The sequence below is a fragment of the Odontesthes bonariensis genome, chromosome 9 (genome assembly GCF_027942865.1).
Source record: "Odontesthes bonariensis isolate fOdoBon6 chromosome 9, fOdoBon6.hap1, whole genome shotgun sequence".
NCBI lineage: Eukaryota > Metazoa > Chordata > Actinopteri > Atheriniformes > Atherinopsidae > Odontesthes > Odontesthes bonariensis.
This window is the reverse complement of record NC_134514.1, coordinates 17,061,028-17,184,167: the sequence shown is the minus strand read 5'-3', so window position 1 is coordinate 17,184,167 and position 123,140 is coordinate 17,061,028. Positions and strand designations below refer to the sequence as shown.

The 123,140-nt window shown below is 41.4% G+C and overlaps 5 protein-coding genes across 6 annotated transcripts; 1 reads left to right on the top strand and 4 right to left on the bottom strand.

Moving 5' to 3' along the window:
- Nucleotides 1–6,354: 6,354 nt before the first annotated feature.
- Nucleotides 6,355–43,842, bottom strand: prkd2 (protein kinase D2). Of its 2 annotated transcripts, XM_075473426.1 has the most exons (19): nucleotides 42,828–43,842; nucleotides 18,979–19,117; nucleotides 18,441–18,572; nucleotides 18,081–18,280; nucleotides 15,885–16,068; nucleotides 15,737–15,808; nucleotides 15,550–15,567; nucleotides 15,217–15,376; nucleotides 14,415–14,526; nucleotides 13,638–13,715; nucleotides 13,223–13,541; nucleotides 12,906–12,958; nucleotides 12,739–12,811; nucleotides 12,391–12,497; nucleotides 11,125–11,286; nucleotides 10,784–10,882; nucleotides 10,199–10,466; nucleotides 9,754–9,839; nucleotides 6,355–7,930 (listed from the first exon to the last, which is right to left on the bottom strand). In XM_075473426.1, the coding sequence occupies exons 1-19, from the start codon at nucleotides 43,152–43,154 to the stop codon at nucleotides 7,706–7,708; spliced, it is 2,814 nt and encodes a 937-aa protein (XP_075329541.1). In that variant the 5' UTR covers nucleotides 43,155–43,842; the 3' UTR covers nucleotides 6,355–7,705. The 2 variants fall into 2 exon arrangements, with proteins under 2 accessions (XP_075329541.1, XP_075329542.1); XM_075473427.1 differs by lacking the exon at nucleotides 15,550–15,567.
- Nucleotides 43,843–45,405: 1,563 nt separating this feature from the next.
- strn4 (striatin, calmodulin binding protein 4) lies at nucleotides 45,406–64,897 on the bottom strand. The gene is made up of 18 exons (XM_075473422.1): nucleotides 64,403–64,897; nucleotides 56,988–57,091; nucleotides 56,767–56,843; nucleotides 56,517–56,595; nucleotides 56,189–56,374; nucleotides 53,318–53,495; nucleotides 53,076–53,232; nucleotides 52,398–52,493; nucleotides 51,953–52,071; nucleotides 51,679–51,854; nucleotides 51,484–51,531; nucleotides 51,255–51,376; nucleotides 50,999–51,166; nucleotides 50,428–50,568; nucleotides 50,212–50,310; nucleotides 49,803–49,889; nucleotides 49,443–49,631; nucleotides 45,406–48,660 (listed from the first exon to the last, which is right to left on the bottom strand). The coding sequence occupies exons 1-17, from the start codon at nucleotides 64,721–64,723 to the stop codon at nucleotides 49,462–49,464; spliced, it is 2,328 nt and encodes a 775-aa protein (XP_075329537.1). The 5' UTR covers nucleotides 64,724–64,897; the 3' UTR covers nucleotides 45,406–48,660; nucleotides 49,443–49,461.
- An 867-nt stretch (nucleotides 64,898–65,764) lies between these two features.
- Nucleotides 65,765–69,496, top strand: fkrp (fukutin related protein). The gene has a single exon (XM_075473425.1). It carries the CDS (start codon nucleotides 66,503–66,505, stop codon nucleotides 68,099–68,101), a length of 1,599 nt encoding a protein of 532 aa, XP_075329540.1. The 5' UTR covers nucleotides 65,765–66,502; the 3' UTR covers nucleotides 68,102–69,496.
- A 581-nt stretch (nucleotides 69,497–70,077) lies between these two features.
- Nucleotides 70,078–79,778, bottom strand: slc1a5 (solute carrier family 1 member 5). Its single transcript, XM_075473423.1, has 8 exons — nucleotides 79,102–79,778; nucleotides 75,034–75,076; nucleotides 74,838–74,906; nucleotides 74,565–74,731; nucleotides 73,848–74,081; nucleotides 73,476–73,670; nucleotides 73,252–73,386; nucleotides 70,078–73,150 (listed from the first exon to the last, which is right to left on the bottom strand). The coding sequence occupies exons 1-8, from the start codon at nucleotides 79,632–79,634 to the stop codon at nucleotides 72,910–72,912; spliced, it is 1,617 nt and encodes a 538-aa protein (XP_075329538.1). The 5' UTR covers nucleotides 79,635–79,778; the 3' UTR covers nucleotides 70,078–72,909.
- A 22,958-nt stretch (nucleotides 79,779–102,736) lies between these two features.
- egln2 (egl-9 family hypoxia-inducible factor 2) lies at nucleotides 102,737–116,939 on the bottom strand. Its single transcript, XM_075473421.1, has 6 exons — nucleotides 116,652–116,939; nucleotides 114,538–115,972; nucleotides 106,663–106,782; nucleotides 105,888–106,024; nucleotides 104,547–104,614; nucleotides 102,737–104,434 (listed from the first exon to the last, which is right to left on the bottom strand). Exons 2-6 carry the CDS (start codon nucleotides 115,735–115,737, stop codon nucleotides 104,382–104,384), a joined length of 1,578 nt encoding a protein of 525 aa, XP_075329536.1. The 5' UTR covers nucleotides 115,738–115,972; nucleotides 116,652–116,939; the 3' UTR covers nucleotides 102,737–104,381.
- Nucleotides 116,940–123,140: the final 6,201 nt, after the last annotated feature.

The following is a 123,140-nucleotide window of genomic DNA, read 5'->3' as shown; positions in this document are numbered from 1 at the left end:
CCCTTGCAAGAACATGCTGATGTGCAATTTGCGTGACATTCAATTAAGTCTGGAAATATGAGCTTCTTACCAAACCATATTCAAGTTACAGTTAAATAATAATGAAAATGGGCTTAAAGTGCAGATTATCAGCTTTGAATTGAGAGTATTCACAGCTTAAGTGAAGGAAGCATTTAGGAATTACAGCACTTTAACAAGTCAAATATTCTCGTTCAGGGGCTCACATGTAACTTAACAAATTAACATGTAAATAAAACATTAATTTCTAATTTTTTTTGTTATCCTTTGCAGGCAATCCCTGTCTGGAACCCATGAACATTTTCTCCGCTGTGCTGCTTTCCGAGGCCTTTACTGCACTGGTTATTATTAGTTAGTTTGTGGCTCTTTCTGCCTTTAATTTTGCCTTTATTCAGAATCAGAATCAGAATTACTTTATTAATCCCTTGCGGGAAATTCCTTTTTTGAAGTGCCCTTGTTACAGGAAAAAAGAAAAAAGATTAAGTCAGGATGAATAAGAATAAGATAAGGAAAATCTCAATATATACAATAAACCATAAACAGTATTTACAATGCTGCTCAGTACCAGTATCTTTATTAAGTGAAATGCAGCTCAGTTGGGTTGTGATTAGGTGATTGACTCAGCCATTGCAACAAATTATACTTCAACTATACTATACTATACAATCAAAACTTCTCAATGATGGGATATTGTTCATCTGTACTATGAGGCACCATCGAGCATATACCTCAAAATTTTTATTCACCAAGCTGCCTCTGTCACTGTCATTATCAATAAACATGACTCACTGGCATTTGAAGCCATGCATGCTAATGCCATCGCACTGCCTCCACATGTTTTACAGATGATGTTTGCTTCTGATCGAGCACATACTCCAGAGAATTATTGCCATTTTACATTTCCAGAAACCACAATCACATCCATGTATGTTCTCAAGCCAGATAAGCCACCACATGACACAGTGATAGTTTGTGAGGAGCATACACATTTAGTAATGGCTGTTCAATCCCAAATCCAAAAGACTTGCATCTCTGATGGTATGGGGGTGCATCCGGGCCTATGGAACTGGCAACTTGCACATCTGGAAAGACACCATTAATGATGAAATATATGTACAGGTTTTAGAGCAACATGTGATCCTATACAGACAGTGTTTTTTTTTTTGTTTTTTTTTGGGGGGGGGGGTGTTTCAGGGAAGGCCTTCTGCATCTATTCCTGCATTTATTACAATCACATAGGAGTCGCAGGCTGAAGGTTGCTCATGACCCAAAAGTTGGTCATGTGTGTAGAAAAGAACAAAACAAAAGAGTAACATAGCTCCTTAAAGCAAATATACATCATACACAAGTGTATGTGATTCTGAAAATCAACATGGCTGCATATTTTCTGAAGACAGGGTGGTGTTTTTCAAGCGCCATTCCAATACTCTATTCCTATTTCTTCCCCTCATTCAGGCACAAGTAGATTTACTTTCATCTCTCCGGAGATGCTCCAAAACTCATCTAGCTGTTGGGATGCGTTTTGGCAAAGTCTGATCTGGCTTTTTCTCTTTTTAGACATTTGCATGGTTTACAACTTGTGTTGAATCTTATCAGCACTGACTAACCTTTCTCTTTATGGGTGGGTGCTCTTCACTGGACTGGATGTTGTGAGATGTTTTTATATTTTTACCATGGAAAGAATGCTGCAATCATCAACCACTGTCATCTTCTGAGGACATTCAGGACTTTTAAAGTGCATCAATGTTTTCCTTTTTTCTCAGAATGTACCAGACTGCTGATTTGTCCACTCCTAATATTCCTGCTACCTCTCTGACAGATTTGTTTTCTTCTTGCACACTAAGGATAAATTGTTTCCCTTTCAGAGAAACGGAGCTACTCATACAGCATGCTGTGGTTTGTAGCTATAGCTTCCAAAAGCAATGTCACTCTTGAAATCAAGTCTAAACCTTTTAACTGCCAAACTAATTATTGATACAAATCAAAGGAAAAATCTATACCTATCAATAAAACAGTTTTTTAAGTCAATTTTACAATTGAGTGCCTGTTAAAATGGTTGTATGTTTTACAAAGCTTTAATTCTAAAACCCTTTCTCAAATGAATCGGTCTGCACCTTCATTAGTGTAACATGTTTTAAGAAACAACCCATTGTCACTCCGAGCTGGTGGCATAGTGACACTTGGTCAGATTGCATCGCTTTTCAACTCGTTGAGTAACCCCAAAAGTGTACCATTTATCAGCTTTTCTACTCAAAATATGTTTTAACACCTAGTTATGCTGTTTTTCTAACCACAACCAAGTACCTTCAATGTGTAAAGGAACAGTAGTAAAGGGAAGGAAGTCAAAATTGAATGATCCCAGGTCCCAAGATTGGTGAGTCCGATATGGGAGTCAGGCGACTATACCCCGCCTCAACTTCTTTACATCTTGTTGTTGGCAGGTTTTTTTTTTTTTGCTGCCATTGCTTTGATCACTTTTGTTTCATTACTTTTGTTTAGACAAGGGAAAACATTGTAACATGGTCTCACTGGGCTGCACGGTGGTGTGGTGGTTAGCACTGTCACCTCACAGCAAGAAGGTTCCAAGTTCAACTCCCAGCTGGGGTCTTTCTGTGTGGAGTTTGCATGTTCTCCCCGTGTATGTGTGGGTTTTCTCCAGGTACTCTGGCTTCCTCCCACTCTCCAAAAACATGCATGTTAGGTTAATTGGTGTCTCTAAAAAATTGTCCTTAGGAGTGAGTGTGAGCATTTGTCTGGTTTGTCTCTGTGTGTCCCTGTGATGGACTGGCACCCTGTCCAAAGTGTACCCTGCCTCTCGCCCATTGACCGCTGGGATAGGCTCCAGCCCCCCCGCGACCCGACCGACGGATTCAGCGGGTATAGAAAATGGATGGATGGTCTCACTGGGCTCAGAGATTATTTTGGTGATTCTAAATCAATCACTTAAACAACTAATCAACAAATTAATAACAGTAATAGTAATTTGTAGCCTGACTCATCTCTATTTATTAAAACAAATCATTTTTCATCACATTTCCACCTTAACATGTACTGTATAATATGATGATATATTATAAAAGGCATTTAATTATCACTATTATCATAACCAGGAAAAGTCTCATCGAGATCAAAGATCGCTTTTGCAAGAGTCTCCAGACTTCTGACCATAATCTGGTTTGTTTGAATAAGAAGAGTAAGCTAGTAAAAGTTTGAAGCTAAGGTAGCTGTGTCATAAGGCATGTTGAGTGGAGGTGGAGGACCCTGATGCAGAGCCAAGTAGGCTGAAGCCAAGCAGGGACCAGAACCACAAGCTTTACTGAAACTAAACAAAAACTGCTGCTAGAGCGAGGATTACAGGGGCTGAATATTAAAACTAACAAAACACAGAAGGCTGACTGACAAAGGGAAAGGGACCACAATGATGAAAAGGATTTAGCAGGGAACATAGGAACCAGGGCAGAATACATACTGAGGGGAAACTAATGACAAATGCATTACAGATGTGTAGCAAACAGTTCATTTGGATGACTCTGTTTGTAGGCAAGGTCCAAAATAACTGACAAGGTGGTTTTTATTCATGGTGATCATAAAAGTCTGAATACTGCTGGAGGAAAATGAACTATGGTCTGTGAGTTTCTCCGGGAGCCAGGTCAGAGTCTGAGAGAGGCGAGGTGTGTTAATCGAGTCTTTCCATTGGAGATTTCCAATGAGGCTGTGTTCCAGAATTGTTTGTACTGACGGGTTAATTGTTTGGATGAGGCTTTGAGTACTTTCCTGTGAAAATTCTTGCGTAATGAGACAGAATTGGTGGCAGAAGAGGTAGCGGTACAGAGTAGCTTCTCCTTCTGGTAATGGTTTGAAAAAACACTGGTTGACCCGGTCACAGTCTCTCTGGAAGGGAAGTACAGAAGTCTTATCGGATTCCACAACAAACGTGACATGATACAAACTGTTCGATCAGAAGTGTTTGAATATGTTCTGAGAGTGATCATAGCAATCTGAGCACTGGAGAGTTTCCCTCTGATTATTGAAGGAAAAAAGATTGATCTGTAAATACAGGGTCCATCTGAATCTTATGTTATGAATTGTCTGCCGAACTTCTAAATGTCTTTAAAAACAAGTAATTGTGATGTGTGTTTGGCTGCTGTAGTAGTAACGACTTCACAATTATATATCAATTTACTGTTGGTGTAGCAGGTGTCAGCTTTATGGGGCAGTAAACTCATCTGCTAATCCTTTTTCTCTGGGTCGTGGGGTAAATGAAGTCCTCCCAACTGCCACTGGGCTTAAGGGAGGGAACATCCGGGACATATTGCCTGTTCATCACATGGCACAAACAACCATGCAAGCTCAAACGCACTATTATTTTCATTTCAGAATCACCGACTAACTTAACATGCATATTTTTAGAGTACCGGGAGAGAACCCTCACTTGCATGGAAAGAACATGTAAGCACCACACAGAAAGGCCTCAGCTGGGATTCAAACCAGGAACCTTCAAACTATAGAGGTAAAAGTGCAGCCCTACACCACTGTGAAGCCCCATGGGAGTAAGCTTCAGTATGTGATGAGTTTAGGCGTTTAACTAAAAGGAAACATTTTCTGGGCCTACATTTCTAAGTGATTACAATCCAAACTTGCGCCTTAAAAGTGAATAGGATGATCCTGCAGATCAGTACCTTTTATGGCAGCTCTGCAACAGCTTGTGAGTGTGGGTGTGTATATCTTTTATTTATCTATCGCATGGTTTATTTATCTATGGATGAAGGATGAATATTGTCAAGAGCACTTTGTAATACCTGTCTAAGGTAAACGGTGCCTTTAAAGTGCCGACCATTTACCCTTTAAGGCATGCTCTTTGTGGTGTCATTTGATCTATACGATACTCCTGACACTCCTGATAACCTCTTGAGCACACAGGGAATTGAATTTTGATGAAAATACCTCTTTTTCCCCACAGACTTTATTGAAACGGCTAACCATACACAAAATTGAATTGCTCCTGCTGGCTATAATCAATTGGCTTGGTGGGTGTTAGTGTGCATATGTGTGGCTTCTCATCCCAGACAGAGCTTCAGAACACAACACTAGACAAGAAATGAGCACAGGGAGTCTCAGAGGTTTGGAGGACCAAAAACAAGCAACAGTATAAAAAAATCATAGCACTCCCTGTCTGCAAGCTTCACACATTTAGTAAAATTAGAGTTAGAGTTAGTTAGCACTGATACAACATTTTATTTACCGTACTATCATGTACATGGACAATTTACAAATTATCCCCAATAAGTGCAGCATTTCTATTATTTCTTTATGCTGGTTATTATCAGATATGCTCATATCTACTGTCATGTTTCACTAAAGATCCGAGGTAAAAAAAGATGCTGCTCTGATAGATGAATGCAAAAATCATTTTAAAAAAGAACCACCTGTTTTTAAATCATACAAGACCTGGTACAATGCTGCTTTTAGTGGAAAATTTGTTAACTCATCATCCTCTTCTGGTTTGACTGACATGTCTTTTCAGGGACTCAAATGAGGCAAAATAGAAACTTAATTCACAGTTCAAGGTTTGAGGGTTAGCTTAAATTATTTTGCTTACTATGAAGATGATCTTCTCTACTTGCCATTGCAAATATAATAGCTGATAGCACAGACACAAAACTGCCAATACTTAAAAGAAATTAAATGAAACAGAAAGAGGGAAATAACGTATCATTTGGCATCGTTTGGCAATGATGATGGAATACAGGAGGAACAAGGATGCCTTTTCACCACAACTGGCTGAAGTGCATCTATCACAAAATGGAAAACAAATGACTGTTCTCGCCTCCGAAGCCACAAGGACCTCTTCAGTGCCATTCAGTCTGTGGGAGTTAAAGAAAAAAAAGAAGAAAAAACCTGTGGGCTCACTAATTCATAAGTCCATCCTACCTTTAATTAAGGCTGAGTTGGGTCCATATGAGAACTGTGTTCAGGCACTGGTGTCAGTATATCTGAGCAGAAATTACAACAGGCACAACTAGAATAATTTAAGCTTCCTCAGAGAGGGAACAAAATTACTGCCCATCAGTCAGTGAGGTAAGCGGTCATTTATTGCTGCTGTGCAAATGGTCCTCACTCCTTTATTATGTGCCATTCAAAGCAAGGCTAAGCCATAGAAAACCTTGACTGACAGTTTCTCTTGTAAAAATTGTTGAGAAAAGGCTATTGTCTGATCATGACAATTCAAATAATATAATGAGTGAATCCCTACTTGTTCAGTTTTGTGCATGGCTTCTCTTATGAATGCTAAAAATGTATATGGGTGGATATATAAATAATCCAGGACAAACAGGACACTGTTGAATTTTTGTATTATCTGTCACAAGGGTCAGGATCACCATTTAAACATGTAATACACAGCCTACACATATTGGACAGTTATATAAACTTCAGGTTATACATTTACATGATAGACCATCATAACTACAGAACATTCAATGGTATATCTAGATAATTCTACACAGAAATACGGAACATATCGACAAGAAAGAAAAACTGAACTAGATACACATTAAATCTAGTTTAAGGACCCCAAGCTGTTCATCTAAGCACTTATCGACATGTCTGCTGCTGTTAAAACACATCCACTCATCTGCTTGTCATTAACAGTATAATACAGTCACTTGTGAAGAAATCTTAGTCATCACTGCAATGAACTGCTTGATTTCAGAAATAGATCGGATTCAGCATTTCCACACAATGGCAGCAAATTTCACCGCTCAGAAAATGCTACTGAAGCTCAAGTCGAATAATCTGTTGGGTGCAGGTAGAATTGTTTGGAAAGAAAAAGAAGAAAAGGTTTGATAATGGATGGTAATAAATAACCCAAATATAGAGTTCATTTAAACCCACAATGTCATCTTTAATTACACATATTTTTCAAGGAATCTACTGTGGCTTTAAACTAGAGGCAATTACTGGAAGATTTGCTTTCCCCAGATCAATACTTCCAGTTTTTTGGCTACTGCAGGACATGAATTTATGGGAATACCTTTGAGAAAACAAATGGGTTTAATGCATGCACTCACTTTAGCAGTTACCAGAAGAGAGGAAGTCCTTTGTCACTGTAAAGAGCCCCATCACTTAAAGACATCGTGACGATATTAATAGCAATTTATTGAGGGTATACATTAAAGGTATTCATTTCTATTTCACTGTTTCCATGAGAAAAAGAAAAGAAAAACACACCTGCAGACTTCAGCTTGTGGTGAAATGCTACTTCCTGATTGACACTGAATCACATTTCAGGGGAACAAAAATAACATGCTGCTACTCATTTCCATGACAAATTCAGAGTATAAATGTGACTTTGAATTTAATCTTGCCAGTTCATGTGAACAGAGAATGTGAAATAGAGTTGGGCAGTCTTGGTAAAAAGAATTCAACGATTCAAAAGGTGAAAGAAGATATAAAAGCAGAGGTAATTGATTAAAAAAGAAGTGCTGAGGACCTCCGACTGGAAGAGAGATAATGGATTCATTGCAGTAAAACTGGCACACAGCAGATTCAGAGCATGGAGAGTCTAAACAGCTAGGCACTCTTCTTGTTAGAATCGTATTATTCTCTGCAGCTTCCTGTGTATTCAGACGCTAGGTAAACCACAGCATACTGTCTCATTTCTAAATAAGTCCGTTATTTACTGAGGTCAGAGAATGCTAACCCTCTCGGTGAGGCCTTGCACATCTGCATCCTCCCCACAGTACTCATCATCAGAGGCTGAGGCAGGGGGAGGGGGCACAAAGTGAGCCGGGTATGGCAAGGTATGTTCGCGGGCAAACATCTGCCAGCGGCTGTCGTCACTCTCATGGGTGATATAACGCTCGCCCAGTTTAGTCTCCAGCTCCCGCAAGTCCAGCCACGTCTGGTAATCCTGAGAAATGATGAATCAACACAAGGATAAAAATTTCAGTTTCAGGCCACATTTACACATAGCCAGGTATTTAGAGAAACGAATACCCCCCCCCCTCCGTTTTCAATAATAACATCGTGCACACAACATCGTTTTCAAAATACTTGTCATTTACATCAACCCGCATAAATACGCCGTCAAGCGCCATAATAACTATGCCAAACCTATTGGCGGCAGTGTAGGGAAAGGAATAAAGCCATGCAAGCCAATCAAAATCCTCAGAATCGAGGACTTTCCTCATGTGAAGGAGGAGATAATGCGAGCAAATATCACAACAAAACTTTAGGCAATAAGAGGCAAATATAGACAGTCAGTGGATACTGGACGCAGGAGCGGCCACGGAAGAGTGGTGCTCCTCTATTTTGAACTGTGCGAGCAGGTTTGGGGTGGCAAATGCAATAAGGCCAGAATTGTTTGCATCCATCCATCCATCCATTATCTATACCGCTGAATCCGTCGATCGGGTCGCGGGCGGGCTGGAGCCTATCCCAGCAGTCAATGGGCGAGAGGCGGGGTACACCCTGGACAGGCCGCCAGTCCATCGCAGGGCCACATAGAGACAAACGAGACAAACAACCATGCACGCTCACACTCACTCCTAAGGACAATTTAGAGATGCCAATCAACCTAACATGCATGAATTTTTTGGACAGTGGGAGGAAGCCGGAGTACCCGGAGAGAACCCACGCATACACGGGGAGAACATGCAAACTCCACACAGAAAGGCCCCAGCTGTGTGTTGAACCTGGAACCTTCTTGCTGTGAGGCGACGGTGCTAACCACCACACCACCGTGCAGCCCAAACTTTTACGTTGTTTGCACAAACGTAAAAATTAGTAGAACTTTAACATCATCCATGATAATCCTGATCAGTAGCCAAACAAACTGTAAACATAAGGCGCTCGCATGACGTTAAGCATTTTCTGGCACATAATGTGATGTTTATGAACCTAAAACGCCGTTTCTCCCAGTTGACACGGCAACACATAACCGGCGTTATCAGAAATCTCCACTTTGGCCAGAGGTTTTAGAAATAATCGTTTTCTAAAACCTTCTGTGGGGTTTTGGTGTAAATGAGAGGCCAAACCGCAGGAAAATATCTGCGTCTTCCCATCGTGTAAACGGGGCTTCAGGGGCCTTGAAATTAGATTGAAGTTCAAGGGGCTTTCATGGGTTTGTAGTGCACCATCCAGTGATCACTTTAGGTTGTTTGTGTGTTTATCTGCATGAGGCTGGCAAAGAACTAAAGAACGAGAATAACCCTGATATTATAAATGACATTTTATCCAGTTAGGGCGACTGTGACAGACTAATTAATGCATGGGCATTCTTGCAACAAAAACAACAACATTAGGCTGTTTTAAATCTCTGGAGAAGGCTGCCTGTTTTTCCACTGCTACATACTGTATTTTGCTTTAAAGACATTTAAGAGTCAGTCAAATAAAACACATTTCATAGCTAATCTCTCCTCTCATATCCGCCACAGACTTATCAGGCTCAGCTTTGAGTTTGCATGTCATGGATGCATTAGACCTTGTTTTTAATTCTGCTGTTTTCCTAAACTGGTGTAGATTTTAACGAGGCAATCTCAAGATCTTCAGCTATTGCGTTGCCACAACGATAGTGTCTGTGGAGAGGCAGCTACAATCTCTTATCTTTAATTGGGGGCTATAGTTGTACTGGAAGTCTGAGGAAATAACCAAAGGCAGACCATCTCCCTCTTTCATGGATATGTATGAGCAGTGTGTACATTTCATTGCACATGAGTAGTTCCTTTGCATTACCTGTAAATATGTATGGCTGAGGCTTTTGTCGACACTGTAGCGTTTCCTCATCTTAACTTGCAGCAGGTTGTTAATCAAGTCGATTGCTGGAAACAGAAAAAGTACCCAGATTGATCCATAAAAACAAACTGACTTGTTACAATGAAAATGTGCTCCTTTATAACTGTGCATTCGGAAGTTAAACCCGGGTTTATCAAGCAGAACAAGGTCATATTACGCAATTTATTGTGAAAGAATTTCTCTATCTTATTTTTGGTCAGTTGTGCTTTTATACCCTTCCTCATTCACACTAAGTTGATAGTTTATCAGCTACACATAACTAAAGGTAGCATTGTATCATCTCATATTTCATTTAGTATTTCAAGACAATTCTACAAGTGTTTCATGGCATTATGTACACAGCATTAATAATTCAACTCTCTGTTCCGTGCTACTTTCAGTTTACCATCTTTCGAGATCTGCTTCCAGGGATTGGGAGGGTACATGAAGGCCGCGTTATGGATCTGATCATTGATATCCTCATCTTCATTGAACGGGAATGTCCCACTGAGACTGACGTACATAATAACGCCGACTGACCACATGTCCAGCGAGCGGTTATAGCCCTGGTTCAGCAGAACCTCTGGGGCCAGATAGGCAGGTGTGCCCACCACTGAGCGACGGAAAGACTTCTCACCGATGATACGAGCAAAGCCAAAGTCACATAGCTTCACCTGAGAGGAGAAACCAGACAGGCTCGGTGAGCAAGGAGGGAGGCAGTATTAAAAGACATGAGTATGAAAAAATTAAATTGGTGAAAGACGTTAGCAAACAGTAAATAGATGTGAGAAACATCACTTAGCAACCACAAGTGCTCTGTGTCTTCATTGCAGAGTGTGAAAACCACAACCGGCTCAGTTTTTACTGTGTATATGATATATATATATATATATATATATATATGTATATATATATATACATATATCACATTTATATGTGATTTGTGAATATATGTGAATATATCACAATGTGTTTGTGCATATAGTGATACCTGTGGAAAAGGATCTGCAGAGGCAAGCAGCACATTCTCAGGTTTCAGGTCACAGTGAACGATGTTCTTGAAGTGCAGATGTCTGAGAGCAGCAAGGATCTGCTCAAACACATCAACATGCACACAGGCATGATCATAGCCACACAAACAGGAAATGACTCAGACAGAGGTTACACAATTGAATACTGCTCGCATAGAAAATACGAACAAAGACAATGCAACATCAAAATATCAGTGATACATATCCTACATGCAGACACACTTAACAACAAATGCAACACTTTGCATATCGTAATGTATACTACAAACATACTTCTCCTTTGCTGAGGTGACATACACACCTGTGTGATGAGGAACTTGGTGAGCCTCTCAGGCAGTCTGCCTCTCTCACTGGAGAGGATCATCTCCAACATGTCACCATGAAGCTTCTCCATCACCACAAATACTTTCTCTGGAGTTTCAAACATGCACTCCAGGTTCACAATGCCAAGGTGGCGTAAACTCTGAAAATATCACACAGGGGAGAAGAGGGGGGATATACTGAGGTGTGTTTTGACCAAAAAAAAGGCGAGAACATATTTATTGTTATGAGAGAGGGGGGGACAGTGAGACCAAATAGGATATACAGTTAAGATGGAAAACAGTAAAATGATCAGTAATACAGTTATAAACCAAAAATGCCCTAAACTAGTCCTACAATGACTATTTCAAATTAATCTTTTTATTAGGGAAAGACCAATTTTAAATCAAGTTATTACCATTTAAAGAGAGGTTTTTATTTTAATTCTGTGAACATTGAAGTCCAGTTTACTGAAGCCAAAGGGAAACTAACCGTAGAACAGACCGGTGATTCAGGTCTGTTAACAAGTTCAGAGCGCATAAAGACTTTTGAGTCTCTGTCTCCATCTGCTGTGGAATCATGTTCAGTGCATTTAAGCATGAACCCATGGCAAACCAAATAAATCCAGCAGCAATGCTGACGAAATAGTAGTAATAATAACGATAATAATAACAAGAAGAAAAATAGGAAGAAGAAAAGAAGAACACATTATTATTATTACTATTATTATTACTATTATTATCATCACAAAATGTGTTTAAATCACAACAAAAAGAAACACTATAATATATAAAAGAATATTCAAATATATACAAAAGAAATTTGCAATTGGAGATCTTTTTTTTGATAGTCCATTAATTTGTTAATTATTATTTCATAAGTTAGTTATTTCCTGTTTGTTGACAAATTTATTTAAATGTTGTTGTTTTTGGGTTTTTTTTATATAATTTTTCAAAATAAGCAAAACATGGAAGCTTCGTGGGAAATATTAAGTTCTGTGATTGCTTGAAAATCTATTATACCTGAGGGCAAACACATTATCAGCTGGTTTCCAAGTAGACTGGAACAACATATCAAATAAAATATATATATGGGCCATGACTGCTGGTATTATCTAAAAAATAAACTACAGTCATAAAAAGCAGCTCTCGGATCACCTTTACACTGTCGCTTTTATATCTCCTTAGTTGGACATTTGACTATTGGCTAACTGTGCAACACATGGTAAAATGTACATACAGTATATGTACATTATGTGTATGTTTACCTGTAGGATGGCCACTTCATTCCTCAGCTGGCTCTCTTGCTTGGTGGGAAATCGAAGTTTGTCGATAACTTTGACAGCGACATCTCTCCCCGTCTTCCTGTGTTTTCCTGAAGAAGTTGAGTTTTATTTGGAGATGTGAATGCGAGCTGAATATGACTTTGGAATGTGTGATAAAGAATTCTCCAGTAATAAAACAGATCTTGAAACTGTCAAACTCGCGATCAACTTTTTTTTCTTTTTTTGCACATGGTACTTACATTGCTTATTGGCATAAAACCTATTTATCTTTACATACTTAAAATAAAGCAACCTACAACTCGGTCACTATCACTGTGAAAGTCTCCATACCTCCATAAACTACTCCAAACTGCCCAGATCCTAGCACTTCATCAGCAAAAATCTGATACACAGTGCCAATATCCTGTAAGAAAGGAAAAGTCCATTCAGTCAACATCATACGTAATGAACAACATACTAAAAGATTGAAGGACCTTGCTAAGATGGATAAGCCATACCACATTTTCTTGAATTTGACTGTTGGACACAGATATGCTGATAGATGCTTGCCCTAATAAAAAGAAAAAAAAACACAGGTAGGTATAGGTTATACAGTATGATGTCAAGTTCTAAAAGTTTTTTTTATATGTATATATATATATATATATATATATATAAATATATGAATCCATCTAAGCAGTATGTCACGCGCAATGTTTACTAAGAACATTGGTCAAACTTAGATCCACAAACTAAACTTGCAAAGGGGCACTTTGGCAAGCCAGCTTCCTCTAAATGCCTGCTCTTTGTTTGGCAGAAAAATTTCCCGACTTACTGTGAGGTGTGTTCCCTTCAGCTGGCGGTGCATCTTGAAATATGACTGGCATGAGTGCCTGGCGAATGGCAGTCTCCCATGCCTTTGCCACCTCACGCCCAATGCCACTGTTGGGCGCCACCTGACTAGGGGAGGGTGGCGTCTGAGGGAGAGTCTGTGGGTTGCTCGGAGACACAGTGGGGAGGGTGTTGGGGTCCTCCCCTACAAAGTAGCACATAGTGCCTGTAATAAACTCGAAGCAGTGGGGATTGGTGCCTTGTGGGACAAGGGTGAAGTCGCTGGCAGGACGCACCTCCAGAATCTCAGACAGAGGGATTTCCTGCAGGAGCATGGATGTGTAGGTGAGTGAAATAAAGGTGCACACTTAAATATATGTCTTGGCATCAGAGTTTGTAATTTAACAAATCAAACTCACCTTGTAGTATTTGTTGGAGTTGTTATTCTGGAAAAGGATAATGCACTTACAGTCCAGGCGCCAGTAGTGCCGCTTCCTCTGTTGGGGAGCAGGGTGGGATGGGAGGGGACAACAAAGGTAAGACAGGACGATGAGGAGTGTGATGGGCAGAGGGCAGCAAATAAGGGATTGGGCGATAATGAGCAGTACATTTTAAAAGGAATAGGAAGGTGTAAAGTGGCCAGATAAGAGGGAATATGAGTGAGAGTACAAGCTGCGGAATGCAAGGGGGGGTGGGGGGTGGGGGGTGGAGAGAAAGGAAAAAGAGAAAAAGGGGAAAGGAAGAAAAAGAGTGTTACTGCAGCCAGAAAGGAAAAGTATGAAAAAGACCACACACTGCACACACTGATCTTTAAAGATGAAATATAGTCAAATATTAGGGGAACGAAAAGGCAGAAAATTGTTTTTTTAGAATGAGTGAACCAGATATATGCTCAGTGTGATTGTGTTGTCAGAGAAAGTCGACTTCATCATCAGTCTCCAGATTTTCCTTCCATACGCATACCCCCCAACACACACTCCCAACATCCACATCGGAATAAAAAGAAACAGAGGAAGCAATAAAGGCAGAGACCAAATGAGCAACGTCACAGCTGCTGTAAGAGAAGCTGCTGAACAGAGAAAATAAATTGATGGCTACTTTTTGTTTCTGAGTGACTGGAAAGTAAAGAGAAAAAAATGAGGGAAGTTAATCCATTCATCTGAATTGATTTATTCTGGGATTTAGTGGCCTTTTACCAGTGTGTCCTTATTGCTGTAGTGAACCATCCATCCTTCCTTGATAGAAGTGCTGGACCGTCGGGTTGTCTGTCTCACCGACTGGACCACCCTCATTAGTGGGATGTAAACACTAAAAAAGAACAGAATTCAGGTGGAATATGTTATAGAGTTTCTTTGCGTGCTGTTATTTTCTAAAACTATTTCTATTAGGGTAAGGATTTATGTGTTAGGTTAGTCTAAAGCAACTGGACATCTCTGTTGGTTCTTCAGGATGTTTAATCTCTCATCAAAAGTCTTCCATAGTTCTAACTGACTGGTTAGAACTGGACTTAGTTTTAAGTGAATTTAACTTTCAAAGCAACAGATTTTTCTGAGATTTGTGCAATTTATGATATCACAATCACAAGCAAACCCATCTTGCCTAGCTAGAAGCTTCATGTGTTTTACTCCTACAATCAGGGGTCCTCACTGGTAACCATGAGTGGGTTTCATGTTTGACAACAATCAACAATGGTGGCTCCCATTTGCTGATCGATTCCATGTGGTTCCACTGGGTTCGTTGGATTGGATAAAGTTTGCCCAAGAATTTGAAATAAGGGTATTTTGTCCAATCAACAGCTATACATTGTGCCTACACTTTTCCAAATGGTTTCCAGATGGCAAGTAGGGTGTCTGTTGAATGCGAGATTAAGTCTCCAACAGTCAAGAGAGAAATACAGGTCCTTTCTCGTGGAGCTCTTAGGACATCTGTAACCTGGATAACTGAAAACCTACTCAGATTTATTTGTGGTTTATCTGAATATTCAAAACCTTTTCATACCTTTGGTCTCCACTGGTTCCATCTTGGTTGTTGTCAGGAGAAAAGGACCCAGGGATGCTGCAAGCTTCATCCGAGTCATCCATTGAAGACTTGTCTGAGGCATCGTACTCACTGCTGTAGTCCATGGGCACCTCGGGGTCTGCACTGGGACTCAACATGTCTAAGGCAATAACAAAAGGGAGAAAGGGCTGAGTTTGGCCTGATTCAAATTGTTGTATGCTGTGAAAACCCTTCACTACTTGCAGCTGCCATAACAACCACCAAAAACATCACCAGCTATAAAGGGAAAGTGCAGCTTTGCATGCATCTGTACAGAGAGCCAATTATACTTACCAGAGTTACATCTGTTGTCTGAGAAGATAAAGAGATTAGTGACAGTGAGTTTTATTGTTAGACAATGAGTTATAACATGTATGGTTATTAGTGTTGACAATGACATGCACAGGAAAAATATTACAGTATCAAATACGTGCAGGTTTAAGGGAATCATAATCACAGGATGGCGATTCATATTTCTCACCTCCGATTGTCTCCCCGAGGCAGTCATTAGGAACCTTGTATACACAGCGTTTATGGCAGTTGAACTTGCAGTCTGAAAGGAATGCAACAAAGTTATAGAATACTTTGGATACCATTGGATATACAGAATATACAGTGTCTACACTCACCTTTGCACTGCAGACCCTGCCTGAACAGTCCTCTCAGAAGCCTCTTGCAGTACTGGCACACCGTTGGCCGTGTGTACGAGTGAACAGCAAACGTGTGCGGCACCTTCACCTTGCTCATCAGCATCTTATCCAGATGGACTGGTCGGCCTGTGTAGAAACGTCGCGCATCACTAGGGGTCCGTGGCTAGCAGAGTAGAGAAGACATCAAAATTATTAGTAAATATAGATACAAAGAGGTTTGGCTTTAAGATGAAAAACTATTTAACTAATTAATTATAAAACATGTCAAAATTGTTGATTTTAAGACAACATTTTTAAATGAGACTGGTTGTTTTTCTCTGGGAAACTTAAGGGCTGAACATAGTTCTCTGTACTGTCTCCATTGCCTCGCATACGCACATCTACATGCTATAACGTTTTAAAGACCACTTGATTGCAGTCTCATAAATATGTGGAACAATCTGAGGAATGTACTACTCTAGGTTGTGTTAGTGCTGCTGTTGGTCTCCCAGCTTTGCTCCGCTGTGGAAAAAACAGGAGTTAAAGAAGAAAGAGATCTGCTTTGTGATTGAGTGAAACTAGGATTGTCCAGGGCAGCTATTGTCAGAGCTCTTCACCTGTGCCTCTTTGCTATTTATGATTTTTGGAGCTTTGTTCTCTTTGTTGTAAAAATTATTTGTTGTCAGCGCCTCCCAGCTCGAGTTAACTTTCCACCTATCACCATTTGATCTAACATCATCATTTAACATCTTCTCCAAATCCTGTGTTTTGTTAGCTTTTTGGAGGACTGCACATCTATCTGTCTGCATTAAAAAAATGCCTGTATTCACAGAATGAGATTGACGCGCACCGACCGATACCTCTGTGACGCTACAAAACAGCTCTTAAGGACAACTCCTTGTGCAGGAGGAGGTTGTGGAGTATGTGAGAAAACCTATATGTCACTTCTAACTTTCTCTTCGGGAGATCATTGTACATGTAAATAGAGTCAAAATCACGGCACAAACACTGTCTTTAGCTTATGTAGATGTAGACTTTGCTATAAAATTAAGATTTTTTTTCTGTCTTAAATTGCTTTTGATTAAAACTGCTGGTTGTCACATACTCTTCGTGTGCTGGTTTTCATTCACAGTTTCAGACTCTTTTTCCCTTAAGGCAAAACAAACAAAAATGTATGTGAATGACAGCAGCTTCATTGTTAGCACAGAGAGTAGGTGTTAATTCAATTAATGTATTAGTGAACAGCTGGTCATTTACACATCTAGTTGTTACAGAACAAATATAACTTTGTTTAGAGTCAAGTTTTGGGCCCCCTGTTAAACTTAAAGGGATGGTTCGGAGTAGATTCACCCTAGGGTCATTTGAATCGTGACATCCAGCCAAGTAGCCCACCCGAAGTTTTTTCCGATCTTGGCCGAACATCAGCCGAGTTATCAAGTTATCCCGAATAGCTTCGTACAAGCGCTAACGGACCCTGGCAGTATCTCCAAAATTACCACACTAAAATCACATGCCATGACACCAAACTTCTACAGTAGTACAAATATGGTATGTACTCACAAAACGATGCATTTGGAAGTTTGTACATAGTCCAGGAGTTTATTATTATCAACACAAGCCTAATAGCTTCTCTGCTGCTAAAGCTGCGTCGACGTCACTTCCATGATCTGGGAGCTTCAATGTAAGATGAGGGTTGATCTACTACTGTAGACAACAAAGTATATGCTATATTCTACATGATTTTTTTTATGAATTTTTATGTTGTAGAGTTGTGAATTTATTTTATCAATGGAGAAATTGAGCAGCCTTGCTTTGTTGTCTACAGTAGTAGATCAACCCTCATCTTACATTGAAGCTCCCAGATCATGGAAGTGACAAAGTTATTCGGGATAACTTGGTAACTCGGCTGATGTTCGGCCAAGATCGGAAAAACTTCGGGTGGGCTACTTGGCTGGATGTCACGGTTCAAATGACCCTAGGGTGAATCTACTACGAACCATCGCTTTAAGTTGGATGATCAAGCTCTTTCATGCTTACAGTGTCAATATAAAAACTGTCTAAAGTGAGTTAAAGTGGGTTTAACTATTTTGTGGCTATGCCTTTATGACGTCAAATAAATGTAGTCCACCAGAAGCATTTATCAATTCCAATAACCTAAAAGTGACCAAAACATTGTGTCAATGACATGGGCAGTACCATTTGTGTGTGAGAGCGAATGAGACTGATCTCTTCTGTACAGGTGGAGGCCGTCCCAACACTGTACACTGACTCAGTGGTTGAGAGACGCAGAGATTGGCTGCTGCTCAGAGAGGTGGTGGACAGACGTCGTTTGCGAGCTCCACTGCAGTTATTTGGAATGCTGAACGCACAACGCTTGTGGTAGTTTAGTCCACATCCTGCAGGGGGCAGCATGGATCAAAGTGTCAGTGAGCAAGACATCAACAAAGCAGCAGAGGGGAGAAGACAGAGCAGATTTGATGAGTGTTACAGTTAATTCTCACATCTTAACAAAAGCGTCTTTTTCTAATTCACACTTCGTCTCTCTGTGTTTCTTACCGTCGCACTTTAGTCCTTGTCTAACCAGTCCAAACAGCATCTCTCCACAGTGATCACAGAAGGCTGGGGCCCGGTAGGAGTGAACATTGAGCGCGTGGGGCCGAATCTGGAAATCTTCAAACGTGGCTGCCGCTAAATGAGATAACAGGGGCACAATGGGGTAACAGTGGGTGTCAAGATACAATCACACTTGTGTAACTGGACAAACTGTGGAACGATTAGATGGATAAGATGGAACCTGGATCAGAAAATAGATTGGGTTCCTTTATGATGGAGGATAAGTGGAAGATCTTTGTGGAATATACAACGTGTAGTAAAATAAGCTGATGGGGACTGATCAGAAATGGGAGACAAAGAAGGAAGACCAAAGGAAGGAAGAAGGAAGGATATTTAGATTTTAATATGGTTATTATGCACTGTGATGGGGCATAAGAGCCACAAGAGAAGAGAAGAGAAGAGAAGAGAAGAGAAGAGAAGAGAAGAGAAGAGAAGAGAAGAGAAGAGAAGAGAAGAGAAGAGAAGAGAAGAGAAGACTTACCAGAGAGCACCACTTCCACCATGTCTCCCTCCTGAATGTCACTTGCAGCTTTAACAAGTTGCAGGATGTTATTGGTGGTTGTGTCATGCTTGAACAGCAAAATCTTGTCATAAATGCCGTAAAAGCCGCATTCAGGGAACTACAACACAGAAAAAAAGAAAAGAGAAATTATAAGTAAAGCAATAGAAACCAATGAAGTACTTAAACTCTGCATTTTTTAACGTCCACCACAAAAAAAAACAACGAAACAAATCAAATCCTGTCAGCAACAGTTATACATTCATACAGTTCTGTTGTGTTGTATGAGTCAAGGCACTAGAGAAGAACTATGAACCACGGTCTTATCTTCCTTAGCACATTTGTGAGATATGAAAAACTAAAAGTCTTTAAATCAAATCCTTAAATTTGGAGCACGGCCGCAACATAATCATCACGATAACTCTCCAGTACAGTGTCTTCCTTCTCGGAAACTGCAGTAGGGCGGGATCATGTGAGAGAAAGTGACGAAGGCTGCTTCATTTTTCATAATGAGCTTTCTGAAAAATCGTAGCTAAAAGGATTTGGGGAAAAATATTTCGAAGCATAAAACTTGCTGAAACTAGTTGGCAACAGTGTTAACCCAACCAGCATTCCCCTTTTTTGTGCCCACATGGTTCAAGAGGTCATAACTTTCTTCAGAAATCACCTACTCTTGTGTTTGCATGTTAACATCTTACCTTGGAAAACTGAATATTGAGTTAACAATCCCATTCAAACTTTTAGGGGGGGTTGATTTTATTTTCATTAGACTGATTATGATTTTATAATGAGCACAAAGCCACAATGTTAAATTTGAACATAAACAGAGTCCCAAAGCAAAAAGGATAATATTGGAACAGAATATCGAAAAGGCCTTGACAAGTTGGGGTCTTTATGGAAATATGGAAAAGCATGCCCATGTAGCCTGCAACCAAAGTTTGAAATAAAAATGAAAAAAAAAACATGGTCTGAAAAATAGTCTTGTTTTGAGAAAAATACATATAATGCTTTTAAATGATTGTTTCATGTAATCTTTTTAGGAATCTGGTAGAATATAAAAGGAGTAAAAAATAACAACTTTTTATGCTATAAATAGCCTTTTAAACTTCCAGATGTCTCCGCAAAACAATTGGATCTCAGATGAACAAAGGGCTCCCTTTGGTCCCCACAACTACAGGAAAACAAGCCCAAGCAGACAAGTGTAACCACTGTTACACAAGAAACTCAGGTTGAATCCACATATCAAGCAACTCAATCAATGTGGAAAGAAAGACAAAGGGGAAACTTTATCCTATGTTCTGATCAGTCATACAAGAGTACTCACTCAAACACACACACACACACACCCACATACAGGTGTTTCCATGAAGCTCTCCCACAAATATGAGAGATGAGAGTGTCAGTCAGAAATCAGCAGAGCGAGGGAGGCTGTCATAGGAAAACCCTGCTCTCCTGAATAGTTAATACTGCCTGGTTCACTTCAGTGGCCACAACACATGACACCACAGGTCCACACACACCCAGATTCATACACAGAGGAATACTTTTAGGGGCTTTAAAATCAATTACTCTCTTTGTAAGTACATGTGAGATGCGACAAGAAGATGAAAAAATGGCTTAAGTCTTGCATTTTTCAATGCAATCCCCCACCCACTTGCTCACACAAACACACAAAGTAGTCATCTCTGCTCTCTTGTTGTTTTTCTCTTGCGGAGTCAAGATTCACAGTCTCGCCAGGCTCTAACAACTCACAGGAAGGGGAACCCTGGTCTCCACCTTGGAACGACACAATGATACACACATACACCTCCTCACTTAACAACAGACACACCCTCCTTACAAACACCGACACACACCCTGCCTTTCCTCAACCCCCCCCCCAGCATATACACAGTCTGTCTTTCAGTTTCCCAACAGGCTCTCAACACTACCACATCTGAAATGCAGGCCTGGCTTGTACTGCTGCCAAGCTACACAACGAGTCCACCACGCCCCATCTGCGGGCTACTGCTGCTGACCACAGTCAACAACGAGACACAAAAAAGCACTACATTTCAAAATCAACAGAAGCTCTTTTACTTATTTAACAACAGTTGCATCTGTATATGATAAAAGAAAAGACATACACAGGGCTTGATGGAGATACAGCAGCTTGGCAGAGATAATGTAAGGATATATCAAATGGCTGTAGTGGAACCATCCAAATTATGCCTTCAGTGTTTGTTTTTTTGCTGGAAAAAGCTGGTTGTCTTATTTGCACACAAATCTGTGTGTTGCAAGTCTTCCTTTTGAAGACTGAAGGCTGGGTTATACTTCTTTTAACTGCCCTTGCGCTTGCGTCTTGCGCGTATGTTAATGGCTCGAGACGTTTATACTTCATTTTGCTTTGTCAGCGGTTGCGTGTGCTGCGTGGCGATTGACCGCCAGGACAGTAGGTGGAGTAGCGGGTTTTTTCAATGACAAGCCTACTATGATGAAAGGAAATTCACCGCCAGGACCTCTTCGAGTGGATTCATGCTTCTTCTTCTTGTAAATAGCCGGTATTTTGTCAGATTTTCAACACTTTGGGGGTCTAAACGACTACTTTCTCGCCTGAAAATGTTTCAAATGTTGCTAAAGTTATATATTTACAGAGTTTATAGCTTAAGGGAAATCAGCTTTTCAGGCCGGCTGATTTCGGCTCGGGCAGGAGTGAAGTGCACTGTGTGTAAACGCTCTGCATACTGTCAGATCGAGTATGCCGTTTTCAAGTAGTAGGCGGTTTCGAACACAGCCAGTGGCTTGCGCTTGCGTCTTGCGTAAAGTTTAGAAAATTGAGGTGACACACGCAAGCACGCAAGGGGGGGCTTGCAACCGCGCAAGGGCTTGCGTTGCGTCTTGCGTCTTGCGTTACCGAATATAAACCAGGCTTTAGACATCCAGGCTGAAAAAGATACCAAACAACCACACATGATGCAGATACAAATTCTGGTTGTGAAGTGTGTTTGTGTATCTTAAGACAGATTCAGCATAATTCAGTTTCACTTTGTCGTAGTTGTGCAATTCTTTATAATACATCTCTATATGCTGGGGCCTTTCTGTGTGGTTAGCATAACCGTTTTTGACTTTGACACATACTTCTAGGTTAAAATTAAGGGGACCCAGACTCCTCGAGTCATTGAGTCTGTGCATGGTGGGCTCTTACATTTGTAAGAGGACCGTAATGTAATGTAATGTTTGCCAAGAGTATTTCACCGAAGTAAGGAGTGTTGCCCGAAATCAACTCAGGGGGGAGTGCCATTGTAACTTTTGAGTGTAAAATTTTGCCATGGCTTGGTGAACATTTTAGCAAAACAGTTGCTCAAATTTCCTTTCAGCCAAACAAAATAATGTGACAATTTCTACAGGATTAATACCTTGCATCCAGGCATGACATAGTCAATCATAGCAGTGAAGCTCCAAGCTTAGTAACACAAGGTATGGTGTGAGGAAGACTCAGAGGCCTGAGGTCGATGCAAGGATGAAGATGGGATTTGCCTTGCTTATGTTGGATGAACACCAGATACCAGAGGCAGTAAGCGACCATGGAGCTTTCAGGCATGCAGTTAAAGAGTAAACACCTAACCCTCTATAATTAAAAGGGCAGGTTGGACATGTGCTGCAGTGAGATAATGCCATGCGAGTGTAGTGGCAACATGCTACACTTCATTAGTGGTGATCAAAAATGTCAAAGAAAATTCAGCTGCATCGTGCTTTCAAAAAAATCATTAAAGCATTTCTTCATCTCCATAAAATATGCTGCAGCAGTATAAATTGGTCATAGTTGCTGTGAAAAGTGAGCTGTTAGGCATATGGATTATGCAGCGCATAATGGAAGACAGTTCATCAATATCACTGGCTTTAGGTCAGTGAGATGATACAGACAAAAGGCTCCTAACTTTCCCAACAACAGACTTGAAAGCCGATGAGCTCTCTGAGAGAAGTGATTAATGTAATAACTACATGCATCAGTACTTAGGATGGCCACAAATAAGCAGACAGACTGCTGCCATTTGTAATTGTAAACACCCACAAAGCCCAGATCAGAAGAAACTTCCAGCACTGCCCAAATCCACTGTCAACCAACTTCTGCATGTACTGTTTAATGCCAGACCGTTTGCTATTAACCCCAGACTATTACTGCTCCTGCTCATTGCTTTCTGGCTGAGCAACTCAAGAAACAAGGCGAGTCATATTATCCTGCACCTACTTTCCAAAACATACACAATGTGCTGACCACAACTGCGGCTGCCACGTCTGTACAGACCACAAGTCTTTACAGCTTCACTGACGAGCATGATATCCAAACTTCCCAAAACCACCGTTCCCTCGGAGAAAATAACCATTTTCTTCTTTTTCCCCCCTTCCTGTTTAAGTTTTCAGTAAAAGTACAGGCTAGAATGAGCATATACACCACTTATTACTTCCATCTGTATAGCAGCCTAGTGAGAATTCGCATTATTTGACTTGTAATTATGTAACCGTCTCTGTATATTTGTGGATACACTGTACATTGAGCGTTGAGGGTAAAGGTTAGGGGTATTGTTAACATGAGATTGCATGTGTGTACAGTCTGCAAACAAAAAGGCTGGTATGATCCTATACATTATATTGTAGGAGGTAGTGTGGTTTGCCTGAAGGTGGGGTGGGTCTCTGGCCGCTTTCTTTAGGTTGTCAGGGATCAGGTTGCTCGGTTTTCCCTGCACTATTCCTGCAGCTCTTCGGACCAATGAACCCATTACAAGTTAAATGAATTATGAACTAGTCTTTCTGTACCTAGTCAACTGCCTTTGTTTCCCATCACTTTTATTTTCCCTTGAGTGTTAAACTCTGGTCCCACAGAACTATATGCAGTATATGTGTCTTCAAGTTATTCAGTAAGACTCTAAGAGTACATTCATATTTATTGACAATCAGTTTAAGACACTTTCGAAGTGAAAAAAATGAATTGATTTCTTCACCTTTTAAATCACATAATAAATTGAATAAAGTCAAGAGACAACATGTCAAAAGCTAAAAGTGAAGAATTTATTTGTATTTTTGAACAAATATGAGCTAATTTTGAGCTTGATACCAGCCAAAGGCGTTTGGAGGTTGGGGTGCGCACATCCACAAAGCAATTATCCAGGTGCCGGACAAAAGTGTCAGACAGTGTGATGAAATGGTCCGCACACTGGGTATAAGCTCCAAAAAATATACTTTATTTCATTTATACATAAACGGCAACGTTTCGATCCACCAGTGGGATCTTCCTCAGGCAATGAGAGCAGTAGTCTGGGGTGACTTATATCACATGACCTACAGGTAGGCTACCTGGCAAAGCAGGTGAGCGCACCCTAAGGTGACAAGTGGCATAACAAGCGCCTAGACGCACTGGCATACTATTTAAAAGAAGACCAGTGATCACAGTCGGTCATCAAAGAAAACAAAAAAACAAAAGGAACAATCAATCACAATAATCAGAACAATAATCGATAAAAGATATTTGGTATGGAAGACACATAAAATACAGAATATTCACAATAGGGGCCTCAAGTCAAATTCCATATTGAGACCTTTGGGGGACAAAGTGTTTAACATGTAAATATAGAATGCTTCCCTTCTAAGCAGAAGGTTATCAATGTCTCCTCCACGTCTGGGGGTGGAGACTTGCTAAATGCCAATGTATTTTAATGTTGACAGGTTATGTTTAAAAGTGTTAAAGTGCACAGCAACTGGATTTTTTTGGTCATTAGTGCGTATGCTACTTCTGTGCTCCGCAATGCGAGTTTTAATGCAGCGTGTAGTTTTGCCTATATAGACGAGGCCACAAGGGCACTTGATCATGTAAATAACGTTCGTGGTGTTGCATGAAATAACCCCTTTTATTTTGAGCACCTTCCCGGTGTGTGGATGGGTGTAGGTATTACACTTGTAGGTAAAATTGCATTGTGCACACTGTGCGCACCTGTAATTTCCTTGAGGGAGAGGTGAGAAAAAAGGTGGTGGTTTTATGGGGGGTTGGTCAGCTCTTACGACCAAATTAGAGATGTTAGACGAGCGCCTATAGGCGAAACGCGGAGGCTGTCTAAATGACACGTCTTGTAATGTAGGGTCGGAACACAGAATTGGCCAATGTTTACGCACGATATTCTCAAACTCTCCCTCACCTCTCCCTCAAGGAAATTACAGGTGCGCACAGTGTGCACAATGCAATTTTACCTACAAGTGTAATACCTACACCCATCCACACACCGGGAAGGTGCTCAAAATAAAAGGGGTTATTTCATGCAACACCAAGAACGTTATTTACATGATCAAGTGCCCTTGTGGCCTCGCCTATATAGGCAAAACTACACGCTGCATTAAAACTCGCATTGCGGAGCACAGAAGTAGCATACGCACTAATGACCAAAAAAATCCAGTTGCTGTGCACTTTAACACTTTTAAACATAACCTGTCAACATTAAAATACATTGGCATTGAGCAAGTCTCCACCCCCAGACGTGGAGGAGACATTGATAACCTTCTGCTTAGAAGGGAAGCATTCTATATTTACATGTTAAACACTTTGTCCCCCAAAGGTCTCAATATGGAATTTGACTTGAGGCCCCTATTGTGAATATTCTGTATTTTATGTGTCTTCCATACCAAATATCTTTTATCGATTATTGTTCTGATTATTGTGATTGATTGTTCCTTTTGTTTTTTTGTTTTCTTTGATGATCGACTGTGATCACTGGTCTTCTTTTAAATAGTATGCCAGCGCGTCTAGGCGCTTGATACCAGCCAAACCATCTAGAAAAAAGAAAAAGAAAACTTGAAAGGAGGCATGTCTGCGTCGCACCATCTCTTCTTTTAGAACACAAATTTTGGAAAGGGACCAATTGCATTACTTTTGAAAGTGACATGGAAGCCTTGAAGAGAGATTTATTTGGATTCCTGAATCTTTTCATCATATTATGAACTGTACACAACAACGTTCCCGAATTCTGCAATTCAATTTAAACTATTTTGTCTTACAATCTTTCACAGAGAGGGATGACCTCATCCCTTACGTTGATTATCTGCTTTTAGAGTCAAACATGCTATGAACTTGTTTCAGCTTAGTTAGCTTTGTACCTTATATAACCTCACTCAACCGTGGCAGTGAGGAAGTTATTCAAATGGAAACTGGAACTGCAAAAGTGATCAATTTGCAGCTGATGCAGCCACCACGATCATCAACCTCCATGTTGTAAACTATTACTTTGTGTTCCTGTGGATGTAAGTGCTGTTGCTACTGTAAAAAGTCATTAGGGGCAAGCAACTTTATCCAGATTATCTGTAAGTCATTAATAAGAACTTTTATCTACTTGAAACATCCTCATGTCATACCAGTTTGATGCCACAAGGAGTGGCTTTTGTGAGAGACATAAGAGCACAAAAACATTGCATTCAAGCACACAGATACATTCTAAGACAACGTATGGCTTGTTATTTACTCTATAATGTGCTTCCATCCTGTTGGTTTGTTTATTTCTTTGTTGACCACCTAAGCCTGTAAGGAAGATTACATGCCCTGAGGTGAGGACTGAGATAGTGTTTCTGACAGCAACAAGCACAAACAAACTGGAGCATGTATAATATGAAACAGTGATACCACTAATACCTCATTCTTCTTCTACTTTAGGTTTTTGCTGTTACTTTTTAGACACATACATCAGATTAATGTAATCGGGAAGTTTTCTGAGCAAATAATTGCGGGTTTGATTTAATAAAACAAGCAATTTAAGGTTACCGCCTTAATAAGGTCTTGTTGCTTGCACACAACCTCAAGCAGAAATATCTTGAGTTGGGTTTATTTCAACCTTGTGGGCCTGTCAAATGCTATAGGGCCGCTCTTTTTAATATAGACCCTCTTTATAAAAAGATGCAGCATGTGTGAAGTCTTTTATGCCCTGCTGAGAAAGCTTGTCGCTTCTGCTTTTCATCTTCCTCATCACTTCCCTTCTGGCAGCTCAGCAAGAGCCACCTTTGACCACCAAGCCGCACACACACACACATGCACACCCCAGCGCTCACAAAATTACATATAGTTGACTTCTGTGCCAACAAGCCATCGCTTTACAGCTTATAGACAGCAAATCTAAGTAATTGTGCCTCAACACTGCTGTTAAAAATCAACCTTTGAACTGATCTTGCATTTATGCAGCTCATTGGATCTTTTTGAATCTAGTGAGAGAAACATTTGCCCAACTTGGTTTCACATTATTTTAGAGATGCAAAATGGCCTGAGTGACATGAGCTTTAATAAACTGAGACATTATGATTACACATAAGAAATAACTACATGATACTTAGGGTGACACAAAAGCAAAAAGGGAAACTCCATATGGTCCAAAAACTAACAACAAACTGACTTTTATGGCAGCTTTAGGGCAGGGGATCTCTAATCCACACGAGTTGTTTCAGAACTGTATCGGTAACATTTTATGCCACATATGCCTAAACTATTATTTTGGTACATTTGAGTAGTAAGTTGCTGTAAGTAAGTTTTCTGTCCATGACACAGGAAGCTGCAAACTTGAGCATGTAGTTTATAGCTCCTCAAAGGAGTGAAGAAGCCCGCATGTAAATATGTAATGAACAGGTCGCCTCAGGAAAGAATTAGGACGTTAAAACTACGCCATAGTCACAGAAAATAGGAATGCACACAATTAACTGTGAATATCACTGCAAATAAAAAACTGAGGCTTAGGCTATTTCAACATTTAAATCTAGATAGTGCTTTATGGTCTAAAAGGAATGCTCAGATACAAATAATAATAATAATAATAAAAAAAAACATAAATGTAAAAAGAATAAAAGGATCAACACAGATTTTTATGTTTGGTGTATCACAAGAACTCAATTTATCATCTTTTTTTGGTTGCGTGGCAGATCATTTCAAGATTCAAGACTGAAAACAGACATCAGAACTGACTGAATATTTACTTTTAAGTCTCTAGAGCAAGTAGCAAAAATTGAGTACGGTCACTTTATTTTTTGTATGGGTCCAATGACGAATGACGGGAGAAGTGAGATGTTACAGAATGACAGAGGCTGGGTTTGTGTTTACACAGTTCTGTACGTGAGAAAAACAACACAGTTTGGCAGAATCAATTGGGCCAATCTTCAGCGATGACAACACATGCCTAATAAGTGGGAATCAGCGTGCTGTGTATGACATTTAACACCGAGCTCTGTAAACATTGTGACCTCTATAGCCCTACATGGTCTTCCTCACTGATGTGTTTCTGCAACAGGAGCTGGTTATCACAACAGGAACCTTATCCAGCCATTTTATAGTCAAGAGGAAACACACTGCATCCCTTCAAACAACAGACATTGTTTAAACATCCACTTCTTACAGTGTAACAAATCACCCCCCGGCAAGTGTGCGTGCACACACTCACATTCTTATGGATTATGACGGGCTTTGATAAACCTGTTTTCACTCCTGTGCGGATTTATGCCCTGAAATCCGCACCTCTCCCATTGAACCAGTCCTAATTGTTGGAACTCACCTTATTAACGCATCAGGCAGGGGACGCAGAAAGAGCCTCACCTTTTTGAAAACGATGAGGTGTTTAATGAGGGATTGCCGTGACAACAAGCACGTAAAGACGTCAATGTTCTGACCTCATTAGCTCCTGACAACAACTTGGAACAACGCAGGAATTTTTCCTTTTGTGCTGACAGAGTTAGTGATGGAACAGATGTAATACTGGCCCAGTATTCTATTTTTAACCCTTGTGAGGTCACAGCCTGGTGAAGATATGGAGCGGAGGATAAAAAGGAGAACCATCCCTTCCCTCCCAGTGCCATCAGTTACCTGTTGAGTCTGCCCGACGAATCGTAGTGTCCTTAAGTAAACAAAGGACAAAAATTAGATCTCGTCTTCAAAACACTCACATGACGCGCTAAATCACATGAACGAGTATAGGCTTTGTTCCAGGAAGACAAGGAATAAATTAATACCCGTGACGTCAGCTCACTCCAGGGCTTGGCAGACAAAAAGAATGAAAACAAAACAAAGACGTGTCAAGGAGGAGTGAATGATAGGTTGAATAATGCAGTAAAGTAAACCTTGCTCCTATGATGTCACAAACATTGTATCTCCTTAAAACATGTGTAGTCTGAAATGAGTGCTCTGAAACTTCCTGTCTCTGCCAAAAGTATACCATTATCACTTTCAACCCTCCTCACGATGCAAAAAGCAATGACACAAAAGGTTGAAAGTGAGTCGAGCGCTTCAGCTGTAGAATATAGCTGGAAATAATGGAAATCTTATCGTACACACATTTAAGACTAAATGCAAAAACTTTCTTCTTCCTGGATTTGACATATTTCCTGTTAAACTAGTAAACTGTAAAGAAGGGGGTGGGGGTATACGGTTGCTTTATTTTCATAGATATTTAGATATTCAGGTCATGGTTGAACAGAGGGCAGCTGGACTTTATTTTTTTAGCTTCACACGTCCTCGGGAACCTGTTGCCTTCTATTCAAACACTTAAGATTTACTGGGTGATGTATAAAAGTTAACATTCTTAAATACATGCAGTTTTAAAGCAGTAATATATTCAAAAGCAGCAACACCACAGGCTGCATGCTTTCTGCAAATTTTCCAAAAGCACTAATTGCTGCCTTGTATATTGCTCTGTTGCCATGTCATATTTTCTCCTGGCTTATTTTGTGTGGATTCATCTTTGTTTGTTTTGCCCAGTGAGGACGTGACAGCAAACAAACTCAGGGAGACTTGTGGCGACAGAATTTGAGGTCCTCACAAGCAGAGATTACTTTTTCAGTCAATTCTTGGTTTAGGGGTAAAGGTTAAGGGTAGACTAAGGGTTAGGTGACTAGTTACATTGATTAAGGTTAGAATAAGATGCTGGGAAAGGTTAGGGGTTACATGCATTTTGTAAGCAAAGTGTGTGTGTGTGTGTGTGTGTGTGTGTGTGTGTGTGTGTGTGTGTGTGTGTGTGTGTGTGTGTGTGTGTGTGTGTGTGTGTGTGTGTGTGTGTGAGTGTGTGTGTGTGTGTATGTTTGTTATCCTGGAGTACAGAGACATAATCAGGTTCACATTCCTGACCTGCTAGTTTCTTCATACCACAAATAATTGTAAAAGCCTGATGGTACGTGTGTTTGTGTTTGTGTGTACTTGTGTGTCACATACAAAGAGACACAAACACCAAAAGAAACATCTAGCACATTATCCATGACGTACAATGGTAACGGGCTGAATGCATAAAATCCTCAATAACAACTCCACCACTACTCTGTGTGAGTATGTACGTACATAAACAGATACATTTGGTTTATACCTACAGAAACAAATCAGGTTTACATGTACAGAGAGAAGATCAGGCTCAAACAAATGGAAAAAACAAACGGAAAAAGTGCACTGTACAGTTATGTGAGAGTGCATAAAGTAAGCAGAAGAAGCTTAGTCTTAAGCAGGGGCACAAGGACAATGCATCTCATTCTGCTCCCAGCATCAAGGTGGACGAGAAAGGTAATACGAGAGCCATAACCAGGCATGAGAGAGGGGCCCGCTTTTGCTCTTAAGCAGCCTTTGTTGCTTGCAGCTCCCCTCTCCATCAGCCCACACCATCCTCCACCTCTGTCTACCCTTGGCTCGGTTCTGGGCAGGTAAGCTAACACTGGTCTCAGTCCACTTTGTTTGTAATGAACAAATGACTCATTCATGACAAGGAGGATAGACGGGAGACAAAGCTATTACATATATTTGACATACATCTTTACAGTGAAGACGCAGCAGTGACCATAACTCTCTTGTAAATCAGAGAACTCAAAAAATAGCTATTTGCATCTACCACAAGTACTATACGCTACTGCTATTGTTCATTTCTTCATATCTAGTCTATCGCGTTTACTTGTGCCTCATAAAGTAACAAAGTAATACACAGTGCGCTCACAAGTTATGATATGAAAGAAGATGAAGATCCATCTTCTGTTTCAGTCATATGTTATTTTTGTCGGCTGGCACATTTTGCTGAAAAAACTTTTATATGGAATCCTAACTTTTTGAATTTACATCCTTGACAATCCAGTAAGGACATACTGGTGATGTATTCGCTGGAATAAATAAAACTGTCTGTGTACTATTTCTTAGAAGGTAAAGCTATTTCAATGGAATGATTGCTTTCCTGACTTTCTCAGATGGAAGCAATAGACTGTGAACTGATTTGAAAATAAACCGCGCCAGAAAAACGTGTCTGGAAAGTCCAAAGGATATGATCAATGCTTCATAGTTGTTCCCCTGCCGCAGCATACATGGCAAGAATCAGGCAAGAATATCTTAGAAATGGAGGGCTTATGCTAACAAACGAGGAGCTCCCAGCACAACACAACCCCAACACTAATGCCATATTGGCAAAAATAATACAATTAAAAACAATAGCAAAGCTTATGAGGCTATATCCTTCCACTAGAATTAATTGTTTAATTAATTAATGATTCATTGTGCAAAATAAAAAAAAAAACAAATCCAATTAAACAGCTAGGGGTGCAATATCTTTGGTAAAGGGTTGCATACATGATCCTCCTGTTATTGGACTATATACTAGCCAGGGCGAAAGCCGACTGTTGACTCCGTCAAACAGTCTGGAAAAACCCAAGAGGAATCCGTTTCCATGGAGGGTGGGACCTTACTCAGCAACTTAAATTCATTGGAGTTCCCTTAACCAATCAGTAATGTTTAGAAAGGACGTAGGTTATGCGCCGAGGTTCATGCTTACTCTCGCGAGGCTCTAGCTCGCGAATCACGCTTCCCACATCCGCTTTCATTATACCGGTACCATTTGATAAATCAAACTTTTCCCAAAGCCAGTTGGAAGGAGAGCTACGACATCCTTGCCACTAACAAAATTGACGAGGCATTCCTCTTGCTCTTGTTTTAATTGTGTAATGCTCTCCAGAGTTGAGACAACTTCATGGATAGCTTCTAGCGTCTCTTCTTCCGTCGCCATGTTTATTTCCGCTGCGGTTGAACTACAATTATATGGACTACAATGGACTCTGCGCGTGAGTTCTGCGTCACCACTCGCAACTGTTTGCTGATTGGCAAAACACTGAGCGAACCGAGGTAGGGGGATTTGGCCAGACTATGTGCGGAGCCAAAATCTTTGGGCGGAAGTACGTAGGATGGCGTCGCCAGGCTAACTATATACTGGTTACTGCTAACAATACTGACAAGCATAGCTGGTTTACATATACAGTAATTTAATGGCTTTATTGTCTCTGAGCAGCTGACAGATTATTGTTTCTGCTCCCCGTTTCATATTTACGATAAAGTTCCAAATCATCTTCAGTTACCCCTGCTGTGGATTTATTTACAAACTCATTCAGAGTGAAAAGACCGTAAAGAAAAAACACACACACATAAGCGACAATGTGAGGAGTGTTTGCACGTTCTCAATGTGCCAAGAGGGACACACACATATACAAAAGCTGCATGCTCCAGGCCACAATGGGCCACATTTGTGCACACTGAGTCATCTTCTCCTCTTTTATGTCTTTCCCTCTCTCCGCTCCTCATGCTCTCTCTTTTCCTACTTTCCTCTCCTTATGTGTTGCTTGCCTTCAGAAAGTGCCAGAGGAGAAGGGAAAAGGAGGAGATATGGCGAAGAGAGAAGCTGCTAGAAGCTCCACACCAAACTCTGGTCACACAACAACTGTGGGGTTACTTTTACAGAGATGAGTTGCTGTAGCCTCGACTATCAACCAACACTTTTTCTGATGAAAATGTTTCAACATGAAGAATCCACTAAACCGTTCCACACAACGTTAGCTCTGCCCAAATTCTAGATGCACATACTGAATTGACAAAGACACATGGGAAAGGGCCACCCTCATTTCAGTATCCGGGAGACAAGCAGTGGCACTGTATGTGGCCTAATAGTTATTCTAACATTTCTAAAACATCATCTATTTTTCTTCTGCCATTGGAGTTAGTGGCACCCACTGGCACTTGATAAAAATATTGAAATTTGGCTCACAGTTTGAGAACAGCCGCCTAATTTATCTCACCAAGTTTCATGTCTGTGCCTGAAGCATGAAAGCCCCAACAAGAGGTTGGAGTTGCTTCTATGACAGTGACGTCTGAGCCGTGTGCTCAATTTGAAGTCCTGTTTGACTCCAGCAGCCCAAACTTCAAAGCATCCTATGATGGAAATTCCAACCTTTGAGAATTCAATTGAAACTTTAATAATTCTGCATAGATGATCCTCAGACAAAAGCCAACAGAAGTCAGCACATGAATGTTAAAAGTCATGTACCTTACTAACAATATCAAAAATCAAATCAAAATCAAATTTATTTGTATAGCACATTTCATGTACAAACAGTTCAAAGTGCTTTACATAAAATAAAAGCATTGCAGCAGGGAGTGCAAGAAGCATTAAAAATACATAAAATAATATAAAGAGAAACAAATAAAATCATTTAAATGAATTTAAAATCAGGCAACAGTCTAGATAAGTTAAAAGATATTTCATGCATAGACACATGAGAAAAGAAATGTTTTTAACCTGGATTTAAAAATGTCTACATTTGGTGAAAGTTTAATCTCCACTGGCAGTTTGTTCCACTTATTTGCAGCATAACAGCTAAATGCTGCTTCTCCATGTTTAGTCTGGACTCTGGACTGGACCAGCTGACCTGAGTCCTTGGATCTAAGAGCTCTGCGGGGTTTATATTGTCTGAACATATCACAGATGTATTTTGGGCCTAAACCATTCTGGGATTTGTAAACCATCAGCAGGCTTTTAAAATCTATTCTATGACTGACTGGAAGCCAGTGTAAAGATTTTAAAACTGGTGTGATGTGTTCAGATCTCTTAGTCCGGGTTAAAACTCTAGCAGCAGCGTTCTGGATGAGCTGCAGATGTTTAATGCTCTTTTTGGGAAGTCCAGTTAAAAGAGCATTACAGTAATCGAGTCTACTGGAGATGAATGCATGGATGAGTTTCTCCTGGTCTTTTTGGGAGAGGAAACCTTTAATTCTGTTGATATTTCTGAGGTGGTAAAAAGCTGCCTTGGTGACAGCTTTGATGTGGCTGCTGAAAGTCAGATCTGAGTCCATCAACACTCCGAGGTTACGAACTTGGTCAGTGATTATAAGGTCCCGAGTCTCAAGATATTTACCAACGCTGACCCTCTTCTCTTTGCTACCAAACAGAATGATCTCAGTTTTGTCTTCATTTAATTGTAGAAAATTCTCTCTCATCCAGGTGTTTACTTCCTCCAGACACTGACACAGAACGTCAGCTGGGCTGCAGTCGTCCGGTGACAGAGACACATAAAGTTGTGTATCGTCTGCATAACTGTGATAATTGATGTTAAAATTCTGCAATATCTGACCCAAAGGGAGCATATACAAGTTACCGAACTGTTTCCTCTAGGATTTTTAAATCAACATTATTAAATTGTGACATAACGTCAGAGTTATTTCTAGGTTTTAGACACAGATGTGGGGTCATATCTCATTAGGCTTTGATCTATCAAACATAACCTGATACATGGACTGCATACCTCAATATGAGGAAGCACAAAACAGTTTGTAGCATTTGACTGGTACAAGGGAGCAGCATCATATAGACCTATTGACTGCATGCTATTCCCCATGTGGTTTTTCCAATGACCAGTCGTCTGTATTGATGTAATATGTTTATCTACTGAGGTAAGACTGTGGTTTTCCCATTTCCCCTCATAACTGTGCCCTGCATGCAGACATACACAAACACGCATTTCAAGTGTCTGAGCTACATTAACACACACTCCACACATGCCCCCTAGCAGCCAAACCCATCCTGTCAACTCTCACACTGACCCCATTGTCTGCCGCCTTCAAAAGAGCGCTCTCTCTCTCTCTCTCACACACACACACACATATTTCAAACACACAATATTAGAACAGCAAATAGTTTCATGCCCTTTAGGTCCCCCCCGTGATTTCTACGAGATCGTACGAGTTCTGTTAGTGCACTTCAATTTCAGCCATCATCTAAATTAAGATCAAATTTAACTTTAGTTAACAAGGTCAAAGAACCAAAGGCATGACACAAATTACTTATAAGTCAATCACTTTTGGGGCATTGCAGGGGTAGTCATTAACTGGGGAGTCGTCATTCTCTGTGTTTAAGTGTGTTTGCATGCGAATGTGTTTATCTCCCCTTGATTTCCATTGTGCAGTCCTCTCTAAAATGCCTTCTATCGTGCTCACACAAACTCCTCGCATTGTTAAATGCCACCAAATGCAGATCAGCTCAGCTCTGCAGGCTCCAATTGGATTATGGTAGAAAACCGTTTTCACCATTACTAATCGGTGGATTAGTACCATACGGTCTCCTTTTCTCAGAATAAGAGGAGGAATGCAGGGGTCTGAGAGGCTGAATGGGCCACTGGAAAACATGAAGCATAAAGCAGGGATAAATGAAAAAAAAAAAAATTCCAGTTCCATAACCTGGGTCTCATTTTAGAAGTTTTGGACATCATTTTTTCTAAATGAAACTGTACCAAGAACTATTGTAGCAGTCTAAGTATTTGGAGACGTAACTGTAATGGTGTAAGTAAGCCATGGTTTTCAGGTTTTGCTACCAAAGCTGAAAGTGAATACACCCAAAGAAGCAGTGGCAAGTCTGCTTGGAACTTTGGAGTTTCTCTGACTGACTCATTGCCTTTGCATGCCCAAGAAAAAATGTGAGTGAGAAAAACAGCAATATATAGCATTAACAAAGTGATATTTCATCCCTACAGATTTAATCTGTCTGACAATTACACCTCAATAATAGTTATTTTAGAGTCACAACCTCAGTGATTCCAAAAACACTTAAAAATGTCATTCTATCATCCCATCTCCATTTTTTTTCCCCTAGTGATAAACATCCCTGTCACTGTTCTCTGGGCAGCACTGTGTGCTTTGAATAATCAAATGTCCTTGTGTGCCAACCAAGTTTCCCCCTGAAATGCATTGCCAACAGCTAGGAGACACCAGACACAGTCAGTCATGCAAAGCTGTCCAGCTACCATGCAAATCAAGAGAGAGAACACACACACACACGCACACGCACACACAGTGACACACCGGGTTGGGCAGAATTGATATGTTGCTGTAAGTGAAAAGACATAGCATTTCCTTTACAGCAGAATGTTTTTTGTCAAAGTAATTATTAAGCAGAAGGTTTGACTTAAGGTTTGACTAAAGCTGCTGCATTTAGCACATTTATCACGGTCTGATAAAGGTTTTATTTTAACATGCATGTCCATCTGCCAGTGTCATGCATATTGACTGACTGACGCTGCTTACAGACCGGCAAAGGTTTGGTTCGATAAGCAACCAGAGAAACCTAATAGAATATACATACGAGGCTTTCAAGAAGTAAGACAAAAAAAATTAAAGACATAATACAACATCAGTACTGCGGGGGAAAGTCAACCTTTGGTTGTAATTCTGATAAAATCAAGTCAGTAGCCTCACTAATAGCAGTGCTGAACATAGAACTGTGTTGTTTTTCCATACAAACATGATAACTTTGCCACACTTGGCAAAAATCTGGGTCAACTGCCACATTACTGAACATGTGTGGAGAACACATGAACAAGTAAGTGAGGTAAACAGGAGGTAGTGTGTATGATCCCATTCCCAGGGCCAAACTTCTTCTCCAGGGAGAGAGATAAACTTCCAAAACGGAGGTGGAAACAATGGTCAGGGCAGGGGCTCTCAGTCACAGCTGTGTGTGTGTATGTGGTTCTGTGAGTGAGGCATTGAGAGCCTGCGTTTAGAGCTACACATATTTTTTTTGTCCTCAATTTCTTATTTCAGGCGATTTCATGTCACAGCATAACCAAATGAATTAGACCTTAGGTGCAACCCAAAACTGCCTTGTACTACAGATCAAATGTTCATAATTTTCTACACCCGCCTAATCCCTCACAACCACAGAGGGATTCTCCAAAGCTCACTGTACACTAAGTGTGTTACATAACTCATCACAGATGAGTTTGCAGACACGTTCCACAATCCGATATGGTGACACAGCCGCCAGTGACAGGGCTCAACAGGTTCTTACTCGTGTTCACAGGCTTACGTACTTACACGCACATTACACACCTAGTGACATCAACCCCGATGTTTGTGCATCACCTTAATGACGACAACAACAAGTTCTTGGTATTGAGAGAAACTGTTAAGCTTCCAAACTTATTGGCAAACTAGGGAGGGCAGGGACTCCTTAGAACTGTACTGATTTAGAGCGACTTGTGTTTTGAATGTTTGAATCATTCTAACCAAGGTAACTATCTGATGATGTGTTCTTTTTTTGTACTTCCCGAAAAGTACACATCCTCCAACCCTGATTCCTCTGATTCATACAATACAATCAGACAAGAGCATGAATTTCTCCATATTTCTTTACTCATTTGAAATGTGTGCAAAGTAAACAGCCTACGGAAGAGATGAAGCAATAGGGAGATGCTAAAAAGTTCAAGTGAATAAACATAGGGTGGGATCGAAGGAGGAAGAGGAGTCCCAGCGTCAAAGGAAGCTGATGATAAGGAAGGATATGGCGAGGATGTATGGGATCAAACGTAAGGTTAAGAGGGAAAGGCATAATAGGAGGAGGAAGAGCAGGAGGTTGCTACTCTTAGGGAAGTTTGAGGATACTGACCTATTTTACTTTATCAAGGGAGAGGGGTGAGAAAAGGAAAGGAAAGGAAATTTTCTACGGGGACAAAAAGAAAAGTAGATGGGGTGAGCAATGAGGTCAAATGGGGAGAAAAACTAAAATGAAAGCGAGTGATAAAAAATGTGGCTCTGTGAGGCCTGTGAAGCAATAGAGCAGAGGCATTGGAGCGGCATCGTGGTTGAATGGAGACACTGCTCACTGCTTTAGTTTCCAGGCTTCTCTATTAGTTCTTAATAGATCAGGACTGAGTGGGGACTGAGGTGCAGCTGGAGGTAGAACAGCGGAATGGGATTTTAGTGTGCACTGTTGCATGTTACAGAGCAAATCTATGGTTTATGAAGGTGTTGGAAGTTTTTTCCTTATTGCTATTTTTATTGAAGAGAGATTGGAGCTGTAAAGAAAGTTACTCAAAATCAGAGGAGTGTAATGGAAGGCCATTTATTTGAGGGGGTGGTGCTGGAAGCAATGCAAGGAAGGGGGGGGGCACCATCCCAGTGAGAAGTGAATGGAAAAACGTGTCAGTGGAACACAAGGAGGAATTTTGTGAATAAACAGAATCGATGACTCACCCTTTCTTGGATGGGAGAGATTACCGTGGGTGGGAGTGTGGGTACCAAACTAACTTCACTAAGACTCCAAAGACACCAATGTAAGCATTCATGCGTGCGCACACAGTCTAACTTATGCGTCGCACTCAGTTGGCCAAGCCAGGACAAGCTATCTATTGTCCAACTCTCCTACCTAAAGCTGCAACTTCAAGCAGGCCAGGAGTTTTGTATTTAGAGGATTTGGGGGATTGCTGAGTGCACATGTGTGATTGGAATAACAAGATTGGAAAAGGATCAGGCTCTGCGCATGTTTTTGTTTGAGGGAACAAAGTTATGTTTTCACGTTTTTTTTCTCCTCGTTTCATTTTTCAAGAAAATAAACAGTAAAAGTCATCAAGTATGAATAACGATGTGCTCCTCCACCTAATCCCTCTGGACCACTCTCAACAAACACAACACTGAACTATTTATCTCAAGTTTTTGAATCACAGACATTTACTGTACAACATGGCTGGGATTTTTTGTTTCTTTTTTCAGTTCGAACAGAACTTGTATTTGATGACTTCATGGGCCACATTTGTTCATTACCATCTGCATGCAGAGAGCAGACAAAGCTGGCCGAGGCTGGAGCCACGTTTAAAAAGAGAGGCAGGAGTGCCCTGAAAAAACACCACTTTCATATACTGTGGAATGTTTGCAAACTAGGGCACCCGGAGGAAACAAAGGGAAAGCCGGGAAATCCCTCACAGACAGATTCAGTGTCTGTGAGGGTGGTGCTGTTACGCTTCAAGACTCTGACCCATCCCTACTAAAGGCAGGGAGATGCAAAACAAGTCAAACACTTACCTCAGCCATTTTAAGCTCAATGTGGGTTTAACCATCAAACATCCATGTAAATACTATAATCTTTTATTCCCTTAAATGTTAAAAAGTTTCCAACCTTATTAACATGTGCATTTGTTTTTGTTTTTTATGCTGAAAGACAAATAATAAGTGAAATTTTCATGTGCCATGTGCATTTCCTCTGAGAGTCACAACCACTGATTCAGACATTTGGAGACATTAGAGGTAACAAACCAAGGGAATCAGTCCTATCAAATGGAGCTGTTCAGAGGCAATTCATGTAGATCTAGTATTGGCAACACATTATCATCTTTCTCTTAATGTTGTCAAGCTGAAGAGCTGAGACTGTGTCAAGTTGAGGGTGCTGCAGCCAGGGAAGCAGCGCAGACAGAAGTAGAGATAAACTACATATTGATAGGTCTGCGCATATTAAATGAAGCCAAGCTGTAGAGTTACAGCTTGGCTGTGTTAGGGCAGGAAGGGATGGCAAAACTCTAAATGCCTAAACTTCAACAAAGGGAATTTTTTTTTTTTTCAAAGCTGGGAAAGTTTTTTCAAAGCTTTTTATTAAAGTAATACAATCTTTGGACGGAAAAAGATATTCAAAAATAAGGCTGCAATCATTCTTAAACTTCAGCACTGAATATGTTATGACGGTCATTTTGCATTTATTTCCAAAGAATTCTCATTTTTGGAATCTTTGAATTTTTGGATGTTCCTGGGATTTAAAAGTTTAGGCAATGTTTTTGACCAGCCGACTGTACCAGGGCCAGTTGTATTGAGGGAAATAGTGATGTAGAGGCAAAGAAAGATGATGACAATTCAATTTTTTTTTTTTTTTATCTTTTCTAAACTCAAATGCCGTGTACCAAAATCTAAAAACTGGTACCCATATGTATACTGAAGATTCTGCTGTGGAACAGACATTTGAACTTTTCCTTGCCACGAACTCGACTGCGTCTCCTTGTTCTCTTTGAAGCTGTTTATCTGTGTGTGTGTGTGTGTGTGTGTGTGTGTGTGTGTCTCAATCTTTTTCACCTCGTGCTCTCCTTATGATCATAAGCCAACACACCTGGCCCCCATCAGCCCTGCAATATTGAATCCCAGATTTTCAACCTGCTTCTTACTGTTGATCCTTCTTTACCATTGATCTATTGAGATACAACTTCCAGAATTTTTTGCATTCTGAGGTTTGTTAGCAAACAAAACTGCCTCTTGCTTATGTTTTCTTCCTCATCCATCACACGCTTACCTTGCTTGGTCTCATCCTGAGGTAGTCGTTGTCCTCTCTTTCCAGCTCCCCTCCCTGAGTACCAGCAGTAAATGTATTCACCTGCATCTAAGTAAACGTTGTTTGAAGCTCTAGGTGACTGAGGTATTCACACTCAGCTGTAACACTTGCGTGGTAATTTATTCATCAAGGGCTGTGCGGATCAACATTTAACTTCCAGCCCCAATCCCTGTTGAGGCTTTTCACTGCAGTGAGGATGGCGCTCAACGTACTGTAAACCGTGTTATTCACCACCACCTAGCTACTTCCTGCCTTGCATTTTACTCATTTCTGCCAACAGTTGGTCACTGTGTGAAACTAATGAAATTGTTCATTGACACAAACACAAGGGAAAGTCCACAAGAATGACCTGAAAACAGAGATTGTATTCTTGGTTGTACTGTCAAAGAACAAATACTACTTTGACTTCAGTGATGCTAACAATCAGTGCTCGCTAAGAAAAATATTGATGTTTCAGCAGGACTTCTCACCAATGATAAAAAAATGTTGTGGAAATAGCCACAGCAGTGACATCCAAGGACAAATTGTTTTAAAACCTTGAACCCCTTAAGGGAAATTGCTATCGTCTTGTCGTGGTGACCGACTGAAAGCATTCCAGTTTGCTTTTTTTTTAATTGAATTCCATTAATGCTTTGGTCCAAAGTGATTAAACATATGCAGTTAATTAATCCAATACTGCAGTTGAAAATGTTTAATACTATAGATAACCCTATAATGAAGCAGTTGCTAAGGTTTTCATGTCTCCAAGGTAATCACTGGTGCAAAATGTTTTTTTGCTTTATCTTCTGAACCTTTTTTTTTTTCCAGAAGATAAACAGAAGAGGGAAACAGATTTTATTACAGATTTGGAAATGGAATGGCATAAGAGACGGAAATACCCAACAACAAGGGCAACAACAATAAGAGCACAAAACTTACAAAGGTAAGCGGCGCTTCTAACTTTTATTCAGCCGTGTTCGCTCCCATCAAATAAAAACCCAGCTGGAATCAGTGCAAAACAAGTGCATGACAGAGAAGCACCCAGAGTACAGGAGAGAACAAAGACTGCTGTGCAAAGATTTATCTGATTAGCAGATTGGGTGAGCTGGCTGGAGAAAGCTACCACTGCTTCCTGGAAAATGTACATTTGTGGGGAGTTTTACCAAGCTGCTCTGACCAGGGTGTGGAAATCAGCTAATAATCACTCCTCGGCCTAATTGTAGGATAAAAGTACATGGCCTGCACAAACCAAGGCCTGAATGCGGGACTAATGTTATCTCCTGCAAGTGTTTTTCAACTGTATATAGTGTCGATTCTCACCAGATTTCCCATTACGCACAGTGCTTCCTGTTGCAGAGAGGATGTTACTACTTCTCTCCCCACCGCACCCTCCTCCCAACACTTGTTTCTGCATGTGTGAAGTTTTCTCTTTCAGTTGAGTGAAAATGATAAACACTTTTGGAGAAAAAGCAGGTGGGTGGGTGTTGGGGGCGGGGGGACTGAGCTTTTTTCATATTTGACATAAAGTTAGAGGCAGTAAGCCCTCAAGATTGCAATGTTAAACATATTGGGTTATCATGATGTCATTAAGTTATGGTAGGACTCTAAAAGTTGGTGGTGACAGATTAACAAAAAAAAAAAAAAAAAAAAAGAAGAGGAAATCAATGAAGCGTTCAACATTGAGACTAAAACTGGCCTGATGTGCTCTCATGGAACGAAATGCAAAACGTCTGACATTGCACTAAGGAGAAGTGAAAGGGGCTTTTGACCATCATAGGACTGGAAAGATCACAGGAAGTTAAGAATCTTCACCTGCAACAGAAGCATACCAGATCTAACAAATCTGCATTCGCTCATGAATATTCAGGAACTTGTTTTCACACCCATTTAACCAGGACTATTTAACTAAACAAAAATTAAATGTAAGCAAAAGTGCCCCACAAGTTTCTGGCTTTCTCTTTGTTTCTCTGCACACTAATAAAGTGAAATTTAGCAAGAACACATGCAAAGTGAGGTGCGTTTGCAATGCTTCAATAGCCCCAAAGGTGGCCAGCTGCATGAAACTTACTCTTAAACTCATCTAAACCTGTCACACACCCCTCTGCTACTCTGCTTTGCTAGACGTGGCATGACAAAGTCTAATTGAACACAGTGTTCTCTTCCAACTGCGTGTAGAAGAAAAAAAGCTAATTGCCGTAATTAGGGCCGTTTTGTGTGTTTCCTCAGAGTCTGTCTGAATAATAGAGTGCGAGCAGGGGTTTTACTGGGATATAAACAGAGTCAAGAAAGGAGGCAAAACAACAACCTCAACCATCCATCTCACATGCAGCTCAAAAGGAAAATGCAGTATGAGGGCTTATGCACATGAACAATTTCCCCATCTTCAGAACACATACGCCCATTCTCACCTGACATGTCACCTTCCACACTATGCATATTTCTTACCTTGGTGTCCACTATGGAGCAGGCAATTTGTTTCACGTAAGCCAGATCAGCTGACTGGGGCAACAGGACAGATTCTCTTGTCAGACCAATCTGGATGATGAAAGACACTCCAGCCGGGGTGGGAGGCAGAGAAGGCATCACAGCTGCACCAGGACAGTGGACTGGTGTCAGGTCCATCACAGGAAAACCACCCTGAGTGGGCATAGAAGGTATGGATATAGGGGTCCCCTGCTGCATCATAGCTGAGCCAGGTGGTGAGGGACCCCCAGGGGGGAAGAAGACCTGGGCCATTCCCCCTGAGGGCATACAGGGGCTAGCATTAGCCATTCAGAGTCCACGGGCTCTAATCTGCCGGCTGCCTGAAGCTCTCAGCATACACAATGATCAACACACACCCAGGTGCAGTTGAAAGTTCTCAGAAAAGCCACAGTCATTCAAACTGTCCCAGTGGAAGCGTGAACACAAACTGAGCAGGCAGTCCCGGTCTGAGTCTCCTCTGCCTACTCTCCTCCAGTGGATCAAGGAAGAACTCCTTATCCAGGAAGCAATGCTTTTACCTCCTCCTTGACACTTCTCGTTGTCAGACTTGTTTTATTGTCCAGGCATGGCAAACATGAGAGTAGTCTGTGAGAAACTCAGAAAAGAAAGATACCCTGTGGGAGAAAGCTGCCCTCCTGCTGCTGTTCCACCTCCACTTTCTTCCCTCATTCAGCTCCTTTGTCCAAAGAAGTTGCTCTGCAAAGGAGAAAGTCCAAACTTGGTTGTGAAACTCCCAACTATGGGTGAGAGGAGAGAAAAAAAAAAAACAATGCCAAACTTTGTTGTGCTCTGCTCCAGGGCTGTGTAACAAAATGGCCTCCTTAAACAGGAAACCGTGAGAATGAGGGAGAGCAAGAGAGTACACTCCTTTTACAAGTCAACCCTGTTTCAGTTTCAACCCCAGTACAATCTTTTTTTTGTGAAAAAGCTCAGAGAGATAGAGCTGCGTGAGGGTACCTCCCTCCACCCTCCCTTCTGCCCTCCCATCTGCGCTCTTGCCACAACCAAGGAGGAAGTGAAATGACTGACACAACCTGAAGCCAATAGGCTTTCAGTAAATTCTGCCTTCTGACTCCCTTCTTCCAAGCTTCTCCCTCCTCCCTTTCCTCTTTCTTCCCTTCCCCGGTTTAGGGTCATTTGGCTTGTTTGCGCCCTCCCTCAGCAAGGTCAGCAGCCGCCTGAGGGGGCAGCTCCACCCTCAAAAACCCTCCCATAACTTCCTCATCCTTCATCAGCCACTTTCTGTTCCTTTGTAAAGTGACAGCTATTGCTTCTTTGTCTCCTGTAGCACCTTTTCTCTTTTCGCATTAAACACATACCTTTCGCAGACTGTTTCCGTAAAATAAGAGTCCCGTGGGCTGGGATTGGTGGGCATTTGATGAGGACAGTGAATTACAAATAAGGCTCAGTTACCATTGTCATCCGCATGACTGTGACTCCTTTTGGTAATCTAATCATCTGCCACAGAAAGTATGCATATGAAGTGGTTTTCTAATTTGGTTTACAAACCTCTGTAGATGCTAAAACTCCCCTCATGTTGTTTGTTATCTGCTCCGTGTCTTCTTGCCAGTGCCATGATGTAATCTTATCTTTTTAATTCAATCTCTTTTTTCTACTTTTACTAAAATAAGCTAACCACAGACAACTGTTTAGCCATGTGACCAGAATCCTCAAGCAGCGGCAAATAATGTCAAATAGGGTTTATCTTTCCACCACAAGAAGGCACTGTTTCCTAAGGGTGGATACTGAATAATGACTTATCAAAAGCCATGTGATTCATTTGTTCACATGGTGATTTGGTCTCATACTGGTAGGTGAACATAAAAGTCAAGTGCAGTGTGATGACATAAAAAAATAGGCTTTCATTGGATGAAATGAAGCATCTTGCTACAAAGGTCATCATAACATTGCATAATACTGGAAAAGGTGAAATATATACGTTTCACGTCAGAGATAAAAACAACATTCAGATTCATATTTCAAAGTTTAAAACATGGCATCTACACAGGGGTGATAAATGCAACATTTGCAAACATCTTATGATGAACCTAGAAACTGAGCTTGACTGTTATTCTTATTGAGTGGTTTAAGTTAGAAAATGTGACTGCAGATGAGTTTGTTTTTTTTCCTCATTCTGACTATTAAGATTGGTTTGCTCATGATGACTTGTGAAAATGGCCATGAAAGACCCAGAAAGGAGTAATGAAACTGGAACTATTAAAAAAAATGAGCCACTTAAATGTGTCTATTGCTCATTGTTTTTAACGGCTGTCAGGAGTTGACATTTGCCAGACATAGACGGCCCAATTATAGTCAGCACCGAGCTGTATTTATGAACTTAAGAGTTATTGGAACATGACAAGCATTGGAACAATAAGCTGGAAATCCTACGTCCAAAGACACAAATTGTGACGACTTTAAATCCTCTTACCCGTTAAAGTGCAGCAAGTTGCAGAAAAATCCCTTAAACCCTTGTGCTTTTTTTCGAGTGCACTTTCATGCCCATCAGCATTAATACTTCTCACTATATCATAACAAGAAAGACACAACTCTCGTTTCGCTGTACAAAATTTTAATTTTTTGTGTTTTCTTCCTTAATGACATCCAACAGGGGACCCGTAAACAAAAAGAGTCATTTGATACAAGCTTGAATGCCGTTCAAAAATATATAATAAAACAAAATCAATAAAAAGCAGGTCTCTTATCCCTTGTAGTTAGAGGAAATCGTTTGAATACAGCTTAATATGATGTACAAAATATCACACAGTGATAAATTGCTAATAAAAAAATAAAAACACAAAAAAACGAGAGTCCTTTACCTTGGCCTCTGACTGGTAACAGATCTGTTTTTTTTTCTTTAACTTTTTTCAAAATTTTTCTAGTTTTTTAATCTTTTTTTTTATTTTATTTTTTTTACAAGTTTTACATTGTCATTATCAATCACAAGCAAGTTCTATGCCTAGCGAGGGAGAATGATTCACTTATGATACTACAGTATTCTTACATCTTGATAATCATACAAAGAAAAGAAATGCAAGAAAGAAAAAGAAATGATAGACATTTACAGCACATTATGGCAACTCTAGTCATCATTTACAACGTCCGTTTCGATTTATTTTTTCGACGTGTCACACTGATTTGTCTTTTCTTTTTTTCCTCAGAGGGCACACAGTAGCACAGGGTGAAAAGAAAGCAGCAGGTTCCACCCTCGTGGTTATTCACTTCACTGTTTTTCTTCACCCTGTCTGTTAACTCCTAAAACTACTTTTAGATGTAGTGCAATATGAAGCCAAATAGCAGATAAATGTGACGTTATGACCTGCCGCAGAACAATAATGTAGTGGCACCTGTGTTTTTTTTTTGTTTTTCCTTTGACAGATTAATGCCAAAGCAAGAGTAGTTTGACATGTCGTCTAATCCCACATATGAGTCCAACACCCTGTTTGGAAAAATACATATAGATGAACCATGAATGCTAGTGTTGCGCGATTAGCAAATGATTTGTTTTAACCTCTAAGCTACTTTTAACACTTTGATCCCATATGTGACCCTGTAGTTTACCAGCTGAGTAACACCACATTCTAGCAGTCTTCTCAGGTAAAGAGAAATCTATCTACTCAATAAAAGCAAATAAGTATGTGTCCTATTGTTATTGTATAAATGGAATCTGGGAACCCATCAGCTGTAGTCTAATAACTGCACCTTTGAAGGGCAGCATTCCTCAGCCAGTCAATCATCAGGTCATGTTTTTCAAATGGTCTTTTAGCCCACATGCCCCCCCCCCACCCCATCTTCTCCTCTCGATACAATATTTTAGTGCATGCAACCAACACTTGCCTCAATGCGATTGGTCGATACCACTCACATAACAAGCTTCTGATACCAACAATTGGTCTTTTCCCCACAGATTCTGCTGATTGACATGCAGAGGGTTATGGCAGAGATTGGTAGAAACGCCAACCACAAACAGATAGATGTGGTCCACGAAAAACTCGAGTGATCTCTGGGTTATGCTCAAAATAACAAATCAGCTCGACAGATTAGGTGCCAAATTGTGTCACTAATATACACAGGACACACACACACACACACACACACAAACACATCTAACAGCAATACTTTCTTTTTGTGTCAGGATTTCGGTTTTTCCCAGCATGCCTCTTCAGAAACAGGGGACCACCTTCATTAGCTCCCTGGCTTCCATTTGTGCAACTGATGCACATCTTGAGAAAACCTCAACTCAACACACGAGCGAAGGTGCCGTTGAGCTTTTCTGAAAGCCTGAATAAACTGAAACAAACCAGAAACAACCAGCAGCCACAAGTTGGCACCAACGTGAAAATGACCACTTCGCATCTGAGGAAAACCGTCTCGGATCCAGCAGGTCCTCACTGTGATTCAACCGGCGCCGGCTCTGGACGCTTATCGAGCCGGAAACAATCAGTGTCCACGTCATTTACATCCCTCTGATCAAAACATTACCTGTGACTGTTGATTCTGAAATGTGACTACAGTTAATGAAATGACTCAACAATTAAATGCAGCTTAAAAAGGTGATTCATACACCATTGTAGCCCCATGAGTGAGAAACGCATTCTCTCATTTACACACAAAACAGGTCCCTGATTCTGACTCAAGACTGACGAGGTCTCTCATAGCACCGTGGTTTAACTAGTGCATTTACACACACACCAACACACACACGCAAACACGCGTTCCTCTGTACAGTAAAAAGCACCAAATGACATGATCTGTGCCATTTGTAGGGAGCGTGCCGACCAGCCTTGCGCCCCTGCAGTCCGCTGACCTCAGCTGTGCTCTCAGAGTGAGGGAGCATCAGGCTGTGCAGTCGAGTTTGAAATCAACCATGACCTTGGAAATGTGGTCTTTTATCATGTACAGCAAAGAGACATTTAATCCCAAACGCGCGCACACACGTAAGCAGAGGCAGAATCACAGGGGACGCTACTCAGACAAGCGATGAGACTAAATATCTTGCTGACAAATTTGAAATTAAAGCTATTTGTTCAACACTGGTTAGCAACTGTCTCCTCACATCACACACACACCTAATTTAAACTATCTGTGATCCAAAACATGACAGCACACACACACACACACACACACACACACACGCAACCTGGAGTCTTTGGAATGTTACACATTGATTCCCATTGCAGAGATTGGGTCGCGTGTTTCTGTTTCCTCTCAACATTGGGAACCGTTACTGTTTTAGGTCATGCTGAAAAGTTATGTTAGCCCACAAGCACTTTCTCAACTATTCAAAAAGAAGCTAAAAAAATGCGATTCAGTAGTGCATTTTTGCATTGTGTGCAGTGTTTCCTTGTTGGTTCTCTGTAAAATGCGGGTAGTGTGTCAGCGGCTGAAGCCCGCAAACATATACACAAGGTGCTTTGTAATAATCATTGACTGAAAAAGAAGGAAAAAAAAAAAGCAGAACAGAATATAGAATAATGTAGTGTAGAAAAGTGATTACTTGAAAACAGAGCAGCCAGGATTTTATAAAAAAGCATTACAAGATGTGATTAGTATTACAAGAAGTCACTGAGGCATCAGAGAACAGTGTGGAGTTGAAGGGGAAGGGTGACGTCCTGTGGTGACGACCCAGCCAGTGGGGTGCAGGACAAGAGTGTGTGTGTGTGTGTGTGTGTGTGTGTGTGTGTGTGTGAGAGAGAGAGACAGAGAGAGAGAGAGAGAGAGAGAGAGAGATAGCAGGTGAAATGTATCCACTGTAGTCTTCAGTCTCTTTTGGCCCAGTTGTTGTTGGAGGACTCTAAAAGCAGGAAAACAAAGTTAGACCAACAGCTGCTTGGAACTGCCGACAACACAAATACAGAAAGCAAATACAAAGTCCAATGTCACTATGACTGCATCTAGGTCCAAAAGTATTTGGACACTGACAGTTGTTATTTCAACCGGTCAACAAATCATAACAACTTTCTGTTGCAGAATAAATTTGGCCTAAAAACGATAATTCCAGGGGCTCTTTAGGAGCTAGAGCTGTTTAATATGTGGAACACTATTTTCCAGAAACTCCGGCGTCACAAACAAAGTGACTCAAAAAGTCCAAGTGTGGCAGTTGCACCCAGAGGCTGCTCCTGTGAACCTGCGAGATCTGGTCAAATGAGCTCTCGGTGGAAATAAAAATGATTTTGCGATAATTTCCTTGCCAAAGAAAAACAAGTTCTGCCAGGTGAGAAACACTCCAGGAAGAATGCATATCATTATCCAAGTTTACCACAAAAAGAAGACAATACAAAAGGTTCAAAGCTATAACAGGGGGGCTTTTTTTTTTCTGATAACGTATAATTTTTTCTTAAAAAGAAAAAAGACTGAGCCATACAAATAAACTGAATATTTACATGTAAAATTTTTATCTTTACTTTAAATGACAGGGTAATAACCTATGTGCACATATATGAGCACTAAACCATATTCTCTCTAATTTGGCTGATCTTAACGTGATCTATCGGCGATTTGTTCAAATCTGCAAACCCCCAAAAACTATCCCACCCCTGCGCCCAGTCCTTGTTCTCTCTTTTCACCCGGTCTCACCAGAATGACAATGGTGCTGTCACACGAAGATCTTGGCAAGTGCATCTGCGCCAGCACTGGCAATGAAGGGCTGGGAAGAGTGGAAGGCCACATCATGAATGGCCTCATCATGCTTCTTCCTGTGGGCGGTGATCTCCTGCACGCACGTCCTGTTGTCCAGCATCCACAAGCGCACCGAGCAGTCGTGGCCTGCAGGAAGTAAAGAGCAGGTGTTGTGAGGGGCAAAAGTCACTGTGGAGTACCATGTAAAGGAATCCTAAGTGCAATGTTGCACATCTTCTTCTGCAATATACCACAACACACACTGTCAGTGGGACAGGGTCAGAATCAAGACAAGACAATAAGCTCAGTAACACTCACTGCCAGAGATGAGGTAAGTGCCTTTAGGGTCTGTAGTAAGACAGGTGACCGCATCCAAGTGGGCCACCATTGAGTGGACAACTTTACCTGTATGAAAATACAAGACAAGACAATTTGTGAGGACAACTTCAGGACGGGCAGGCAAAGGTGACATCTCACAGCCATCATCCATCAGATTAAATCTGTTCATAATATTCACATCTTAAATTTCTTACCACTTGGAGTTTGATCTGCTTAGAACTAGAACTACTTTTTGTCAGCTATCACATCATCCCTCACATCACCCTCCTCAGAAACTAGCAACTATACTGGTATGTCAATAAAAACGTCACCATGGCAAACTTTTGTTTGTGATTTTCAGAATCAGAAAACTTTATCGATCCCGGAGGAAACTGCTCGAACAAAGCACCTGTCTTGTTATCCAGGAATCGGATGGTGCGGTTCTCATGTGCAGTGATGGAGACGGGCTCATTTGGGTGACTCACAACACGGTTGATCAGCTCACTGCCTGCGAGAGGAAACAAACAATTCAATCTGTTTAATTTATTTATCTCACCATGTGTTCACAGGTCATTTCTAAATGGGAACATTACTCATAGAGGAGAATTAACTGTTCAGAACATACCGTCTTTTGTCTGCGTCTCTAATGCAGTGACGCTCTGCTCTGTGTTGAGGTCATAGAGCAATGTCTCGCCAGCGTCGAATGACACCACCACCTGGTTGGGGTCAGTGGCCACAAAGGCCACTGAGGTGGGTGTTCCATGCTCTGGAAAAAGGAGGGAAATAATGAATCTGTGGGGCCTGGACACAATAAATCTACATACACAACATGACACTGGACCTGAGGTGCAAAACATAAAAATGTTTGATAAACACTACAGAGCTGTGAAAAAAAGAAAAAAAAAAACAAAACTCTACGTTCTTGTTATTTTTGCCTGCTGAAAAAGCCATAAATCAAGATTATGTGGAAGTTCTTTCTGTATCTGCTTTGTCTAAAAGGGTCAACACGGTAATCCCACGCTAAAAATAGAATTAGACAAATGCTGCATTTTTTCTGCTTTTTAAAAAAAACAATTTTCACGGTTTCCTCCTTTGTCATTGTGCTTCCTGGTTTTGTTTGTTGTTTTCGGTGGAATGAGTGTCTTGCTTTGCTGCCGCTTTGCCCCTCAGGGCCTCCATACAACACGGAGGTGTACCTTTCTCCTTATTGAAGACGGACAAACAGGGAGACGAGTTCTGAGGATCCCAGATGCGAATGGTGCCGTCAGCTGAGCAGGAAGCAAGGCGGTGGTGAGCTGATGAGTAAGTCAGACCCCAAACGCTGTCCTCGTGGCCTGCGAGTACGCTGCTCTCAATGCCAGGATCTAAACGATGGGAGAAACACATTTTAATATAACACAAACACAAGATATACGCTTTATAGAAATGTTGCCGACTACTGTTAAAACTCACCATAGTTATCGTAAGGATCTACATTGAGGTCGGGCATCTTCCAACACCTGACTGTTCCATCCAAACCGCCGCTGAAGCAGGATTCTCCTTCCTCGCTCATTGTCAGTGACAGAACAGCTCCACTACACAAAACCAGACAGCCGTCAGTGGAGTGGTGAGTTGGATGTGAGCGGCAAGGATGTGCACCAAACACAAATTAGTGTTCGTACATGTCTGAGACTGAACTCACCTGTGCGCTCTAAATGTGTAAATGGGTTCAACATCCAGAGCTGCGTTCCTGTGGACAGAAACAATCTTTGAAACTTGCTTCAGAATTGTATTTCTCTGCTCTGTGCGAGTTTGTGTTTGGACAATATCAGCAGGAGTAGCAACATTACGTGTGAAAAGAAAAAAAAGAAAAGTGCAACAATAGGGAAGCTCTTACTTTTTAGAGTGCATGGCCTTGTTGAGGTTCCACAGTTTTAGTGTACCATCCTCAGATGCTGTGAGCAGCACTGCTTGGCTGGGGTGAAAGGTCAAAGCCCGGATGGCGTCAAAGTGGCTGCGTAGTGTAAAACGAGGGTTCCACGTCTTCTTGAACTCCTCTCTGTTATCCTGCATCTAATGGCACACAGACACACAAGAGGGGGATATTTACAGTTTTTAAGAGCACACACTGGATACATACTGAGGTTCGACCAGATCAGATTTGTAATTACATCCATAGAGAGATCGTTGTCATTGGCGACGGTGAGATCCGCCAGTTCGCCCAGGTTCATGTCCCCTCCTCCAACTGCATCCATAATGAAGACATCAGAGGAGAAACCCAGGGCACCACCTGCAGGTAGGAGGCGGTAAAGCACAAGAGTTATCTCCGTGTCTTGAGCAACACAGAGGCTCTAAATGTTCTACAAGGCAAAAACTTGTGGCAAGCTGTGTCCATTCATCCGGTTTCCTTACTCCCACACTATGTAGGAAGGAAATATTCAGAGGTGTGGGAGTAGCTCTGCAAGTTTAACCCGACACAGATTTTAAAACGGAGTTTCATCATCAAAAGCTGCAATTGCAGGAAGTGTGGGATAGAGTAAACTGACTAATAATAGTTGGGGAGAGACAATCCACGTTTTTTTTTCTTTTGAAGCATTTAAGTTGAGGAAATCTTACCTTCCCCGGGGCGAGCCTGTCCTGATACAGAGGGGGGTGGGGTAGGTTTAGGGGGGAAATCCGACATCATGCCTTGTAACTTGTTCCTGCGGTTCTCTGAACCCGGCAAGAGGAGAGAAACAAAAGATCCAGTCATGCCGAGAGGCGGAGGAAGGACGGAGAGGCCAACAGATGGACAGATGACACAAATGCAGGCAGAAAGAGGAAAAAAGATACACTATGTTCTATAAAATAAAATAATCTTAAATAATTGTAGTCAGTCTCTATAGGAGAGGTTAAAATCTAAAGGAAAAAAAATAAAATAAAAAAAAATAATCACAAAGCTATTGTGTAAATATGGCTGAAAGAATGAAATGTGAACATGTAACAAGAAGAGGTAGCATGCGTGATAACCTTTGCAATGGCCCCTGGACCACAGAAAGTACATCTACAGACAAAGCTGACAGCCACACAGCTCTAAAGAGTCACAGACTGACAGCTCGTGAAACAGGACAGAGACAGGTGGTTGGGAAAAGAGGTTGGTTTTATTGACAAGAAGAGATGCCAAGACACAACGAGAAGTAAAAGGTAAAAAGGTGAGCGAGGGGAGGCAAAAAAAAAAAAAAAAAAAAAAAAGACAGGTTCTCTGGTGGCAGTGATTCTGGCAGTGCTGGTGATGTTGCTATGGCAACAGCGTACCTAACTCCCGTCCATCCCCCGAGATCCGGGCCTCTCCCGCCCCCTCCCCATCCTCCCCTGAGCCAAGAAAGTCAAATTCACTGAGGGCGTCTTCCGAGTCGTCTTCGTCCTCCTCGTCCTCGGGGTCCAGATCTGTGGTCATAGGCTCCGAACTCACCTGGACAGAAAAGAGCACAGATTAGTCAACAGTACAGTTCGTAGCTGAGAAATTTGACAATTTCATTTCTCATCACTGGTCAGACCTTTACACGAGTCTTTTTGCTCTTTCGTGGACCATCGATGCAGTCAGTGGCCATGCCTTGGAAGTCATCTTCCTCATCACTGTCATCTTCATCATCGTCCTCACAGCCATGAAGGAAAGGGATCTTATCCAGCACTGAACCACCCGCATGCACCTTTGAGCTTTCCTTGCCCGCATTCCTATGAACAGATACATGTTTTTTGTTTTTTTTTAATTCATACAAATGTTGTCTAGGACAATACCATACAGTGGATGGAAGCATGACTTCAATCACACTACATGACACCATGCAAGCATGAAAATAAGTATAAAGGTTCACATGCAAACTATGAGTAGGTGTGGAGCTCATTCAGTTTGAAGAATCAAGGAGGAATTCTGACAGGTGAGCTAAACTAAAAGCTATGCGGAACCTTCAAAAATGTTATTTATAGGGGTTTGAGCAAAAGTGCCTTTCTGTGGATTTTTACAATGCATCACATTTGCATCGGATAGTTTCAAGGAATGGATCCACATGACAGGGTCAGTTTTGAGACACTAAGCACGTTTACATGACACTAGAAAAAAAAAAAGTCATTATTGGGTTGGTCTGACAGGTGCAAGACTTTTGAAATGCATATTAACACGTTAGTCCAGGTAAAATCGTACATCTGTGCAGTGAATTCGGCCATTATTGCATGTATGATGATCTCCCACAGGGAACATCAGAAGTAGCAGAATGTTCCGCGAATTTCCTTACAATTTTCGAACATACTTCAGTCAAAAATGAATTGATTCTGCCCCTGTGCATGTATAATAGGATTAGGATGGTGGTCGAGCTGTAATAGTAGCTCGACTCAACTGTGCATGTGACTGTGGCGACCGCGTTACACGGACTACGAACCACGTTAAAGCATGAATGTTCTGCTGTGGAAAAAAAATGTGACGATATAAATGTCAAAAGCAAAAGAGACATGGCACATGCCAGAGGATGCCCTCCTATTTAGTCCCTTTTTGTGGATCAATAGCCGCTTTCGGACAGACCGTTCTAAGAAAGTAGTTATCAGAACTACCCTCCTCGAATTTCGTTCTGATAACTATCCTTCCCCAGCGGAACTGTTTCAGTCTGCATTCGCACATGAGTCGGGACCTGATAGGGACTGATGCGCCGCGTGCAGCCGTCTGCTTCAGTGACGTGTTAGCCGTTAGCCGTTTAGCGCTACATTCAAACACAAAACAAAACGGTAAAAGTAATGAGAGTAGGAAAAACACCACCAAGAAGCTAATATGGAGAGTGGGGAGGCCACCGTGTTTATGGTCTGCATGATGGTGATATTAATCATGGACAATCACATCAGGCGTCTAATATCGAGGCTGGAAAAGTTCACAGAGAGTTTTTTATTTCATGAAGGAAGAAAGGAGAGCAGAGCGCCGCAGACAAATGAGACCAGTGTAAGTTTAACTTATTAAAACCCGCCGGTTGTGTCCGTGTATGAGGAGACATTTCAGCCGTGATAGCATGACATGGGGCGTAGCTACCGACCACCACACACCTCCGTCAGATCGTTCTATAGAACTATGAAAAGACCCGACCTCGGAGTAGGAGCTAAATAGTTATAGGAACTGAGGGAGATAGCCCCGAGTTCCTGTATGTCCGAACACGGGAGAAAACGGCCCCGCGGATTAAAAGGTTATTAGAACTGCCAAAGGTTCCTACAGTCCGAAAGCGGCTATATTCTACTGGCTTTTGAGATAAGGATGTGGAAGTCGTATTCTCGTCTTGACTTGGAATAAGCACACCTACCTATGTCTTAACGAGTCACATGCACACTTTCTGCCTGGTAAGTCTAGCTCTAATCTCTTGAACACCATTTGTAACAGAATATCATTCACTACTTCATTAATAAATAACTGTCAGACAATATCAACCTCATTATTATGTAACAATCATCAGGATGGCCCGACCAAATCCTGCTGTCCCGAGTGTAAAACACCTGTTAGAAGGTGTAAGGTCCGGTACACCGTAATATGTTGTGGTCGTGTCCGTCAGTGGTCTGCTGTGGTATCTAAATGAGGTTTTGGCGGTGACGGCGGCTCTTAAGTCTTTTAAACAGAGAACTTTCCTTTTCTACTTTCCTCAGTTTTTCATTGCGTTTCAAATAAAAGCAATTACGATGTGATCAAAGTGTAGAATCTCAGCTTGAATATAAGAGCTTTAAAGTGTCCCCTCAAATGAAAGACTCGTAATTTACTCAACAGTCTACCATTTTAAACAAAAAGATTATTTTCAACACTTGAAAGTGTAAAAGTCCTTTGCCCCAAGTCTTGAAGCCAGTAATAAATGCACAGCTTCCTTCCTCGAGGTGCTTTGCCATGCCTTTACTGCAGCTGCCTTTGGTTGCTGCTTGTTTTTGCACCGTCCTCGATGAGCAGAAAGAACGCTGAATGGGTTTGGGATCAGGTGAGTGAGAACATAACATCGCTTTGATTTGAAGAGCTCTTGTACGGTTAAGTGCTGTCTAGTTTAGCAGCATTTGACTGAATTTGAGCAGAAAGTAGAGCTCTATACACTTCAGAGCTCATCCTGCTACTTTTTGTCAGCTATCACATCATCAGTAAGCACCAGTGACTCAGCTCGACTGGCAATACTTGCCAGCACCATTCCACTGCCTCCAAAATATTGGGATACTTTAGGATAAGACCATGTTTCTCCCCAACATTCTGGTAAAAGTTTATTCTTTTCAAGACATAAATGTTTTAGTTCAGTGACACAAAGGAGTCGGGATTTTGCTTTGTGCAGCAAACTGTGAGACATAATTATGCCACACCAATCACATCAGTATACTTGTGTGTGGAGCAAAAAACATAGATAGAGTATTGGCTTCCACAGTCTCACCTTTTAATTTGTTCCTCTATTTGTCTGACCAGCAAGGACTCTCCACCTGCTCGTGGCTCAGGCTCAGGGAGGCTTTCACTGGATGTGGGGCCATTAGCCTCTGGGCTGCTCCTTCCAAGCAGGGAGCGCACGCGTTTAGAGCGCATGTCCAGGATGGTGTCTGAATATCCGACTTCCTCAAGATATCTAAATTGAAAGGGGAAAAAAAAAAAAGAGCACAAAAACATATACACGTCAAATAACAACAAACAACAACTAGATAAAAAAAAAATTAAATAAAAAGTTCTGGACACGCACACACACACAAACATGACAGGAAAAAACTTACTTGCGTAGCAGTTGACGACCCTCCTTCCAGGACATCTGATTGGCTGGCTCAGAGTCTGACTCAGCTGGCCCATTGGGAACTACAGAAAATAGATTATTCGGTAGTGATGCAACAGGAGGGCATGAGCAGAAGTAGAGCAAAGCAGTATAAAAAGAAGAAAGAAAAAATAAATAAAAGAAAAAATTGCAACGGCAGTTGAAATTGTAATGTATCCAAACAACAAAGAGGATAGGAGATTATTTCAACATACGTTGATCCGCCTCCGTCTCTGGCTTCTTGTCTCCAGGACTCTGGTCGTTTCCTGTCTTCAATTTCTGGTGCTTAGACCTGCAGCCCAACAAATGACCATACAGGCAAACACAAGTAAATCCGTCACTACCAAATCACTTTGCCTTGGGCCTGCAAACCGTTATGATGACAGACATTAGGAAATGAGGGCAAAAAGAGGGACTTTCCAAGAATATGTTCTACCTTTCTTGTTTGAGGGCGAACTCCAGCATTTTGATCCGCCTCACCAGGTCCTGTTTCATATTCTCCTGCCCTTTTCTCTCACCCTGTAGAAATGCCACCTGGGCCTGAAACACACAAATTCACAGGATGGAAATGAACACAAAGAGTACATTCTTAAAGACACACACACAAGCCACCAACCACCATCATAAGCATATACAGGAAAGCCCAGAATTATTCCTACCCATGCCAGATTTGGACTTTGAATTAATTTCTATCTTGACCAATATGAGTTTTGACAGGATATGTCACAAACAAAGAGATAGACATCAGACATGTTAATGATAAATCAAAATAATTTCAAAATGCATTTTGTTTATTATTTCTTATTGATTCAGTTTAAACAACAATGCGCTGGGCACCTTTCCCGACTCTTCTCTCTTTATTCTCATGTACATATGAGATGATTCTTGTCATTAACTTGTGTTTTGCTTTCTCAACCCCCAACCCGTCGAGGTCAGATTGTCGCCCTTCCCAAGTCTGGTTCTGCTGAGGAAGTTTTCCTCTCGGCTGTCGCCTTGTGCACGCTCAGGATGAATGACTGAATCGAACAAAAGTTTAGATGCCATCTGTCGGCTTCCTTAGCTTGGCAACTGTATTTTTTTTGCATTTGCAAAGAACTGGATTATAGTTAGCTCGAACTGAACTGTATCTTCCAAGTGCTTTGAGATGACATTTGGTGCTTACAAATAAAACTGAGTTCAATTCAATCAGAGATATCGCTATCTTGAAATAAGTTCCAGTGCTGCCCAAGAACCTTTTCCTGCAGGCTACCGATTAAAATCTTAATGTGCTCACTTTTGGCACACACTGTCCAGGTTCTAAGCATCACCACCGTGGTCATTTTGATTAACCAGAGCAATGCTGCAGACACTGCGGACTATGCTGGACACGTCTGGTCTCCATGGACACCAACCTGCCTTGTCCACGACGGGGAACAAAAGCCCACCTAACCTTGCAAAAGCCAACCATGACAAAGAAAACTTTTTGATCAATTCTACAATTTAAAAAGAAACTAAATTTAATACTAAAAAATTGTATCATTATTTTCTGTCACAAAATACAACTCTCTCTTTTGTTGATCAACTGTTGATGACATTTGCAACCAGGAGAACCATATCGGTGAATAAATTATTTGCCATAAAAAATGGTGAATAAACAAACCCGAGAACGAAACAGAAATGGCACAAAAAGACTGAAGAAAAAAGTTTGACCCAATAAGCACAGTAAACATGAAACCAAGAGAAATAAGTAGAGGGTTGGTGAGCAGGGCTCTTATTTTTAGCTTTTCCGAACCAAGAACTCAGTGCGCATCTGCAGAGGAGTAAAAACAAGACACAGACCGGCCAAATTCAAACACCCTCTTTTAGAACACATCCTTCCTCTCTCATTTCCAATTCATTTCCTTCCTCACTGCAGATAAAATTCTTAAATCAGGATTTTTCTCTGCCCATCCAGGCCATTTGTCAACAGAGGTGGTTTTAGAGATAAAACAAGTGATACTACTGAGTTGTTGTTGTTGTTTTGTTTTTAATCTATTTTAAGTTAAGCTTTTCTTTTGAGTAAACCATCATCAAGCAAAACTTGACAAAAATGTTGAAGGCCTGCTGAAGTTAAACACGCAAATTTATCTCACAGGTGATAGTTCACATCAGACAGCAAAACACTTTCATTCTGTTGGCTGGAGAAGAAAGAAGAGAGAGAGAGAGACTGATCCCAATTAGAAGCAGGTTAAAAAAGCCCAACCTAGTTTCTACTTTAAGGATTTCAAAGCAGGTAATTGTCCAAAAGCTTTTGTCATATTTCCTCTCCCTTCCTCTCTTTCACTCTCAGTGCCAAGTGGTGGCATTAATTCAGCTCGTTTTACAACCCATTTCTCCTCCGCTCACCCCTATCTGTGTCCATGAGCCTGCTCCCAGACTCTAAGGCCGTTCTGTAAAACTAGAACAGTCTAAAAATGCCTTCTAATGGGGCAGACTATTGGTCTGCTTTAGAGTGTAGTCAGTCCAAGAGGACAGTGCACAAGCGCACACACACACACACACACATAAATATATACAAGCACAGAGTCATGTAACCAGCAAGGAGGGCTAGCGGAACATGGGATTATCTGCCGAGCAAACCTTACTGCTGCTGCTGAGTAATCCTGATGAATGACATGTGATTTTATATGCTTATCTGAGAGTTTGGGAGATAACTGTCACAGTTAGCATGTCTAAGCTGCAGGTATGATCTCCAGAGGGTCTCAAATATTGAGACATTTGTGTAGGTTATATTTGACCAAATGTAAGAGGAGCAGGTCAGTTCATGCAAACTGTCTAAAGTCCATGACGTAAAGTGCAATAACTAAATAATTACCTGTCCCGGTGAAAAACGAAGACACTGATTGACCATGCATTTAAAGCTATGTCATAAACTATACTAGTATTACTGCAGTTATGGGGATTCTAAAAGCAGCTGGCACAAGATAGGCTACAAGAGCATTTCAAATGATATGTTTTGTAACAGTAAATGAAATACTAGGTTTCTGCATTTTACCCTTAAAGAAAACTTGTTCCAGTGTGACATAACCAGTAAAGTACAAGCTAAACAGAGCTTTGCTGTTGTGATAGCTGGGCAGAGTCATGCTGTGGGAGGCTCAGATATAAGAAGGTAGCGTGTCAGTACGCTGGGGTTTAGAAATGGTTAAACACTGGAAACGGCTTAAGAAGGGGTGGGGATCTCAGCTGGCATGAGAAACTTAACGAATCCAAACGCTTCAATGTTTATTTTTAAGCAGGAAAGTCGCATTCAAGCTCGATCTACAATATTCCTGCTGAAATGGAGGCTATAATAATATAATAAAAGGGTATAAACAGCAAAACACAAGATAGGGGCAGAGTGGAATTTGAGGTTTTCTGTAAAGCAAACAAATAAATAGTGAGCACAAAGTCCTCAGTGTGCTGACTTCTTGCGGTCAATGACTAATAAGTGTCTTTTCTTGAGAGTGAAAAATACCATTTTCAGCTCAGCCAGACAAGTAGGTGCAGATAGAAAACAATGAAGCCCCCCCTAGAAAAGATTCCAATCAGCAATGTATTTCATAATTCCTAACTCAAAGCAAAGATCTGTGCACTTCACCCTTCAGGGGCATGATGTGCATTTTTTTTACTCCTACTCACATAAAAGCGAGCCACAGCCTGCCCTCAGTTAGTGATATGCATCACACCGCTGTGTGTCAGTGTCACTATGTGCTCATCGGTTCCCACTGACAACGAACATCACTGACACGGCTCTGCTGGCCCCTTAAGTCAACAGTGTGTGTGTAAACACACAACCAAATACACTGTAAGAGAGCTGACTTTTGTTGACACATAAAGGTGGCCAAAGCACAGGGATTACAGAGTCAAACGGTTCACTGCTTTGTGTTGTCTGTCATCTAAAACTTACCGAAGCGCTTTGGCTCCGATATTGTTTTTCTTGCTCTTCCTTTCCACAAGCATTCTATGCTAAGATGGAGACGATAGCGTTAAGTATGATAGCAAAATCTGAGGCTAAACAAGCAGATTGGTCCTACAGCATCCACTGACTGCCTTAAGACCAAAAACAAATGCAGTTTCCAGTAAGCTTGTGTGTAAAAAGAAAAAAGAAGCCCCAGAACTAAAGGCTCCAAAGGGTGCGTGAATAACCTAGCCTCATATATCCATTTAGACACGTGTTGCAGCAGACTCAGGCAGTATATTAAAGAGATGGAACCTTGTTGCTTTTTGGCTTTAATTCGCTTGCTTTTATTCCTGCCTTTTACCTGCCTGAGATCATGCAGGTTATGTTTGGGTGCGGGAGCCGGGCCAGCAGATGCGAAACAAGGCAGCCCATTCATCAGCTATTCAAGGGATTCTTATCAAATGCTGTGGGGCAGCAGGTCAAAATACCCGCCAAAACTTTATAAAGGAAGCCACAATTTAATATATTTTCCATCTAGTAAAAACACACCAAGCGACTCTCTACGCTGCCATTTGATTTAGCCTTGCGAACTGATGCCGCGGTTACTTTGTCCAAACCATAATGGTAAACCAACAAAGCCACGAGAACAAAAGAACCTTGTTGCAAGCTAACCTGTCATGCCATCTGATCTCTCTTTCTTGTGGTTGGGTTTTCTTCCATGGAGCCTACTCCTGCTGACCTTTCTAGAATTATTTTGTCACATGGAGAGCTGACACACATTTAGCCTGTTCTGTCAGTCCTTCCCTACTGGCTACAGAACAGGGTCAAGGGCAGCTTCCATCCTCCACTGGCCACCCTCCATCGTTTTATCCCCTCTTTCCCACGAGAGACTCCATGAGCAAACAAGTAGAGCAATGAACTTTTCTGGGACAGTGTGCTTGGAGGGAGTGCTTCGAAGAGAGTGCATGTGGCACTAGCAGCAGTCACGGGAGAACAACATCCGAAAAAATTTGGACTCCCTGGCCAACGATCTTGACTCGGAAACAAAAAGAAAGCTCTAGCCTGTGTAATGAAAGGGAAAGAAAGAAAGAAAAAAAAAAAAGAAAAATTCCCAAATAAGGAGAGTTGCATGTTGAAAAAAATACAAACAAAACACTGAAAAGAATCTCATATCCAACAGAAGTGCTGCAAGTCTGTCTGAGTGGGAGGCACGTGGTGTAATAATGCAATGCATACAAATGTCATGCGAACAAATGTGTCGTGCCTGAGAGCGTGGACCTATTAATTAGAGATTTGTACCCAGGGGCCGTCGAGCCCGCACTAAGCAGGAAGTGATGTCATCTGGGTCACCAGTAATCTATTCTACACACTAGTGAGATGGTTAATGCAATTAAATAGTCGGGGGGGGCAAAGAGGGACAGGTAAAGATATGTGCTTTCCCCTGAAGGACAAGTGCCATGACTTAGCTCTTAACTGGCAACACAGAGTGACTATTACTGAGGATCAGGAAATAGATTAATCAGAACTTGTTCACAGGCGGTGCGGTGCTCCTACAGCAAGTTCTTTTAATAGCTTATTTTGTGTGTCTGAAGAGGAGAGACACAAGTCCACAGCCACCTGTCTCCTGTGCTGCTGTCCTATGTTTGACCTGGGAAGTCCCACCTGGTCCAGAGAAGGGGGAGGAAGGGACTTAATTTCTTGCCTGTCAATGGAGACATGGCACCACAGGTGGCTACTCAGACTAACAACACACTAACAGAGACGGCGCACATGTTATGGTCTAGCGGAGGGACTTTGCGTGGTCACGCAAAAAGTCACATAGTTGACAGATGGGGGTTTTGCTCCCCAACATTTAAGACTTTCCAGTGTCCTTCATCATTCTGTCAAATGAGGTGCACAAAATGCCATGTGAGCAACATGTGAGCTAACTATGATATGCACACATGTGCAGTATGTTGTTAACTCTGCAGGATTCAGCCGGCGGGTATGCTAACTGGCATGCTAAGAGCTCTGCGAGCATGCCGGCAACAAAGCCAGAGGCCTGTGGCCTGTGGGTGTTAAAATGTAAGCTAGGTCAATTCTTCAGCCCGACACTCCAGTGATCCTCCCATTCTCTCATCACAGGATGTGGTGCTAATTGTACTTGTGAAACCAGATCATGTGCAGCAAATACGCACATACAATCCCAGTTCCATAACAAGCTCCAATAGCATGTTGGACATGGCAAAGGCCTGTGTCTGATTTCCATTCCCACTCTTTACCCGGCTGATAAAAGCAGCAACACAGCCACTTTGTTATATTTCATCCATATTATATCAAACTCCTATTTATAACCTCACACATTTGAGTCGGGGGCAAAGCGAGAAGCAGAGCAGAAGAAGGGAGCCAGTGATGTGTTTTTTCTGTGGGTTTCATCAAGCTTGAGAACTGCAGAGGATAGTTCAGCCTACAGTAATTACAGGCGATCTGTGGTAACAGGAGGAAGGCCACTTGTGGGTCTAAGATTGAAAAGATGAACTGTTCCAAATGCAGAAGCATAAACATATTTATACGTGTCCATGTTTTCCTAACCTTCCTGAGTCCCGGAACAAGTTGATAAATAACTCCGGCAATGCTCCGCCTCACAGTTACATCCGCGCAGGAGAGCGACACGGGGCAACCTCTTGCTTCTGCGGCTTGTATCTCAGTAGCTGGGGCCATCAGGGGGACCGATGCCTTGCTCAAGGGCATTTAGTTGGCACTTAATCACACACTCTCATAGACCATCCTGGCTATTCTAGTTTCAAATCAATGACCTTTAAAAGATGCTCGCCCACTTGTCTAACTTGCAGGCAAAACTGTATTGATATATTTTATACAGTTTAACATTTATAAACCCCACCCACCCACAAGCCTGACTGTAGGTAGAACGGCGCTTGACAATAATCTAAGACAGTCAAGGATGGATTGATGATGCTGAAAAATACAACTGTATCACAGGCAGCCATGGAGCTCTCCCACACCACTGACTCACTCAGCTGTGTGGCAGCTCAAAAGGTTGATTTTGCTTTTAGTGCCACCTCGTACAAGCATACTCTACACTGCAGAACACGATGGGTTATGAGTCAAAGCATCTCGCCCGAGTATGATTTCAAGTTAAAACTGCCAGCTGTCCTGTGTGGATGTGGAGTACAGAGGCCTCCGTCCAAAGATTACTCTGATCATCTTTGTTTCCCTGTGGTAATTATTTTGCTGAACAAAACAGATCAACAATCAAACTCCTCCACATGTTACTCTCTATTCCTTTGGTGAGGGCAATTTCTGGATGCTCAACTATTAACCTGCAAAGCAGGGAGTTCAATACAAGGCTGTCTGACACTGACAACTTGATTTGTTCCTGTGGGGTATGAAAATCATAATACTGTCTGCTTAGAAGCTAGTTTTGCACATGAATGCCCAAACACAATCTTTGATAAATAGACTGTGGCCCAGACATGTCTTTGATCCATGTCTGTATAAATAACACGGAAAGGCAAAGTAGCCACACCTAAACTATTCATCTCTTTTTGTTTGTAGCGTAACTTGGTAGCTTCGGCAGGCTGATATAACGCTACATCACATCCTGTGCTGTAAATCTTTATGAGAGATGTTATATTGGCTTTTGAAGCGCGAAAAGCGTAAATAATAGTCTCTGAAAGCTATGATTATTTGCTGAATAGAGACTGCTGCTGGCTGTCTTCTAATTGGCAGGCATCAACTGAAGGTCGTACAGTACAGTATCATTTATTGTTTGGTAATAGTGCATCCTGCTAGATACAATAAGGGAATGTTAGCCCATTAGCATGTTGACATCCTGAAACGCATTGTTGGAAATAGGACCATCACAAAGCAAAACTAAAATAGCTCTGGCAATTTCCGTTCTGCTTTCTTATTAGTCCCGCTACAAACGCACGCCTGATGATAAAGAAATTTACCCTGAGTTCGTCTCTCTCTGCCTCCCAGCGGTATTTTTCGGCCTGGAAGCGTCCCCACTCGTACTGGATGAAGTGCAGGATTCCTGGAAGTGTCATACCCGAGTCCCCGTCCTGTATCTCCCGATTCTGCAACGACCCGGGGATGTTCCCGGCTGCTGCTGCTGCTGCTGCTGCCGCCGCCGCTGCCATCGCCCCGGCAGCCGCAGCTGATGTCGCCTGGCCCGGTGCTGTTTTGGGCCCGTTTGGGTTGCGCCCCGCTCCGCTACTGCTGCCGCCTCCGGAGTTCGGGTTTGGTCCTCCGCCGGATCTGTCCGCCTCCATTTTAACCGTTCAACCTTTCGCCACGATAATGAGGTGGACACGGGCAGAATGTAGGGGAAAAAAATAATAAAAAGTACCCCGTACCCTTTTCCAACCCAGCTGTTCTTCGCTGTAGGCTACCCTCTATTCTTCCTTTTCTCATACGGTACAGAGCAAAATTACTATTCACTTGGCAAAATACAACACTTCCGCTTTCAGACCTTCAACATAAAACATTATTTCGCCACAGATTTTAAATTATTTGGCAGTTTTCGTGATCAACTGACAACATGTATAAATAAGTCCTACTCATAAACTTGAAACTTATATTGAAGGAAAGTAAAATCAATGTTTGGCCATTTGCTGAAAACAACTGTTCACGTTTGGTTTGGGACTCTTATTTTGCGTTGCTCTGATCTGTTTCCTCCTCCCCGTGTTTGCGCTTGGAAAAGCCCAATGGGGGTGACAAATAAAGAGCAGTGTTTTCCCTAACACACAATCCAGCATGTCACCATGGGAGTTAATTTCCTGCCATTTTGTGAGCATTTCGCTGGGACTACAAAAGTTATCCAAAATTATCTATCAATCTGCTTCCGGTTTCAATCTAATTTCTATTTTGTATTAACTTCTGCTACATCGGCAAATATACTTTTTTTTTTGCCAAAACAAACAAACAAAAAAATGGAATAAAAAATTATTATTCTCAAGCTTTTTTAAAACAATATAACAAGTTTGATATGCAACAATTTTAGCCCGAAAAAAAGATAATTGAACAAATTACTCTGCTTGTGGTTACTTTTGTTCTACACAAAACACGAACCTTTGGTACATTTGGTACAATAAATTCTATGCAAAAATGTCAATTTTTAAGATTATTCAGAAACATGATGTCTGAACATTAAAGCAAAAGAACTCGAGCGACTTTGAAATATATCAATTAATTTTCTTTGTTTTTTCTTTTTCTTTCTTTTTTTAGTTATTCTCATGTTTGAAGAGTGCACCTTTATTCTGAAGGAGATTAACCGGAAGTCTTTCTGTTGCTATGGCTAACGGAGAGTAAAAACATGTTAGCATGTTGCTAAAGTCTTGCAGGAGGACTTCATGACTGGATATTTAGGCTTCATGCGAATGAAATACCCTAAGTTGTGGTGTTGTATTTTTGACGTTGGACAGTCGATTAAAATTTAAAGTTATCAAAATATTCAGCAGATAATGCACATTAATATCTGTATTTGCTGCGACGGATTCAGACGGGTTTCTCCTGTTCTACCACAGCTGGCTGAAATAGACGCAGTGAAATCGAATGGTTGCTATGTAGCTTGCGTCGCTGCGTCTGATAATTACTGCATGATATGAGGGCCCTGCGTCCTGCAAAAGTTTTGCATTTAGTCTGATATATATTTAAATATTATATACATATATGTATATATATTCAAAATGAAGGTGAGTTGTGACTAGCTTGTTTTTATCGATTGATTCGGCAGAACCTGTTTGTGGCTTGGATCATTTTAATTTGACTGCTAAATATTTCAAATGAAGAGTAGATAGTTTAATCTTTCCTTTGTGTCACTTCAAAGTACCATGAGATTTGTATGATGCATTCAAATGGAATTTACACAGTCGACGTTCAGAGATGAGGTTGTGCAACTATGAGTAAAACACTTTTTTTTTTTTTTTAGTTTAACGCAAACTCGCAATCGTCTACTTTTAAATACACGGGGACCCAAGACCTGGCACTGGATGTCTTTATTGAAAATTAGATTCTTCTTCTCAAAACAGGCTGGAAAGTAATCAGTTGCCATGCGTATTAGTTTCTGCCAGGGTCTGTTAACTGGTGCCATCATCCTCAACCTCCTTATTCTCTATTATGTATCTCGGGCCCAGCAGCAAATGATGGAGAAGAGGAAGGAGCTTGGCAGGGGCACGAAAAGGGTTGTTCTGCCAGCCTCTGGTCTCGGAGGAGGTCGTCTAGGGGTAGTTGGAGGGGCTGGAGCTGATGGAGGGGTTGGAGTAGAGGGACGCAATCGCGGCCCACGAGTGACCATTCTTCTTCGAGAGTTTGAAAATTTTGAGAATTATGTTGGGGATGTGGCTAATTCCTTCCTTCATCAGCGACCAGAGCTTCCCTTCCTTGCTGTGGCTGACTCGTCTCCATACCCTCCGCTGGTGCTCCCTGAGGGCGCTCGGCTTCTGGTGCTCTCCCCAAGCCCAGACCAGCCACCTCAAGCTCACAGGCCGGAGTTTCACGTGCAGACGGAGTTTGTGTTGCTGGTGCCTGATGGAGTGGACCTGGAGCAACCTCGTGTTTTTGAGAGGCTTATCAAAGAGTTGGAAGGTGAGGGCGGAGGGCCTGTGAGGCTGGTCGCTGCACCTGTGCTTGCGCGATCTGCTGTGCAGTGTCTCCATTTGCGGGTGAACCTCAGAGAGTGGACAGCCACCTATTCACCGGCTGCCTCCGGGAGCAGTGGGAGCGTGTGTACGGCATTGCAAGGAGATGCAGTCGTGCTCATTCGCACCGAGGATCTTTTCAACCTCTCTGTTCCTCTGGGTCGGCCGCTCTTTTCAGCGCTGTTCATCCAGACTGTCTTGAGAGGTTGGAAGGTCAAACTGCTGGAAAGCCCCTGCTTCTCTGCAAACCACCGGCCACTCTTCAGCTCTGCGCACAACCAGTGGAAGGCTGACACTGGACTGAAGGAGGCTACAGGAAAGCTCATGAGGAGCTTTGGTCTGAAGCGCATCCTGCTGCCCGAAGGGAAGGAACAGTGGTATGGCTGCAGCAAAGAGACGCCTCGGTGCTTTGGCACTGTGCAAGATGACACACCAGACTATCTTTATCTGGACCGCTGGACGCCTCCTTGCTGTCTGCGAGCACTAAGGGAAACCACCAAGTATGTTATCAATATCTTGGAGAGCTCCGGTGTTCGCTACTGGCTGGAGGGTGGCTCTCTGCTGGGTGCCATTCGCCATCAAGACATCATCCCATGGGATTACGATGTGGACCTGGGTATCTATCTGGACGACGTACCCAACTGCGACCACTTAAAGAACCTGGACTCGGGCTCTCTGGTCGATGCTAATGGGTACGTGTGGGAGCGTGCAGTGGAAGGAGACTTTTACAGAGTGCAGTACAGCGAGGCCAACCACCTGCATGTCGACCTTTGGCCTTTCTATTCACGCAATGGTGTAATGACCAAAGACACGTGGACAGAGCACAAACAAGATGTGGAGTTCCCAGAACACTTCCTGCAGCCGCTGGTGCCCATGCCTTTTGCCGGCATCACCCCCTACGGCCCCAACAACCACAGAGCCTTCTTGGAGCTTAAGTTTGGAGAGGGGGTGATAGAGAACCCACAGTACCCCAACCCTGCAAAAAAGAGGCTGGACAGAGGCAAACTGTGAGGGATACTCACAAGCTTTTTTTTTTTTTTTTTTTTTACACTGTACTGGTATTTCTTTACCCATAAAACTATACCTCATATGGTTTTCTTTAAAAGATGTTGCCAGAAAATGAATATATGGTGCCAAAATGACTGCATTTGCTGTTTTAGCAGACAAGTGACTCATCACATGGTCACGTGTCATGGACCTGTTTCAACACGGGGGGTTCTTTAAATAGTCAAGGGTACATTGAGCTGCATAGTTTACTCAATGTGTTGTACAATGTAAATATTACTACTGTAAATATCGTAGGACTAATTTAAGATAAAGTATTGTGTTAAAAGTCTCATTTCAGATTGTCTTAAGCAGGATTTAATGTACTGTACAGAGTTGTGTTTGAGTAAGTGTCTTTTTACGATCTGTGGACGGCCTCGTTTTAAACTGACTTCTTTCATTCCAGTTTTGCACAGTTTATGAATGACTGTTAGTGTATCTCGAAGCCGTTTGGTACCAAATTGGACATATTAGGAAACAATTGGCCCCCGGGGATAAATGTGTAGACGTGCAAAAAGCTCCCCAACTGTCACAGAGAGAAGTCCGAATGAAAGACACAAAACAACCTAAAAACCACCCAGATGTGATTTAATTGCACAACGTCTTGCACATTTTATTTTCATCATTGTATGTGAGGTTTTTAGGAGCGGGGGTACAAATCTTGTGAGCAAAAATATTTAAATTTAAATTTTTTTTTTATTTTACTTGGTCAAATTCTTGCCATTTTGTGTCTCTTGGCGTTTTTTGTCTTTGCTGTTGCCTGGTTATTTTGGTTACAGGGTTAGGTTGTTTCCCCGGCTCTTCTGTGTCGTTTAGTGTCATATTTGAGGGTTTTGTAAAAAAAATGAAAGTAAAATGTGCATGAAATTTTTATAATTCTGTCGTGTTAGTGATATAACTCACATTATAAGAACTAATTTAAAAGACCAATGCTGAGAAATTATGAAGCACGTTTCCTGTCCGTTGCCACTTTTTGGGGTTACATTTTATGTGGATATCTCATGTACACCTCTGTTCCTTCGCCCAATCAAATTTTGGTTGTTTTGTGTCTCTATATAGGTTGTTGATTTACAGGGATAAGTCCAGGGGTGACCTGTGCCTAATTCAGTTGTCTGAGCTTACATCCATCTCGTGAAATAAATTTAAAAAAAAAAAGCACACAGTCGATCATCCTGTTATGGAGAAACCTAGCTCTGTGAAGCCTCGGAATATGAAGTCCTACATGTGTTACCATTACGACCACAAACCCATTTACTGAAATGGAATTTCATTTCAGAAGATTATTTGAAGAAAAGATTTGTTACAAAAATGATGCTGTAATTGTGTGGTTCACTCCATTTAAACGAGCTGGTGAAATAAAAGTGTTGCTGTTTCACTGCATCTTCGGTTAAAGACTTTTGCCAAAGCCATGCAGAAACACACACACAAACACACGCCGCTGTTCTAACTGAACACTAGATGGCACCACACACTTAATATTGCAGTACCAGGGGGGGGGGGGGGGGGTAGTATTATAAGGCTGAACAAACAGGAACATTGCTCAAATAGACATTGCGGACCAGCCCAGTAACGTTAGGACACTTCCTGATTCTACATGTGCAGAGATTACTGCCAAACGATATATATCCCTAGAGGTACGTTTACATTTCTGCATACAGACCCAGGACCGCCAACTGTGTTCATAAATGGCCTGTCAGTTACACCGAGCAAATGAGAGGCCATCTGCTGTTATTTTTAGATGTAACGACTTAAGGCACACAGCACTTTAACCATGTCTAACTACTTGCGCGATCCTAAAGTGTAAGGATGACACATCTATGGAGATCTATGCCGGCAAAGTTGTACGACTTGCAGGCTTCAGTGCTTGTAAATTAAAAAAAAAAAAAAAAAAAAAAAACACACACAAGGAACATTTAAAAAGAAGCAGGTAAGAGCCAACCAAATAATAATAATAAAAAAAGCTTTTAATGCTTTGAAAGCTAATGACTGGACATTCAGATGGTGACCAGGAATTTATACCCACATTGTATTCAACTTATTTTAACCATCATGAGCAAAACACAGGAGTTACATGATTGAACCGGACATCCTCGTGGTGCAAGATTTCAGAAAGGAATGATAACATATTTACTATCGAGCACTTGCAGCACTTTCTCATGACACTTTTACAGGAGAAATGGTGCAACTTCACCTCTGTAGAAAGAAACTTTTTTTTTAAAATGCACCAGAAAAAGGTAGGTCTCCATAAAATGATTACGCCGACTTCATTTCCACTTATGACACATGAAGATATGGATGGAATAGAAGCAGTTAGTAGTGCAACTTAGTTGCAAATAATAGTATTATTACAGCTTTACATCTTATTCCTGCTTTTTCCACACGGTCTCACAATTTTCCATCACATGAAAAATAGAAATCCCCAGCCCACAAACTGAAAACAAGATGGAGAAATGGAACATGAACAATAATAAAAACACTGTCCAGTTGTTATGACAAGACTTGAAGCCAGCGAAAGGCCCATTTTCACTTACCAGATTGCCATAGTGGCCAAAATAAGTCTTTGGATACAATTAGAAATAAATACTAATTAAAACAAATAATTATAAAAAGCGTAAAAGCAGGCGTAGAATCCAATTTTATTTTTTTTTTTTAATTGGCCAAACTAGCTAAAGCTTCATTAGGTGGAGTAAAAAAAAAAATTTGCCAGAAATTTACTGCTGCTATTCTGATCAAGTAACATGCAGAAGTAGTTCCTAATCTACAGATTCAGACATTTTACAACAGCAAAGATTCCTCATTGCTGGGGGCCCGACACACAAGCAGCAGCATGTGTAAAATTGGGGCTATAGGGGCTAAAGAAAAAGAAAAGTTATTCGATGTAGCGGCCTCCTTCCTGCTTGCTGAGTCTTTAGGATTTTTGGTCTCCGAGCTATTAAAGGAGAGTTTAAGGAACAGTTTTTGGACCAAAGTCAGACCTGAGGTTGTGTTGTGCCCCGGCTCCTCAGTGTGTCTCCTCAGCTGAACAGGCCATTAAACTAAGGGACGATGGTGAGGCTATTCATTCATCTTGTTGTGCTTTCCTATACAATCAGAACTCCAATGATCCCCATACCCCGCCCCCATTAACTATTAATTGTGCATTTTGATCAATATTATCACAGCCATTTTCATGCAGGTGTAAGGCATACAGTTGAACAACTTTCTTGCACTATTAGAAGTGTGCATCTCCATCAATGGAGGAACAGTAAAGCTTAAGATTTATATGAAAGCGACAAAAACGTCTCAACCTTATTGCAATTCGACGCAATGCAGTTCAATGTAGTACAGAGATATACTTGGAGAAATTGTTGTACCTTTGGTTCTCATGCAGAGATCAAATCCTAATTTGCTCAAAAGGAGGGGGGGAAAGTGCAATTTGTACTTTTAAAAATATAGAATCTGGCCTGGACCTCATTTTAAAACCAGTTCTTTCCCCATTTTCACTTCCTAGCTACACTTTCATATCACCCCACATATTTGACATTAGAACTTTTGGTATTGTCAGAATAAACAGTCGAGCATTGTGCAAACCTTAACCACTTTCATGAGCAGTGAAGCTGATTTCTGTCTCTACATGAAAAAAAAAAAAAAAAAAAGAAGAAACTTTTCATACTCTATACAACAGTCTTCTTGTTGGGGGGCACTGCTGGGGCTAAACAGAGCCGAATCAGACGTCCCACCTGTGTACTTCAGAGCAGCACGGCCCACTTTGCCAATTGCTTATGCCAGCATTGCCCAGAGATGGCAGTGGACATTTAAAGAAGATAAATTAAAATCATTGGTCACGATTATTGGTCTCTTTTCAAATTAATAAAAAGGCATAAGGTTTCTACAGATAACATATAAATAAAATCAGGTTTTATATAAGAAAAGACGATGCAAAAACCAAACGTATAATTCACCCAAAATGATCCTCTGCGCACTTTGCGGCGATGCAAATGAAAACTATTCCCTACCGAATTAACTCCATAGGACAAATGCTATACACTACACATAGTTTAAATACAGCACTGGATGAGACCTGCATGAAAGTGGCCATTATTCATGTAGAATAAAATGCACACATGTTGATATCTAAAGCAACCGATGAGACACAAAATATAGAAGCATTATCGCTTCATTTTCATCGGGAAGTTGGGATTCTGACTTGAATAGAAAACTAATTTATTTAAAAAAAAAAAAAAAAAAAATTAAAAAATGGAATTGAACAGATTCCATACAAAGACTATACATTATGCCAGACTGTGTGGTTGCCCTTGTCAACTTTTAAAATCAGAAACATCCGTTTTAAAACAGCTTCACCAGCAGCAGTTAGTGATAAAAACTGAGATTTGCCAAAGCTTTAGCAACAGACCAGCGCCAATGTAACTTACCCACCGTAAATAATTGTAGCATTCCTTGTATTTATAGCACGATGACACTTTAAGATCACTGGTCTGGCTGATATGAACACAACATGGTCATATGACAATAGTGTCACTTCAAAGTTGACAAGGACACCACCCCCAAAAGAAAAAAGAAAAACAAAAGCCTGGTTTTTGAATATCCCATCTGACTAGCTGCTCCCCAGAAAAGTGTTGAGGTCAGGGAGTGTTTGCATTGTAGTGTCCAATGTCCTTCCTCTCTTCTTGCACTCTTTTCTTGAGGGGCAAAAAACAAAGGCAAAGGGGGCTTAAACTTCAGGTTCTCTGCTTGCAGAAGTGTCAAATAAGTTCTTGATACCGTCAGCAGTGGCATTACATGGCAGACTCTTTTTCACTAGAAAGCACAATCTTGTCACCCTCTGCACTGTCCCTCCTGCCTCGTTTTTCAATGAGCGGCGAGTGCTCGGGGGCAGCGGCTGACAGATCTCCATCAAGCCTGATCTCGCTCAGCTCTGCTCCTCTTTCGTGTTTGGCCGAACGGTCCACAAAGAACTGCAAGAGCCCGGCTCCAAACGCATCGCCTTCCACGTTCAGCACTGTGCAGGTACGATCACTACAGAAGGAGACAACGGACAGCATGCCAGTTTAATATATCGGTGTAGAAAGCTGGCCGTCGTGCCCTAAAACCCCGTAAAAAATAGGTCGAAGACTCACACAAGCCAGTCGACAGCCAGGATCAGAGAGATGTCAGTGGTGGGAAGTCCTATTGCTTCCAGGATGATAGCGAGGGTCAACACACCACCTGCGGGTATACCTGCTGCTCCAACACTGGACGCTGTAGCTGTCACACTAACACATAAAAGTGGCAATGTCAGTTACACATAAAGACACGACACTCTGTTTAACTGGAGAAATGTTTCAGCGGCTTTCGCACTTACAGGATCGTAATGACTTGGATGAAGTTCAGGGACGTGTTGTTCAGCTGAGCAATGAAAACCGCGGCAACACACTGGAAGAGAGCAGCACCGTCCATGTTAACCGTTGCCCCGATGGGCAGGATGAAACGGCTGATGTGCTTGGATACTCCGTTATTTTCCTCCACACACTTCATCATGAGGGGCAGAGTGGCAGAGCTGGAAAAACAGGAAATAAGGGGCGTGAGTGTATGAGAGCAGAAAGTAGGCGAAAGTGGCGAGAGCAGCGTGTTTATTTTAGAACGGAACAATCACGGTATTTGAAGTCGACTACCTCACAGAGCAAAGAAGTGCGCGCGTGTGAGAGTCAGAAATAAGCAGCAGTCAGTCGAATACCTGGAGCTCGTTCCGAAGGCTGTCGCCAGAGCCGTGAATATCCCCCAGAGGAAAGTGTACGGGTTCTTCCTGGTAATGATAAAGTAGATGCCCGGCAGCACAAGAAAGCCATGGATGGCATGTCCAATCATGCAGCAGGCGATATATTTTCCAAGACTGGCAAACAGTTTGCCAACGTCCTCCATCTCCACAATCTTGCCAGCGACGAGGAACATGATACCAACAGGGGCGTACCTACAGAAAGGAAAAGAGAGGGACAATAATGTAGATCAAGTTTACTGCACAAAGGAACAGAGTTTCTTACCAATCAAACATTTCTTTCTCTGCCTCTCAAGGAACTCTTAAGAATTACACTGCATCAGTGCTGTTCTCGAATCAATAAGTAGAATAACTAAAGCCAGCTTTCAAACTTAGCACAAAGTCTGTCTTTTCATTTTCAGCCCGATTTCTAAGGAAACCTAAGCAAAATTAAGCCAACACGAGCAATGCAAGCCCCAGGAAAGCTGCTGCCTATGGATTAAGACTTACTAAAGAAGCTAGAAGAGTTATTTCATAATTTCATGACCCAGAAACACAAGAACAGAGACACAAAACACAGTTAAAAAAAAAAAAAGTTCTTGTGTTCTCCGTTTTTTGGAAATTTGATTGCGTTTCTGGTTTTAATGTTGGTGTGTTTCACACTTTTTTTTTTTAAAATCGACATACAGCTTTCCTTACCACATGATCCAGGAGACCAGCACCATGGTGGCCTCGTTGAAAGAGTTGAAGAACTTGATGAGGATCTCTCCTTCCTCGCCCAGCTTCCTCAGAGCCACACCAAACACAATGGCAAACACCACCAGACCGAGAATGTTCATCCCATCCTGGTCTTCTCCAAAGGGCACCTAAAAACCCAACATGCATGAGAAAACATGCATAAACCATCCAGTTCAGAAGCACAATTTGCAGCACAATTATGATCAAATTGACTTGGCTATTCACTTCGCTGACCTTCTCTACCGTGATGTTTGGGTTGCCATCTGTGCCATTCCTACTAACCGGCTTGTAAGAGGTCGCATACTATTTCAAAGGGAACAGTTTGTTAGTTCAGAATACTAATCTGTACAAAATCTGATTATCCAGCCACTCCATTATATAACGTCATTACGATTGTGCAGAAATCGTGGAATTAGGATCGAACACTCACCGACCGAAAGGCAGCAGACACCAGGTTGGAGGGAAATATGTTTCTGTAGACAGGGAAAAGAAAAGAGAAAGAGAGAGAACTTTAAATCCGTGCACATTTGGGAACCGGGAGCAGAACTTGAGACAAATGTTTTGGGCCTCCATTGCTTCACCACGTACAACTCCAACTCCTTACAACAGGCACCCAGTGCAGTCTAACAAAAGGCAAAAACCATTAACTGACCCTTCTGAACCGTTTCTGACGAGGTCTGCTCAACATACAGGAGTTTCAATAAACTAATGGGCCGGTTTATGTCACGGCCAAATCGAACCTTTTACCTTATATTTAACTGAACCATCTCCAGTAGTGCTTCGAGACTGTAGCCATTTTCTGTGAAACGACCATATCACATGCTTGTTCATGTGAAAACGGCTAAAGGAACTGAACCATTAGTGCAATTTTTCCATCCACTTCATGTTATGACATTAATAATTCTTCTTCCACTGTGTCCAACCGCATATTAAATCCAAAAGAACTCGGAAAACCCTGTGCCCTTGTTACCCCTGAACTCAGCTGTGTGTAATAGATTCTGAGTAAAGAGGGATTAACTTCATCAGCTCATTTCAGCCATTCATTTCCTACCATTAGAAAGAGTCCATCAGCATCATGTGATAAGAGCAGGGTGAAACTGAACCACAGGTTGTACTCTGGTTGTATGAAAAAGTGAAAAATTAATAAAGAAATAAATTGCAGCCAAGCCATCATCTAATGGTATACTATATGGACTTTAATATGTAATTCTATCAGCCAAGTCCTTTGACTTCACTCCAGTGAGTAGAGAAGGCGAACCACTGACTTATCGGTCACTTTAGTTTTGTAGAAAAAGAGTAATTTGGCATTGTATCACATGATACAATACATTTTACACACGCTGCTTTTGTAATTTCCATACAGGGCATACACAAACCACGAATATGTTAGCAACATATTCAAACCCACCAAGACTAGATTCAGCGTCCTTCCGAATTCTGTTCAGACACAAGGAAACATTTGCATTCTTGTACTCGACACATTCCCACTTGGCTCGTCATCCTTTTCGAGACAGTTTTAATAGTAGTCTTAACGACGGTGGATAGTGACCGTTCTGTTTCTCAGGAAATCCTCCAAGTTTTCTGAGGCCATTTTCATAGAATGCTTAGATTTTAGGACGCTTTCGTTAAAGAGGGCTTTAATGTTTTGCATTGTGCATTTTCCGTTCCACTACCATGGAATAGAGCTACCGTGACACTTCTACTTCCTAATCTGGCTGAGTTATTCCTGGCACAGAAAACTCATGTCGAATGAACACATCATTTTTCCAATTAAACTTCCTAAAGCAAGGTTTCCCTACACAATAAGCAGGTTTAAATGACACCACAAAAAAAAGAGAAAAGTCACTGTGCAAGTCTGACCAAAACCAGACTTTTAAAATGCATGTAAACACGTTAGTCCAACTGAAATTTTTCTTTTTCAAAAGAAAGTCAGCCAGTATCAGAAAGCGTCACATTCTACCACTGTAAAACCAACACTAAGCTGTGTGAATTATTTCTTTAAAACACAATGAACGCATGAAACTCGACGCAGAGGCTACATGCAATTAGATGGGTGTATCGTCTTTTGTTTGAGTTAAACTATTCTGACGTCTTCACAGAGTGTTGTTACACCACCCAGAGCAGAAAACACGTGGTGCAGGTCAACGTGGAAGGAGTTTTATACGCGAAAACTGTAATTGTATATTTTGTCACTAGAATTAACCAGGTATTTAAAAAAAAAAAAAAAAAAAAAACATTGACTGGTAAAAGTGCACATCTAGTGCCTCTTTTCTGCAGCCCAAGATCGATTCCAGATCAATGAACAGGTGACATAGCATTGCTAGCCATTATCAGTGTATGTAGACATAAGGCTTGTGGGAAAAGAACAAACAGGAGATAAGAAACGTAAATAGGGATGTGTAGGAGTGACTGTCATTTACTGTGTGTGCTGGGAAAGCCGTGTGGTCAACTTTCCACAAGTGTGTGTGTCCAAACAATGACAGCTAAGCATTAGGTCGAGAGTCTGTGTCTGCGAACGATGACCGGGCCGTTGTTTTTGCTTTGGGGAAATGTTCAGTTCCACCCAGTAAGTTCCACTCAGCCTTTGTGGTATGAATCCACCAGGACCAAGTGAGAGGACTCCCGCTGATGAGAGGCCTGCTGTTCAGTTAGGATAATGTGAAAACATGTGCAGCGGTGGCATGAGTCCAACACAAGATAAACATTACTCCCCTTTCTTCTTTTAAATACCCGACAGTTGTTGAAAAAAAAAAAAAAATAAAAAAAAATGTTGTCCGGGACCGATTCAAGGGAAGAAAATTGTTCTCTTGTGGAGACTTGTGAGTGAATACGCAATCTTTGTTTTCCCATGCAGCAGACTTTTGTTCTGCAAACCAGACAACAGTGTTGCAACTTGCAGATCTGCTTATGTAAAACTGTTAATCTATGAAGACCAGCCTGGCTTTTATGAACAGAAGTAAGTGTATGGATCCACATCAATTCAAATTAACCACAACTTAAGCTTTTTGTGTGCGTGTGTCGTTCTATGTGATGCACTTCCAAGGAATTACCCTCTACCCCGAACTTTTTAACTCGTTTTGTGCATCACTTTTTTTTCTTTTCACCATAAAATTCTACACGCAAAGCTTAAAACACAGAAGAACGGCACACAAACTGTGCCTCGACCGGAGGGCTGTTTGTGTGCGAGATCTCATTAATAGACTAAATTTGCCCCAACACTCGTCTCGTCTTCCTCTGTACATGCTGGCTATTCTCAGATGTTGACAAGGCCTGGTCGCTCTGCTGGAAGACAAGAGTGGAAAATCCTGGCTTTTATGGAGAATATTTCTGAAATGGGGAGAAAGGCAGCACTGAGCGCCAGACCAACTGGTCCATTAGGAGGAAAGAATTGTGAAACAGTTGAAACCATGTCAAGGAAATTCTCGGTTCATCTTGATACTCAAGTAAGAAAATCACTGGAAGGCTTTTTGTTTACCCTGCAGGATGTCAGGAAACAGTCAGATTTATGGATTTTTTTTAATCACTTTTCCACCATGTGTTACCACCGCTTATGCAACGTCAACTCTCCTCTGCTCAGTGGTGGGTAAAAACAAATTATGTTTATGGGGCAAACATGTAACACGTGGGAGCTGTTGTGGAAAATGTATCCTGAAATGAACTGCGCGTCAATTAGTCAGAGTCGCACATCTCACAACAATCTGACAAAGTTTTTTGCCAATTCTGACCGCAGTTATTTCCCCCTCCGCTCTATAGTGAATGACTTCTAACAAATGTCTCGTGGATGTGACACATTTAATGAGCAAAGAAAAGAATGTGGGGCAACTGGTGTACAAACCCAGAATATACTTAGACAATGTGCGCGAGCAGGTTTCATCCGTTCAACGGTGACATCATTAGCACGTTTGTTCTTTACGCGTGGCGTAAAGACTTCCTCGGACAAAAGTATGACGCCTGCTTTCCGTTCAGCAAACGGAAATCCGCAGAAAACGTTGTAAAGAGCGACGGAAACCGGTGTTGTGACGACTGGGGGCTGTTCACAGGAAGCTTTTCTACACATCTTTCCACTCGTGAGGGAAACGTCTTACCCACGTGTCGTTTGACTCCACGAGTTGATGAATGCGAAATGTAATTTAAATGCGGTCATTAGTAGTGGGAAGAAAAAAAAAACAAAAAAAACAAACAAAAAAAAAAAGGGACGGCTTGGTAACAGCTGGTTTTCTTGTAAGTGAAATGAACCCACGCGAGAACAGCAGCTGATGCAACTACTTGTTGTAGTTACACAGCCGGCAAAAATAAATGCGCTCCTTGCGGCCATGTGTTTGTGTGTGTGTGTGTGTGTGTGTGTGTGTGTGTTGGGGGGGCATTTTATCCCTCCGGAGTCTTTAATAATGGGCTGTGAGACTGCTCAGACTCCTGTATGTTCGACAGAGTGGAAAATATTCAGAAGCAGTGAACGGTTACACATCACAACACAGGTTTAGGTGGGGACATCACTCACCTTATCAAATCTAAGAAGGAGTCTATAACTTCTTTATGGGCCGGCATGTCTTCAACTAGATTTGTGGGTTTGTTGACGGCCACTGACCCCGGCGAAATGATGAAAGCCATCACCACCCCGATGGATGATGCTATCAGGGTGGTGACCAGAAAGAACAGCATAGCCCAGCCGCCGAGTTTGCCCAGGGCTTTTGGGTCGATGCTCGCCGCCCCGGACACCAGACTGCAGACAACCAGAGGAATGATGATCATCTTCAGAAGCCGGATGAGCAGCTCACCTGGGAAACCCACGTAAATTATCTGCGTTTTCGTCAGCTCCACGTTGCGCACGCCAAGTCCAATAAAAACGCCGACGATGACCCCGGCCACGGTGAGAATCACAAGTAAATTTGCCGACACGATTTTCTTCACCCGCTCGGAGAGCGGCTCCTGGCTGCTCTTCTTGTGGCCGCTCAGCCCGTTGGCCAGCTGCTCCTCGGCACGCGCATCACCGTTGGATGCCTTGGTTTCCTCCATGTTTATCTTCGTTGCCATTGTGTGCGTTCAAAGTTACCCAGAAACCTAAAAAAAAGTTACCCTTATCCTCAAAAGTACAAATACTTCTCTCAAGTATGTCTCAGAACTAGTGTCGGGTGTGCGCTTCCTTCTCGCTGCGAAGGTACTCGCTTATCTACCGGTAAATCCAACCCGCCCCGTGACGCAGAAAGGGCGGGTTTAAAGAGGAAACACGTGGGCTACAAACTTTTCAGGCACTCCATTAATTAAAACAATAAGCCACTGTATGTATGGCTAATGAAGATATGGTTCTTAGGTCGTCTCTTTAGTCCCATTCACCTCAGGTCGATGTTTGATGCAGCTTTGTCTCGTAAAATAACTTGCACTGGCCATGTATGGAGAGGAACACTGTGTGCATACTGTTCTTGGAAAGCTGCCACAATATTAGAGGCGTGGCTTATGAGCATTTAGCTTGACAACATGAAAAGCGTGTAAAGATCTATTGTGAAATGCGTAGAGATTCAGGCTTTTTTTAAATGAAAAAAAAAACAAATACATAAAACAATAAATCCCTCATCTGTTCTATGACTACTTGGAATTTTTTTTTTAAGTAGACCAAGTACTATTACACCATGCAGTATGTGTGTTACTAGCATGTTTAAGTTAGATTAGGTATGTCTTGAATACATAGTCTGCATGTTTTTGTCAGCAGTGCCTTTTTCAATATGTACATTAACCTGAAACAAGTGACATCTATTGCATCATTGCAGTGAAAGCGATGTGTCATAACAAGACGAGTCCGCCGAGAGCAAATGTTTAAATAGTCGTGGGACATTTTAGAAAACTTTCAAACTGCATATATTAACTTGTACCGTCAACTGTCTTTAAAACTCTGGATCATTTATTTCTTTAAAAACTGATCTTTTCCAAGTTTCCACACTTTTTAAATGAAATGTGGGCTTTTATCCAGCACGTCCAAGGAATTCATTATGATTCAATTGTTAAGAGTTTTCTGCGTTCAAAGTGATGCAGTTGCATTGCAACGTCGGTGAACACTAATCTCCTTTCAGAAACCTCAGTTTTATCAGTGGCACTTAAAACTAGGGCATATTGGTGCACTAAGGAGCAAACGAAGATGCTTTGGCCAATACAGCTGTGAAGAGAACCACTGGACTTTGATGTGACCTCCCTCCTTTGTGTGCTTATTTGCTCTCCCCCCAAGTGCCAAATCAGCAAAGAATACGAATTTTTGTTGCAGCCGTGGCACCAAAGTGTAGTGCACGTGGAACAACAAGCGCAGCAATAACACAAATCTAACATTTGGTATGTTTATATGACAAAGGCTAAGATTGCAGAGGAGCCAACTGTGCTTTTTCCCTAACCGGTCATTGCTGTAGTTGGTACATGAATGTAAGGTATGGCATTGTGCCACATCTATCTCTTTTCTGGTATTCTTTCAGGACATGTGATGGCAAACAAAAAAGGGGGGAAACAAAATTAGAATGAAAGTTAGAAATGGGAACATCTGTAACTTTAATTCTTATAATTGTTTCATTCTTATATTGTTATACTCAAGTATAACAATGGTTTCAAATTTCCTTGAGATAATGTGCTCCTGGCTACCAACCTGCAATCTTTAGCAAGGTGAGTGTTAAACTGTAACAAGAGTCAGACCCTCATTGTCTGGGATAAAGAGCCCTACAGTCTGATACCTTAAGATTTGTGCATGGGGTCCAGGACGTGCTGGGGTTAGCTTACACTCAAACAACAATCTAAGTCCCTTTTAAAAAGGGTCCTGCTGGTAGAAATTTGTGGGAAAAGCACCTTTAACACCAAAGAATGCCCACAGGACCAGGACACAGGCTGGTAGGGAGCTGTCCTCTCAGTGCCCAGTTTGTTATATCAAGCTTGTCCTTTGTTCCCTCTCACTGTGTGAAAGATTGGAAGGAATCGCCGGGATTCTGTGAAATAGTGCATTGCTCTGTGAGAAAGGACAACTTCAGTGGCTGAACCCGCAGACACATGAGAGCTGAGAGTTTTTCTTGAGTAGGCCCCATCGATGAAAACACACACTGCACACAGTCTCTGCTGTGAAGATGAGTTTTAGTGCTGTCATTTGATATATTCAGATTTCAAAGGTGACCTCAAAATATTATCGCATTCACTGCCTAACTCACTGCCTTACTGCATTTTTGAATGGCACTGGACATGACAACAGAAACCCTTGTGTTTGAATTTAAAGATTGCAGGGTATTATGGGGATTTAGCTGGACCATACAGTTAACCGTACAGCTGTTTTTCTTTACTTCTATCATCCGTGCACACAAAATAGATCTGCAATTGTACATAAGAACATGTCAAATATATGAGGGACTTTTGTCCCTCCAACAGCAACATGTTCCTCATTACTGAATGTCTTAAAAGCTATCTGACGATCCCTTATGTTTCATGTGTCATTAGAAAGGTAAATAAATGCAAAAGTAATAACATCAGCATTTATTATGAGCTATTATTATTAGCAAACAATGTATCAGTCATAGTAGAAACCACCTGCAGCCTTGATCTACAGTGAAATATTTCTAAAGTCCCTGGCATAAGCAGGGATGTTGGCAGGTCCATCACATGACTATTAAAATGGGGACAAGGGACATGTGGGATAACAAAATGCAGCCATCTCAGGCATCGTGCAAGCTACAAGTGAGAGACTGACAATGAAAAAATTAGAATGGTGGAGACAGCAAGGAAACGTAAAACCCAAATTTGAATGGGCCAGTGCAGTAACTCCTTACCTTTTATTTTGGTTCTGCTGTATCATGTTGCAGGTTCAAGGTTCACGAGCAAATGGCTTTCACTTATCTCTTTATGTTTTTTTCTTTTTCTACTTTCTCCTCCTGCAATGGATGATGCACTTTATAAGAACCTACCCAGGAAACAGAGGATAACATCAGAAGGACGTTTGTCCAACACGGCAAAGTGCAGAGTCATGGTGAAAATGCAGTGCTGAATGTTAATCTGAGAGGAATGTTGGAAAGAAGAAAGGGAGACTTTAAAACTACTGATATATTTTTCAGATCCTGAGGACCAAATTCAAAATATCATGTACTTGATTTTTGTATTATTAGGCTTTTGAATGATGCAGATGCAAATAACAGTACAAAAAGATAAAAGTAGAGGCAATAGTGAGAAGACAAAATTTAGAATCTGTTGCGTTTTTGTGGTATCAGCTTGGAGACAGCACACAGAAAAACTTAATTTGACTTGTTTTGAACGTATATAAAGAATATATCGTACTGCTGTTCAAGTTGACTCAGCACTTTGTCAAGTTGACATAGTGCTGAGTCATGCTTCACTAACAGTTCTGTGGGTTGCATTTTAGTTCTAATCAAAATATTTGAGCCAGAGACATTTGACCCAGAAAATCAACACATTCTCACTTCCAGCTTGTCAAATAGGGATGTTTGGTCAGACGCTCTTGGCACCACACTTGAACACATCAGAGACCCCTTTTGTGTCATTTTCAGCATGTAGGGTACAGATCACTCTCAGGGTTTTTTTAAGGGTCAAAGATGTATCAAAACCAACAAAGTCTGCATTTGACAGTGGTTGGTGGCAGAACAAAAAAACTTTTCCATCCAACACACTGAAGCTTGAGTTGTGTTTTTAACCTATTTTTACACTTTTGTTTTGCTTTTCTTCAGTCACTGTTCGGTTAGTTTTAGGCATCAAAAGTACTAGGTTTCAGAAAACCATCATGGTTTATGGTAAAATACACCCTTTGACAACGATAACCACATATTAAAAGAAAACTTCCTCCATCTGCTTCACAAGACAGAAACAGTGACCCCAAGAGAGAACGTTTGACTTCTGTTTAATTCCGACTTAGACTAAATACCAGTTTGCACGTGAATATTTCGCATATATGCATTTTATTTTCTTGTTTTTCTCACAGCATATCTAGCTTCACTATCACAGCTATCCCTGTCGGCAAGAGGTGACAGGATGGCCCCTAAACCCCGTCTGATCTCTTAGAGCTTTATATGATCACGAGGGGCCTCCTGTAGTTATTTGTGGATTTGCACTGTGTAATCAGACTCACATGCCCTGCCACAACCATCCTCTCTGTCTGTTGCAGCCTGTTTTTGATTACTAATCTTCCTCCATTTGTATTAGAATATCTCAGTTGCAATAGAGTGCTGAATATTTAGTGTTACATATACAACTAAGCTGCTAAGAGCATTTTCGAGCATGTGGTATGTGCCTTAACCTATAAGCCACTGGGTCACCCTAAAGTAAGGGTTGTTTGGAAAATAAATCAGGTAAATTCCCACTAAATGCAGTAGGCAGGAAAAAAAGAAACACTCAAACTAACATTTGATGTGATCACATTTTAAACCTGCACAGCTTTTTCTGATGATTTGCAGTTGAGTTAGTGAAGCATGGTAGAGAACTGGTCACAATTCATCAATGAATTGAGGCCGTCTCGGTTCACTAGGAAATCGTGTCGGTTTCTTCATTGGATCCTTGGATCGGGGCTCTGTGGTTATAATACTATCAGCAGAAGAAAGGCTTTTGTGTCTCTGTGACACTGTGACACACAGTCACATGACAATCCCTGCCGGCATAGTGTGGAGGATTTATGAACCACAGTGGCATAAACATCTGAAGTGTCTTAAGTACATTGTTATGTGCATCTAGAGTAAAATCTTGAAATCCTGCAAACTGCGCTTGCCTCTCATTGAGCACAAACATCTACATTTGTAACCTGTAACTAGATTATTTTGCACGACTTTGGCTTTTAACAAGTCATTTAATCTTCGCTAACCTGAAACACCAACTTACAATGAACATCATTACAACAGTTAAACCAGTTTTGTGTACCTGTGCATTTTTCTTTTTTATCATCTTCTACCCCTACACACATAAAATCAGATATGAGCTAATTATCGACCCACCCGGCACAGTGCATCCACATAAGGGATTCATTTAAGAGAAGCCTGTTTAACAGCGTCATGTGTTGGAAAGCTGTTTTGGTGCCCAACATATGGTATCTGTAAAGGTTCCTCCCCTTAGTCCTTTTCATTTTTGCTCCAAGGCTTGGTTTCAAAGACTATCTGTACTTTCTAATGCTGGCATGTGTTCTGTGTTCATGGGTGATCTAGCTTACCGATGACTTGTAAGTTTTAGTTAGCTCGTCAATGGTGTCTTTCTAAATTGATAGATTTTGGTCAACACTGAGATCTAAATACTTTTATTGTTCATTACATTACTTATTAATATTTCCAGACAATCCACTTTCCATTTAACTGATGAAAATAAAAGAGCACAGCAAATGGAAAATCATTTTCCTTCCTCTGCCCCTCTTTACAGCTCTGTAATTGGATCTCTCTGCATGCTCTCTGTAATAGGCAGAGTCAGTTACCTGATAGAGGTCAAAGCTGTCTGTTTCAACGAGTCTGGTGAAAATACTCCCACAAGGGGATCAAGACCTTTCCTCTGCCCCACTGTCAAAGAGGAACATTACCCAACACTACACTGCTCATGTGCATGCCTCATCATATTGTATGTGTGGGTCTTTGCAACACTGTGTGGATCAAATGAATGACCTACATTAGGCTTAGGTCAATCAATGCACAGATTACACCAGTCTGCTGGGTCCTGCTTTCCTCTGTGCTTCAACACAACCTCACTGCCGAGTTCAGTTCATTTGGATCCAATTCAGTTCAATGTAGTGCCAGATCACAATACCTCAGGACATTTTCCATATAGTAAACAGTATGCGATAAACACTTATATGGAGCCTCTTTAATCTTGGCAATCTTCCACAAAGTGCTTCCCAGTGTGTTTCTCCTTCACCTATTTTGCATCTCTTGTGATGTTACTTCTCGATGTATACCTTCAACACGCTTGATACTGTAGAACTCTTATAAGGAGAAAAGAAGGACATCTCCCCCATCTTCACAAAAGCAAAAGCATAAGGATGCGTTGCCATCCCAGTTACTGATTTTTTTCAAACATATTACATATTTTCTAGTGAGACTGGCTTTATTTAGATTGGTCAACCGATTTGCCAACTTAGACTTGAACTGTCACTCCATGACATCTAAAAAGCTGAACATAGTACATTGATGTGTTTTGCTGCCACTTGTGGTTAGTCTCATGAATATGTGGAACAATCTGAGCTGTGGACTGTACTTAGTTATATTGGTGCTGTTGCTGGTTCTTCAACTTTGCTTTTCTGTGGAGAAGACAGTTGTCAAAGTGGACAAAGATCTGCTCTTTAATGGAGGCAAACTAAGTGTTAAGATAACAGTGCAGCTGTTGTCTGTCATTCACCTGTGCTTCTTTGCTGTTTATGTTTTTTGTTGCTTTGACCTCTTTTTTGTGAAATCATTTGTTGATGGCCCCCTCTGGCTCTAGCTCGCTCAAGCAAACGTTTAACCAATCAGCATAGCATTATCTCTGGAGTTTATGCATTGTTAACTTCTTTTTGGTGAGCTGCCTTTGTTGAAACTTGTTGTTTTAAACCACAGCCAGAAATGATGCTCCTTCACTTTAAAGGTACATATATTGTAAAATGACTATAGTCTGAACTCTTCAAATTCATGATCATTCTGTTTGCCATACCGTGACATTACGCCATTTTCATGCTGTGGACAAACATAGTTACTACACTTTACGAAGTGAGACTGGGCTGATTATATAGTAAGGTCAACATCTTACAGTATTTACAGGGAAACTCTATGATTCCCTTACCGATAGTGGGAAGAAAAAGGCTTCCCTTGAACTTGAAGGAACTTCAGACTGAACCATATCTAGTAGCAGCATCTATGGGAAGAGCGAAGAGCATTGTGGAACAACATTGATATAACAATTAACACTGGGCAAGTTGGCCAGGCCAGTGAAGACGGATCAAAAGTCAATTACCAAGGCTAAACAACTTTTCTTGCATTCTTTTCAAATTCAGGTGACTCAGGGATGGCAATTTGTGAGTATTCAAATAGAAAATCAAGTGATCAGCCAACAGGTTGAGGTGAGACAAAAGGGAAAATATCCAGCATGCACTGGACTTGAAGGCACAAACAGTGCATCCTTCCCACCTCAGGTATTGTCATCCATTGTAATCCATATCGTGTTACTACCATGAAATTACTAAATACATTTATCCACTGAGTCAGGCTAAGTTATAGTAATGCTCCTGCCATGCCCTGGAACACCTCAAGTATGCAAAATCATTGGGAAATCATATTGCATTGGCTGAGGAAGTCTTGTCAGGCAGTAACAGCCATGCTATAGTGTCAGCTAAAGCTAAGTGTCTAACTTAGTGTTTTAACTATGTCATTTAAGTTAAAATTGCCCTTTTGTTGTTAATGTCATAATTATTTTTCTTAACAGATTGCTCTGCTGTCTTTTAACAAGTTAATCAGTAACATGTAAATAAATGGCTGACCTCTACAGCGAGAGATTTAGGGCTATAGAATCACTACCCTTTAGCAAGAGGCTCGCTGAAGGTTGCAGTGCAAGCTACAAGAGGAATGTGAGTGACTGGGAGAGCAGGCAACCTGTGCACTAAAAACACTGGCAGGACAGAATCTTCCCACAGGACATCTGCAGGGAACATTCAGACTGGGGCAGTACAAACCAGATTGAACTGGCGAGGGATCTGATTTGCTGAGATCAACACGCCCTTCTTGCCGTGCCGCCCCTCTCCATTCCCAGCTCCTTTACCCACAGTCTTGTTATGAAAGTCATACGATACTGTACGACATATGAAGGAGCCCAGAATCTCCTCTTTTCATCAGCCCACACTCGCCCTGTCTCATTTTCTACCTCCTACTCCATTCTTGTACAGTTGGTTTCTTTGTGTGGATAAGGACCGGGCCTGATGAACAAAGAATTCCAAGGAAAAATTCATGACTACCGTTCCTCATAACACTTTTGCTGCCTTTATTCTAAAATATCAAGGGAGCCACATAAAACACACCTGACAAAGTTCTCTCTGTGAGACTATGAAGTGAGCTCTATTGATATGGGCTGTGCACTCACTGATGATATATTTGTCATATTAGATCAAACATGCAACACTGGAAAACTGTTTGGCTGAGTCATTGTTAATTGAATATTTTCTCTCCAGCCTTGTCATGTTGAGAGAGCATGCACTCAAATGCCATAAATCACATTTTACTGCTGCAGAGCCGCAGGAATCTCTACTCTAAAGCACCTGCTTTACGTTGCCAATGACCTTGTGGGGAACAAAGAGACAATTAAAACATTTTGTACATATTTGGTTAGAAAAAGTCTCTGTCTGTTTATTTATGTCAACACTTGAAACTTGCAACCTCAGTACTCTAAAGAGACCCCAGTTCCAAAGAAAGTTAGGATACTGTGTAAAATTCAAATTAAAACCGAATGTAATGATTTGTTAATTATGTTAAGCAATGTTTTATCCACAGTAGAACATAACATAATCATATCAAATGTTGAAAGCAAACAATTCTAATATTTCATGAAAGATCTTGACTTTGACATCAGGCAGGCCAGTCCAGCACCTGAACCTTTCTACATTAGAAAGGGTCAGAGAAGACGGCAGAGTTTTAAGATCACGCGGCTCCTTCTTTACATGATAGAGCCTTAACGTGTATGTGTGGATAAACTGTATTCACAGACTATGATTTCTGGGAGTGTTCCTGAGTCCATACATTGATTTCTATCGTTAGTGTAGTGACCATGGTCGACAAAGTCAGTGAGACCTCATCCACTCACCACTTGTCCCTAACGCATGTATCTTTTTCATTAACCTTTGTTTTACATTGGCTCATGTTACAGTTTACCACTGCCATTGTAACACTGCCACACTTACCATCCCAGATGTGTTTGTGTTGGCATTATGTTACAGTCATCATCAAAGCATTTAAGTGGTATTACAGAAAATATAGTCGTGTGTTCATTCTTAATTACCTTTATTGAGTTACAGGTTTAAACATTCTGTTTCTTTGCTTATACATCATAGATTGTTTGATTCTTTGTTCAGACCCACCATGCAGGATTAATGTTTGTGAAGGGCCATTCCAGCACTTCCTGACTTGAGGTATTGGTGATGTCATCATTGGGTAAAACCAAGTGGAAGGTTTTTCTTCTTTAAAATCTTTTTTTTTCTTTTCAGCTGTTTGATAGAATTGATTATCATTGGGGTTTTTTTGTCTTTAGTTTGTATATAATAAATTTGAATTCGATTAACAATGTTTGATTTGTTTGAATTAAGGTTAATGTATAACCTTATGGTACAGACTAAAGCGGAACAGGTTTGCACCTAATTCTGTATAAAGGCTGTTGGGTTTTGGGCTCTGGGGCACTGGCGTAGCCAGAAAAAAGACATTGGGTGTGCCAAATTTATTTTCAACAAATTGTTACACCTCCACAAACATTCAAAAGAATGTATCTCTCGAATACAACATTATTAACATAAAACATATCCACACGTTGTGTGATTCTCATCAGTCATAGTCAACAGTAGTTCACAGCAGGTCTAAACATTCACACATGTGACGTGCTCTCAAATAAATCAATAATAAAGTAATACAAAAAGCACACTTTGTGTTCTCAAAAAAACACCGCAAAAACACAACACACACACACAGACACTGCGTGCCCAGTGAGATGAACATAGTGAAATATAACACACTCATGCACGTACTCATGCATTCTCTCTGAGCCATAACGTATCCACATTACGCATGATCAACAAAGCTATTTAACCATCTGAACACAGCTATTGGGCTTAGCAGCAGAGTAAAGAACACAACGATATTGCTGCTTACCTGTGGGCACTGCGCAGCTCTCAATTTAAAGGACAAGACAAGCATGGCTTGGCCTTGAACGCATTTATTATATCATTAGAAATAACGCTACGCCAGGTTGCCAGGTGCAGATGAAGCAACGCATCGTCTGAAGGCTGATTTTTTGAGTGTGCCAGCTGCCTCTTTGGGTTGCATCGCTACACCCTGGCACACCCGTGGCTACGCCATTGCTCTGTGGATTTAAAGAGTTGACATTATATTTTGTCTGTTTCATGTTGTGACCAACTTTTGATATTATTATACCAACCTAAAAGAAGTACAAGGGTCTTCTCCTTCTGCTTATCTACCACTTTTCTTGACTCTTGAGCCATAGCCTACTACACCACAAGAAGAATCATGCCTGTTTTTAATGCAGTGCCTCCTTAGAGTATCCAATGTTGATTTGCTGCCGTGTCTCTGACACACAGAATATTCTCCAGATTCTTTTTTCGCTCTTTTCTTTCATTTTTCTGAGAGACTCTGACTCTTTAAAATGCTATTTTTGTACCTGATCATATTATTGACCTGTTGCCAATTAACCTCATTAGTTGCAAGTTGTTCTCCCACTTGTTTCCCTTTTGGCACCTACTGAAGTACAATAGCAGCATTCCTTTCATACCCCCCTGCCCAACTTTATTCAGATGTGTTGCAGCCATCAAATTCAAGATCAACTGATATTTTTCATGAAATAGTAAAATGTCTACCTTTCTACATGTATTATTTTTCAATTTTCTATAGTGAATAAAGCTGTTGTTTACAAAAATGTAAGTCATCTGTAAGTCATTTATTTACATCTTTTACACAGCATTCCAACTTTTTTGTAATTGGTCTTTGTAATTGGTTACTGTGAATAGAGCAAGTAAAAGATTGGCTTAAAGTGAAGAAAATTTGTCAGATTTTGAGCTTGATCATTGTCCTGCATGATCATTACTTAATACTTTATGTCACTGCTTCTAACTGCTTAAGTTATTTTAAATAAATCTTGTTTGGAATATGTTTTCCTTACCTGCAAAAAGTGTCACAGCTTTGTAAGATTATTGCCACTAATCATGTAATTTGTGCATCTTACATTTTGAAAACGAACAGCGAATGGGTGCTCTAAGTTTTGGGTGACACCACAGAGTGTGTTCTCTCACAGATGTCCCAACAACTGTGTCTACACATGTGTACAGAATGTGCCTGTTTGCATATCTCTGTTGTATGACCACTCCAGTCCTCGTTTGTCATGAGAATATTACACATGGGACATGTGTTTATAATAGTTCTGCTTACACGAGGAATGACTGGCTATGACAGACCTGCCCTCAAGTAGAGTTGACTCAGTAAGATTACACAAGATTCCAAGCTGACTTAGAGGTGTGACTTTGTTTACTGTCCATCTCTAAAGGGTTTATGTGGCTCTGTTTGGCTTGACTAGCTTCCTTCACATATCCTTCACAAATGTATTGTCCTAACACTCCCCAAGTTCAAACTCTAAGAAGGTGTAACACGTGTAATACATTCATAGCTTTCCAATGACACTATATAAAGAAACCAGACTGAATTAGTTGAATTGAGAAATGGAAAAGAAACTGGTTTATTTGATGCTCGTTTGATTTTTTAAGTCTCTCATTCAAATCCGCGACTGTCAGTGCTGCCATGGTGAAAAGGGTGTCATCAACGTCTCCTGTGAGACCTGCAGATAGCAAGGAAGGTTGTCTGTATGTTGCCACAACAGCTATGAACTCTCAAATTGTGTTGATCCCGTTCCCCTGAAAACCTATTATTCTGGAATGCACAGAGTAAGCTGGGGTCGGTGGAAATTGAGTTTTTTTATTCAAATACCTCCTCTCCTCCTGCCTCCAGACCTTTAATAATTGGAATATTTTCTCATTCTTACTAATTCCCCTCACAATCCTTCAGTACATCCACAAATACCTTTCTCATAACCATCGCTGCCATCTGAGTCCCTCAATATTGAGAGCAGAAATCCATAAAGTCATATTGGTAACTGTTGAGTCTGTTTAATATGATTTCATGTAGGATGAAAAAAAAAAATCTCTGTCTGTTAATCTCCAGATTCACCAGTATCCCTCCCCCATATATTTCACTGCCTGTCCATGCTTACTTCTCCCCCTCAGTGTGTGAGCTCACATGGCAGCCTATAATCCCCTTACTGTAGCCGATAATGCCTGCTGGCCTGAGCTGTTAGCTGCAGTAGTAGATTGGATCAAGCTGCCATAATTGTTGGAGAAACTGTTCTGGCTCCCACTGACACAGTTTCCCACTGTCATCTGACAAATGTATTTTCTGCCTGATCTGAAAGCTGAAGTTAAACATTCTTCTCACAGTTACTAGTCTCTACAGGTAGCCTTGTGTTGCATTACCTTCTGCCTCCCCCCCAGTTTTTCACTGCCATAATCCTCCTCTTTTGGTTTTATAGGCCTGGATTAGACCACAACTGCCACCTATTCAAACACACTGGCTTCGGAGGGACCATAAAGCTGATGCAATAGGAGCTACCTGACCTGGGCCAGGCTTTGTCTCCCTCTCGTTTCCATGGTTTCTTATGTTTTCCCTTCACCTGTATTACTTGTCCATCCTGTTACTCATCTTTCGTATTGTGTTGGTTGATTTGGCTATGACGTCCCAGTCCTCAGCTGCCTTCACATGTCAACCTTTGGCTAACCAAGATTAGCAAGATGTTGGCCAAAAACTGTAATCCTACATTAACAGCTAAAATAACAGCAGCATCACTTTATAGGCCTGAGAATATTTGATCTAGAGTCGTTAATGTTTTTCTAACACTCACAGCTTGCGTTGTGAAGCAACTCAATCACAAAGATGAGAGAATCTATCTTGCCACGCACCACGTTATCAGTTTGTGGCCAAAGCACATAAGTTCAAACCAATCAGCATCCTTTGGAACATTTGATTCAACTGGTTTAAGGTTGTTTTTTTAATAAACAGATACTTCATTCAGTCACTTAAAAGTATTTTTGGACCCTCTGCACTCTCCTCAACGATTTATATAGAGGACTTTATACACGGTTCTAAAGTACAAACCATCTAACCTGTCAGGCTACAGTTTGCTGCTTAGGTACTTTCTCAACCTGTCTGGCTGCATAAAGCTCAGGTTTAGTTTTATGACCCATTCAGATTGAAAGTGAAGATAGCACCACAGCAATCTGAAGCCCATTCATTTCAGTGGCTTGCGCTGCGCCATGAAATTCGTTGAATTTTATCTGTCCCCTCAAGACCACTACCTGAGCTCACAGTGCAGCCCCACTGTGGGTCTAAGTGTGGATTGACACATTCAAGGCACTCTTCTTGTTCTTACTGGCAAGGCTGGTGAAAACACTTTTTTATTCAGCAAGGGATTGATGAATATTCTTTGCTAGCAACATATTCTCTGGGATTATAGGAGTTCCCCACTTACTAATGAAAAATTGACAAGCTAGAAGTTTTGAAAACTAAACCTTCTTTGCTCTATACTCCGCAACTCTGCTGACCTGTGCGCTGCCCCCAGCAGCCAGCACAAAACATGCTGTATTAGGTATGAAAGGGCCTTTGCTCTCCTCGGTCTTCTGCTGCGACAGAACTATCACTAAATACTGACTCTTTCTTTTGAATAAAAAAAAAAAATCTTGTGAATATAAAATTTCCAGTTTAAGCATGATGTCAAGTTTGCTTTGTCAATACATTCTATATAAAAGAATGGATTCTGTAATGTACTAAGCTGCAACCAGCCCTGTTAAGTATCTGTTTAATCACTGATGTGCCTTAAATGTAGGACAGAGATTGGTACTCTTAGTCATTGTTTTTGGTCATGTTGTGAACTGCAAAAGTATGGGTTAAACTGTAGAACTGTAACATGGAAAAATAAGAGACTTTTTTGTATTCTGACCTATGCCGCAAGAAATAATATTTTACTTTAATGGATCAGTAAAATAACACCATCATTGGAATATTTTGCATATTAAATTCAAAGACCAACCAATTCTTTAGAATTTGGAAGCCTTATCTGATTGGGACCAGGGTCTCTGCCATCTTGTTGAAAGGAGTTCCCAAGACTGAGCTGATTTTTCTTTTCTTTTGGATGTGATTATGCTCGAGTTGGATTCTGGAGTTTCTGTTTGACATAGTTCTTTTTCTTTTTCTTCAAAAGTTAAAAAAACTAAAAAGCATTTTGTTGAAACAAAACAAAACATCTGTTTAAAACTACACCCAGTTTCATTTAGTCTGAGCTGTCTGGGTAGCTTTACTTCATCTCTGTGTTAATATTGCACCCTTTTAGAAGCTGGTGCATGTGCGACATAAATATCTCCGGCTGCTTTTTTAAGACCCAGACCTGAAAGAATCTTGCCGAGGGGGCCTGAGCAGGCAGACGCCAACACAGAGAGGGTTCGTGGGGCCCAGTGGAGAATCAGTTGGGGTCAGACAGAGGGGTCAGACGGTCTAAACCTCACTGTGTGTTGGAGATGGCCCTGGGAAAGGTGCTCAGACACAACCCATCCCGTGAGAACAATCACACTACACAGCTCCCCGGGACACAGGGACACAGCGTACAAGTCAGCAAATAAAGTCTGCCTAGCCAACCATCCTTAAGTATGTCTGTCACCCTATAGGCACACACGCATACACAATCACATAAACACTGGCATTATTGTAATTGTGTGGATGCAAGCAAAATGTCTGGCTTATCAGATTCCAAATGTGTGCACACGTAGACAAACAAATCTTAAAACATAAAGATGCACAAGCAAGTACAGTCTGAGTACGCAAAGATATTGCTAACTGCATGCCCCATCAATGTTCATAAAAGACTGTATATTGATTTGACCATTAGAGATCCTGAGCCCAAGTGTGATTCTAACAACCATTAAGAATTGCTTACTCATTCTGATGTGTGCTAAGCTGGAGAGCCATCACCCTAGTTATGTGTATTTATTGGTTGTCTTGAAGTACCTTTTAACTAACATGGAAACAGATGCAAAGTTTAATACACTTAATAGAACACCACTACTAATGGCAGCTTACAAAAGGTTGAACAGTGTAATGAGAGTCCACCAATTTTTTCATGTGTTTGAGCATCACAGCAGCAATACCAAATTATATCATATTCAGTACTGATGGATTGAACAAGAACCTTCAAACTCTGTTTATACTTTTTACAGAAACAGATGCCATCTGCACATAGTTATGCTCCTGCTTTCATTTAACATTAGAATGAGATTAACTTTTTGATCTATATGCACCTGAGGGCTCTTACCCACCAAACTGACGTTAAGAACCAGTGGCAACTTTAGGACCTCTGCTCGGTTTACTCACATTGCCAGCATCTGGGCAAATAAAACACCACTTGAATACACCTCAAAATTACTTCCAACTGCCAGCAAGAGGACATGTTGTGCCACTGCCAAAGGGGGCAGTAGTGTGTACATTTAACAATCATCCAAACCAATATAGCACGAAGATAAAGCAGTGTGTGCTTTGTGTTTTTTAGTAATGTCATACAGAGCTGGTCTTTCTTAAATCAGTCTGTATTCAGTTTCCTTGTTTATTTCACAAGGCCACATTGTTGTGAATGCATTGCTTGTTGTGGAGAAATGAAGATGAAAAACGAGCAGAGATTGTGTGCAACATGTCACAGGAACACTAAAAGAATTCATCAAATTTTTCGCTCTTTGGCCCCCTCTACACTTGTGGGATGTACCACCACTGTCATAGAAACAAATCTCTGCATGAACCCTGCAAATAAAGCAAAAATATCGCCGCCCCTGCTCTAGTGTAGATTCAGCTTTGGGTATGTGCATAACATAAGTCACTCACTGCACTTCAAAACTTGACAGAAGGATATAGTTTTAAGCTTCACACGCTTCTCTTGTGTTGTTTTAAGTTACCTGTTTGCTTTCTATCGTCACTGCTGCCATCCCTCTCGTGCACTGAGCAGACAATCAGAGTGAGCTCTGTCAGTGACAGACCAGGCATGCTGAATCGGTTAAATTAACCTAAAAAAGCATTGACAGACTCCGACAATGCTGATGGTGCATTACGCCAAAGGATGAAAATCCAAGAGAGACAGATGCTTCACTGATGCTGCAGATATCCCATCTAATTGTCAACTTGTTGTATAAGGGCCCTAAAACACACAGACCACCTCTATTTTTTCTTTCTTCGGTTAGCCAGAGTTTCTGCTTCAGTCCCCATGAGAACATCGTCAATGATTATACCTAAAAAGGGTCCTATGAACTAACAAAAGCACACACACACACACGCTCGTACAGTGTTTCAATATTAGGCTACAGACTCTTACGAACTAGACTCACAGCACTGCACTGTTTTAAACTGCAAAATTAGATGCAGAATACGACCAATATAAATGTCACTTTTATTGATAAAAGATAATCCAGCTTGCGGACCACAATAAAATTGAGATTGAATTGAATTTTTTTTATTATTAATTACGAAAAGAAATTAATTGTTGTGTGTTAATTATGTTTATGCTGTCCATATGGTTTGTAAATTGATATTGAATAATCGTTGAAATCTATACATTGGATTTGTGAGTAGGTATTAAGTGTTATTTTATGAGCAATGAGAGTCAGTGTGCTTGGAGTATGATTATATCAATCAAAGGAAAGTTGAAGCCAGACATCAAATTTCCTGTGCTTGTGTTGCTTGCACGAAAACATGTGTGTCCGTGGTCGGATGACCCAGAGAGCAGCAGCAGTTTATGAGGGCTTGAGGTGAAATAATAACCCACATTTAAAAGTAAACCGCGGCACAGAGAGCCTGAGCAGGAGGAGTGGCATTACAAAACCCTTTGCAACATTTTTTCTTGCTGCCCTATGAAGTAAGCACTTGTACCACAACAGACAGATGTGTAACTTATTTAATATATCAGTCATTCATCCATTTGGAATGAATGTTCAAAGTTTCCATCGCAACTTAAAGGCACCCTGTGTTGTTTGACCTCATACAGTGCAAAAGTTGGTCCTTGGTCTGTTTCTGTCATGCATAACAGGCTGCATAATGGACAAACACATGCATTAGAAGAGTGGCTCTTCTAATTATTAACAATTGATATAGTGATATTGTGCCAACAGCAACGCATCTGTGAAGGAAGGAAAAGGGACAGGTGCAATGTGGGATTGAAACTTTTTTTTTTTATCAGAGAATGGATGCCAATCTATTACCCTGCATAAAACTCACAGGATACTGTTATAGTTCAAAAGCCAGGTTCAATCCATCAAAACCACATGTTGATGGGCATATGATGAAGATTATTTCTTCACATTATGCATTACTTTAGATTTCTTTGAAAAAAATAGATACCCATCAATGAATAAAACCCACGGCAATTACATGCGTTCCTATTTGTTGAAATGGGGAAAAAAAGCATTATATTCCACGCTGTATTCTATATCAAATGGAAATTTCAAATGGAGTGTTCCACCTGCTCCTGCTGTTTATTCCAAATTCAGATAAGGACGGAAAATAAGACTGCAGGAGAGCAAAGTTATTCATTTACTGCACAAGATAAAAGTCTGCGTTTATCTGAAATTCACATGTGCACACACCGAAGGAACTTTAGGTATTGTGTAACAGCATACCTGCTACTTAATAATTTCATGTACACCACACGCTTCCTCAAGATAAACAAGCATGCCCCTTCATCACTCAAAAGCAATTGAACACAGACCTAAAAACTATTCAGTGCATTCGCAATTTTTGTGGCAACAACTTTTCCAAACAGTAGCTGGAAAGACAAAAATACATAGGTAAATAAATGAATGAAAAGATTTGTAACATGTGATCCACATTGTACGGTCTATTTTAAGGCAAGCTATTGTGTTTTCCCTACCCTAACCTATTTTGTAGTGCCTAAACCTAACCAAGCACCAGTGAAAACATTCGTTTAAACAACGTTTAAAGCTAAATTAAACTGACGTTCCTGTCAGTTTCAGTGCACTCATGTGAAATGTGTCAGTTGTTAAGTGTGTTTGTAGGGCAGCGTGCCCAGCAGATATTCTCATTTCCAGCTCTGTATCACATTAACGTCACCACATGTCAGATATGGAAACAAATACAGTTGCTGACAATAAATCAAGAATGGGGAATGGCACTCCCTACTTATTTATGACTGTTTCTGTATAAATATCAGTACGACGTGAATTTGGATGCAAAGCAATTGCTCTTGTGTGTTCATTCATGGTTATTTTTTGAAGTTATTACTAAGAAGTCAGCAGGATAAACCATGCAAGTACTCTAAACTCAGTATTGTCGGTGTTCTCACATGCAGCTCTTGAGGGCCATTGTACATATGTGAGAGCAGTATCAGTCTCTCTCACACTCATACTCCAACTTGTTGACAGTGTTTTGGTTTAATCCCACGTCCTCTCACAATCGTTTGTTAAAGATAAAATTTACATATAAAACAAAAGCTCAATAGTTGTGTTTCAGAAAAGGTCAGTCCAGTCTCATGTTATTGTACCTTTGCATTCCTGGTGTTTCAGATTTTAATTTGCCTTTGATTTGTTGGTTTACTGTAATGTACTTGCCAAAAAGCAATGAGCAACCATCATAAACGGTTGAGCACAGAGGAATCTAGGATGTGCATTACTATCTCTGTTTTTTTTTTACCAGAACGGTATCATATAAATGAATCTTGACCAAGTAAAGCTGCCATTTTTGAGTTGGTATTTGTGTATAACAGGTCCTATAAAAGCTTCATACTTTATGTGTTATCTAAGCAATTGTGATAATATTTAAGAGCAATGATGTGTAGGGTTGATTTTACAAATCCAAAATGGATCGAAACAGCACGCAATTATTTACAAATCTCACAAACCAAAATTTCATTCACCATAGAACATAGAAAGCATATTTGAAAGAATGTTAGCTCATCTTGAATTTGATTGCAGCAATGTAAAAAAAAAAAAAAAACTTAGAGTGGGCAAAAAAAGGTTGGAAAAATAAGTGGGACTGAAATGAAACAGCTGGAGGAACATGTTGCAGCTAATTACGATAATTGGCAACAGGTCAGTGACATGATTGTGTATTAAAAGAGCCAAAAATGAATATTGGATGACGGTGATCTTAGAACAGCTCTGTGTTAAAGACGGACACGAAAAATCATACGGAAAAAGTGGAAAACTGTTCTGGGGTCAGATGAATCAAAATCTTTCTTTCCTTTCAAGATATCAAGTGTTTAAATACTCTGATAAGTTAAAGCAAACTGTATTCATGAACATCATTCACGTGTTCACAGATCATCGTCTGTGTGCTTTAAGTGCAAACATGAGTGAATATTAACAAATCCTCCACATTCTGAAACTCACATAAAGAACAGTGTGTGAGTATGGGAACATCTCCAAATACAACACAAAATTATGATAAATAATAAGCCAAAACAATGAACAGCTATGAATGGAAACTGTGTGGATCACAGTAAAAACCAAATATCTGTTGTAGAGATCAGAGTTAAGGTCAGAGTAAGGTACTCGCGCTGAACCAACAGTCACTACTTACACGGTCAGTTGAGGAGCCATATGGCAACTAAACTATTTATAGGAGGAGTAATAACTTGGAGCAATTGCATCATTTTGAGCAGAGCCCCAAAATAAAGTCTAGGAAGCAGGAGAACTGACACTGATAAGTTAACATTTAAACCTTTCTTTGATTTCATGACTCATGTTGGAAACCACAACATCATGATTTACGGCAGAGTTTCTGGATGTTATGTACAGACTGTACTTCCATTACGTAAGTGCACATGCTTTCTATGCACCTGCTAACATCTCACATGCCCTGCTTTTCTCAGTACTGAACCAGCGTCTCTTTGACACGTGCATTACTAACTTTGAGGGCACATTGTTTTTCTGTAAGGTGTGTGCATATGTTTGAACACAGTCTGCACAATAAAGGAGACCGAGAAGATCCAAATAAAGTTCACGTCAAAGTAAACTCCAAGATTAATGCCATTACCAAACACTAGTTGTTTCACTCAAGCATATTTTACAGCAAGTACTGACCTCTGGTGGTTAGACAGAAAAATATAGCAGGAAATAAACCAACACTGTTATAAAGAAAATAAACCACAAGATGGAGGGAGATGATCGCAAAAAAAATAGTATTTTCCATGAACTTGATCAAACGTTTGTAACCACATGGATAAAAGGAGACCTCAGTGAGAAATATGAACCTCTACCAGCCATATAGAAATTCTTTGATGGACTCAAAGAAGTGCTTCATGTGTTCAGTGCTTCTGAGGAAGTTTATGGGAGTAAATCCAATATTTAGCAAACACAATAGATACACCATAGCAGCAAACACTCAACTCTCTCCAGCTTCTACAGCAGAGTAAATACAAAACAATCCTCATCTTACCTCCACCTTGTTATCACTTGTGAGTGTCGGCAGGTATTCACACTTTGCAGACCACACGGCTTGAAAACCAAGCAGAGGCTCTCATATTCTAATAAGTCTGGGATATAAGGATGTAGATGTTTGCTGTGCAGACATGCCAACAACTGGGGGTGATGGTCTTTTCTCAGGGCTGATACATGGACTTATTTATGCATACATTAATTCATTCATTTACAGAGTAATGTGTGCCATAAGTCTGAGTATTGTCGAGTTTTTATCCATTAATTCTCTGACCAAAAAATTCCTTATTTGCTTGAAAGTTTTATTCAGGCAAAGCTTGCCATTCATCATTTGAGACGTCTGACTCAATTTGTAAAATCACATACAAAGATTTCGAATAACGTGGTGAACATTCGTCACTCCAGAAGATTTTTTTTTCTTCGACGTTATCTGTTATTAGAATGAAAACAAAAAGCGTGTTTCGTGCTGTTTGTACTTTGGGCCAGGGCCCCAGAACTTTTCAAAGTGGGAGAGGAAGCTGGAGGAGTGCTCAAAAACAGCAGCCTGGGGCAGCCTGGGGCAGTCAGTGGCGCAGTGGGTTAAGCAGCCATCCCATGTACAGAGGCTGCAGTCCTTGCTGCAGCTGGCCACGGTTCGAGTCCCGCACCGGACAGCCCTTTGCTGCATGTCTTCCCCCTCTCTCTCTGCCCCCTGCTTCCTGTGTCTCTCCAACTGTCCTATCATTAAAGGCATAAGAAGCCCAAAAAAATATTTAAAAAAAAAAACAGCGGCCAGAACAACAAAGTGAATTGCCTTGGCATGTGTTTTTCTACCTTTGCTGTCAATAGTTACCGATTGTTTGGCTGCTCTGCTCAGGGGTATGCAGAAGTAAGAGCAAAGGAGGAAAGACTAGACTGATTTCGATAGACGTTTGTACAGTTTGTTTTTGTGCGTAAAAGCACAAATGAACACTACCTGTGTTTTTCTTTGTTAAAATAAATCTTTTATTTTGGCACAGTTTGTTGTGATGATATTATGGTTGGAATGACATGAGGGTGATAATTAACAGGGTCAGAGTGACATGCATGTCAAGTCTTGCTTTTGCATGTGACCCGCATTCGTTGTGTGTATTAAACAAAGTGAACTTGCCCAACTGCAGTCTCTTTTTATATATGTATATTAACATGAACGTGTGTGTCAAGGAGTAATAGAGATGAAACTATATGATAACCCACTGAGAATGTTTTGATTAATAAGATAATCATTTAGTGAAGACACAGTAAAAGTGAACAGTAAAATGTCTGCCTGGTTTCCTCAGAACCATAGCTGACAACATCCAGTCGATTGTTTTGTCGGACAGTTCACAGTCCACAGATGTTAAGCTTTGAATGATATGAAGCAGAGAAAAGCAGAAAAATCTTCTTGGTATCTTTCTTTTATTTCACATCAGAAAATGGTTACTCCGCTGTCAGTTTATTCTATCCAGAAAAGAAGAAAAATATTAGGAATAGTAATGACATCTTATTAACTAATATTTAAGAGAAAAAATAAGCTGAGACGGCTGTTTCATTTGAAAGGTCAGGAGAGAGGTTGCTTCCTCATTTGAGTTAATAAACAGAGGTCATTTTATTTCCTACACATTTTGGAGTACATTTAAGTACATTTTGGAAGTCTCAACTCTTTATTTTCTCATGGGCATGCGTTACATGATAAAATCTGGGCCATTATTTCATGTAAAAAAAAAAAAAAAAGTGCCGCATTATTCTATTGCCTATCAAGTAGTGTATCAACATCTATCACTGAGTTACCTGGAAATCTATATTTAACATTTATGAGATAATGACCGAATGATCAAAATCGTAAATGAATTGCATCTCGTTATAATCCTAAAAGTAAACAAATAGATCTTACACAGCTTAATGTCTATGGGTAGCGAGACAGATAACTGTTTAGCTTGATAGCCAGATAGATAGGACTGTATTAACTGTAGTTAAATGTTAGTTATTAATAGAATAAAAGACAGCTCAACTTTTGTAACTCTGATAGACCCTTCTTGAATCAGGCAAACCCAGTTGGACGGCTGTAATGGTTTATCTGTAGCACAGAGGCTGGAGACTTTTATTAGTTACCGTTTAAACTACGAGTCATGAGAGCAGATACATTTCTGTAAATCTGTCTCCTGATACAGCAGTCACATAAGGGTGAGCTCTTACAATTGTTCATGCTCTTAAGAATACACTTTTTTTTGGCGATTTAAAAACAAAATTGAATTCTTCCAAATGTTTGTAAAAGTTTGCGCCCGACAATGAGAAATCTCCTTTCTAACATAAGCACACATTTCAGAGATTTAGGGAAGAATGAATCTTTATTCAAGTTAATCGTTTTAAGCCACAAAGAAAGTCTCTTGCATACCAGCGTCCAGTAATGGTAATGTTAAACATGTCTCTGAGACCTGGACTCTGTCACAGAACACTTACTCTGGGTTTTGTGGGTTTATTAATAACCATAAGGACGGCAATTCTTTACCAAGCAACACGTGCTCAGCTCGACTGTGCTGGTAAAGCGAATTCCCAATACGTAGCCTGTGCTTCAAAGATCAACGGCTAAAATGTAACTAAAATGTTCTCTTTTTGACTCAAATATTAACAAATTGTTGCAAAGCCAAATCAACGTCAATGCCGATTTTAGACACCTGCTACATCTGGTTTGTTACAAATATTCACACAGTGCACACTCGACCATGTTGGTGGTTTTATCCCTCACGTGGAAAGTTGCATCTCTCTCTAAAAATGAGTCTGGAGCTGCTTTTTTGTCTGATCTAACATGGAAAAAAGAAAAGGAGGGGGGGGGGGGGAGCTGCGGAGACCCCCCCCCCCCCCCCCCCCCGAATCCATAACAATTTCTTCATGTACAAAAACACGAATTTTAATTGAGCACTTCAAAAAAATAGGCACACAATTTCCATTTGTTCTCATTGTTTTAGTTTCTATTGCATTTGAATATCAACATGGTATTATCCACAGCATGAAAGGCATCAACCTACAGTCTTCAGTTACACTGTTTCTATCATTCACTCATGGCATTTTAAAACAATAAAGTGCTTTTTTTTTTTTTCACAAAACCTTCTCTTTAACCAGTCTAGCATACACAGAGACGAAACGTGGGATCTTCTTCAAGACAGTGGAATTTGTCACATACATGTGCAAGGACACATTTACACACAAACACTCGATCCCACCTGTGAGCAGGCAAATGTTTCATCCAGAAGTTCACATACAGCGTACAGTATGCTTAACCATGTGCTTCAAAGTTGAAAAGGTCTTAAGTATAAAGGATGATTGAGGTTAATCAATTACTGATAATGTACTGTTTTTTTTTAATTATTCTTTATTAGCTTTTATTATTAATCTTTTCTTTGTGTGTGTGTCTGTGTGTGTGTGTCTTTCCTGGGCAGGTTTGTTCAACAGCATCCACACTGGTCACACATATAGTTTCTATGTTGGTCAAACAGGACCTGCATACAGGCATATGAGCGCACGCACACCGACACGCAAAACACTTCAAACCCTGTCTACGCTGCCGTCATTGAGCAGCGAGCCACGTTAATTCAGCCGTACAGCGAGCACAGCGCATCAAGTATGTGGAAAAACTTGGTGTACTCTTCGTTCAGTCTTGACACTCTGATACACAAGTTACTGAGAAAAACAAATAAATTAAAAAATAAAAATCACACTTGCCTCTCAGTGTTTTTGCTGCACAACCATTTTTAAGCCTTTTTTTTCTTTTTTCTTATTCTAATCCAGATGAAGTCCCAAAACAATTTGTGAACTCTTCGTGTGCTACACAGAGTAAAACTACAGTGTAGATTGTACTCATGCACTGATTAGAACTTGTGAGTAGACCGCTGTCATTTTTAGGGTTAGTAGTTGAGCCAAACTGTGCGCACGAATGCCACAGGGCAATTTTCCTCTGCAGCAATCACTTGATGCCTCGTCAAGGCTTGTTTCTTTCCCAATTTTACTCGGACCTTGCCCACATGCTTGCGCATGTCATGAAATAAGGGGATGACGCCACTTAGACGCGCAAATGAGGAATTTCAGGGCAATCATTTCTACCAACTGTGCGCCTTTAGTCCAATGTTTGCCCACCGATTCATCATTTACTATCCTTGTGTTTTTAAATCAGAAATTACAGAGTAAAACATTTATATCTCAATACATCACAACATTACTGATAACTGAGTAGGCAAGACGGCAACAAAAGATCATGAAAGAGTCTTTTTTTTTTTTTTTAGGTAGCTGTCCTCATCCCTAAAAAAAAGTTGTTGAAGTCCTCTTCTTTAGCCACAACTTGCAATTCTGATCTCACCTTTGCCGTACAAGCCAGTCCACTGTGGTTGTCATTTCTGCTGCATCTTTGCAGTCCAATCATTGCATCACAGCTTGTGACGTGAATCTAACAGCTGGCACTCAGCAGAGTGTGGTGTGGAGCTGCAGCGATGACGGACAGATTGACTGTGTCTCCCTTTGTGTTCACAACGTTCGTTAGCAGTTCAGGAAGGCACGTAATGCTTTCAGAGTGCTCTCCGGTCACTTGAGGAGTTTTATGTCCTGTTGCTTTGAGTGACGGGCACTTGAACACCTTTCTGTCCTGTGGCTGGAAACAGAACAAACGGGAAAACATTGTCAAAACCGTCATTCATACAATATCGAACAACATCACATATAAGAAAAGAATTGAAGGTGAAATTGATAATGGAGAGACTTACCCAGTCTGTATTTTTCTTTTGCCTCTGACCTCTCTTTGGCATCAAAGTACCAGACTGTGATGGCATAGCTGCAAGACACAAGAGAGACTAAAATAAGACTAAAAACTTCATCTTTTTCCAGACGCTCGTGACTATTACAAAAAAACATGACAGATAGAAATAGGTGTCAGCAATAGACCCAGCTTGGGTTTCAACCTCTGTCACGGTTTCACAATTTCTCAAAGGACTAAAAAAAAGAAAAAAAAAAAAAAAAAAAGAAATTCACTCAAATTTTCAGGCAAAACCAATGACATACATGCCCCCTCAGCATGATGCTGCCACCACCATGCTTCACTATGATAATGGTGCTCAAGCGATGATGAGAGATGATGGCTTTTGACACACCGTTGTCCCTATTGGCAGCGCAAAACGTTTTTTTTTTTTCTCTTAAATGTCACCTACACAACCCATTTATTGTGTAGGTCCTTTATGTAAAATAAGAACACATTCATTTTGATTCCAGGCGGTAAGACAACGAAATATAAGCAATTCCAAGGGAGTGAATACTTTTATAAGGTACTTTCAGAGATGAAATTGCCACACGAATTACGTTAAAAAAGAGAAACAATGTAATTTCCATCCAACAGAGACAACAAATAATGTAACAAGAACTGTTAAAGCAACCCTCCAGGGTAACAGATATCACAGGCAGCAGAGGGTTAAGCCCTACAGTTTCTCATCTCTCCTGTGGGGCTTTGTTGTTTATTCCTGTCTCTCATGTGTGTGCCTCTCCAGCACGAGTCCTGCTATCGAACCTTCCTCCCCTCTCCCTCCCACCGACCTTCTCAGGAAACACATACTTCCTGCCTCCGGCCCCACCTCGCCCCCCAGCAGTCCGATGGAGAGGAGAGAAAGGGTACGTTTCACGTGATCTCGACATGAGTCTGTTTATGTACGGAGTAGGTCTATCTCATATCAGCATCAAGGAAACCACAACAGTTGTGGATCCTGCTTTCGCAAAGCAATTGTCTGGTCAGTTTTTTTTATTTATTTTTTTATTCCCCAGTTGGTCTGGTTTAATTTGCAAGAAGCGAGCATCACTGACAAAGTTGTTCAGTGGGTTAATGAGAGAAAAGCAAGAACGGTAAGAGACGCAAGGAGCAGAGTCTCTGTGCTGAAACACTGAAATTCCTCTTCATTCAATCAGCTTGTTAATTGGTCAAACTGATTGTGTTTTAAAGCAATTTTTTTAATGCTGAGAAAACTACACCCGCCGTCTGTTTTAGTACAATATGAAATCGCGGCACTCCGTCCCATTTGTGTAGAAGTACTGCACATATATATGTAGTTTTGATTACTAACCGAGTGGCGTAAGCTGGCTTGACTTCATGTGGGTTCCTGCGGTCAGACCAGAAGATGAGCAGCCTGTCAAACAGAGGTTCGATGTTGGCCACCACGTTTTTGCCTTCAGGGTAAATCTGCAGAAGCCCTCCTTGTTTCTACAAAGACAAATCATCACAAAACAGTCGCACATTTGCATATTTTCATGCATCACAAATTATGCATCCCGAATTCCAACTTGTGGCATTATAGAATTTTTCTTATTCCCTGAGGCGATATAGATCCGTAATTGGAATCTCTCGTCCGACTAAAATTGTTTTATTAAATGGATCCAAATGTTCACAATATGGAGCTGCTAAAAGAGCTGCAAAGTTATCCCCATAGGTTCCTGGTGTATTTTAAGGATGTTGCTGGTCCAGTTTGATTCCCTGCTGGCAATGCTGGAACCGCTCATTAAAAAGAAAATCACCAATTTCCACAATCAAATTGATCCTGTATCATTCAAATTGTTCTTCAATGCAGAGCTTGATGCTGGGAAACAATGAGTCAGATTGTCAGGTGTAAGTTTGGATGATGCGTGTACGGAGGCTCTGAGATGTGATACAAGTCTTAAAATGTATTTGGTTAATGAGCCAAAAAAAAAAGGCCTTTCCACTAGAAGGACACAACAGATGGATACAAATCTAGATGTGCGTTTTGAGGCTCCGCTTAAAACACATTGACTTTTGTTGTTGGTTTCCAGTGAGCACAAAAAAAATAGATGTTTAAATAAAGCCGACACGGACGATAAATGTACCTTGACGTCCCAGTTCTTGTTAAGATAGTAGATACATGTGATGCAGCGTCCATCCCCGTTGGGGTTGTCAACATGGCGGACGTACCCTGCCCCGTTACCTGGATAACAGGCAACCATGGCCTGAAAACAGAAGAAAGGAGATCATGAGTTGTGTATTTGAAGACTGTAAAAACTCCCTTCATGCAGCTTTATGATTAAAAAGGACAGTATGAAGGGTGTCTAAGTGGGAAAAACATGAGAAACAATCGGTGATCAATTAGCAATAAGAAATTACACCTACAAAAGGAAAACGTGCAAAAGACCACCTCGGTCTCGTTCATCCTTTTCTTCCTTTTTGCCCTTCCTGCTGCTGCAGTAAACTGTTCTGAAGGTAGACCATATGAGGAGTTAAATTTAAGTTTTTGAATTTGTGAGCAGAGCTGAGAAATATGTCGGAGTTCAGCTGTTGTTCCGTGCTAAGGAATTATCCGCAGATACAGTATCCATTTTCAAACAATGGTCTCACGCTGGTATTTCCCCTGCTTGACGTCTGAGTGTTGGAGGCTACGAGGCAGGAGAGCACCGGCTTCTCTTGGGACTTGGAGGGAACCGAGGCTTGCGTGTAAGCTCTTAGGTCAATGCACATTCCAGACATGGGTCAGCATGAGACCGTGAGCCTGTAAATGTTCTGAAAGTTAAACGAGGAAACTGCAATGCGGTCAAAATGGGCCGAGTATGAGCCTACGTCTGTGTGGCTTAGCAATCTGATACACGGGAACATGCTCAGGTTTCAGGCCACAATAAATACTTTCCAAGCCGTTTCTTCTGGTTGTAATAGGCTCTCAGTCTCTGTCTCGGTATTGCAAGACAAAGTATCCAGGTGAAAAATCTGTTTTTTTTCTGGCAGACAGAGATTTTGGATGATGACATAGTCTACAGCATGTAGAGTAATATATTATTATCTCTTCAGGTTGACAGTGTCTTGGACTTATGCTGTTCCACAAAAAGCCTGGGGTCAGTACATCACTTTAGCTCAGCTCTGTCCATTCAATGTCCCTTAAGACAAACGGGTTCCGCGCTGCTGTGGTATCGATTCAACTTGCCTAAAGTGATCATTTAAGCTCTGGTACTACACTGCGGAGAGTCTTAACCCTGCGGAAAGAGCTGTGTTTGAGAAACTCAGATAAAAGTGACTTCAGTCACAGCGCGCTACCTTCCTCCTACTCCCGTGGTGCTTCCCTCCTCATTCACAGCCAAAGAGAGTTTGGCTGTGTTGTCTGTGACTCTTCGTAGCCACCATTGTCAGCCCTCATTGCTGGCCAACGCTCGCAGTCAGAGCTCATTAACCTCTGGACCTTTTCCTCCTGGTAACTGCCAAAAAAGACTCCCTCTGTGCCACAATAAAAATACCGTGTGCAGGCAAAGGAAAATAAATGTACGCATCATAGTCACAAGAGACATTGCTGCATTTAAAATCCCTTCGTTACATCATAGGAGGTCAGCTGACCATCTTTCATTCAGGCTCGCTACCTCGATTGCGTGTTATTATGAGTGCGTTCCGTGTGATAAAGCTGTGATAGATTTGAATGTTAACATTATTAACATTCGAGCATTTATACACAAAGTAAACTTTAGAGCCATCCCTTCATTTCATGATATTCCGCTGACTAACAGATGGTGGAAGTGACTTGCAAATAAAACAAAACTACAACAAAATCAATCCAAATGTAAAGAAGACGACCGGCAAGTGTCGACTTAAACAATGTAGGTTTCATCTCTTTTTCTATTGTTTTATGTGGAAAACAATGCAATCACCATGCTGATAAGCCCTTAAAGGTACAGCGCGTGTCAATTACAAAGGTAACGTTTTTTTTCACAAAACTATCAAATCTACCTTAAATTTGATTCAGTTTCCCATTCGTGATTTGCTTTTGAGAGTTGAGCAAACATCGGAGACGTCCTGCTGGGAAATCTACTTGCTGATGCTGCAGCATTGTGACAAGCGGTAGCAGGAAAGACGCCAGACAGGAGTTTGCTTTTGGCACCCTGCTGTCACTGTCAGGTTTACGCATCGCCCCGCATCGCCGATCAATGTGTCAAACTGATAACAGCTGATACTTCGTCTTGAGGGGAAACATGTCCTCTTCAGCAAACAAAAACCCGTTCTGTTTGTGCACACAACACAGACTGACGTCTTCAAAAAAATTGAACTGGATCATTTAGTAATACCTTAAATAATACCTTAAATAATACCCCAAATAATTCAAGCCTTTCAGCAACCATTTGGCAGAGTGGATATTCTGCCATCTGATCCCGAAGGCAAACAAAATTAACAATATAAATCGACAATGTGTGACTGGGTGGGCGCGTATTAAAGGAAGTGCGTTTTCCCTGCAAAAGAGCCTTTTGCAACAGTCTCAACAACCGCAATTAACCACAATTAACATGCAATATGTCATACCAGACAACACAGCCCGAGCCTGAAGCATAAACACATCAAACACACATAAACAGACAGAGTGCGCATCAAAGCTTACACAAGACAGGGATACAGTTAGGAGGAGGGCTACGTTTCTTTATTCTGAAGCCACACCAGGCATCAGGAGGGAGCTCACAACGCGTCAGTGATATTCATGCTCACTTTCTTTCAGTGTCCTCCTGTCACTTACACACATTGACACAAATTAAATAAACACTATTTAAACAAACAAAAAAAACCAAACACATCCTCTCTATCAGTTTTGGCTTTCTCTTCTCCCTCATTTCTGCTGAGAGCCGTGCCCACACTACATTTGAATGTAATTACCACTTATCTGACACGTACTAGTGAGAATGCCCAAATAACAGCTCCCGGTATTTACCGAGGCCGCAGAAGTGATGACTCGACGCGCAGGCGAGACAATCCGTCTTGTGCAAAAAAACAAAAATTAACACCCATCCCGCGTGCTCTTTCTGATAAGAGGTATGATGGCGGAGAGAAGGCTGAGGGGCTTGATAAGGCTGAACAAACACAGGCAAGCAGTATGTGAGGCGGAGCTGCGGCTGACGCGGGGAGGAGGCTGATTGCAAACACCGAGGAGAATGCTGTCAACGATGACTTTCTGTGTGACTGAAGGTGGCAGTTTTTCCAAGATTGCTAAGCTGCAAGCTCCTGTTTTAAAATGTGTCCTCTTTGAACATGTTCCACATGCCACATTGCATCGCTACAGTAACAGAAATGCATACTGCACCACACGGTTACTCATCATCTTTGTTATCACTTCCATTTTAAAGTCACCACAAGCCTCCATGTGTAGTCTACTGTCTCCATTGCTTGTTACTGTAAGTTCAACGTACAATAAAGCTCAATATTGCCGCTTTAAAACATTCCCACACACCTCTTACATGTAAGAAACTTCTACTAAGATCGTCAACGTGATCAGCTCAAGCATGTTTTACAGGGACGTCGTCTTATCCATGTCCTTATATTAGAGTGTTTCCTAATTTTTCTCTCTAGTGCTTCTGTACAGATTTTACTGCGCAGATAAACCAGCGCGTGTGATCATCATTACTCAGAAGTCCTGCCAGGTACATTTTTCATAACTTCAATTCACAAATTCAAACATAGTTCACACTAAATAAAACGGAAGGACAATTCAATTAACTATGCCTGCTCACGTAAAAAAAGAAAAAAAAAAAAAGAATTGAAAATGTGTTTTCAGCGACTCGACTCCCAGAGTATTATAAATACTTCAGAGAGGAGAGGTCACAGTTGTATCACTGCATATTTTGAGACATGCGTTAGTGCAACAAGATTTTGTGACAGAAGTGTGTTACAAAAATGAAAAAGGTTCATCTCAGGGGGGCGCTGGCATCGTCTCATTGCCTTATACAGAACACGCTGACTGAAGAACAATGTTTGATCAAAGCAGATGAAAACAGCTCAGCGCGACAGGCCCAAGGATTTCTAAAACTCCCCCAACTTCCACATTGGGACAGTTCTGATCCCATTTGGTTGAACGGAAACGTGAATCTAAGCCTGCGAGTCCTTGTTGGACAACTTTTGGAGAGGGTCAGGGTGAAGCTCCAGGGGTCACTTCAAATGGTTTCCTGGTTCTGAGGTCCAAACAAGCCGAGTTGCTAACTGAGAAGCAGCACTGCCCCCTCGCCCAATTTCCACGTGCGATCGCTCAATGACACAGGATGTGACAGAAATCAGAGTCGGCTATTATTAGTAGTTTCAACCGAATCTAATTCGAATGAATTGACAGAGATGGATATCTGTGAACTGCACTGAACTGTCATGAACTCCTTAGTCACTCCCAGCTTGTGTCTGTGCCGTCTGTCCTGGTTCATTTCAGCCCCGTCATTCAGCTACATCCACCTCTGAGCAACTGCTCCCACCGGCTGATAGTGCATGTTTAAGAGTTAGAAAGAAAATTACTCAAAGTTAATAAGAGTGTGTAAGAGTTGGAGTGACCCCAGACACATTTGATCTGTTATTCTCTCTGAGCTTAGCATTATTTTTTTTATCTATAAACACACCCTGGCTGAAAAAAGGATTTCAGGCTTTACTGCAATATAAGCAACAACAATGGACAGATTGGAAACTTTCTGAGAAAACTGGTCTGTGCATGTGTGTATTTTGAGCTCTGAAGTACAAGTGAAAAGTATCAGCCTCTAGTTGATGTCGATCGCTGGATCACATTAACACCCCCCGACCCCCAGCGAGCATGGTATCCGTTTTGCTAATGTATTGCGCAGATATACGAGACGTCCATGAGGTACTTTGAGAGTTCAAGCCAGAGCTTGTCGTTTTTTTGGCAGTCATCACATCCACAGAAGGTGCCGCCATCCATATATTTCCCACAGGGTAAAATGGAAATACAATCCAAAAATCCCAATAAAGGTCAATAAAAGTCTTGCAGTCATACCAGTGCTTATTTTCTTGTGAACAAAACAGAAACAGAAACAAATGAAAAAATGCACACCGCCCTTATGAGTCAGTGCCACTATGACAACAGTGGCTTATATTACGAGTCATTACTGAACCTCACGTACATGCAGCGGAGTGACTGCGTATGTGTGTCTGTTTCTTTGTATACAGATTCACAATAATGTTGCATTTTCTCCAACTATAAAATAAAAAAATAAATGTATGGATCAACAAGGAGCACGGATGTACAACTTTAAATGTCTGCTGACACTAACAATATAGTTCTACAAACTGGATTATATTTTCATTTGTATTATATACGAATTACCGAGTCTACAATGTGCCGGAATATAGCAAAAAAAAAAATAATTAAAAAAAAGCATACTAAGTTGACACCAAAATGGCTCATTCATCTATCAATCGGTGGAAGCCGGCCAGCAGCTCAGTAGCTGCACAATGTTGACTCAGGCTCCTGCCTGCATGGTGACATTGCCGAGCATTAGAAGGGACCTCTAATCAGGCTGCAGTTGGCATAATGCTGAAGCTTCTGCTGCATCGCCCCTTCTAACTCGCTCAACTCTTTGCTTCCTATTCCTCCTGTCCCCTTCACCCTCACTTCCAGACTATCCCCACCCACTTCTTGTATCTCATTCTTTGTGCTGAGCCACTTCTCTTTCCCATAATGTGAGACTTTCCCTCCATCACATTGGACGGGGTTAACTGCACTGCTATTCCTTTTTGTTAACGTCATTATCCTACCCACTGTATATCTCACGGCCTGCTGCCAACTCACAGAAAGCAGGCTTCAAACAGACTACTCATCACTGCTGAGGCATTATTCTGGGCACTGCCAGCCACTCTTTCTCTCTCTCCATCTCATTCATACACAATGCGCTGCTCTCGTCTGTATGGGCCTGTTACCAGGGTAACGGCAGCAAAATATTTTGTCCGAGAAGCAAATAGGGTTGATAAGACGATGGAGAAAGGGAGGGAAGTAAAGCAAAGAGATTTTTTTTTTTTTTTTTAAATGTGGGGAAAAATAAATGAGGATTTGGAAAATAACTGACAAAAAAGAAGACGGAAAAGCCGCAGTGACCTCCTATTTAGCTGCACTCCCGCCTGATCCTCCTCTCTTCCTCTCTCGTGCCCACTCCATCATTGTACCTTTCGCTTTACACTACCTCCTGTACTCATTAACAGAAATGCCCAGCGAGAACAGTTTGTACCGTGCAGCACAGGAGCCGTTTAACATTTTCCCCAAGAAACACCTCAGACATTTCATTAGTTTTTCAATCCACTGATCAAACAAAAATAAAGTTATCCACTGAAAATATTTCTGTGTGAACCTAACACACATGACTCTCCAGCAGAAACAATGAAAGAAGCTGTCATCAAGGCCTGCATTGACTTTAAATGAAGTTCTGAAGCTGAATGAATGAAGCTGCCTTTTCGACTAAACAGCTAGTTAAATCGAGGCGACACCTCCGATGCTTCATTGACTTCACGAATCAAATCGACTTCAGTCACGAAAGGAAGTTGTTTCTTAAAGTGTCAAAAGATATGGAGGGTTTTTTATCATTTTCACTCAATGAAAAATCCTATTCAGGAGCAGGCAGAGGTTTTGACCTTTTTTGCAACACGAAGCACATACTGGTAAAGAAACTAAAGCCTTACACCACTCTGCTCAGCTGCTACGCTTAAGTGCTTCAACTTTTATGTTCTTTCAGACCTAGCATGACTCAGGTCTGGAATCAGCACAGTCATCCTAATTCAAAGGGAGCAAAGGCCGCTGATGTGCCTGTGTCTAAACACTGCCCCAGGCTTATGTAAATGACTGGATGTGTGCACTGGGGGAAAGATGCTATGTGTGGCGTTGAACAAATGGGGTGAACGAGGTTGTGGAGCAAACACTTTAAAAAGAAAGGGAAACATTTCTATAATGAAAACAAGGGAGGGGTAGAGAGAAAATAACTTCTTCAATTTAGACAGTGACAGGTGTCCAACATATATCTCCTAACATTACTTTAAGAGTCTCGTTTTTAGCTTTGTTGATTCACCAAAGACTGCAGCAGTACACCTGTGGCTGCCTACTTGCAGGTGACAGCTTTTTGCCAAATTTTTCCTTGGGGAGCAGCAATGTGACAACTACTTAAATCAGACCTGACATGTATCAAGGGCTCTCCTAGATCTATTTTCCTCATGGGATGTCACATTTTACACAATTTAACAGATTAAACGCCTCTGAGACCGTTTCATGTCCTGAGTTTCTAAGCAGCACCCACCCCAATTGAAACTGTTTTTAAAGTGCCTGACAGAGAGATCAATCGGGGGGGAAGGGGAGTCAATTTACACCCCGACACAAGACCCTTAAAAACACAAGCATTCTGACCGATCGCACAGCTAACACAGATTGAGATTGATCCATAAGCAGAAGGTGTGTGGACACTGTTTCTCCAGCGTTTTAACTCTAAAGAGATGTTTTCCATGTTACATTCAACTCACGTGGCATGAAATATCAGATAATGGGAAGAAAAATAAACAAAAAGAACTCCCTCCTGCCATGCTAGCTTCATGTTTGTGGGGTCAAAGTGATGGTAGAAAATGCTGGCAGAGATAAAGTGATGGCAGGGGAGATATAGCCTCAGAGTTTTTTATCTTTTTTTCCTTCCAGGTACCAGAGTTATGAAGGCAGGAACAGAGTTGGCAACCTTCCCCCCTCCATGTGCCAAGAGCTCACATGGCTCATCTTGACGTACTGCCTGTGGTGTGAGGGTGTGTTTGTCTGTATGTTTGCCTGCCCACATGTTGGCATGATGGCAAAGATAAAGCAGAGCAGACAAGACACAGCGTATAACCCGCCACCTTAACGATGTCATCAGACTGACGCTCCTCCATTGGCTCATTTGTAGGCTCTGTTTAGCCTGAGATGGAGCTTGAAAAACATCATTCACACACCCTCCCCACCCTGCGCCTGCTCTCACCTTAGTGCGTCCGTTGATGACACAGTTCCCCAGCTGTCCACTGGCAGAGCTGTACATGACGGCCTCATCGATGCGAGCCATCAGAGTCCCGATGTTCTTGCACCCGGGCTCTTGTCCCTCCACCCAGGCGATCTGGTCACCCCGGATGTTCCGAGAGGGAATGCTCTTCTGGCTCACCAGCTGCCCACCCCGAAATTTCCCACTGTGATTCAGAATCTCCACTTCCTCCAGAATCTTGTCACCCAACTGGGGTCCCAGGAAGTCATCCTTCACACAAATGCCATAGTACTTCATGCAGGGGATGATGTACTGCTGGGCTATGCGCTCTGCTGACCAGCCAGTACCTGCAGGAGGTTGTGGGGTTAGTATGGAGTTTATCCCGAGGGGGGAGATCAGGCCGGGTGCATCTGGTGACTCCATTAATGGAATATGATGTCCATTTTGCTGATTAGTATGAGAAGCCTCAGGGATGAAGTTTGGGTTTCTATGGGAACCGTTGCTGGAGTTCACCACTCTGGAAGCCTCAGGTGATATACTGGCAGCAATTCCATCGGCCAGCTTCCTCCGCTTAAAGTCCGAGTCTAGAGATAAAAAAACCGGGTCTGCAGAGCTTCCTAACCCAGGTGACCCTATCATATGACCACTGAGGATTTCTGACCCTACATCCCTGTTCTCCCCGCCTCTCCTTTTCTGCTGCTGTGCCTGTCGGACTTTTAGGTCACCATTGATCCTCCTCATTACTAAAGAGCAGTTCTCGTGTGCAGTCCTGTCCCCGTTCTCCATCAGACAGCCTCTGCTGGTGAAGGGGTGCGCAGGGCCACAGGTCTGCCCCGCCAACCCGTTCACCTGTGCGGGGTAGCCAGGTGTGTGAGCTGACACGCTTGTCTGGTTCCCCTCTACGTTGGCAGAGGGAGGTACATTGTAGAGCGGCACGCCGCTTTTGGGCTGCTTCGTTGGGGAGGTGATTCCAGAGGAGTCGGTCTGAGAGGCCAGACCCGCGAGCAACTCGGCGGGCGCCGGGCCCCCGCTCGGCACCACGCAGAAACCTTTAAGACCCATGTCAATTTGATATGTGTGGTGAATTTCCGGTCTCGAGACGGGATACTGTCCGTTCGTCCTTCTCCCCTGCGAGTCTGAAAATGCGACGGATCCGCTAGCTGAGCTTGGCTTTAAATGGTCCGCCTGTCCCAAACTCTCCATTTGATCTCGTCATCAGCTGGATGCGCACGTACCTCACGTACTCGCTTCATTTTCTAGCTGAGCCGCTGCTTTCTGTGACGACAAGGATCTCTGCCACAGCCACTGGAAGTTTCATGACCCAATCCCCCTTGTTTTTTAAAAGTTTTTATTCCTCCCGTTGCTCTCAGTTAGACACCTAAAGCTGTGTGTTTGTTTCAATCCGCCTCGTGGACGTTTTCTGGCAGTGTGGGGATATCTGTGGAGAGTAAAATGATACACTTTAGCGCTATAAAAAGCGTAGTGCAGACCACCTGTCACAGTGAGCAGAAGAAAATAAATCTGAAATATTCAATGGTGTAAAAAAAAAAAAGCCTAGTCTATAGGCCTACAGCTATAATATGTCCTCTGATTTAAATGAAACGGGTCACCAAGATTGCAGGGTTGTGTCGTGTATTATCACAATAATAATAGGAGAACAGACACTCATAAACCAGCAGCAAGGTGTTCAGACTACAATGTTTTCAGTGCAGCTAAATGGGTAAGCTAGTTTTAAACGTTCATCATTTAAAAATTGAGGATAAGACTGACAACAATACACTAAATTACACAAGAAATGCCGATTAGACACTAGATACATTTTGTACCGCAAATATAAGCAGATGCTGTTTGAATACACATTACTCCGAGTTTATATACCCATTAAAAACAATATATTTAATCTTTGTCTGCTATCGATCACTAACTTTCCATCCTCATGCTTAGGTCTCCTTTAAAAGAGACCAGCGCAACATTGCATAAATGCATTCACTCTGCTGAGAAAAACCACAATCCCTAAATGTAAATGTGTTCAATACACAGACAATAACGCTTTAAGTGAAGAAAAAAAAAGAAAGCATGTAGAATCTGTCCCTGTAGGAGCACGATCCTTTGCTTACCTACGGTAGCCACACAGCAATGCAAATCCTCAGCGAGCGTACGTGACAGGCTGAGAGTACGCATGTTATTTCCGGGATTGTCTTGCTCGGGTGTGCGTCCCATCCAATTTTCGAGGCGGTTAAAAATAATATCCAGGTGGTGGCGGCAACCAACGCCGGTCTGACACGCTAAACCCAACCGATGGACGAAGACAGATGTTCTGGGCCGGACACGGTCCCATCAATCCCCCAAAACAGCGTCCCCCCGTTGTGTCTACGAGCACCCCCACTTTCGTTCTGCCTCCTCCACCTCCTCCTCCTCCTCTCACAGCCCTCTTTCTCCTCTACCGCCCGTCATTTACATGCATACAAGCCATGTGACTTGCTACTAGGGTCGACCTTCAGCAGCACCAACAGAAACCGCCCAGTATCACAACAGAAATTAAAAGTTGGCTATTTGTGATTGTATGTGGCCTACGTGCGTAAACGTAGCGATGCCACCGGGTTGAAAATTAGAAAATGAAGCTGAATAAATTATGTCAGCTGACTAGAAAAGAAGCCATTGCACGTACTCAAAGTAAAAGTAGCCCCCTAGAACAAAATGTTCTTTGACAGCCTCTCAGCAAGGTTCGAATATATGGTGCATAATACGAAACTGAAACGCCACATATGATCCATCTGCATATTTTGAAATGCATTGCATCGTTGTCCGCCTTATTGCCTCTATACCCGAGGTACATCATTCTATGAAAAACTCCAGTTTCTATGAAAATTCATAGAATTAATTCACTTTGTTTAGCTGTTTTGATCCAAATTTATGTACAAGATAAAAATTTTAAAAAATGTGATGCACATGGACTAACACACGTATCTCCAATGATTACCCATAATTTGATCTGTTTTTCACATAAGTCACAATTACAGACAAACACTCGGCTATCTGTCTAAATGAATAATTAAAGAGCTGAGATTGAAATTGTTAGTCTCCATATCAATAAAAAGACTCTTCTCAGTTGAGATTGTTTGGTGTGAGCCATGGCTCAGTGAGACAGCTTACATAGGACCTTAGAAGCAGCATCACTGAGAAGCAAAAAGATGTATGTAAATAAGACAAGTCATCGATAAACAGAGGAAGTTGTAAGGAATACAGTAAGACACCAGCAGAAATCTTTTCAGCTTGGTAAAAATTGTGTTCATGTGTCCGTGATATGGAAAACATTGAATATGAATGTGTTGAAAAAAGAATTTAAAGGAAATCCTGTTCGTAAAGTGGGAAAATGAAGATGCACATGTCAAGTTTGCAAAAGACCACAAGAACGTTCCACAACACTTCTCGGATAGTGTTCTGTTAATTTTTCCGAAAAGAAAAAAAATAGGAGAAAAACATTTATCTCTACTGTAAGGTATAGAGGAGGGAGTATAATCGTTTGGGGCTTCTTTGCTATAATAAGGCCTGGACCCCGTGCAGGCATAGTGTTTTTCCATTACATGATACGATGTAGTTTAGTATGGTTTGGTACAGCTCGTTTCTGATTCCATAACAGACTATATTACAAACAGTTTTCTCTCACTGTAGGCAAGATCGGCTGTTTAACATTGTAAACTTTGCTCTGTGAATGTGTGTGTGTGTGTGTGTTGCAGCAGAGAGCTGTTTATGCCCACACCAATAAACAGTCTGCAGTGTTTCCACATCACCATATAATATAGGCTTGGCTCATTTGGAACTTCAACTGACGTAGTACAAAAAATACTATCAAATACGGGGCAGAAAATTCACCCATACAGGTATTATGAAAAAGGAAAAAAAATAAGTAAGAGGTGCAGACAACAAACATTCTGTAAGCCTGTGATGCTTCACTGTAACGGCAAAATAGCATTTTTAAAGTTCTCATGAAACCCAATTTGGTGTTTTAATGTCTATGTATTTTCTCTCTTGTACTGAGCAGTACCTATTCTCCAGTATCTGGCCCAACAATGAAAACAAATCTTTTAGTAGATATTATAAATGGCATTTTGGACTTTTTCCTCTCTTTTGAAAGCAACTTTCAAGTATCCATCGATCATCCTGTACACAGGACATGTGCTCGTTTCGCATCCAAACTGCAAGAGACATAATGTAGAAAGGTGGGTGGAGGGAGGCTTTTTGGGTTGAAGGAGCAGTCTCCATAATAAGTGTTTTTACATAAGATAAATGTAAATATGCAAAGTAAAATAGCACTGTATAAGACTTTTTTTGGGGGGGGATGCTTTAGGTACACTGAGAACTTTGACGAACTACAAAGAATTTAAGTAAAATTATAATATCAGCTTTGCAGCTCACAAGGACCCGAATACCAGAAACATAAAAAAGGTTACTATCTAGACAGAAATGACAAAATTTATACAAACAGACATAACCTTATAGAATGTACTTTGTGAAGAAGAATGACAGTCAGCTGTTAGTGTTTACAGCCAACAGCAATTTTAAGAGTGAGTGAGTTATGATATTATGGTTGCCTCATCCATGACTCTCTTTGACCTCAGAGTTAACCAGCTAACTATGCTTTGACTGAACTGTTCACTTATAGATCTGCATAGCTGGAGGATATGAGGTAATGTGCTATTATGAAGCCAGGCCAGGGGTTAGGACACTGGATTAACACCTCACCCTGGGGGATTAGAGACAGGGCGTATTGACCTAAGCAGACCTAACAGCGCTTCCAGTTTAGCCTGTAGATGGAGCTAGACAGAGGTGCTCAATATGGTGTGCTTTTTATGTAAATGCACATGCAAACACACAATATGGCATGCAAATGTTTACAAGTGTCCCACCTTCTACTTGTTTCCATCTTGGACCTTAATCTCATGACACCCTTTAGTATTTCTAGAAACTGCTATTGCATTGGTTGTGAGTGGTTGTACACTAATCACAAAGTTTTCAGTTTGATCCCCGGCTCAACGTGTTTTTGGGTTAGACACTTTACTAAACATTGCACCCAACATTGCCCATATTATCTGCAGAGGGAGTTCAGTCAATTGATCTCACTCTGTGTTTACATCCCTCCTAGAGGTGATGCAGCCACTGCCTGTGAGAAAATCCACACTATTACAGCAAAGCTGCAGACACAACATCCTGAGGTCTTCATAATAATTTCTGGAGACTTTCATCACATCACCCTGGACCCTGGCTGCTTTTCACCAGGTTGTGGACTGACCCACCAGAAACAACAGGATGATTGACTAAAGCTGGAGTTACAGTTGACGCATCTGTCACGGCGGTGGCGGACTGTGACGTCAAAATGAAGTATCAGGCCTGGCGCTTCCCTTGAAAAGACGGCGCAGCGCGGTGTCGTGCACCACTCGATTTTAGTAACTTGGCGGCGCCAACAACGACAGACCGGATGGACCATTTTGAGGACAGGCTCAGTGAGGAAGTGCGTTTGTACAGGCACTGTACGAAACTGCAGTGAAACAGCACAGGGAGCACGTAAACTCCCAAAACTGGTGCACAGAGATTGGCAGAACTTTGGGGAAAGAGGGAGAGTTCTGTAAGAATGTGTGGAAGAAGCTATGGGGCAGAGACTCAGAGTGGTGATGCCGGGGGCTTCAGACCTTCACCTCTTTTAACTGAATTAAAAAATTAAAATAATCCAAATACTGCAGCAGTATCATTTATTACAGTGTTCTTGCTCTTGACAGAGGCATTGTTTTCTTCTCGACTTTCGTGGTTGTAGAATAGCGGTAACCTTAACGTAGCAGCGCCACCTCTGTGACGGAGAAAATTGCAACTACTGGCGCATCGACTAGCGCCACTATATATTTTGCGGGCACGAAATCGTGACGTCATCAACACCGCTCGCGCTAGCAGACGCGGCAACCATGCTAGAGCCTTTACTGTATACCAACATAAAGGAGGCATACAGAGTGCCCTCCCCCCGCTGGGAAAGTCCAACCAACCTGGTTTACATACAGCCCCAGTACAACCCCCTGGTCCATAGGCAGTCTGTCACCATATGCTCCATCAGGAGATGGACTCCTGAAGTGGAAGAGGCCCTGAGAGACTGCTACGACACCACTGACTGGGATGTTCTGCTGGATCCACATGGTGAGGACTTAGATGAGTCAGTGAGGACTCACTGTCTAACGGACTACCTCAATTTCTGTGTAGATGTGGTAGCTAAGACTGAACAGTGTTACCTTAATAATAAACCATGGGTGATGCAGGAAGTCAAGGCTGTCCTCAACACGAAGCAGGTGGCCTTCAGGACCAAAGACCAAAGGGGAGGTGAAATCAGCACAGCAGGACATGAAATGTTGCCTGAGGGAGGCTAAAGGCTCTAGCATGGTTGCCGCGTCTGCTAGCGCGAGCGGTGTTAAAGCTGCCGTCGGCAGGTTTTCAAAATTTCGAGTCTAAAGTCGGAAAATTCGAACTGATACAACTTTCAGGTCCCTCCCCCAACCTCTACCAAGCTCCAAAACGCCCCCCAAACCCCTCCCTCTCTGTGGACGAGGTTGTGCACGTGAGTTCACACCAGTATGAGCGCACACAAGCTGGGGGCAGACTCATGCTCATCTTGGATGTGTAGGCAGTAGTTGGCAAAGGTGGAATGGGAAGATTTGGGTTTTACAGCTGCTGCGCCATTTTCGCTAAGAAGCCGATATCAATCTGGTCTCTGACCGGGAGAACTTTCGTGCGCGTGAATGGGGGGAGGGGGTCGGGCTCGATAGCAGCGTGTGCACAAGCTGTGATTGACAGGTAGCGATTCCTCCCCCCTAACGTGATTGGTTAAAAACAGCCGGGAGCGCTCGATTTTTGCAAGCACGATTACAGGCTTTAGAGGGAGCTACAGAATTCGGGATTTTTCCTAAACAGCCTATTTAATATTCTACTTCCAGAATCCCATGACAGTTCAAGCGAATATGACTAAAAAAAAGTTGCCGACGGCACCTTTAATGATGTCACGATTTTGTGCCCGCAATATATAGTGGTGCAAATCGATGCGCCAGTCGTTGCAATTTTCTCCATCACAGAGGTGGCGCTGCTACGTAAAGGTTACCGCTACTCTACAACCACGAAAGTTGAGAAGAAATTAATGAAGAGCAGGAACACTGTCATTAATTATACTGCTGCAGTATTCGGATAATTTAAATTTTTTAATTCAGTTAAAAGAGGTGAAGGTCTGAAGCCCCCAGCATCACCACTCCGAGTCTCTGCCCTCTTCTTTGCCTTCACGTATCTGTCCCGTAGCTTCTTCCACACATTCTTACAGAACTCTCCCTCTTTCCCCAAAGTTTTGCCAATCTCTGTCCACGAGTTTTGGGAGTTTACGTGGTCCCTGTGATGTTTCACTGCAGTTTCGTACAGGTGCCTGTACAAACGCACCTCCTGACTGAGCCTGGTCTCAAATTGGTCCATCCGGTTCGTTGTTCTCGGCGCAGCCAAGTTACAAAAATCGAGTGGTGCACGACAACGCGATGCGCCGTCTTTTCAAGGGAAGCGCCAGGCCTGACACGTCATTTTGACATCACGGTGCGCCACCGCCGTGACAGATGCGTCAACTGTAACTCCAGCTTAAAGGGGAACTCCGGGGCATTTGAAGCGAGGTTGTCAAATACTGATAGTAGGACACAGACAGGTGCAAATCGGCGCTCCCTGCGCTGCGATTGCGCTGTTTGCGCAGCCTGTCATGCTAGCCAAATACGTGGTGGCCAAGGGGCAAATTCTAAACCTTCCACGTAAAACAACAACTTGCACACTGCAGAAACGTCACACCACTTTATAAACCATCCGACAATAAAGTCACAAGCCTTACCATCAAAACCATATGCATGGTTCTCACATTACTGGCATTATCTTCTCTAGAAAAAAACTGCGTTCAAGTATTTAAAACATTACAACAATATTGTTGTAATATATTGTTGTAATGCTTTAAATACTTGAACGCAGTTTTTCTAGAGAAGATAATTGCTTTGGATATGGGAGTATCGTCCATTGACTCTTTTGGGCTTTCACATGCGCGCGCATACCAACAACCGGTAAGTGACATGCTGTTTATAAAGTTGTTTTGTAACGTCCCCATGCCAGTAATGTGAGAACCATGCATTTGGTTTTGATGGTAAGGCTTGTGACTTTATTGTCGGATGGTTTATAAAGTGGTGTGACGTTTCTGCAGTGTGCAAGTTGTTGTTTTACGTGGAAGGTTTAGAATATGCCCATTGGCCACCACGTATTTGGCTAGCATGACAGGCTGCGCAAACAGCGCAATCGCCGCACAGGGAGCGCCAATTTGCACCTGTCTGTGTCCTACTGTCAGTATTTGGCAACCTCTAGCAATGGGATTGCGCTTCAAATGCCCCGGAGTTCCCCTTTAAGGACTCCTGCAGGAGGAAGACCGAGAATAAGGCTACGGCTACACGGAAACGTTTTTCACTGTAACCGATACTTTTGCTTATTGTTTGGCTGTCGCGGCCACATGGAGCCGGCGTTCCCACTACCCCAAAACGATAGTTTTCCAGAGTGGGAAGATCTGA

What these genes read in the sequence shown, in the direction of transcription:
- strn4 (XM_075473422.1), bottom strand. Translation starts at nt 64,723, where the DNA reads ATGGAGGCGGACAGATCCGGCGGAGGACCAAACCCGAACTCCGGAGGC. An exon ending in ACAACGATCTCTCTATGGAT is followed by an intron (nt 51,855 to 51,952) that starts GTAATTACAAAT and finishes GTGTGCCATTAG; the next exon opens with ATGCAGGATAACAGAGAGGA. An exon ending in CGTCTTCAATAAGGAGAAAG is followed by an intron (nt 50,569 to 50,998) that starts GTACACCTCCGT and finishes TCCTTTTTCCAG; the next exon opens with AGCATGGAACACCCACCTCA.
- egln2 (XM_075473421.1), bottom strand. Translation starts at nt 115,737, where the DNA reads ATGGAGAGTTTGGGACAGGCGGACCATTTAAAGCCAAGCTCAGCTAGC. An exon ending in AAGCCAGCTTACGCCACTCG is followed by an intron (nt 104,615 to 105,887) that starts GTTAGTAATCAA and finishes TGTGTCTTGCAG; the next exon opens with CTATGCCATCACAGTCTGGT. An exon ending in AAAAGAAAAATACAGACTGG is followed by an intron (nt 104,435 to 104,546) that starts GTAAGTCTCTCC and finishes TTCTGTTTCCAG; the next exon opens with CCACAGGACAGAAAGGTGTT.
- prkd2 (XM_075473426.1), bottom strand. Translation starts at nt 43,154, where the DNA reads ATGGCTAATGCTAGCCCCTGTATGCCCTCAGGGGGAATGGCCCAGGTC. An exon ending in GGTGGAAGTGGTGCTCTCTG is followed by an intron (nt 18,573 to 18,978) that starts GTAAGTCTTCTC and finishes TATCTCATTTAG; the next exon opens with CGGCAGCCACGTTTGAAGAT. An exon ending in GGAACCAGTGGAGACCAAAG is followed by an intron (nt 14,527 to 15,216) that starts GTATGAAAAGGT and finishes GTTCTTTTTTAG; the next exon opens with TGTTTACATCCCACTAATGA.
- slc1a5 (XM_075473423.1), bottom strand. Translation starts at nt 79,634, where the DNA reads ATGGCAACGAAGATAAACATGGAGGAAACCAAGGCATCCAACGGTGAT. An exon ending in CAAACATCACGGTAGAGAAG is followed by an intron (nt 74,732 to 74,837) that starts GTCAGCGAAGTG and finishes TTGGGTTTTTAG; the next exon opens with GTGCCCTTTGGAGAAGACCA. An exon ending in CTGGTCTCCTGGATCATGTG is followed by an intron (nt 74,082 to 74,564) that starts GTAAGGAAAGCT and finishes TCCTTTCTGTAG; the next exon opens with GTACGCCCCTGTTGGTATCA.
- fkrp (XM_075473425.1), top strand. Translation starts at nt 66,503, where the DNA reads ATGCGTATTAGTTTCTGCCAGGGTCTGTTAACTGGTGCCATCATCCTC.